The 139,470-nt window shown below is 49.1% G+C and overlaps 14 protein-coding genes across 16 annotated transcripts; 7 read left to right on the top strand and 7 right to left on the bottom strand.

The window, feature by feature from the left end:
- Positions 1–52,302: 52,302 nt before the first annotated feature.
- On the top strand, positions 52,303–54,784 carry LOC131269752 (exostosin-2). 2 transcript variants are annotated; one of them, XM_058272261.1, is made up of 4 exons: positions 52,303–52,681; positions 52,724–52,960; positions 53,033–53,360; positions 53,433–54,784. In XM_058272261.1, the coding sequence occupies exons 1-4, from the start codon at positions 52,407–52,409 to the stop codon at positions 54,702–54,704; spliced, it is 2,112 nt and encodes a 703-aa protein (XP_058128244.1). In that variant the 5' UTR covers positions 52,303–52,406; the 3' UTR covers positions 54,705–54,784. The 2 variants fall into 2 exon arrangements, with proteins under 2 accessions (XP_058128244.1, XP_058128243.1); XM_058272260.1 differs by having other exon boundaries at positions 52,303–52,960; positions 53,033–54,784.
- Positions 54,785–55,747: 963 nt separating this feature from the next.
- LOC131269755 (translation initiation factor eIF-2B subunit epsilon-like) lies at positions 55,748–57,951 on the bottom strand. The gene is made up of 2 exons (XM_058272263.1): positions 57,813–57,951; positions 55,748–57,744 (listed from the first exon to the last, which is right to left on the bottom strand). The coding sequence occupies exons 1-2, from the start codon at positions 57,909–57,911 to the stop codon at positions 55,855–55,857; spliced, it is 1,989 nt and encodes a 662-aa protein (XP_058128246.1). The 5' UTR covers positions 57,912–57,951; the 3' UTR covers positions 55,748–55,854.
- Positions 57,952–58,585: 634 nt separating this feature from the next.
- Positions 58,586–60,711, top strand: LOC131269769 (fez family zinc finger protein 2-like). The gene is made up of 6 exons (XM_058272282.1): positions 58,586–58,697; positions 58,793–59,062; positions 59,128–59,644; positions 59,972–60,097; positions 60,178–60,400; positions 60,471–60,711. The coding sequence occupies exons 2-6, from the start codon at positions 58,913–58,915 to the stop codon at positions 60,709–60,711; spliced, it is 1,257 nt and encodes a 418-aa protein (XP_058128265.1). The 5' UTR covers positions 58,586–58,697; positions 58,793–58,912.
- Positions 60,712–60,740: 29 nt separating this feature from the next.
- Positions 60,741–61,913, bottom strand: LOC131269776 (prostaglandin reductase 1-like). Its single transcript, XM_058272291.1, has 2 exons — positions 61,727–61,913; positions 60,741–61,644 (listed from the first exon to the last, which is right to left on the bottom strand). Exons 1-2 carry the CDS (start codon positions 61,830–61,832, stop codon positions 60,749–60,751), a joined length of 1,002 nt encoding a protein of 333 aa, XP_058128274.1. The 5' UTR covers positions 61,833–61,913; the 3' UTR covers positions 60,741–60,748.
- Positions 61,893–63,164, bottom strand: LOC131269774 (prostaglandin reductase 1-like). The gene is made up of 2 exons (XM_058272289.1): positions 63,097–63,164; positions 61,893–63,024 (listed from the first exon to the last, which is right to left on the bottom strand). Exons 1-2 carry the CDS (start codon positions 63,098–63,100, stop codon positions 61,994–61,996), a joined length of 1,035 nt encoding a protein of 344 aa, XP_058128272.1. The 5' UTR covers positions 63,101–63,164; the 3' UTR covers positions 61,893–61,993.
- A 147-nt stretch (positions 63,165–63,311) lies between these two features.
- Positions 63,312–64,604, bottom strand: LOC131269777 (prostaglandin reductase 1-like). The gene is made up of 2 exons (XM_058272292.1): positions 64,381–64,604; positions 63,312–64,317 (listed from the first exon to the last, which is right to left on the bottom strand). Exons 1-2 carry the CDS (start codon positions 64,484–64,486, stop codon positions 63,434–63,436), a joined length of 990 nt encoding a protein of 329 aa, XP_058128275.1. The 5' UTR covers positions 64,487–64,604; the 3' UTR covers positions 63,312–63,433.
- Positions 64,605–64,778: 174 nt separating this feature from the next.
- LOC131269758 (cytosolic endo-beta-N-acetylglucosaminidase) lies at positions 64,779–67,960 on the top strand. The gene is made up of 3 exons (XM_058272268.1): positions 64,779–64,911; positions 65,994–67,578; positions 67,644–67,960. The coding sequence occupies exons 1-3, from the start codon at positions 64,878–64,880 to the stop codon at positions 67,837–67,839; spliced, it is 1,815 nt and encodes a 604-aa protein (XP_058128251.1). The 5' UTR covers positions 64,779–64,877; the 3' UTR covers positions 67,840–67,960.
- A 13,506-nt stretch (positions 67,961–81,466) lies between these two features.
- LOC131269760 (uncharacterized) lies at positions 81,467–87,620 on the top strand. Its single transcript, XM_058272272.1, has 4 exons — positions 81,467–82,306; positions 82,775–82,884; positions 86,831–87,080; positions 87,174–87,620. Exons 1-4 carry the CDS (start codon positions 81,467–81,469, stop codon positions 87,606–87,608), a joined length of 1,635 nt encoding a protein of 544 aa, XP_058128255.1. The 3' UTR covers positions 87,609–87,620.
- LOC131269757 (protein phosphatase 1H) lies at positions 82,536–86,575 on the bottom strand. The gene is made up of 2 exons (XM_058272267.1): positions 86,113–86,575; positions 82,536–86,005 (listed from the first exon to the last, which is right to left on the bottom strand). Exon 2 carries the CDS (start codon positions 85,661–85,663, stop codon positions 83,789–83,791), a length of 1,875 nt encoding a protein of 624 aa, XP_058128250.1. The 5' UTR covers positions 85,664–86,005; positions 86,113–86,575; the 3' UTR covers positions 82,536–83,788.
- A 134-nt stretch (positions 87,621–87,754) lies between the features above and the next one.
- On the bottom strand, positions 87,755–89,395 carry LOC131269767 (clusterin-associated protein 1). Its single transcript, XM_058272280.1, has 3 exons — positions 89,221–89,395; positions 87,998–89,149; positions 87,755–87,922 (listed from the first exon to the last, which is right to left on the bottom strand). Exons 1-3 carry the CDS (start codon positions 89,240–89,242, stop codon positions 87,804–87,806), a joined length of 1,293 nt encoding a protein of 430 aa, XP_058128263.1. The 5' UTR covers positions 89,243–89,395; the 3' UTR covers positions 87,755–87,803.
- Positions 89,396–90,272: 877 nt separating this feature from the next.
- LOC131269746 (adenylate cyclase type 9) lies at positions 90,273–101,845 on the top strand. Its single transcript, XM_058272254.1, has 9 exons — positions 90,273–90,553; positions 92,671–93,048; positions 94,626–94,906; positions 95,586–96,045; positions 96,103–96,851; positions 96,932–97,032; positions 97,488–97,854; positions 97,897–97,978; positions 98,180–101,845. Exons 2-9 carry the CDS (start codon positions 93,040–93,042, stop codon positions 100,883–100,885), a joined length of 4,755 nt encoding a protein of 1,584 aa, XP_058128237.1. The 5' UTR covers positions 90,273–90,553; positions 92,671–93,039; the 3' UTR covers positions 100,886–101,845.
- A 7,355-nt stretch (positions 101,846–109,200) lies between these two features.
- LOC131269762 (serine protease 44-like) lies at positions 109,201–115,360 on the top strand. The gene is made up of 4 exons (XM_058272273.1): positions 109,201–109,645; positions 109,788–109,906; positions 113,883–114,512; positions 114,598–115,360. The coding sequence occupies exons 1-4, from the start codon at positions 109,454–109,456 to the stop codon at positions 115,187–115,189; spliced, it is 1,533 nt and encodes a 510-aa protein (XP_058128256.1). The 5' UTR covers positions 109,201–109,453; the 3' UTR covers positions 115,190–115,360.
- On the bottom strand, positions 111,242–113,593 carry LOC131269768 (mitochondrial import inner membrane translocase subunit TIM44-like). Its single transcript, XM_058272281.1, has 3 exons — positions 113,435–113,593; positions 113,207–113,284; positions 111,242–113,119 (listed from the first exon to the last, which is right to left on the bottom strand). Exons 1-3 carry the CDS (start codon positions 113,435–113,437, stop codon positions 111,911–111,913), a joined length of 1,290 nt encoding a protein of 429 aa, XP_058128264.1. The 5' UTR covers positions 113,438–113,593; the 3' UTR covers positions 111,242–111,910.
- Positions 115,361–116,793: 1,433 nt separating the features above from the next.
- Positions 116,794–119,779, top strand: LOC131269765 (protein maelstrom homolog). Of its 2 annotated transcripts, XM_058272278.1 has the most exons (4): positions 116,794–116,983; positions 117,093–117,294; positions 117,372–117,435; positions 119,570–119,779. In XM_058272278.1, the coding sequence occupies exons 1-4, from the start codon at positions 116,864–116,866 to the stop codon at positions 119,655–119,657; spliced, it is 474 nt and encodes a 157-aa protein (XP_058128261.1). In that variant the 5' UTR covers positions 116,794–116,863; the 3' UTR covers positions 119,658–119,779. The 2 variants fall into 2 exon arrangements, with proteins under 2 accessions (XP_058128261.1, XP_058128260.1); XM_058272277.1 differs by lacking the exon at positions 119,570–119,779 and having other exon boundaries at positions 117,372–119,364.
- The last annotated feature ends 19,691 nt before the right edge of the window (positions 119,780–139,470 follow it).

The following is a 139,470-nucleotide window of genomic DNA, read 5'->3' as shown; positions in this document are numbered from 1 at the left end:
GGGGGCACGGAAACGGAGAGCGACATTAGGTGGCTCTACGACCGGTTCGGCAGCAACAGCGAGGAAGCCAACGCAGCAAACGCCAGCAGCAGCAGCAGCAACAGCATCAACATCGTCCCAGGTGACACGCTGATCGCTTGGTTTCGATGCTGGGCAAAACGAAACGATCCCCAAAGGGAGCTGCAAGGGGCAACGCGGGAAGAGGAAGAGTTTGAAGCCGTGCAAAAACACTATCAACATTCAAACCCACCCTTCTTCCCCGGATACCCTATCCCTTTTTTGGGCACCGAAAAACCAAAAAAACAAAAAGGAAAGTCTCGAAAATGAGCGGAAACGCACAACATTTACATTCCACTTTCAGGGTGACCCTTCCCCTGGCCTTCCCCGTTGCTGCCATCGATCCTCCTAACCCTTCCCCGGGGGCCCGGGTTTGGCCAGTGCCAGCTCGATGGCGATCCTCCGCCGATGGGGCGCCCTTTTTGCGTAACGCGATATCCGCGCCGTGTGCCAAACATTCAAAAACTAAGACAAAATCGTTTTTTTACTTTTTTTTTTGCGCGTAAGGAAGAAAGGTAAGCCAACAAAAGCACACTAAGCTGACGCCGCAAACCTAGGACCCCTGGGGATAGGGATAGGGCTGGGGGGAGGGTGAAGGGGCACGACCACACGTCGCCGCTGGACCTTAAAACGAAAGCTTTCCAAAACCGAGTGTGTGCGCGCGCGCGACCGATCGAGAGCCCCCCCAAACAACACGGATGTGTGTAGCGAGTGAATGTTTGCAAAAAAAAAACCTGCACGGCCAACAACTACCAAGAGAGATGAAAACTAACAAGAACAATCAAACGGCGAGGGTTGATCGAAAAGTAGCATCCGATGAATCTTTTCGATTTACAAACTCGACGCCGGAAAAAATCGTTCGCAAATGAATAAATGATTTGCGATTTTTTGATGATTTCTGTTCGAAACTCTTTCGTGTGACGTTCCCAACGTCACCTGTCAATTAAAGGCTCAGAAAAGATAGCCCGATCGATAACGTCAAACGCCAACAAGGGGAACTTCAGTGATCAGCTGACTGGTTGCCCGGATCGAAGGATCGCTGACCTCTGAAATCTGCCATCGACACCGGCTCGAAGGTATAACTAGATCACGATCGGGCAAACCGGGCAGCTGCGATAAAAACGATAGTACAATAAAGATTCTCGTTCGCTTCAGCTAGCGTTACCAACGGTTAACTGTCGAGTACTTTTTCTGCGCGCTCGTTAGTACGAATCCAATTTTATTTACCAACAAAAAAGGGAAGATAAAACATCGAATCGAAGAGGTGTTTATCTCTTCTCGCTTCTTTTTCGTTTCATTACGTTTAATTTCTCCCCGAGTGTCGTAACCTTGAACTTCGTTACGAGCTGTTTCGCCTCCCTGTTCTTCCCTGCCAACGCAGAAACAACACTTTCAAGTTCACTCCTCATTCAATTTTTTCCACTCCAATGACAAATCGGTCCGAGTAACACCCATTGTTATCAACGTTCGATTTGCGGTAGGTAATGGTTTAGCACCGTTCGACTACCTGAGGGGCGCCAATTCTTTTTAGGCAAATTCTTCGTAAAAGGTGTTTCCCCGTTTTGCGCCAGACGAAGGGTCGGGACGGGTGGAAAACAGAATGCAATTCTCGGTAGACGGAGGTTCGCACGCGTGCCAGACTTAGTGCCGCCCGCAATCGTAACTAGAACAAAAGAACAAAGCCTTCAAGTGACGTACACACGGGCGTACACGGCGACAAAACACCTCGACGAAGGGGACACAAAGTGAAGTGAAATGAAAACAAAACAAGTGTAATTTTCAGAACTGGAGGTTCCCACGCAAGGCAGACTTAGCGGTAGGCACTAGCTGGAGGGATAAATACACCTCAAAGTTCTGAAGAATTTGGTTGTAGAAGCAAGGGAGTAAAGAAACTGTGAAGCACCCATTCTGGCTCCATTCGGGAGCTTTGCATCAATTGAAAGATCTATGCATCCATTTTATCAAAATTGTGTAGGGTCGTAGAAACCGTAGTACCGTACTCGACTTCTTACGCACGAAAATTACCAAACAGTTACTAATGTAAAACAATACAACTTATAAACAACAGACATAACAATACACGGATCGAAACCTGTCCGTAAACACAAGGTCCTAGCTGAATACGCTGTCAAATGCTTGTCAATTTGTACTTTAAAATAGTGGGTTCAATTTACCATACGTTTTACCTTCAATGTTTGTTTTTAATGTGCACTTTGTGCTTTGAAGCGATAAATATAATTGTAATGTGGAGAAATAAGTTGGCGAACGGTTGACAAACGGTAAAACGGGATGATGGACCGCGTCACTGTTGGGATGACCTACGGCGATTCTATCCTCGCCGTGTATACGCACGGGCCCCGCGTGCAGATGTGTGTGCAGCGTCACCATGGCAGTTGCGCGTCCGCTCTTTCTCGCATTTCCTAACACCTATCCACCGAAAAAAAAAACAAAAAACCTGGGAGCCCATATATCGCTTTGAAGCGATTTGAATTTTAAATTTTATCGTTCGGCCGATAGTTCGCATTCGTGCAACATCACCTCGCTGAATGTGTGTCCTTTGCGAAATTTCAAAGATTACCCTTTCGGTATTCCCTCCCTCGCACCCGGTGTTCCCCTTCCCTCGTCACACGCTCGATCCGTCTTCAAGGTTCGCGGGTGTCCTCCGACCTACCACCCGTTCTGCATTCCCTCCGTACTCGCCAAACTCGCGTGTGTGTGTGTGTGTGCTGGTTTTTTTTCGCATGGAGAAGGTGATACGCGATAATATTAATCTAATTCAACCTTTTCACCATTTGGCGAACGGTGCCTCTGGAGGTCAGTGGCAGGGGGAGAGGGGAAGACATTCGAGAGGACATACCGGGTTTCCGAGGTGCTCATGATGCAAGGTGCCCAAACCTGTTCGGGGCGCGCTGTAAATGGCACGCCATTTCGCCACCTGCCCCGCTTGCGGTCCCTTTCTTTAGCCCCGCACCCCCGGAGCCCCCCTCCCATCATCCGCGTCTACCGTCCCGGTTGGTCAAGGGAAAAATAAATTATTTAGCTAAATAAATAAACCTCCCAGCGGTCGAGAAGATGTTGGGTCGATTGGGATGGTCGAGCCTGCTTCCCAGCGTCCGCAATCGGCAGCCTCCGCTAGGGCCGCGTGTAGGAGGTCGACCCGACGCCACCGGCGCAGCTGGGAAAGAGCGCTGATGTCAAATGCCTTATGACGAATAACAGTGAAAGCTGGTTATTAGGTCCAGCTCGCTTTGCTAAGAATGAAGGAGCAAACAAAACCGCAGACCGCTCGGAAATGGGGTTTTCGTTTCGTTAGCACCTTACCTAAAGGTTTCCAAGCTTGGAATCTTTCTTAAGCGGAACTAGCGCTATCTTAGAGTCACAAAATGAAATGGCCGAATGAAGTCCGCTGTGCAGAGGCTCACCCCGACAGGTATTTGTGATCTCCGAAAGGCCGAAAAGTTTGCCGATAACCTTTTGCAAAACGAGGTGTTAACATTTTGTGGAAAAATTTAGGAATAAACTCGAAAGAAAGTTGTTTGACCGCTGCAAACGTCTTCTTTCTTTTTCAAGAGCGCTGATAACGGGCTTTTACAGGTGGATTATCAATTTTGCCGGTTGTGAATTTGTTTTCCGAATGTGTTCGATGGTGCTCCAATTTTACAACTTCATCCGCTTATCGTGTTTATCGATGTTGTTGTTTCAGAAATGCAAAACGGCTTACAAGAATGGAACCACACCGGCAAACGAAGCAGGTGCTTGTTTGTCCTGCTTGCGTTAAATCGGTGTACATTTTACAACGGTGAATCGGTTCGACGAATCGAACATGGCCGCACAGTGCAGGCACCTTTCCCGGAAGTTATCGAGTAATTATCAGTAGCTTCTGGACAACGCCCGGCTCGACGGCTTTGTATGAGCGTATCATCATGAGGAGGCTTCTTGTGTTGAAATTTGTTTGCACTCGCTGGGCACATTTGTACTTCTTGTTTGCACATGAATTTAACGCCGTTTTCGATCGTTTCGTTTGAAGGAAAAGAAAAAAACACTATCGTTTGACCGGTCGAAGTGGCTTCGGGAGCGCGTAGTGCGAAAGACAGCGGATTCTCATTTCGTTCCCAGCCATACACTACTAACACCACCCCCGGTCGGTCCTTCCCACCCAAAACCCTTTCTATCAGCATCAGCAACCGTCCATCTTTCTCCCCTCCCTCCCTGCATCCAGTCCCTTCGCAAATGAACGGAGCCAATTAACTGCAAATGATACCGGGTAAGCGGTCGAGTGGTCAACCCGAAAAAAACAAAAAATAAACGAAAAAGAAGAGAGTGATGATCAAAGAGCGAAAGGCTGGAGAAAGAGAGAGAGAGAGGGGTGAAACTGGTCCGAACCGTCACAACGGACCTCGCCGCGAAAACCCGCGGCCTGGGCGAAAATAATAAAACTCTCAAATTTACGTTTGTTGAACTTTGTCAAATTTGGCCGCAGCTCCCCCCCACCCCACCCCAAACCCCCTTACCACTTTGGTCAGTGGTTCGGCTTTATTGGCCGAGCGAGGGTGTGCGGTGATTGATGGGAGGGGAGGGGAAGGTGGAAGGAGAAGGTGCTTCACGTACACGTGTGCGCTGGCCCGTGCTCCAACAGTGTGTGCGCGCGGTTACACACAAAGCACAATGGCTACCACAAGTGGCCGTTTGAGGAAAAACTAGTTCCTAATTTCTGCAAAAGGTAACTTTTCGAATTGAACGATAATACTTGATCAAATGACAAACAATTACGTTGCTTACTCCTTTGAGGTGAACACACCGACGCAAAAGACCAACCTTGTGATGGGGGAAAAACAATGTGATTCCAAAAAGCAGGAAAATGCTTGCAAACATTTGTACATTGGAGTAGTATTTCTCAAGTTCTGGAATCTTGTTTACCTTTAAGGGGAAGGATGATCTCTTTTGACAAATGTTACAATGCCATTTATTTTCAACACCAGTTCGATCACCTCTTAGAGGAAGGATTGCTCTGTCGATCGAAAATCATCATTTCAGAGATGCTGTCATTTAGGGCGATGTCGCTCGACTTTGTGCCCATCCGTCCTACTGTGCGCCGGGGGGTTTGTGGCGCCAGTATGCGTGACGCGATCGGGAAGCGGGAATGTTTCGCCGTGCGTGGGACGACGGCAGATAACCGCACCGACGGCGGGGACGCACTAGATTTTTAATCCGCACCATGCACACACACACACACATCCACGGCCAAACGGTGCACTTGTAATAAAGCGCGAGCCCTTTCGGTGATAGGTATGGGGGAATGAATTATGTATGAGCGAAAGAAAAAAAAAAAGGCACCACGGCATGCGGGAATGACGGGGGAGGGGGGCTCGGGGGGCGCAGCATAAAATTCGCCAAACCGTCCAGAATTACACATGCGATTAGGGAAGCGGGACTGGGGAGACTCCGAAGTAAATCCGCGGTCCAATTCGATGACAGTGCGTCAACGTGCGACTGTCAGACGCGAGATATACGGCCCAACAACAGTGGTCGTGCGTGGTGTCGATTGCCGAAAACAAAACTAAAAAAGTACACCGAACTTATGACGAGCGCACTGTTCTAAATAACTCCAAACGCGGCACGGCGATAGGGGCGTGTGCGGGAGTGGACGTGCGCGCTTCTCCTCTCGTTGTCTAGTGTGTGTGTGTGTGCGTTTTTGGCTAAATCTGTTTGCCGATGCGGGCCCTATGGTGACACCATTTCGGTGCCCCGCGGAAGGTCGCAGTCAGTTTTCCTGTTTCTTCCTGTTCGCTGTTCTCTTGGTTTCGTTTTGATTTTTTTTTCTGTCGGTAGGAGCGCCGCGAATTTTGGTTTTGGAGCAGACCCACCGTGGGAGACTCGCCGGACAAACGGCATTGGCAGTAAAGGTCCGGAAAAGGGCGAAGTCGTGGGGGGGGGGAGACGCGAGAGATGACAATTGCAAACAGCCCCTCTCACTCACTCACGCACCCGTCTCGGCGACTCGATGAGACTCAAGGTTATCTAAATTACCGCGAGTTAGAAATACGGGACCTGTCAAACTCGCGCACCCAAACCTGGTTCAAAGAAAAGAAAAACGGAAAGAAACCCCGCGCTAGCCCCAGCAGACAAACCGCAAAACTCCTCGGGTGAAGGGAGAGGGAAAGCAGGTGTGCGTGTGCGTGTGTGGCTTACCAGCGTGGTGATCTCGTCCCTGGATTGGGGTTAATGCGACGTGTGGAGAATGAAACAAATCCACACTCTGTACCTCTCTGCCGTGCCAAAAAATCTTCATTCACTTCACCCTGGCGAAGGGACGACCTTTTTGGCAGACTTTAATTTAACGCGAGCGATTGGACAAACCGTCGTCCGCGGAGGAGGGCGAGAGTAGGGCAGCCGGGGCGAGGTTTGGAGAATGTGGAGTTTATCGAATGCGAGCGAGAGAGAGAGAGAGGGAGAGAGGGAGAGGTTGAGTTAGGCAGCAGATGTAATCAGTGGCGGTGGCGCTTCGCGAAACCACGATCGGGCACCTTGGAGCACTATGGGGAAACCGCAGTCCAGTCGGTTGGTATTGGTTTATCGCTGGCAAATCGCGGAGGGCTGGCCCATTTGGATGCCAACAACGGGGCCACGGAGTGTGTGTGTGTATGTATTTTTTTTCAATCCCCGCCACCCGCAGAAACATTCAAATGATTCGATTCATTCTCTTTTTAGGCGTTTTTTTTCTTTATCAACTCACTTCGCTGCCTTCTGGACGGTGTGTGTGTGTTTTTTTTTTTCGTGTGTGCGAAGGTGTACCACATCTGTAATCTGCCCGTTTTTCTCCCGTTTATCGATATGGCGGGTCGCGCGGTTTGATCCCCCCACGGCGCCGGGGCGGAGGGCGGGAGGCGGGGGAGGGTCAAACGCTTACGCACACTCAGCTGACGCACCACAGTGCGCTACACACCTCGCGGTCGCGATAGGTGAGATTTTGCACAAATTATAATGTGGCTGATTCACGCAGCAGAACAGCTGTTACAAGTGAGTGCCGAGGTCGGAGTACGCGTGGTATGCGTGCGAGCCAGCCCGCAGCATCGCAGTGGTCGTCGTATACCGTACGCAACGCGCGGCGGCGTGGTACCTCTGTCCGAAAAATCGGCGTACTCACTCACGTGGACCGCTAGGTGCGAGCCGTGGACAGGTCGCGTGTACGTACGTGTACATACATAGATGTTCGCCAGCGCAACAACAAAAAAAAAAAAAACAGGCAACGAAATAAATAAAGCAATAAAATATGCGCGTGTCCACATTGACCGCGGGCGTCCGCGAGCGGCGACTCTCATCGCTCGCGAGAGCAGCACCACTCAGCCGCCAAATGCTGCGACGGCGGTTGGTCCAGCCGGAACCAGAGTCAACCTGCGCCTCCCCGCCCCCCGGTTACGAAACTATGCTAAATGCCATGACCTTGGGTGCATTGTCGATGGGCTCGTCTCACAGGTCGGAGTGTGTTGCTGTGTGTGTGTGTGTGCTTTGCGACAGGATGCTATTCGCAGTTTGCATTCAGGATGCATACGCCATACGCCCACACAAGGCCATCAACGAGACGGTACCGGTCACGTACAGTGGTCCCCAACAGGGCCGGGAAAAATGTCAAAGGACATTTTGTAAAATCTACTTCAGTAAAAATGTTGTACCGAAATTTTTATTTTGTTTCATTCCAGTCACTTTTACATATTTACTTGCAAAACAACAACAACATTCAATTCGAAAGACATAATGATGTGTCATTTAAAATGGATGTCACGAAACTTGCAGGACAAAAATCCGGATGAAGAAGAGTTGCTTATGTCGGTGCTCATAGGGCGTGACGGACGAAAAGAAATTGAAGCTGAGTGTGGCTGGAAAATTGGAACTAATTAATCGGCACATGAGCTGCCATGGACGTTTGCATAATCTCCTCCGTCGCACGACCCACTGTGCAAGAACGTTTGATAAACGACCGCCGGAAGGCAAACCAATGTGCTGTGCGCGAAGGACTCGCCGCAGCAGTGTGCAGGGTCCACGCGCAAACACCCCCCCCCCCCCCCCCCCCCCCCTCGCACACGTCGCACGGCTATTACACACCTAATTAATTGGCGTTATCGAATGGCGAACGAAATGTATGTACATGGCAAGCCATGTATTAACCCACGGGCCGCCTTCGAATCGATAAAATTGTCCCGCATTCATTTTTGATTGCCCGCGCCGGGATGGCCAGCATTTGCCCGATGGGTGGCTGGGAAGGTGTTGGAAAATCGGTGCCACACACAAAACATCAACTATAATTATGTATTTGTTAGCCGGGGCTCAGTGAATCCAATCGCTTTTCCGAACCCACCGCCACCACCCACCCACTCGGTGACAGCATAAATGGGAACTTTTAAAACCCCTTCGAATTCCCATCGGCCCCCTCTCGACCCGTTACCCCTGCTCTAGCAGGCAAGAAAAGGTGAATCCATTTTCCAGTGACCGTGCGGAAAACCGTTTTTGAGTTATTTATACACGTACTTTTTTTTTTTACGGAAAACACACGGACGACTTGGCGTAAGTATCATCCAGGGAGAGGGAAGGGAGCACGGCGGTGTGCAAATTGTAAGTGAATGTCAAAATCAGTGACTGTTCGATTATCACCTTTTCAAACTAAATTCTCTCGGAACAGCCAGCGCCGAAAAGGCCCACGAAACACGGGGGGGGAAAGGGGTGAGGGTGGACTGAATCGCCCATTTCAATTCCCTGCCACACGCGCGCACACACACACACACACACACACACATCCACAAACACACCTGCTGTAAACACACGTGTGTGTACGTATCGTTTGCATACGCAATGGAAAACACCAGGAGAACCCTTTCACCCGAAAAAAAAAACAAGGATCCGGTGGCGGATTTTCCAACGCTTCCACACAACGTTCTACGAACCGCGACTACACCTTCCTTCTCCCCCCCACGAAAAAAGATGATGATGATGATGAGGTGCTGCACAGGATTTACTGATTGGACGCCACGCCAGAGCCTAGCTTCGTACCCGCACGGTGGTCTCCTGTGTGGGGGGGGAGGGGAGGGGTGCGGACAACAACGACCACACCTTCCGCCAGCGGAAACGGGAGTGGGGTGGGGGAGGCGGAAGGGCTGAATGTTTACGCCAGGAAAATTGATAGACAATAGAAATTAGGTATCGTCACGTGTTCATTTATTGCGAAGCAGCACTTCAAGCCCACACACCCAACCCCAATCGGTTGGCACGTGCATGTGTGTGTGTGTGTGTGTGTGTGTGTTTGTGTGTGGGCATTGCATTGGATTGTGATTTGATGTTGCAAGCGGCGGGCTTTGAAGCTTCAGCGCCCGACTGCATAATTTAGCGCGCTGGGCAAACTTTGCACATCCAAAAACAATCTTCCCTCGCCGCGCGTGGAAAACCCCTTCCCCCCCTCGGGTTGGGTGTCTATCAGATCGGAAGGAGTCAAAAAGGTGATAAAAATAGGCGCGCACAATATCACATCAAAATCAACCCCCCTCCCCTCCCGGCACGCGGAATGCAAGCAATCGCACTCGGGCGCGCGTTGGCGTTGATGTGTGGAAAGACGTAACATAATCATTACCGGTGCATGAAACTTTTCCGGGCGCGCGCGAGCGCGTGTGTGTGTGTGTTCGATTTGAAGAGGAATCATTTTTGTGCCCCCCGCCCGACGCTTTTCAACAACGTCGTCGCTTCGGAAGGAAGGAAGACACCTCCTTGCCATCGTCGCCAGTTTGGTGTTTTTCCAGGGGGGCGGAGGGAAAACACGGAAAAATGCAGCGTTCGCTTGCGGCGTGGGGGGAATGAAGCAATAAATGGTCTCCCTGCGGAGAAGAAGGAGAACCCCGTGGGGTTGTGTCTGCACTGTCTCCCAACCTTCACTGCGAAACGTCGCCGCGGATGGAAAATCAGCGGATTTTTGACAGCCAGTGCCACTTAAAAACGAACAACTACACACTATGGAAAGGAAAGCAAAGGATAACAAACACACACGCACCGGGGGGGAAGAGGGGGAGTGAAACCGAACCTGGGAGGAAACACAGAGATTGTAAACCGGCGACTTTTGATCGCCTGATGACAGACCCGGCCCGGTCTGGCACGAGTGTTTTGCCCAGGTCTATTACCGGTGTTGAATTATTTCTCGCTCACAATCTACGGACGAACGAAAGACAAAACAGGAGAGTGGAAAAAAAAACAACATACAAACGATGTGACAGGGAAATCAAACTATCAAACATGAAAAGGCCCTTTTGATAAAGGCAAAATAGGAAAGCAAGACCAAACCCATCACCTGGCGAAGTACTTGAAAATAAAAAAACAAAAAACAAAACGCGAGATTCTCCGCCGACCGAAGGGAAGCCGTCGACGGCACACTGGGCAAAGTGTCGGGCTTTTTTTGGATTATTTTTTTGTTTTTGTTTTTTACTTTGTCTTCGTTTTGGACGCCGTTGTTTAATCAATAGTTTCAATCAAATGAGTTTTGATTGAAAAATTACTTAAACCCTTCGGTGTTGTCTTCTTCGATTGTCTAATTTTCACCCCTACCCTGTCTCAGTTAGTCGATTTGGATCACTTTTTTTTTTTTGTTCCACCCAGCCCCTGGTGACCTTCGAGGAAGGCGCGGTATGACGACTTTCAATCACAAGTAGTCCTATTTCCTTCGCTTTTTACCCCCCGCATTTTCCCTTTCCAGTTGGTGTGTGTTTTTGGGTGTGTTGTTTTTGTTTCTCATTTGATTTCCAGGCAGAACGAAATTGATTCGGTGTGAAGAGGTTCAAGTGTCTTTGTTTATAAACGCCCGGGTTGAACGCGTTACAACCTTCCACTATTGTGGCGACGAAGGTTTGGTGGAAGTTCCAACGACAGAGGAAGCTATGCCTGAGAACGAACCATTTTCGAACAAGCTGTTAATGTTGCGGAGGGTAACAAAACGTTTGATTTTTCATTGTTCGTCAGGACGATCGGTTTCGTCCTCCACAGGTCTGACTCCAAACATGGGATGTAAATTATCAAGAGAACCTTTGGTTTCCCTTATCTACATATAGAAGTCTTGTCTACCTTCCGTATATTACCTAAAACTAAGATAAAATAGCCAAATAAAATCTCCAAAGAATTAGTATGCGATCAGAGACGGTCCAGACATTGGAAGGCTTACGTAGGAAATCAACGTTGTATGTTGATTTGTGGCTCTAAACGCGCTTGTCAATACTCTGTTTGTATAACTTGCTTTCAAGATATTGAATTCTTTGATTGATTCTAGATCTAATAAGGACCTGCACCATTTTGAAATCTCCCAAAATCAGAACATTTTATAGAGGAACTTCATACTTGTGTTAGCTAATGAGTAGAGATGCCTATTTTCGATGACTATCGGTTGGTATTCTTCTACCTCTCCTCCATAACCGACGCTGATGGCCATCTCGTGGTAGATTGTTAGTTTGCTAATGGATTGATTGGTACCTTCGACCCTTCGCCCCCTTTCTGAAGGCTGGTGGCGCAGCGGAACAAATCAAAGCGGAACCCGCGTAATAAGATTCCTCCGAAGGGATTGATGTCCGTTTTGCAATTACGAAGCTAATTGCGTATTGCTAAAGCGATCACTGGTAACCGTGTAATACTATTATGGGCATACGCAATACGCCCTCTCCTCGGGGCTGCATAGAACGCCCGGGAAGGAAATCCCGACATGGGGTGTGTATTCTGTTTTGCCAGACCGGCCAGCCCGAAGCCAATTGTTCCCCAGGAGTTCTGGTTGCTGTTTGGTAATTCTTGGGGCTATGGACAACAATCCCCGCGTGATGGATCAACTTTAAGCGAACGAAGAATCAACACTTTGGCGTTGCAATATCTGTAGGGTATTTCATCTGTCTAGTTCTGGTATCGGAATAGGTTGCACCCAAGCGCGTAACCCCTCTCCCCCCCAGACCCAAACAATCTGTCAGTGTGTCTAGAATATGTACAAAATATCCCGCAAAAGAATTTAGTTATGAGTTTTAGGAATGCTGAAGAGGAACTTACCACTCGCTTTGGAGTAGCGCCCGCCGGAATGCAATCGAGCCGGGGGGGACGGCGTGGGCCGGGTGGAAAGCGGGCGGCAAGAAAATGTGCAGGCTGGCTCGCCGCCATCTTCCGGCGACCACCACCGCGCTTCCCCTCCCCCCCTGCCGCCACAGGCCAGGGATATGGTTGATTGTGTGTTTGGCGAGTAAATATGGTTTGATTGAAGCTCTCTGTCCCACTCTCCGAGGACATTTGGATGGATTGTTCGATTCATTTTGGTTTTATTGTTACGGTCACAGTCACAACGAGGTTATCCGGAGATTCCGCGATGGGCATTTTCATACAGGCCAGGCGTTATACCTGCGGCCACCACAAGCACCATAGTGCACGCACCGAGCGGATCGCAGAGGATCAAAAGTATCCCGCGACCGATTCCTTTGGCGTTATTTATGTGCTCGTCCGCGTACGGCTTCTGCTCCTGACGTCGGTTCTCATTTCACTCCTCCCATGATATATATATTACGAGGTTCGAGGTATGCACGTTCCGCTCGACACAACAACGGTATACTAATGGTGATCGGAAAAGTCCGCTTCGCAAAAATAGTGTGGTCACATCCGTCAAGGAAGCTCGCGCGCCGGTGATATGGACAGGATTTTGAGTAGAAAAAACATACAAGCCCGGCGCGTAGCCGCCCATTTATAAAAAAAACCAAGCAAGTTCCGATTTGCTTAACTCTTCCTTTTAGTTAGTTATGTGTGTTTAAATGTTTGTTTAAGTTCAACTATTCTTTAAAGAGCAATCCCATCACGGCCCCTTCCGCCGATCGGCGGCTTCGGGGGACTCGGGTCCGGTTGGGTGTGCCTGATGCTTGATTCGATTGCTCCATCTAATTTAACTTTGTACTTTGAAACGCTACGAACCATTTACAATGATTGCGAGTTGCATCTTCAGCGCTCGTCAGGTTTGGAGATTAATTATGCACAGTTCTGTCGATGAGGGAAGCATGGCCCGAGGCGATCGGTGCCTGCCCGTAATGTACACAACTCGGTCGTTCTGGACTCACCTGCCACGCTCTACCGATAAAGCCGGAAGGACGCGGCCCGCTTATTGTACAACACGCTATGTATATGTATATAGTGGTATGTTCGTAAGTACATATGTACACGACTTGTATGCCGTAAAAGAACTAGCATCTAGTAGAAATAGGCAAGTCTCACTCGCTGCACTATTATTATCAGAGGTGGGTATACTTAGGATACTACTTTTCTCGGATATAGAGATGTCGGAGGTCGCCGAAAAGTTTGGCGCCATTATAAGTAGATATGGTATTGCTCGAATAGACTAGCTGCTCACAATAGTTGAACCGAACACTCGCGTTGCAGAGAGAGAGAGAGCGTTCATCTCGTAGCAGGTAAAATGACTTTAAGCACTATTATTACTTTGCACTAAACGTTGGACTATGGATAGTTTACCGATATAGTTTCCTTACGCGCCTAATATATGGAATAGGAAGTATACCACGGTTGATTGGATGTTTGGGTTGCTTCTGTTGCCCAAAGGGGAAGCACACTCACGCACTCTTCGGACCGGCAACGCTAGTGCCAACTTATAATCAGCAATGGTACTTGCTTCGTGGTTTGAGTCTCTTTCGGAATACTTTAGATTCTTGCTAACCCTTATCATGCGGACGCGATGGCATGGATGGAGTGTGTCACGTACCTGCGTAGGGATTCCACCTTGCGAAAGTCGAGCGGTGCGTCGACTTCCCCATTGATCTGTGGATATCCATTCGGAGTCGGATAGCGGCTCGCGTAGAGTGGTAGCGTTGGTGATGAAGACATGGCTCGAAGCAGAAATAATACCAATACTGTTGAGCTGCTCCAGCGGGGGGGTGGTGGGCACGAGTTGCGACGAGAAGAGTTAGATGAAGAAAGGATGAAGAAGAAAAGAAGAAAACAGTAAATCAGTAATCGTTATTATTGCACACTGCTCTTTTCGTCGGTGGAGTCGATAATGATGCCAATATGGGACATCCCGTGAGATAACGGCGTAATGAACAGGTTCTTGGTGGTCCTGTGTTATAGTTAGAGATTTATTCCACGCTCGCAAAGATTCGAATGACGTATAACACTGTTTAACCGAGACCATCCGCTGGTTGGAACGACTGGATTTTATCGTTTTACATGCCTTCTTGATGTTTGCCTAAGCCTTAGACGAACAGACAAGCGTCTGGATTTGCAAGGAGCTCTTATCTTTAGCGTATTTTGGCATATGTCGACTCGAGCTTTTCAGCCGAAATAAGCAACATCCACGTCGGATTAAGAAACAAACATCTGTGAAAGGCTCGATATAAGCTCTTGAACGGTGTAGCTTTGTACATATTTTGCACTGTTTGAAGCAGGTAAGATCCGACGTTCTACTCTTCTACACCTTGAGGTGGTTAAATCTGAACGAAAACGATTTTAACTGCAGCATTTTGCAGCTGTAGGGCCACGCTGGCGTTCCATCCACCCAACAGGTACTTACATATGATGCGTAGTGTTCAGCATGATTGCCGATATCTTATGGTTTAGTCTTGCAAACTGGTCGGCGACGCAAACGGTTGATAGTTGATGCTACTCAGAGACGAATGCACTTATAGCTATACTTGTGCATTAAATATTGTTTTTGGGTTTTTAAAGCTACCTATTACATATCGCATTGTCGCGGGTATATGTGAATGTAAGTCATGTATGTTAGTCGAATACTCCGAACGCTACTCGGTAAACACTACGTAAGTAAGGTAGGTAAATAGGCATTTAATGTTCGCGCACTACGGAATCGGATAACTGCGGATAAGCGAAGACGATATGAAGTGTTGAACCGTTATTGTAATTCTCTATCATTAGTTTACGTATTTGTAATGGGTAAATACTAATGTTGCACGTACAACGCGTTGTATAATGTGAAGGTATCTAACTCACTCTGAACGATGCTAAGCAGTCATATGTTTGAAAGAACGAGCGTTAAGTTTTGCTCTAAAAATGCGGTGTCTAGTTTGAGACCGAGCTCGGAGCTCGGAAAATGGGAAGCTTTACACTATCGCAACGAAAAGGGGAACCGGACGCTACAGTTCACTGTTTTCCGGACCCGGCTTACACGGCGGGGAGCTGAGGGGTTTACTTTTACGGTGTGTAACCCCCGGTGTGGGATGCAATCGAACACGCGGCAATATTTTCTGTCACAACGGACGCGGGATGTACGCGAGAGCACCGGAGAGCCTAGCCACAGTGTTCGCCACGGTCCACCACTTTGATGCGAACCTTCGTCAGCCACTTGGTGCGCGAGAAGGAAACGCCACTGGCTGGATGAGCGCACATCTCTGCGGACGGCGGCATGCCTGCAATTTTTATCATTGGGGAACCCGACTCGGGACGCATTTGGATGTGCGGCGAGTGTTTGCGCGGGAAGCTGGGCTTCGGAAGGCCCACGGTAATTTGATTGTGCGCTGTGTGGTTGATTGGAACGAGCGAGAAGAGTTTGATTGATTGCTGGTGTGCCTGGAAATATCAAACGTATGAGATATGCGGTAAAACTTGTCAGATGCTGCTAAATCAGAGGAGTCAGAATAAGGTATGTTAGTGCTAGAGTACGCTAGTACTCCATGAGGCTTCAGAGAGACCGTCGCTACCGTAAGAGCTTTCTGCCAGAACAGGCGTCCGCCTTAGTACCGATTTATTAGCAGAGTGTAGTATACTTTTAGGCGCAAAGACCACTATCACTATTCGAGTCGATATAGTAGGCCTTGAATGTTTCTTCCACTAGATCCTAACTTATTTGTTTCCCATAAATTTCTTCCTTACTATAACCTATTCTGGAAAGATTTTTATCAACCAAATCATTTCATTCAAGCGAATTTTGTATATTGCAGCTTATTGTGTAAACCTTCATGTAGACTCCTGCTCGCAGAGTTGTCCAACGGAAGGGGAACATGCTTTTACATACATTCCATCACCCGTTCGGACCTAAGTCTCACCCATCCCAGGCTTCGCAACTAGGTCGAGAGCAAAACAAAAACGGTCGGTTTCAATTTAACAAATCCTGCCGAGCATGCGAGCAATATGACTTCGTTCGTCGCGGTGTCCACTCGCCCGCACATATGCATACTTATGCATATGGGCTTAATTACGCTGCCCAAGAGCTATGTGAAAAACTCTGGACCTTTCACACCTCATCGCTGCAGAGCACGGGAAGCGACGGGACAGGGATGCATGCGCACATATATGCACTTTCGGATGCTGCTGTAAGATAAGCATACATCATTGGATAGTCAGCGCTCCGGGAAACCACAAAGCCCTAGGTATATATATGTGGATATCGTCTAGAACTCGACGTGCTACCGAATGATTACATATCTGCCATACAAAGGACCGGCAGGACAACGTTCTGTTTGTTTGTTTCGCAAGCTGAGCCAGAGATTTAGGTGACAAAACTGCGTCCCGCGTGTGTGTTGGCGGGTAAAGTCCGCTGAGCGCTGGGCTTATGTGCAAGTTCCCGTTGCGAGTGCAACATCCACATCCCAACAGTGGCATGGATTGAAATTCGGTTGACGCGCGCCCGGTTCCAGAGTCAAACGCTATATACCGATGCGAAGCGGGGACGTTTAATTCCCATCTACCATGTACGTCACGCTGCATATATGTATCTGGTCGGCGCAAAAGATCCTCAACGGATGATAAATACTGTCCGATCCAATCCGGAACAGCCGGACTCTGGCGGACGGTCCAGAATTTGCCCATTCCGCACGAAACATGTACCGGTGTACTTTTGCAAATAATATAAGTGAACATGGAACGTACTTCTGCAGCGCGAAACTATGATCTATGGCAGATGCAACGCACCCTACGGCAGGTTCATGGCAGTCGGGCACCACATCGTTCTGCGTTAAAAATAAACAAGGGCATGTAGTAGGTGCATCATACCGATACGTACTAGCCAAGTCATTTACAAGAACACGTCGGGTAGCAGCGTACATAATTAGTTTCACTGGTTGTAAAATATGTATGGAGAGAATGAATTGAGTAAACCCATTATTACATAAGCATGTATTTACGTGGGAGAATGCAGACTGTCCATCCAGTGTTGCGGATCAAAAAATACGACCGAATTATACATGCCGTAAGCTGGCGGGTTTTTATGTGCGCCTAAATGTATATAACCGTGCTGTGTGAACCCTGCTCGGGCTAAGTAGCTATGTACTAAGGTGGCCTCCTATGTGCCCACGTTGCCGGTCGAAAACAAGGTGACAATTTTGGCAAATCGAAAGCAAATATATACCGTCCCGATCAAATACCACTTTGGTCGTCCTATCCTATGAAGCGAAACAACTAGATGCGACCATCGTTGGAATCGACCAACGGCAGCAAGCTACATAAGGGAAACTTGCCTGTAGATACTAAGGCGCACATTATACATAAGCGCAGGTGAGCGGTACATAGATGTAGTTGATGCATTTTACATGCGAATCGCTGCACAAGGATGTTGCAACGGCGTTCCATACTCTATTTACGGCACGGACAAGGTCCTGCGGCCCTCGGGACTGATGACTTCAGGTACTACATCATTGGGTGGCGATGGTCACTCGTTCCAATCTATCTTCCGGGTATAACATCATTTTCATCTCCGGTATTAATATTATTACACCGGATGCGGGCAGCGATGGGGTGTGGGGGAGGAGGGCAATAGCATATTTAAAGCAAATCCGGAAGTCTGGCCTTCCAAGTCCACGCGGACCATGGTGCACCGCTCTTCGGTGACCGAAGAGTGCAAGCAAGGCCCGGCTGCGGGATTACATTACAGCACATCCCGGAAGGACCGGGCACGCGAGCACGTCCAACTTGGCGTCGGTCCTCCGCTCGGTCGGGAAGAAATGCAGCAATTTCGGCGTACGAACGGCGCCCGGCGATTTATCATCATTTCATGCCCCATCGGAGACACCGGGGTGAGAAAAAAGAAACGAGAGCATGCTGGAGAATAGCAATGCCAAAAGGGAAGAAATTAACTTCGTACCACGGCGAAGTACTCGCCTGCTGGAGTCGCCAAGTCGTGAGTCGCCGGGAATCACAAAAATCCATCGCGAGTGCCCCGGCACTGTATATACAATTCTGGCAAGTCCTTGCGCCGGATGTTACGATGGAGAGAGAGGGAGAGAGTGAACAAGTGCGAAAGAGTAGTAACGATAATGAGAGATGTGCCCTGGGTGTGTTTGGCAGCGTGTGGCGGTTACTTACATTGGCGGTGTTGGTAGCCGTATTGCCACAGCATCAACACCCGACGGCTACCGAGCGCTCCGGAGCGTTCGCTGGTAGTTGTAAACCAACAGTGTGTGGAGCCAAAACAACAAAACAAAACAAAAAATAACGCACACAGTAGGGAAAAGAAATCAGTACGCTTGCACACTCGTACGGTTACAAGGCTTGCACTTGCGAATCAACAGCGGAACAACTGTGAGGGGGACTCACCGTTGGAGCACGCTCGACAGAATGTCCTCGAGTGGATATAAAGGGGAAATATTGCATCCAACACTCCGGCATCCAGACGCTCTCTTGAGTATTGTCGTGGTCACCACCACCACCACCATCACCACTCCACACTCACCGCTCGAGGCCACCCTCCTGCCGACGATGTAGACGCCGCACGTCCTGTCCAGCCGGATATGCCTTCCCGTAGGCATTCCCACTTTTGAAATGTCAACTCTGGCCGGCAACTCTGGGTGGGGGAGGGGGATGTAAAAACCACACGTCGGGCCAGGATATGGTTCCACCAGCCTACCCACCCAACCCAACCCCACCACCAAGCGGGGGGGGGGGGGGGGGGGGGGGGGCCTGGTAGCAACGGAAGCGTTCGCATGCATGCTTTCCTTAATGCTTTAAAAATAGCTAGGCGCACGGTTCGCCGCCTCGACCCAATGAAGCGTGCAGCCCATTCTGTTCGGTCCAATAAGGCAAATGGAGCACTGGCACACATATCGGTACTGTGTGTATTGCCCTCCTCCTCCTCCTCATCCTTCTTCCCCCAACCCCGCTGCTGGGTGCTCCAATCCCCATCGATCTCTAGCGAATATGCAGGCGACAGCCTATATCACCATCTTGCCAAGACGCACCTAAATATAGCGTAACTTAAAACCTTCCCGACTAAATGAACCAACCACTCACACATACATAAAGTGATAATGTAAAGTAATCGGAGCAGCAACAGCAATGGCATCAAGAACCGAAAAATGAGGAAAAACTGCACAGCAACCAACCGTCGTTGGCGATGGCGGCGACGACGACGACGACGACGACGACGACGACAACGTCGACGATGGTGACGGCGACGGGGCCACCAAGTCGATGCACGTGCAAGCGCACGGCTCTTACTAACCTCTGGCGTGTTTCTTTTTCGTGCTCGAATTTCGACAGCCGCCTCGGCGTATGTACTGGATGATGGTGATGTCCTTGGTCCTGTTCCCTCTCGAACTGGTATGTGAACTGCTGGCGATGCTGGCGTATCACGATATACTTATATATCTATATAGTTATATTCACTACGCAACTTGTTTACTGTCGTGCTTCGGCCTGGTTTGTTTTGCACCTACTCGAACTGATATCTTTATCGCCGAACCGATCGTCTCCACATGTCGGTTGCCAAACTCTGTCGATGCTGTCGACACGGAACGAGCATTCGTCGGAACTGTCCGTTGTTGCGCGGGGGGAAGCTGTTTATCACCGCAATCGTTTGTTTGGATTTAAATTTTATCAGTTTGTTTTGCAATGTCTATGCGTTTGCAAATGTTTTTACTGTTTGTTGTTTTATGGGTATTACTGTTTTAAGGTTTTGTTTTTCATTTAATCAGCAACTGTTACATATTACCGAGGGGATGTTTTGTTTTTTTCTCTTCTTCTTTTTGCTATTGATTTCCACTGCTTGCACCACTGGAGAAAAAGGATTGTTTTTGCCGTTTTCGTTTGTCGCCAGGCTTAAAACCACTCCACTTTGCTGTAGTTCCTCCTTGGGATGTGTTTTTTTCCCTTTCCGGACACTGTTTTTACTTCATTTACAAATTCGATTCACTTTTGGCCACGGGACGGTGACGGGCAAAGACGGAAGTGTGGGGGAAGGGAATGGTGGGAGGTCGGGAGCGTAGGGTAAAGGAGCTGAAGGACGGGTAGAACGTTGGACCAGTTCCGGTTTTCCGTTCCGCGCCGCCTGCTTAGCAGCAACTTGCCGGAGCCGTTAGCACTGTTTGCGTTTTGGGTTTTTGTTTGTTTGTTTGTTTGCTTCTTTTATGTTTTTCTTCTAATATTTTTGTTTTCGATGCACTATTACAATAGTGTGTCCGTTTAATTGTTTGTTTAACTACTGCTCAGACGGGTTTTTTCTTTTAAATTATTGTTGTTGACGGGCTGCGTTTTGCTATTACCGTTGCTTGCTGAACGGAATGGAATTGTGGCGATGATGGGGTGATTATAATAAAACGGTTAGTAAAATTATGTAACGGATCGGGAGTTCGGATCGAAAGTAGGCACCGCACGCCGGCCAGCCAGGAGCAGGATACGCTCGTCCACTGTAGCTGCCAGTGCGCTCCTGCTGCCATGCGAGTCCGCTTGCCAGGCACCCGACCGAGACCGTTTCTATTCTTCCTTATTGTCTCCCTTTCTCTCCCTCTCTCTCTCTCTCTCTCTCTCTGGGTGTAGGTTTTTTTTGTTTTTAGTGTGTTTGTACTTCCACCACAACCGACCGACTGACTCGCAGGATAGGACTGGCTGGACTGAAACTCTGTCTGGCCAATAATGTGGTGTCAGTGCGGCTGCTACTACTGCTGCTGCTGCTGCTGCTGCTGTTGCTGCTGCCACTGCACTCGCCACAGACAGACGGAAGCGACCCGACGGTCGCCATGGGCTTGGGCCTTCGTAAGTGTTCCTGCACGCCACACTGTACGCGTCGTACGCCACAAACTGCACTTGCACCAGGAGAGAGCACGAACCGAGCACGAATGCCGGCGGGCCAGCCTGGTGCAGCCAGGCCGGAGATGCATTTTTGTTTACATCGTCCTACTAATGCGTCACTCACATGCGGTCCGAGTGCTCTCGGGTGTCCGTGTGTGTGTGTGTGTGTGTATGTGTGTACATGTGTTAGAGTGTGGATGTCCTTCCTAGCATGCTGGTAGCTCACCGAAAAGCTCGTCCCTGTGGCCTCGCCACAAATTCCATCTTCCAACAGAACATCTCATCCCTCCAGAAAAAGGGCGCTCTCTCATCCGTCCGGGCACCCTTTGTGCTTATTTATCTGGCTCCCCACTCACATACGCAACATTACATTGTCTGTGCGCATACAACGCTAGCAAACACTCACACATACACACGCACACACCGAAAATCGGTCATTTATCGCCCGAATAAAGGCTGATACATAGCGTCGGAGCCTCTGGTCGCTGGCGCACATACCAGCCAGAACGATGCTGCTAGGTGAAGTAACCGTGGAAAACGATGCACAATTCAGCGACTTCCATGTACACAGGCGCACACACACACACACACAGGCACACATGCACACGCAATTACATGGACATTCTTGCTCGCTAAGGGAAGTACACAAACGGGCCCGATTTCGGTTCACCGCTAGTTCCGCAAGCTCAACTTCGTGCGACTAGAGTTTCAACCTGCAGACTTGTAGGCACAAGATACCAGACAGACAGACAGACAGACAAACAATACCAAAAAGGAGCGTGCTGGGGGGTGGCTTAGGACTTGTTTGGGTATTGGTCGGAAATTCAGTTTTCTGTCCTATACGGGTGATGTAGTCTCCGGAGGTGTTTCTTGGGTATCGCTTCACTCAGTAGACCTAGGCCTAACATGATCGCGGAGAGCAAGAAGAACCTTTCAATGGAGCAACTGTACCTCACATAGTAGCTGAGGATCATGGAGTGGCTGAACTGTTTGTTGCGAGGATCTCTTTAGTTATGTTTGGAATCACGTGAAAGATTCCAGAACTTCGCGGACTAGATTGTCTATTAGGCTCTTGACAGCATTCTGGCACATCCTTACATCGTTACACTGGGTTAGCTTGATCTGAACTAGTAGTAGCGGTAGCAACAGCAGCAGCAGTAGTGGTAGCATACCCAATTGAAGATGCGAGCAAGCTTCACTGATCACTGATAGGATTAAGTAGAGCTGAAGGCGAACTATAGGACTGGTTGAGGGCGATCCCTGGCACGGAACTGGTAGGAGCACTGCACAAACTATGGAAACACTTGGGGAGTTGAGGAGTTGGGGCGGGCGGTGATTTCACCTGGCTCGAGGATAGAAGCTCGGTAGGTCGGTAGGTAGGCAGGTAGAGCGAAGCAGCTCCACGGGGGCACTGTGACAGAGGGTGGCAACAACAACCGTTGGTAACACAGATTTGCGACTTTACAGCTTGGGATCTCGCGATGTACTAAATAATGATGAATACGCAACATTACTTTAAATATACCGGAGCAGCACCGACAGGCTGTACACACACCGTTTACGACGGGTGCGGTTTCTGCGTTGGCGAGAGTACCTTCGCTTGCTTTGCCCTGTGCTTCCACGGCTTGCTGGTCGACAACTGCCTCGGCTGATGGCTGGCTTGTTACGACTCTGCCTGCGATGAACCTGCCAGCAGTCGCCTGGTATCCCGACGGCCATGCCCCTCGTCCCCGTGCGCCCGATAGGGACCCAAATCCCGGCCCCGGGATTGTCCTCGACAGTTAGTTATCCCTGCTCGCTACACACTGCGCTTTGCACGCCGCCTTCTCCGCTCGTGGACCGACCACCACGGGAGCCTCCCGGTCCTCCCTCCCTCCCGGTCCGGGATCGCTCTCTCTCTCGTCGGTTTGGCCGGTGCATTGCCCATACGCCTGCTATAGCCAGTATATCCTGGCCCCGTTGTGTACATTGTTGGCCTTGTGTGCAACCGCGCGGCTATGTGCTATTGCTCTCCGCTCCGCTCCGACGACTTCCTTCAGCACCTCGAACCCCATCCCTTTCGCCATCTCGCACGCCTCCCCCCCCCACACTCGGTCCTGCTATCGGCAGGTACCAGGACTACGTGGGCCATCCAATCACCGTTCCAGCCAACCAACGCTCGCAGCAAATCGGTGTTGCAGCCAACCAGTGAACCCACCAAGCCAACCAACGAGACCGACCATTTAACCAGCCAGCCAACCAACAACCAACCAGCAACCAATCAACCAGCCATAAGGCCACCTACTGCCTGCCTACCACCCACGGCTCTGCCTAACAGTCCCAGCTCCAGCAAAACCATGTAGCCGCGACCATCCGACGAACTCCCTTGCGCCGGCTGGAAAGTACCACCCCCCCGCGGAAGAGACCCCACGGCGGGTACCAAGTACATACCCGATGTTGGTAGTACAGGGTTTACTACGGCACGAGCTCGAGCGTCGTGGGAGGGTTTGCAAGGAAGACACACGACGAAGAGTCCCGCGCAAAGCCTGAGACTCTCCATGTACAGTACGCGATTTCTTATAGGGACGGCAACGGCTGGTAGGCAGGGGACGCATTTCCGTGTCGACATAAACGGCTGGCGGCCGCTCTGGTGCACTCAGGCGTTCTCTCACACCGACACAGCCATACGCAGCGCGATGCCCGACCGAAACGGAAGACCTTTCGACGTTCGCAACGCCGAAGCGACGAGCTCCAGCAGCTCGCCCGAACCAAAGGTGCAGCCATATAACGATGGTGCAGCGCGCAGTGCATTACATACGCTGAGTGACAAGTCGGCGTTCGGCTGCGCTGGCTGGCTGGCTGGCTCTCTTTCTGGCCCTGGTATACCGGTACACAGAGGCTCGGCCTCGCTATATAGCCCTTACCCAGTGCCTTGTCCTTGCCGGTGCCGGTTGCGGATGCGTTCCTGTACCTCGGCGGAGACTGCGGCGGAGGTCGACGAGAGTTACGCTGCAATGTACTTGCAGGTCTGTCGGTCGCTCGGTCGGACTGCAACACCAAAACAAAACCTACCGAACCGAATGGGCCTACTCCAGCGTACAGGACCTCACCACTCGTTGAGCGCCTGCCGTCCTTCGATTGCACGAGAATATGCATCGGACACACCGCCTGTCGCTTCCCCGCCGTTAGTAGCCCCCCGTATAGACATTCCCATCACATCCAGCTATCCTGTTTTTTCCTCAGCCTGAGGTTGTCGGCTGAGTTCACAGTAAGGCACAGGAGAGGCGAAGAAATATGGGCGATTCCACACCGCATTCCACGCTCCCCCCCGCTCCCGCCCTGGGTCTTCCTACGTCCTTCGGTTCGCGCAAGTTTTACAAGTATTTCAACAGCCTGACGCACACACGCCTGAAAACCCGTTTCCATCGTTCGTCCTTGCCGACTCGCGTCGATATTGCCCGTCTCGCTTGGCTCGCTGTGTGTTGCCAGAACCCCTTTTTCGCCCCCAGCAAGGTATGAGGTAACTCATCCAACCCACACACACACACACACACACACCAAAACCGATTGCGATGCATTTTCCCACGTCTGCACAATAATTTTCCGCTTCTTGCCCTCTCCATCCTTGTGTGTTTCCAGCCCATCGCTTCCTTCCGTTTCACTGGTGTGCGGGGGGGAAACTTATAAGTTGGGCACCCGACATGTGCTCCACACCAATACACGCGCACGAGCGCACGAACAGGGCACGAACGAGCGGCGCCTTTCCATTTCGGTCGTGCGGAACAAGCGGAAAAACAGTGACAAACACAAGCGCACACACACACACACAGAGCGGCCGAGTTCGCGCGCCGTTCGTACATCCGTGCATTCCGCTATTATGCATTTTCGTTTCTCTAACCCCCACCACCTACTTTTTCCTCGATCTTTCCCCTACAAGAAGCAAGCAACTCCTCGCGGGAGAATGAAGGAAAAAAAAAACGCACACACAAATCAGGCACACATACACCAAATGGAGGATGCACGGATCCGTGACCTCGCTTCCCGTGTCCTGTCCGATGGCCCCGAGGGGGGCGGGGTGTCCGTGTGTCTTGGTCTTCGCAAAAAGCAAAAAGGCAAAACCGTATGTGTTACTGGTGTCAGCTTATTTAACAGTGCCAAATGCAACGAAACAATGGGGGAAACCCCCATTTCAAAGCCCACCACAAAGCCCCAAATGGACGGGCAAACAAACAAACAAACAAACAAACAAACAAACAAACAAACAAACAAACCTACCGGATAACAACCAAACGGACGTGCGAGTAGAGATCAATCAGTTGGTCAGTTAAGTTTTCCGGCTAGCAAATTACAACTGCACACCAAAGATGATGCTTCGAGGGGGTGTGGGGGGGGGGGGGGGGGGGGGGGGATAAACTTTCTCGGAGTGGTTTTGCTAACCGTCGAACGTTTTCAAACAGCAACGGATGCGATAACTTTCGGTGCGGTGTTTGCAAAAGTCCCGTGTGTCACCCTGTATCGCAGCCGGAGTGCGCCTGCAGGTATGCAATGGTAATGGCACAGAGCGATAGGATATTGGACCTGCCGCCTGATCGCAGTGGGGTGGGGTATAGCTTTAGGCGGCGACACAATACGATTGCGGAATTTGCGGAAATGCAATCATCGGTCGCTTTCCAGCTGTAGGTGATTTTTAATTCACCTGTTCGTGCGTACCATCTCTCCAGTTAACTTGTGGAGAGAGGAAAAAAAACTGATCGCCCCCCCCCCCCCTCCCCTACCTCCCTTTCTGCACCTCTCCAAGCAATCCCCACATGGAGTACGGCTTGGCAAATTGCATAACATTATGTGTTAATACAACCACGAGAGCCCCGACTGAGGAGACTTAATTATCCCATACGTTCTGCTCGATTGAATAATGTCTACCCCGGAGCGGGTTTATGCCCACCGATTAGGACCGGGACTCCCAAACCTCCCAACTATTACTCACCCCCCCCCCCCCCCCCCCTCCTCTCGTGTCCAGAGAAAGCCAGTAATTGCAAACCAGACACGTGCGAAATGCCAGTGCTTCAAGTGCGAAACACGAGTGGCTTCAGTGAGAGCTCTCCTCCAAAGCAGCGTTCGGGGTGCTGCTACCTATTTATGCTACTAAGCGTCACTTCTTTTTGTTTTTAAATGCAACGTTAGCTGCCTTAGCCCACCGAGTGTGTGTCCTTTTTGGCGCGGTGCATATTCTAACTGCCTGTATCGGGACATTTCCATTTCAGGCTTGTTTTTTTTTTTATTATTGTCGTCTCCTCCATTAACTTTCCTCTCGATGGTTTCTCGTTTATATTCCGCTCTTCCTGTCTCTCACTATTTATCGCTCCTTCTTTCTCTTTCTCTATCATTTCCACATTTTCTCTCCCCCTCTCCCTCATGCTGTCACTCGTTTAAAAGTTTCTTTTTCAGTATAATCTTCCACCTTGTCTGGCTTCTCACTCTTCTTGGCACATGTCACCAAACTTCCTGCTCTACCATTTTCCTACCACCATGGAAGGGCAGATTGCAGGTGAGGAAGAGGAAAGGCGTTCTCTATGCAATCTTCCATTGCACTGGCATGTCCTTGCTTGTATTACCCCCGTTCCCCCCCCCCCCCCCCCCGTCCCAGTTCCATTTACTTGCGGCCGAAGGTAGAGCATTTCTTCGTAATTATCATCTCTCATTATTGCTCCCTTCCTGTTGGGAAGAAACACTGTGGACGGGACTGTGGGGGGGGGGGGGGGGGGGGGGGGAATAATGTCGTCGAGGTGCAGATTCAAATCCCATCAAACACACACGCACAAAAACACATAAGTCTACACTGGCACGAAACGGTTCATACAAATCACTGTATGCGTTACTGAATGCGCTCGAGAACGGATAAATAATTTTTGCGATAACCTTTCGAGCCCGGCGCTATATAGCACTGGCACCTACAGCTAGCGGATAGCACACTGTACATCTAGTTGTTTATTTATTTATTTGTTCGTTTATTTATTTATTTATTTATCTATTTAGCTCAACCAGACGCTATTGCATCAGACGGGTATGCACATTACGTCGCTGCTCGTACATTGATGCTGATGCTGCTGGTAGGAAATAGAGAGGTCACGCTTTACACACAGCCATGTACATGCACATGCGCCCATGTATATGCACTGAATTCCGGCACTGGCAAGCCGAGTGAGCTTGGAATTAATTTCGGAAAGCTTATTTCGTCTATTTAATAATTCGCTTCATCCTTCATGCCACGGGGTTGAAGGTTCCGCAACGTAGCCACGTTCTATGTATGGGGAACGTATTTAAGGGCTCCCTTTTCCGTGCACATAGCCGGGGTATGTATGTGCGCACACGCTGGCCAGCACACGAGCACGCCGAACGCCGTATACTCGTGCAGAACATAGAACACGGAACCTGCCAGCGTTACGCGTGACGCGCTGTCATGTACGGACGCATCTCGCATATAGCTTTTTCGGTGCAGCTCTGGTGCACGACGACGACCTAACCTTGCCAACATCCAGATCCAATGGAAGTATCTACATCGCCACAACCCGTTACATAAAGGACATCAGCACGAAAGCTTCGGTCTTTTTTAAAATGTTCCATAGTGTCCTTTCGTTTTTTTTAAATTGTCCTAACGTACTGCTGGCTTGGCTCAAGCGGAAGCTGAGATTTTACATCCCCACCACTGGAGCCACTTGCTCTCTTACAACCCCCTCCCCTCTCCCATTCCTCCCACACTCTCCTTGGCGTCTTGGCATCGGCCGATGTCAAGGGGTTTTTTTTTTTTTTGTAGGAAGCAGAAGCGGCCAAGACCCTCTTTCTCCTCAGAGCGATGCAACATCCATCCGTCCCCCATCCCCCTCCCTCCCACCCCCCCTATCGAAGTCCTTTTTGGCGGATTGCCTTCTCGGGCGGGTTAAATAACTGTCCGGAATGGTCCCCCCTCCCCCCACCACGGAAACGCGACGTTGGAAAAGGGTTTTACGCAATCGACATCCTTTTTCCGGACACTCTGCCCTCCTTGCCCTCCCCACGTGTGTGTGTGTGTGCATGGTTGGTTCAGTTTATTATTTTTAGTTTATTATTATATTTTATTGTTCCTGTTACACCCCCCCCCCCCCCCCCCCCCCCTCCGCCCCAGCTTTCCTACCCCTTTTCCTAACCACAACCTAACCACCGTGCCTCCGTCGTGTCACCGTGACACCGACTTCTTTCTACTTACCCGCTCGGTTTAGTGGCGTACTAAATCGCATGCTTCGTGACATGGATGTCCGGCGTCGGCATGGGTTTGTGCGAACGTCCCTCGGTGCTCCGCTCGCCGCACCATGATCCGGTGTCCCGGCAGGATTTCCTCCCCTTCCCTCGCTCTCTGTTTCGCCGTGTCGCAACTTTCGCACTTTATTAAACGCTCACGCACGCTCCGAAACCCCCGCGCCTGCTTGCCCCGGCTGGCTGTTTGTGGAGGAGGCGGTTTGTTGGATGAATTTTACAGCGAACGTGACGAACCGCTCGCCGCTCGAGCACTGCAGCCAGCGTTGCGGACGAGTGCCAGCAGCCGTCGGTGCGGCGAGCACATCGTCCTCGACGCCCGACGTCGTCGTCGTCGGCGTCGTCGGGACAGGCGCAGGCCGTTTCGCCTACCGTTGCATGGTCGTGCTCGTCGTCGTCGTCGTCGTCGTGGTCGTGGTCGTGCGGGGTTTTGCCTGCACGAGGCCGCCTATGCGTGTGCACATCGCTGTTGCTAGGAAGTAAAACCGTCTGACCCTGAAAATGCATTCCCCGCACGCTGCAAGCGCATCTCTCTCGCTCTCTCGCTCTCTCACTCTCTCTCTCTCTCTGTCATCCCCTACCGAACCACCACGTTCCGTGGAAACTCGTGGAAACTCCCCAATATAGGGGGTGTGTGATAGTGTATGTGGACGCCGTTTTCGCACCCCTTTTTCCACCCCGGGGTGGCACTTTCCTTTTGCTTACCAACCCCCCCCATCCCAAGGACTACCAAGCCAAAGGTAGGCCTCCCATCGCACAGTGAGCACATCATGTTAATTCTAATATTTTGAAGTTAAATGCGATTACTCTTTGACATATTCTGCGCTTTGTGGAAAAACGAACACCACAAATTCCTCCAGATCATTGGTTCTGATTTCGATCCACCCGGTATAAAGATCCACCGTCTGAAAGTATGCAACGAGCATGAAATTCGAGCTGTGAGAATTCGGTAAGCACGCTGTATAAAGCTAGTCAAGTGGCACACAAATTCGTGTACTAGGAAACCTCATGCAAGCTCGAAAAACCCCACGTTCAAGCCACACCGCGTGTTGAATAGTTTTAGGCACAAGCCGCTTTCAAACAGGGTGACCCCAAAAACCCGAAGAAATAGCTTAAAACAAACAAATAATCTGTAGCATAGCCTGTTGCATAATTTTAGGCGAAAAAACCAAAACTGTCGGTAGTAAAACGGAATGTGAGAAGCACCAATTCCCACTGTGCATTGCATCCAAGCGAGAACTGGGCTTCCAGGACACTCGGTGGACTCGCCGTGCATCACCACCATCATCGTCATCATCATCTCGTGCAGGCAGTGCACTTGAGCACGATGCAGTGCAGTGCAGCACCACTACTAGGGACCAACTGCTGGCTACTGGCATGCTTTTTACTGTATGTCACCTCCACACACCGCTCCACACACACACACACACACTCACCGACGCCAGCGGACAAAAACTGCAACTGCATCGGCTGAATTGGAGGGGGTAGGAGGGGGGAGAAGTGGGATGGGGGTGTCCCGACGATGCCTACCACGCCGGTGTAACGCGCGGTAGCTCAAGCGGATCCCGCCGGCCGACAGAGATAAGGCCGGAAGAGAGAAAGGGACGGCATATAAGAGACCCGACCAGACCCGCCATCCGGCTCGGGCTCGTGTCTGTATCGGTGGGGGAGGGATGGAGGTGGGTGGAAGGTTTACATCGGCCTTCCGAGCCGACGCTTCAAAAGGGTGAGTTACATGGTTTTACATAATCGGCACACACGGAGGGACATTCCACGCTCTAGCCGGAAATCGGCTTTTCCTCCCTCGAGGGTTGGGGAGATGGGGAGAAAGTAAGCGTGGTAGGCATATATCCGCGCGTCGAGACACACGCACACACACACACACACACTGCGGAGCGGTGGAAGCAAACTGCACACGACAGAATAGCAGGATGTCTGCCGTTTACAAGGACACACCGATGTAACCGATGCGTGCGCGTTGGTGGAAGGGCGGGGAAGGGAAGGCAAGGAAGAAGCAGGAAGCCATGTCCTGTCCCGAACAGTGTACAGTGGCCACCCACCTAACCCCACTCTGCCCACCCTCGCATTACAGTCACATCCTGTCGCTGGAGATTGGATGTTCCTTCCTCATAGTCGAAAGGAAGGGCGAAGCAAAAGTGTGGGGGTGTCTGCACTTCACCATGTCCTGGTCCATCGATACACACACGCACACATATATACACATATATATATATGTATTGCATAGGTCCTGCTCCGACGCCAGATTGACAGAGTACAGCAAAATCTAGTCTGCCCTAACCTAGAATAACAAAAAAGGAAGCGCCAGCCGTAACGACGACTGCACGCTGTCGCATCGACTCCAAACGGGTTGGGGGAGGGAGGGGAGGGGGGGGTTTCGAAACGCAATCCCCGCAACAGACTCCGGGACGCTCGCGGGTTGATGGAGATCGCCTGTCAAGTATCTCTACCGTTCTGGGAACGTAGGAAGGGAGGGGGGAAAGAACAGGTAGGGGGGGGGGGGGATGGCTATCAGTTTTCTTTTTCGGTCGATTACACTCGATCTGGAGCAGGCAGCCAGACGACGCCGCCATCACAGCCACCCACGAAAAAGCATCTCTCCCTTCCATGACCACCAACCCCGTCCCCCGTCCCCTGTCCCCCGGCCCTTCCGAAAACCTGGAGTAACTTGTTGTTGTACACGTCACGTCGGGACGTTGTTTTTTTTTTTCTTTTACTTTTTGCTGGCCAGGATTGCGGGGATTTATGCTTTGCTTTGCTTTCTACGACTTCCAACCTTCTTTTTGTTACAAGCGCGAGCGTCGAAGCTCTCACCCGATTCTATTACAGCACATCCTCCCTCCACTTACACACGCGCACACACACACACAACACCCACCATCCCGCTGAGTGTTTTCCGCTGCCAGATGTTTTTTTTTTCTTGTATGCATCCTGCATCCCCGAGTGCCCGAGTACTCTGTTTTCTACACGTCTTTCGTCTACACTGGGGCTTGTTTGTTTGCTTCCTCTCACACATACACAGTTAAGGGGAACAGTTAACTCAAGGCAGGAAAGGACGTTTCTGCACACACTTCCAGTGGACATGCACACACTTACTTGCGCTAGTGTTTTTTGGGGAAGGGAGGTTATCTCCTGTGTTTTTTGTTTTGTTTTAGCCTTGTTTCCCCCCCCGTTTGCCTGTTTCCTTCTTGTTCGAAAACTGTTGGCGTCAAAAAGGAACCTTCGTTGTGTGGTGCGGTGATCCGTTTCGTTTTTTTCTTTTTCTTTTTCCTTCCTTGCTTTTGTTTCGATGCTTTTCTAACCAAGGGTCGCTTTTGTTTTTACCTTTTTCCCCCCGCTAAAGAAGAAGTTTTGTATAGTTTTTTTTTCCCTGTATTGGTTGCCGTTTTTGCTTATTTGTTTCGCTTTTCAGTTGCCAGTGTCACGCCAGTCACTCACTGGCGCGTCCTCGCACGTCCGAGGATTGATTTGGGTGGGCTTTCCGAGGGGGGGGGGGGGGGGGGGAAAGGTTGGGAAGAGGGAGGTTTGTTTTGATTCCCTGCGTTCGCTCACGGGTTGGAACACGACACGAACTGCACGTTCGGGATATACATATATCCAACGGTGGATGATCGGCCCTCGAGCCCGCCGCCGTCGCTCATCATGCAGCACACACACACACACACACACACACGTACGCCACATGCACAGGCGGAAGCCGATGTCCGAGCCACCGACCTGTGGCTTCGTGGGGCCACACACTCGCGCGGGGTTAAATCCTGGCAAAATGGGTGGGTTGGGCACTCACCGGTGGGTGGGTTGGTGGGGGGGGGGATTTGCGCTACCACTGAATGCGAGCTCTCCAGCTGACAGACAGGTGGGCACAAGTGGACAGGATGTGAATTAAGAGGCCCTTCTGCTGGCGCAATGGGGCTACACACTCTCTAGGTGATACCGACACTCGAAAGTATCCCGTGACAGCACTTTCTCAATAGTTTTCCCGATCCCCACCCCCCCCCCCCCCCCCCCAGGGGGTGAGACATGCCACTCTGGATGGATGGATGGATGGGACAGGCTTTAAGTTTTGACCTGCACGTTCGAAAGGAAGTTCAGCAGCTTTTGAGAAGCCATGACAGATGATGATAAAAAACAAGTGTGGGAACGTACCCTAACGTCTAACGTCATCAAAGTCAGGACATCGGTCGGCTCAAGTTTCCGATAAACTCCATCGGGGCGATTTTTCAATAGCAAAACTTTTCGAAACCGCTTGTTTTAAATGATTTAATTGCATTGTGTTTGTGCCATTTTTACTAGTTTGTTAGATTAAAAAACTGGTTTTAAAAACCCACATAAACTATGGATTTAATTCGTAATACACTTTTGACCTAAACTAAAGCACTTTTGGCCTGAGACAAACGGCGTGGACTTAAACTTGGTTTATGGACTTTTGTTTAACACAGTCATGATTATCATTCTTTCGCATGATTGTCGTTCTAATCAGTTTTCAATCTTCAGCACCCACTTTAGCACATTCTTCATTTACATAATACTTAAGATGCATTCTCTTCATGATGTTTTTGGTCACTTCATGAGTTCACTTGCAGTCACCAAGTTATCAACTTTAATCGAGTATTCTCACTTGCAGTACTTCTACTTCCATGTGAATATTCGCCTAAACATATTGTAACTTTTGTTATTATTACTATGAAGCGATAGTTTCACTGTTATGATGACTTTTCTCCTCATTCTCTATTCCAATTCGAGATCGTTTTTCAATACATTTTGTAGCAACTTGCATTTCTTTAAAAGTGATAACCTACTCAAAAACGAGCTGTAAGTTTAACATTCATGGTTGAGTAACGTACAACAGTTCATACCAGGACATAAACTGATTTCTTCGTATACTGTTTCTATCCTCTTCGCTCGTTCTTGTTCTCAACACATCTTTATAAATTTTACGGACTGCATATACATTTATCTGCATTGAATAGTTTAACTCATGAATATAATAGACATGATAGACGTGAAAAAAATCTCGATCTAATCACTCAAAGTGATTTTTTAATGCTCAAATGTCGGTAACTGGAACAGATGTGTTTTTTTTTCTATTCTATGTTTATGATATAAAACATAGGACTGTTGTGGAACTAGAACGCAAGACTACGATAAACTTTTAATACGTTCAACTATATATGTATGTCCATTCAATATCGGCGTAAAAAAGTAGAGACGTTAGCGGGTTTCTTTTTTGGACAATCAATATTGGAGACCGATCAGCAGCAATGTTTAAATGTCCTCTCATAAAACCATGTTATGAGTTGGTTTTCTACACTTTTAAAACAGGCTTCTTAATCAAATAGAATTGTTGAGAAGGTTATGTGACGTAAAAGGAAATTAGATAAATCTTTAAAGAATCAAAGACATTAAACTCCTGTATGTTAGTTATACTTTGGGGAAGTAAACTTTTCGATATGAAGCTTTATCAGTCATTCTTCAGCTGATAAAAGTCCCGAATAAGCTAATATTAATGTTGAACGGGATGTGTGAGTTAATATAGCTCAAGAAAGAACTAGAACATCGCTAAAATTCGATATTTTGTGCCACAAATGGAGGCGCCTGGTGTTGATGGAGACGCCTGGTGGTGGTGATGGAGGCGCCTGGTGGTTGTGGAGGCGGCTAGTCTTGAGGAAACACCAGGTTTTCGAGGCCAGCCCGATCGTTTGGTGCACAACCCAACCGATCTTTGATGGTGTGTTTAACAAAGGGGAAAACGGCTGCATAAAACATTTTGGATAAAATAAAAAGCAGTTGAACGAAATAAAAACAAACAACAACTTCGACCGTGGTGGAACTTTCTCCAAAAAAAAACAACACATTTTCAAACATTGCACAAGTCGGTGGGAAGCTTTCCGAGTGGATTAGGAGAAAAATAATTCATCCCGGTGAGACGCACATGCATCGAAATACTGCTTCCGGAAGGGGGCATACAAAGAGGGATTTTCCGGGGTGGGGGAGGGGGGAATGCAGCGCTATCTACCCCTCCCTTTGGAAAACCAAACCCGGGGTTGCAACATAATCAAAAGTCAAACTATTTGCGGGCGGTTTTCGGTGTGTGATTTCGGTGCTTCCGGAATCGGTGATTGATCTTACAGCTCTTCGGACTTCGAGCGTGCGGGGAAGCAGGAAGCGAGAAGGCAGGCGGGACAGAAGGAATGCTGCCATCATCGGTCGCAGGAAGTGGACCACTTGTGTGCAGCTCGCCCGATGCTATGTGCCAGAGCCCGACACCCATATAAGACCTGCCTCCTTTACCTTATGTACGCCTCGTGCGAACATAAGCGAACGTGCACTCGAGCGAAGAGGCGCAGATGTAAGCTTGTACATAGCTCGAAACCTGGGCGGACCGGACGTATTTTCCACCGGTATCGCTATGTATAATGCACATAAGGTGAAATCAGGGAGGGAGCTGGTGGAGCTGGAAAACTGTACGTGTAAATAATGCAAATGTCAATAACGCCAATGGACGAGCGCTGGTTGACGAACCTGCCTGGCTACCCCTCCCCCCACGCGGGTTGCAAAGAGTGCAGAAGGCAGCCAAAGTTTCCTTGCCCCTCGCAACGCTCAAGTCCCTCGGCCCGACTGTTGGGAGGAAGGACACCCCCCTTTTCGGTGCATTTCGGTGGAACATAGCTTTTTAAACATGCAACACCAAAGCTATGTAAGGGCACATAGGCACCCGCAATGGAAAGCGGTGTTTTATATAGCAAAAACACACGCTACATGTATGTACCCAGTACCAGCCGGTTTTGGCGAAGCGGTTGGCTGGTAAAAGTCACCGCACTTTGCCCAAAACCCCCGAAAACTGGTCGAAAAGTGAACGAAAAGTCCTACACCGCCACGAAATTGGTCGCTGCACCTCGCACTCTCTCTCCCTCTCGCTATCTTTTCTCTCGCAAATGCACCGATTATCTTTAAAAGGACGATGAGATTTGGGCGCTGATGAGATGTGGAGTGAAAATGCGAAAACCAACCGCCCAAAGCTGAAACGAACCCCGAGAGGGGGGAGGGGGAGGTATGGCAATCCTTCGAAAAGCAGGCCACAACACGAAGAAGCTGCTTAAACTCGCCTTTCACAGCAAGCATAAAGAAAACCCCCCCGATTGTGACGCAGTGTGCTCGAAAAAACAAAACAACAAACCTGCAACAACCGAAGCGAAAACACACACAAAGTTTGAAACCCATCCCGGAAGGCATTTACTTTACCGTCGTACAACAAACGACGCATCGGCTATGTGGGTTGCAATTTATTTACCGAAAAATGCGATAAAAATCGGGATGCTGGCATGTAAACCAATCCGTGCCATCCGTGTGTTTTGGGACGATGGGGGTGTGCGGAAGGGCAGTGGTGAGGCGATGCGGTCGAGGCCCACTCAGTAAACCCCTTTTTTTTAACCCGCAACCCACCCATTCCCATCCGGGAAATATAGTATTTTCCCCGAATGTAAGAATATAAATACATCATTTCCGAGCAGGCGGTTTGGTGCTGTTCCCACTCCCCTCTTCCTTCTTTTCCGAGATCACCCCACCGGGGGAGGGCGGCTTCGTGAGGTTAGTTGAAATAAATTAGAGCCGAAGCAGATCGTCGCGCAGGAAACAAAAATGGAAAAAGAAAAGTCCGTTTTAAAATTTACCTCACGTTCTCACGATTTCGAAAAAAATAAAATAGTATTTCTGTAATTCGACGCTCGGGGATGGAAGTGTCGCGTACTGCTCAAATCTCGCAGCAGAATGAACAGCATATGAAGGTATGAAGCAGATCTACATGTATGAATGTGAAAACATAGCATGCTCCCTTCGACAGACAGATCACCGAACGAACGTAAACAATGTAGGACAATAAGTGACAGTGGAATGCCAAATGTCACGAACTTGAGTACTCATTTTCATTTTGTAGTAGGTTTCACAAACATTTAGGAGAATACAATTGGAGGAGGGTACATACGTTCTTGGAGAATAAATACTTCAACAAATCAACCACGTTCTGTCAGTACGATTAGTTTATAAGTCAACTCCATTCTTGTTATCTCTTGTCATTTAGGATTGTTTACATCAAACTTTTTTCCAGACCATCTGGAGTTGGGTATTTGGAGTTGAAGTATTTAGAACCAGAATACCATCGCAATGCATATAAGAATTGTGGAGTGGTTTGTTAGTTCTTCGTTGCTGGATGTAGTCATGCTGCTCCTTTCTCTGGTATCTAATTTGTTTGTTATCCAAAGCAACTATGAATCGATCCCGAAACCAATCCGTTGCCGTTGGTCACATCAGCTCTTTGAAGTTTGTGGTACGTGCGGGTATGGGATGCCTCTGTCATCTAGGTCGCCTATCGAAGCACACATCCTAGTTTCGGCATAACAAATCGATTTGGTTGGGGAAACAAAGCCGCTGGGCACTGCAAGACCATCCGCGTGACAGGTGACGGGAAGCGGGTGGAACCGAGCGCTGGAATCCAACCACCAACGCTGGAATAAAAGACAAACCCGCTCAGGACAGATCAGCTCGACGGTCGGGTGACAGTAGCCGTTCTGCTGCTGATGTCCAAACGAACACACACACACGCGCATACAGAGTTCCAATTGGAGCTACGTGGGCGACATCGGGTCAACCATGCGGTTATGACGCGCCTGGCAGCACGACGGATTCCGCTGGCAAACTCCTGGTCGAAGACATATGCCCAGCAGGTTCTTCCAGCTGGATTAGCAGACAAAGCGGTTGGTGGGGGGGGGCGAGTATAGTGATCGCTCGCCGGCTGCAGTCCCCCAGGGCCTGGCCAGGAAGTTCAAAGCGTTCGCCCGGCGTTCGACGCCTGACGGTGACAGGTCAATAATTAAATTACCATATGATGCAGCCTACTTGGCTGCGGGCGGCTGTAGAAGTCGCCGGCTCCCACACAGTTACACCACAGCAACCGGCCCGAGTCCCGCGGCGTCCCGGACTCCAGATGTCAAAGGGCTCGCTGTCCTGCCGAACCGTGGAAAGTACCCTTGGTAAAAAAGAAAAGATCTGGTGCATCGGGTGATGTCTGCCAAACGTGCGAGAAGTTTCAATTCCACTCCATAATCCTTCACCCTCGTTGTGCTAGCTAATGGAACCGGAGATGGCCTCCAACTTCTTCTTTCTTTTTCTTGGTCGGAGGGAGGCAACTCTCCAGTCGCTAATCGTAAAATCTCCGAAAGGTGATCTAAATTCGATTCGGTTTCGATTCGTCCCTTCCAGCAGCCTGGGAAATGGGGAAAAACGTATTATCGCGTGTTGGTTTTGCCGGGATGCAGGGAAACTTTAAATTGCTATTTGAATTTTATTTTCCTTATCCACCTCTCCGTGTCGGGGGGCACGGGCCAACTGGGAATTTACGGGGAGGGAAGGGGGAAAAACAACCGGGCCACAACCAGAAACGCCAGGTAGGCGATAGATAATTTTTTAACTAGATGATGGGGTGCATGGGGCGTTCGTTCTTTTTGCCAATTCCATTATACGGCAGGAAAGATGCGATTAACATAATTTATTACCATATTTTCCTCAGCTCGCTCGTTGTAGAGCTAATTTTTATTTTCCCACTTCCGCCTTAATTAGTGTCGAAGATCGAGAAGGTTCATTAAGTCCCATTTATATGAATGGTGTCATGCTTGAATGAATCTCTCGATGTTTCAATGTATATTCATCATATTCTATGGTTTTCTTTTTCAAAACATAGATTTTCTACTTGTTTTAGTTTTGTAAAGATTATCGATTATGTTTTTCTAGGTTCCGTTTACCGTGCGGATGAATTGTATTTGTACACTATTTTCTTAGTTCTTGTTTGTCCAAAGCTTTCTTTTACTCTCGGTTGCAAATGTGTACTTTTTTGTAACGTTCTCTTTTTTTTAATTCGTACTTAAAATGTTTTCCTAATGAGTGAGCTATTTATAGTAGCTACATTTCCCTATGTATTGAAATTAAATATTTTCTAAATCATACACCATACCATTAACGAAAGGCGTGAAATCTGAAACACCATTGAAATGATGTATGGTTCCAATTTTAATTTGATGCAACTATTTCCATCACCCAATCCCCCCCCCCCCCCCCCTCCTCCCCATATTCCGAGTGTTGCAAAAAAGTGCAGTTAAAATACATTGATCAACAAGAGCCGGGTACCCAAGCCCAACGCCACGCAAACGCCAAGCGCAACGGAGCCTTCAACGCCAACGCAGCAGTTGGCGAGCACGCACGCACCAAGGTTTAAAAGGATATCCTGTCGCTGGCCATGCAAAAGGAACGGGGGTGGGGGGGCCGACGGTGGGAAAATTGCTACCAATCAGTAGGGTGATCAATTTATCATTCGATCGATCGGGGCTTCGGATGGGTTTCGCTAGCCGAGCAGCCCCGGGTTTCGGGGGTTTTTGCAATCCGCCGGAATTAAGCACGAACATGCATTACAAACATTGATTGATTGATGGAGACGAAAACGGGACTGGTAGGAAAAGTAGCATAAACATAAACGGTAATGCACACAAACACGCATGCAGATAGATGGAAACCTGACGAAACGAAGGTACGGAAAACTAGAAACACGCTGTGAGGGAGAGAGTCGAACCTGTCCGGGAGGCAGGTGGTAATGTTAAAATAAATCGTGACGTTTGACGAATAGTTTTTCCGAGCCCGAACGAATACACCAGACGCATCCCCCCCTGGGGGGGAGAATACCGGTATTTGGAAATTATGATATGATAGAAGTGGTAGCTGTTTTTAATTTCAATTTAATTTATTTACATCCACGCGCCGGACGCAAGCTCGGCACTCCTAAAAGCACTCAAGCACCGGCCCGTTTTTAACTGTCAACTTTTTTCCGGAGAACCAACCACAGACTTATTCTTGGAAAAAAAGAATGTACGCTTATAACACGCTATCAGAAAATTAACAAAGCGGTGTAGGAGAGAAAATTTTAGGAAAAAATTCACCAGAATTTCGCAGATTTGGAAGGACACTCCAAGCTTGATGTCCTACGGTGTGGGTGGAGGTATAAAAGTTTCCGATAAAGAAGGCCCAAACCGGGACCAGCATTGGGGATGAGCGGGAAGAGACAGAGCGTCACAAGATGTGTCGTTTTGGGGGGCATGGGATTCGGCCCCACACACATCTCCGCGCGGGCTGAGCGCCACCTAAGCAAAAGGGCAAGCAGCAATAGGCAAAGGGCGGGCGGTAAATAATAGAAACATTGTAAATTATCATTCAATAAGAAGCGCCCCGGTGCCTGGGTGGGAACAAAGGATTTCAACGACGGCGTCGACGACAACGGTTGCGTCCGCCTATGGTACGAGAACTCCAGAGAGATCCTTTCTTTGCGTACATGTACATGCCGCTATATACTGCGGAAGGCGAGTGCGTGTCTGTGTTTTTTGGCGAAAGGATCGCTTTCGTGGTGTATATATATGTATATATAGGGAGTTAAAAACTAAATGCCAGTCACGTAAATGTAAGGTTCACAGCGATCCTTGTGGCACTCATGTATGCGAGAAGGTTTACATGTAACTAAGGGTTTCGCTATATGCCTCCGACTATTTACATGGTCATGGCGGCTATGTGGACCAACGCGTACCAACCGTCCTGGCACACACGAACGAACCGTATGTATGGACCGGCGACTCGTTTATTATTTAGATTAAATCATCTACTCGACGGTGCACCAACGCCTTAGTTGCATCAGGCCATCAGGGAAGTATTTACAGCGGTAGGTACATGTGCCCGGAGCTGAACGGCATTATCCAGCGGGAAGCTCGTTCATACATAGTATTATATCTCGCTTCCACTATGTATCCATTCGCCACTGGTCCTGAAGAGGGTATCTCCAGCGTAGTGGCATGTAATACCGGGAGATGGCGCCACCGTTGGCCGGAACTACTTCATGTACTGGCGCGTTCGTTAGCTATGTAACGACGTGCCTTCCTGCTTGTGTATACAGCCAGGAAGGTTGCCTCTTCGTGCGTAACGGAATGTCGTTCGGGTTTTGTGCTACATGGTTCTTACCTGCTAATGCTGTCAACTCCACCAGACAACCATTTCCCGAACCGGGGAGTTGCTCGATGGGAGTTACTCACCTGGACTCGCGGTCTTTTTCGCTCGCACACTGTTTGTCTTTATACTTGCGAATTCCATCCGCTTTGGCTATGTGGCACATAAGGTGTGTGTATAGCGCTGCCCGAGGTGACGGTAACTTGACACGCCAACTACCAGGAGTTGGCGTTCTGTCTCAGGCCGGACCATCTCCCAGGAAGATCTCCCAGGCACAGAGCAGTAAATAAAGAAGTACCGTACATGTACCTGCTGTTACATAGGATAAACCGAAGGCCATACCGTTGGTTGGATATGGAAGGATCAACAACGCTCTGCCAGAGCGCTACGTCCGAGAGAGCCCTATGTCCCGGCGCTATGTGCTGCAAGGGTTTAGGACGTTCGCAGTGTGTTCGCCACTCGGCGTGAGATCCATGTGCCATACAGACGTCGCTGCAGGCACATTATTTCCGAACCGTGTTTCGTGTGACGGCGCGCACACCGCCGAGCCGAGAGCTTTCACAGTACCTTCGCCGTTGGAGCGCTGTGCCAAGTTGTGTCCTTCGCGAAACAGCGAAAGCTCTTGCTTTGAACACTACCACCATTCGCTGAGTGGATGGACTTGGTGGTGGTTGAACGCAAAAGGACGAAGTCAGGCCACTCGCCCAATACATGGACGCGGTGTCGGTTCGTGTTCGGGCCTGGCTGGTTCGTGTTCGGTTTCGCGCTCACACATCCATAGGCGGGGAGCTTATAGGCGACATGCACACATACCAGCTGCCGACCGACTGACCGACCGACCGATGGAGCCCGGAGCTGGAGCAGGACCAACGCCTGGCGTCGCGCTTGTACACACTGTTGATGCATTGCGTCACTGCACCAGTCTCTGTGAGCGACCGAGTGCACGCTGGCTCGTGCTCGTGCTCGTCCTTTCCGTCGGGACGGCTGGCATTCCCACGGTGCTTAGCGCCCACCCACACAGACAGAGTGCGCCGCAGAAGCGGACGCGGTGCTCGGCGGGCCGACGACGCTGACGTGGGCGGATGGCACATGCCGAGGCGGCGTTGCTCTATTCGACAACTAGGTCAGACATGACCTTGACAATGGGTTTTGGCGTGTGGTTCGCTCCGGTTCGGTTCGGCTTGGCGTGTGCTGCATCTGTATGCTCCGTCGTCCGCCGATGTGCCGATATGCCGTCGAACGTGCCGTGGTGTGAGTCGCGCGCATTCCTCCCCTCCCCTTCCCTTTTCCCCCACCACCACCACACAGAGGCTACCGACACACGCACCGGAAACTGCCGCGTTGCCATTTTCGGGCGCATCGCCACGCTAGCGCTCATTGTTTTTCCCCGATCCGGGTGGGGTGATGGGGGGGGAATTGGAGGGGTGCCATCTAAAAACCTAAAGCTAAGCCGTGCACAGCATCGCGCCACGTGTCCGACAGCAGGGTGGTTTATCTACTGCACGCCCCAAACACTGGCGCACTTTATTACATGGTCGTGCGATGCTATTACTTCGCGCGCCGGGAGCGCCCTCTGTCCGCAAAAGGGACGCCAAATATCGCGCCGCTGCCAAATGGGCATAATTTATGGCTTTATTTATTCATACGTATTTGCTCAATCGTTTGTTTATTGCTGGAGCAACAAAAAAAAAGGCGATTTCGTTCGCAAACCGATACCAACGGAACGTGATTGCTCGGTTTGCGAATCAAAACAATGAAATACGCACGTGCAAATAACTAAAATGCTAAACTAACAACCATATTGTAGAACTACCCAAAAACCCCACACACAAGTATTTAACATATCCTAACAGTAGAATACAATAACTTAGAAAACCTGTTTGAGACAACCTTTAGCGTCATCTTGTTCTTTTACTATTGATTTTGAACATGGTAGCCAATTTTATGCGCCTTTATTTACTCTGCTACGATAGATAAGCATTTTTATATGATCTATGATCACGTTCATTTACATCTCCCAGAGTCTAATGTTTCGCTTCGTCAGAAATCATGCAAGAAGTCGCTTTCAAATGCAAGCGTAAGATGTAGATCAAAAGGAAAACCATCTGAAACAATTCTATATTCATTCTTCTTGAACTTCTGAAACATTTTTCCGTTTCATTTTGTCCTCTGCTGGTCTCCGCGATCCAAACACTTTAAATTGGAGCGTACCGCAGGGAAAGATCCTTGCAAACATCAATATGATATCAATCTGTCAATCGACAGCACGAAGTGTCAAACAAACCAACGAAATAAAACCAACAATGCCCTTCCGCTTCCGCTACTCCGAGGGTTTGTCACGGGCGGGAAAATCGCAAACCGTCGGGGGGAGGGTTCGTAAAAGTTTGTTTCCGCTATCGCGCTCTCTGCGTGCAAACAAACAAACAACCCATCAGCTTGGACATTTCGCTAACCAAACTTTACTTGTGTACCGAGCGAGTAGAACGTTTGATCTTATTACGCGGAAAACGTATTTTTCTTGCGAAACAGTTTTCCGTTTGGTGGATTTCCTTTAACTAAAGCTAAAATGGTTGTAACATCTACAAACAGAGACTCGAATTGAATATCTGGAAAAGAGTCGGTTGAAAGATAGAGAAAGTAAAGAAGAAGATTGACACGTTTATAATTGGATCGGGTGCGATTGCAATGCAATTAACAACATAAGCTTTGAAAAGCAAGCTCATTGTTTTTGTTTTTAAATCATCGTTAATTTAGTCTTAAGCTCACACTATTTTGCAAGATTTTCCATACATTTTGCAAGCTTCCAGATACGATCCAATCGGTGAATCGGCTCTGATCAATGTCTAATTATAAACTTCCGATGATCCGATCGACCAAAGTTCATACCTAAAAAGTTCTAGGCTAGAGCGGAGCAAATCTAATGATCATATAGAAGTTTTTTATGCATATGCTTTAAAAAAACATTGTGGCAAGAGTTGCAATGCAATCATTCTATACAATAATTTTCCTATGAATTGGTATTCAAGTTTCTTAGGTTAACGGTCAACGATTTTCGGTTAGAGAAACAGGTTTTGCGCTTATACTTGTATAGGATTATTTTGATCAAAGAACGCCTTCAAAGATACACCAATCACCTACATGTGGACCCAACTTTACTGAATGTGACTAATAAAACCAACACGAGGAGCTTGGCAAACGTGAAATCAATTTAAATCATTCACTTTTTTCATACATAAGTATTTTCATATTGCTTTTTACATCCACTTTGGGATAGGAAATTTAGAATATAACGTAGAGTCATCTAAAAGTGTTTCTACAGTTTTCAAAATAAGCTATCAACGAACATCAATCGTTTAGGAAGTATTCCGTAGTTGTACATGTGGTGGAGTTTTTGGGATTTATTTATTTCAAGTTTGGTTTTAGCTCTTCTGTTGTTGTTGTTGTTTTTGCGTTATACAAACACCTATCAGAAATCAAAAACCATAAACCAAACAAACACACTCATAAGTGAGAAACATATGTTCTTAAAATGTTAGAGACTTTTTTACTTTTACTTTTACTTTACTTTACTTTTACTTTTACAAAACAAGGATGGGTGGTCAAAGGGTTTCGAAAGATAAATGAGGTCAACGATTTATCTTCTCAAAGCTAACTAAAGCCAAATTACAAATGAGTTCAAATTAGACTTCAGTTTATATATATAGGACTGAATAATACTAAAACTAGACGGTCTGTTCATACTGTTGTAAACAAGTCCTATAAATAGGGGTAATATTTAAGGTAGAAAGAGGATTAATTAGCCTGCTTTCATGCACGAACATTGCTTTGATTAACGTCCAAAGAAGTCCCATTGTCCAAAGAAGTATGTCAATCATCAGCATCTGGTGATAGAGCATTTTTTTCATCCAACGAATGACAATTTAATCTCTTCATCAACTCGATCGGTTAGATAACCATCGCTACAGCAGCTCAGCTTTGGCCTTATAACATTCAGCGAGGCAAACCATTCCGGCGTATTTTGTAACGTAACTTTGTAAGGTTTGTTTGTTCAGGTGCACCTTCGCCAAACCTTCCGACCTTCGGCTTCAACTTACGTTTACTTAGGTGGGCTAGACTCTTGTAGTTTTTTAGGTCATTACCGCGTGCACAGAGAACTTTTCCAAATCCACTGCAAAACGCGTTCGCCCAAATCGCGATGCGGGGTGGTGGGAATTCTTTGTGGACTGGATTCCAATTAATTTCCAGGATACAGCCGGGTATCAACAGTCCCGGAGCGTCAGTGCTCATGCAATGGCGAGCGGGCAGGAAAGGCGGGCGCGGGCAAAAGGCTAGCGAACCAAATTGCGTACGACATTGTTCGAGACGAGCGTAATCTAGTTTGCTATTTTATAATTAAGCATATGTCGTGAGAGGTCGATGCCAGTGCCTCGTTGCCGTAATCGACGGCCATGGGCGCGTGATGATGTTGTGCAAACGGGTCACAGGACGTGTGTGTTCTGTACATGAGCGTATAGTATCTGGCCTGCGAGATAAGCTAGAAGAAAGCCTTATCTATACGCATCGCTGTACCATGGGTACAGCAAGAACTGGTTCCGGTGGTGCCAAGCGGGATCTACTCGAACATGGTTTTGTATTTCCATACATCTAAGGTTCATACCTGGATGGTTCAGTTGACCTGGTCGGTACGGGCTTAGAGTGTATACCGAATCAACTCAAGTCACCGGTCCTCCTGCAGGAATTTTGCATAGGATCCAAGTTGCACATGCTGGTTGTTACCGGAAACGGATCCCGCATCACGTTCCTTTTATACCCCTGTGTTTTCTGCACGGTACACGCTGCTCTATGTTTGATCCCAAATCAGCCCAACAATGGTTACCCAGAATTGGGGACACTACTGAGCCACCCTGGGCGGCCTGGTTTTTTGATGAGCGAACAATCGGGCAAATTTGTCCCCGGAAAGTCGAACGAAAACGGCCCGGCTCCTTACATGCCGTTTTCCGATTGCCATTCGGTGGCTGCAGCCGTAAAGTATAGTAATTGGAGTGCACTATGGAGCGAAAAGAGCAAATTGCCGGGATAAAATTCAGAATCAAATGTTTTGCAATTTTTTCATTGTAATATCGTGTAATACTATTATATTACACGAAATTATGATGTTTCGGGACAATCCCGCCAGGTGGCGCTGCAAAAACCTCATATTTTTGGAATTTTCTATGGGTGCATTATTTTTTAATTTTTTTTTTTATACTAACTTAAAGATTTTTTAAAGTTTGATATAAAACAAACTAAATTTACTACAAACTTCCATTCAAAATATTGTCATCTGGAATATAATTGATATTCAAAGCATCTAACGCGGACATAACGTCTCCTAACGAAGAGCTACTATCTGAATATTCTGAACTTGTACCATCATCTTCTTGGGTTTGAATTGGCAAGGGACTGTTACTATTTGAGGAGCTGTAATCTACGAAGAATGTTTTTACTGCGTCTGGGTATGGAATTTGTTTTTTATTTTTCAACGATTTAGCCAGAGATATTGTTGAAATGTATGGATCGGATGATTGTAATGCTCTCATAAAAATGTCTTTAATATTGAATTCTCGTGACATTTTACGGGCGTGTTCTCTTCTATCCCTTCTGTATATTTTATTTCTACCTTCTGCTGCTTCCTCTCCTAAGGATCCCAATGGAGCTGGGGCATTTACAATGATTTCACCTACATGCGCAAGAACTTTATGGACAGTGGAAGGCATTTTGTACCAATTGTAATGATGTATGTAAAACTTGTATGTATCTTTGCAATATAGACTAATAGTTTTTGGATTTAAAGGCTGTGAACAGTTGATGGCTATTAAAATATTTCGAAACCTTTCTATGAGTTCTGTTTCTATTTGCAAAATATCGCTCAATTTTTCTATGTTTGAAAAAGCCCGACGACAAACATTTCCCGTCGTACTATTTCCACCCATTTGCCTTGGTTCATCTACTTTTACACCAAATTCCTTGTACATCTTTTCCAATACAATTTTTTTTCGATCATTGTACATGCTTTTAAAATTTTTAGTAACCTTCCATTTTTTAAATTCAATTCTGTACGAAATGTGAAGCAAGCATTCGAAAAATCTGATCCAACAGTGCAGTGGAGATATTCCATAAGATAAATTCTCAGGAGTTGGAATAAATCCATTTTCTAAGTGCTCTACACTGTTCATTTCGGTTGGTTTTGCACCACATATACAACATGTTTGCATAGATAGAGTGTCGGTTAAATATGCCAAAATTTTTCCATCAATTAAACTCATGTAAAATGAATAGTTTACCGTCACATTACTTGTTTCATTTAGCTGAATTGTATAAGGAACTAACCTGGTTATTTGGCTTTTGATTTCGTCTACTGTTTGTAAAACTTTTTCTTTTGACTCTTTCGCAAACTCGATCACAATTGGCCTGCAAAACCTAACACTTTGAGGCATCAAGTTTATCCAGATGATATCTGAATCGTCACTGATGAACGAAAGACGGATAGGCGTTAATGCCGATACTAATAAATCACTGTCTGATGCAGTATTTTCTCCGGAACCATGAAGCGGTTGATTGTAAATGCTGTGTCCACTAGATCCGTCAATGCCCCACGAGCACAATAATACGACGCTTAGTGAATCACACAAAGAAGATGAAAGGTGTCGCAAGATTTCTGCCTTTTGTATTTCAATTATTCTACACGCAGTGTGATTAACCAACTCTTGTAGATTAACTTCAGCTTTTGTTTCACTAATAGAAATAAAATCTTCACTTGGTGCGCAGGTTTTTTTAAGTTTGTTGATTTGGTAATATGACGGAAAAACTTTTTTTGATACTTTATGCAAATCATTATACTGGGATTTTGAGAAACTATTGTCTATAAAACATGCCAACGCTTCTTCGGCAGATACTAAAACATCACTTTTGGTTGTCATTGGCATAACACTTGAAGGATTTTTCAAAAACATGTCTATCATACTCATCAGCCTTAACTGCTTTTCTTTAAAAGCTAACAACCTCACTGAGTATAATTCCTTTTCGAGATTGCCGTTGATATCTGTCTCTTTGGCCACACTTCGACGTTTATTCCTCACGCAGAGATCATTAAACTCTTTTTTTGGCCGTCCACGACTTTTGTTTTCCGTATAGGCACTAATGTCAAATGGTTTGTTCAACCAGATTTTCGAATCCTTTTGAAAATTCTTCGAGTTTCTAGCACATTTCTTCAATCTAGCCTTGAAACTTTTTTCCAGTATCATCAACTTATTAGTCACTTTCAATTTATCACACGGTTTGATGCTTACTTTACTTTCAATGAACTGTAAAGCATACCCAATGTTTTCCTTGCAAGAAGCATTGTTTTTCAAAACGTTTATGATATCATTGATTATAAAGGAACCCATCGTGAAATTATTAAATCAATCTCAGATAGATTATTTACTTGAAAACTAAAAAAACGTTGTTCGTTCTCCAAGGAGCTTTCTGACAATTGGTGTTTATGCTGTTCAAGGTAAAGCTTGAATGATGTTTTTATAAACGAACGTATGTTATATATGTATCTTTTCAAATGCATACCGCTATGGTATGCCGTTCGAAGGTCAAAATTTTAACATCTACCTTAGCTGTTACTGTATGGTTAGGGTATATTGTTTTCAAAAGCAAATATTATCAAATATTTGTGTTCACTTCTATGAGTTATCCACCCACAATTAGCGGCGTTTTACCATTAGGGTAGAAAAAGAGTGACAGGTATATCTACCCAAAATTCACGGCTTTTACAGGTAAGGGTACAAACAGAACAAAGTGTTAGTGTAGGGTACATTTATTATTATTTATTATTTTAGTGTAGGGTACATTATTCCGAGGAATTTTGGGTATAAAAAAATGGGTTTGTGAGCTGTAGAACAAGTAAAAGCGACCTGATACATTCAAAGCAAACCAAACCAAGTTTCATTCTTTGCCAGTGACTTGGCTTGTCTTTCCCCTTTTATGTGATGTTCAATCACTACCCTGCTTCACATTTTTCATTGAATGAGAATTTCAAATTTGAATGCATTGAATGAGAATTCATATTTCTTACCACACATGATGCTGCATATGGCATGATGGAGGCGCCTAGTAGCTGATAAACTATAAGCTTCACATCTAAAGTACAGAATAACGTAAAGATGCGCGCGTATGCGCAAAAAAAACTATCATTTATTGTTACAAAACATTCTAGGCTATAAGTGGGTATGCATCATATTACAATCTTTCGCAATCCTTAGCGATGGCATAAGGTTAAAAACAGAAAATTGAAAAATTTTCCGGGAGTTTTGCGAAACAATGCTTAATATTTTGTGACATTCAATTTCAATTAGCTTAAACTGTCAATAATTTTAAAGCATGATAATAAACCTTTCCAAAACTGTGCTTGGAATCCGATTCCGACCATTATTATAGGAGTTACAGACCTTCAAAGTTGATGGATTTTTTTCAATTTTTCACGCAATATTTTCACAAATCTTGACTTTGAGAGGCTGTTTCTCAGAACCTGGAAGAGCAGAGGCTCTAGTTTTTGGGTCATTTCTTAGTTTCATCTTGTAGTTTAAGAAAACATGTCTCTTTTTTCTGAAATCCAAAAATGAATTTTTGATTTTTATCCCGGCTTCGCTCCATCGTGGAGTGGTCGGTAAGCCATGCCAAGCTCGAAATATGTCAATACGCCAAAAAACATTCAATCATACACTTTTGGGACGCTTCTCAGTATGCGAAAAGCTGGCAAAACGGCGGAGGGCGAACGCTTGTGGGTAGTTGCGGCGCACTCTTCGGTACTACTCCAAGCATTCCAAGCACCAACTCCAACCGACCAGGACCTCAAGTACTAGGGCAACGCAAGAGTCAAAAGTACGAGAAGAAAAAGAGTGCTGTAGAAGAAGTAGTTCGAAAAAAATATAATAGACAGTATCCTCGAAACGGTGGCGTCCTTGCTTTGCTTACATACCAAGCCCGACTCTATGTTCAACGCTGTACAAGCTCCGCCTCATTTCGTTATCGTGTGGGACCACACCAAGTCGATATACACATAAACAAACACATACATTATCACAATCAGGAGGTAAGGCTATCCTTCGTACATACCGACTTCGGTTCCAGGAGTTCCGGCGTTGTCCTATGTCGATGAGTTTATTTACGACCTCTCTGTAACGACGGCACGCGATGGGCGGATGGACCGGTTGGCTCCCAATGGCCCTGTGACTCGAAGCGTGTGTGAGTGGGAGACTAGGCCAGCCCGGACGCCGATGGGTGGGGTCTACGTCCTGCGTGCCGAGTCAGCGAGTCGGACGATTTCCGGCGCTCTGATTCGCGGAAATGCGGCGCACGCGCACACAATTATGTGGAGTCCCGACGGCGAAACGGACGAATCAGCGTTATCCTTGCCGGCGACTGGTGGTCCGACGATCCTCGGTCGTAACCGGGCTCCGGAAATAGAACCGGGCGTTGCGAAGGCGGCACCGGCCCGGTTAAAATCGCCGGATCGCTGGCCTGGCCGTGATCGGGCAGTTCTCTCAGGGCGCGGTACATATGGCGTTGAGTACATAGCTCCTGGCCAGCTACAAGCTATAACGAGCTATGTTGTCGCCGAGGTGCTCGGCTAGATCGGCGTTTAATAAATCTGAAAAATGAACCTCTCCACCTCGGAAATGCACCGAACCCGGAGCCGGGGGGATGCGCGAGTAGGGTTCGCTGGCAAGCGGATCGTACGAATTTCTTTGTGCCCCAAAAGAATGCCTTTGTTGTTCCGGTTTTTTCCTCCGGCAGCGGCCTACGACAACGAAGGCGGAAAGGCGTAAACCGCCACCGTGCAACTACTACGACGTGCCCGAAATCTACTATTCACTTCCCTTACCCGGGGACGCGATATGACTATTTATGGCAACGGTGGCAAACGCTACAAACTTGCAATCACGACACGTCCTCGCAGCAAACATTCGACACTCCCGACTATAGTCCCACCGATAGTAAATGTTTAAGAAACGCATAGTTAAGGCCACTGTGAACACTTCGATGAGCTCGTAAAACACAAGAATTGTTGAAAACTTATTGAAACAACACGCGGTAGCAAAAATGGACGCTAATAGTAATGTTTACAAGCGCGCTTTTGTTGATGACGTTTGTGTCCGCTAGGACTCAAAGTTACTATATACTTATACGGGTTGCATCCTCATAGCATTTGTAGTATTTGTTGCCGTGGTTTGCATTGCAACCAGAATTAGTCGCATTTTTCAACCATGGTTCCCTTGTTCAGTTTGATAAATACAAAATTAGCTCCTACATTAGCTTATTATCTTGCACAACACAGCATTATTATCATAATGGGTTACTCAGTTGTTTACTCTGCAAATGAGGAAGGACTGATGTGAAAACAAGCCATGTTTCATTTCACATAGGCTATGTCAGAAATCTTCAGAAAATGTGAGTTTACTATGCAATTGATAGAATATAATCTAAACCCTCATGGAAAATCATACATGTGTTGCGAATCAGAAACAGGATAGTTGCTTTGCACAATATTGACAAACGATTGAAGGGAAAAAGCCATGTTTACAATTCAAGTTATAATTGGATGAAGACATGTTGATCAACGCAACATTGTCTTATGTGGGAAGCTAAAACTAAATGGCTAAGAAACTCGTCTTATTGCAATGGTAGCATCATTAAGGAGAGACCTTAAATCAGAATCCATCCCTAGTGTAGATTAGAGTGCATAATGTACTAACAAAGTTGCATCCTCTGTCGAAACAAGGTTGTGATGGTTGTGATGGGTGAGATGGTTGTGAAAGGATTCCGATCAGAAGATATGAAATTTATTTAATTTAATTTATTATTATTTTATTAATTTTCTATTCTACTTCGGAGTCTATATCAGCGTAAGAGTTTTTGTGCAGTATAAATATAAAAAAGGCACTTTAATTTGCCTTAAAGATTTTAGCAAGACTGGGGTAATAAATTAACAACAAAAACATCTCTATGTTAAACTGTATCTTTGCGGTAAATGACGAGAATGTAAAATTCATTTTCCTACACAGAAAAACAGCTCACATTAGATGCTTGGAAACTAATGATGATCTTGGGATCTGCAGTATTGGAATTTCGATGTATCTCATCGAGTAAGCCTAGGATGAGTTTATTGTAACAAGGTATGGTACTGAAGCACTGATGTTGAAATTCGTAACATGAAAAGAAATCTTCGTTTTCACTTGATGGCTGTCTAATTATTCAATTTGACACTGGTGAGGAAGGTTGTTTAGTTGTTGCAAGCAGCTATAACAATGAGATAATATTACCTCATTCTAATCAGGTCATTATGCAATAATTTTATCTTACGAACAGGGAGTTGAACATTTTGAATCGGAAAAAGAAAAACGTCTCCTTTCAATAATGATGTTAATTTAACGAGTCGTCGGCGACGCATCAAATTTATCTTAAGATTGTAAGCATTTGCCGTTTACGAAATGTGGAAAACGTAAAGAAAATGTCTCCGATTCGATAAGTATAACTTGGCATCCAGCGTGGTCGATTCGTTAGCTAAATAAGGCGATAATAAAACAAGCAAAGAATGTTGTAATGGAAACAAATAAATGTAAAAGAAAACGATAACATTTTCGTTCCGCTAGAACGAACGCAACGGTTGGTTCAAGTGCACGTGCGGACAGTTTGTTTGTTGTTGGACGTTTGTTTTCGTTTCCCAGCGCCAGACGGCGCCCACGTAGCACCCACTGACAGCTGCGATGATGCGCTCGTCGACGAACAGTGTGTGTTGTGACGTTCGTGCCCCCCTGTCCCTTCGGTGCAGTCGTCTCCCGTACCATTTCAGCATTGCGTTTCGTTTACCATTCTGCAGGCGTAGCGTAGCGAAAAACGGCGACCTGTTTCTCCGTTCGATCAAACCCGGCCGCGAATATGTAAGCCGAGTCACGAGTGGCGAACCACCAGTGGTGCATGGAACGCAGCAATCGGGCGCAATCATGACGCTCCCAGTGAAATACAGTGCCATAAAACCGCCGCCACCGTCGTCGATGAAGCTGCTGGACGTGAATCGGTATGTGATAGGGTTCGTGCTGGCGCTCTTGCTGCTGGCGCTCTGGTTCGGCGGCGGCACCGGCGGCGAGGCGGGCGGCGAACGGCTGTCGCTCGACCTGGCCGACATCCCGCAGGTGGTGCTCGACAAGGAGGCGGAGCTGGCGCGGGCGCGCAACCGGAACTGCTCGTACTGGGACTGCTTCAACGTGTACCGCTGTGGGCAGCGGTCGGTGGCCAGCGGGTTTGGCGGCGCGGACGGCAGCCAGGAGCGCATCTCGATCTACGTCTACCCGCTGAAGGAGTACGTGGACGCGGACAGCAAGCGGGCCGCGTTTCAGCTATCAAAAGAGTTTCACACGATCCTCAAAACCATCGTCAACAGTCCGTACTACACGTCCAATCCGAACGAGGCATGCCTTTTCATGCCGACGCTGGACACACTCAATCAAAACCGCATCGATACGACGCTGGTGGGCAAAGCCCTCGCATCGCTACCATAGTAAGTAACACACACTCCTTGGTTCATGCCGATGGTTAACGTCCTCTGTTTCACTCGCTGCTCCGTTTTCAGCTGGGAGAACGGGGAGAATCATCTCATCTTCAACTTCATCGCCGGCTCCAAGCCGGACTACAACACGGTGCTCGATGTGAACACGGACCGTGCCATAATCGTGGGGGCCGGCTTCGACAGCTGGACGTTTCGGTCGGACTTCGACCTTGCCATACCGATGTACAGCCCGGTGCAGGAGCAGAGCCGACCACGGAAGCCGCCGGAGCGCACCGTGCTGCTCGTGTCGGCACAGCTCAACATTTTCCCGCGCCAGTTTCGCATCCTGCAGGAGCTCACCTACGACTACCCGAACGATATACTGCTGCTGCAGCGCTGCCCGACGTCTACGGCAAAGTCGGCCGACGAAGCGTTCGACGGGCAGCGGCAGCCGTCGCTGGTCGCTGGCGAAACGCCCGAGCAGAAGGACATCCGGTGCAACTTCCCGCAGGGCAACGAGTACGAGTATCCGTCCGTGCTGGCGAGCGGGACCTTCTGCTTGATAGCGCGAGGCGTCCGACTCGCCCAGCCCACGCTGCTGGAAGCGATGGCGGCTGGCTGCATTCCGGTCATCATGGCGGACAATCTGATATTGCCGTTCAGCGACGTGCTCGACTGGGAGCTGCTTTCGCTGCGCATCTACGAGAGCGCCCTGCACACGGTCGTGCCGGTGCTGCGCTCCGTGTCGGCGCAGCGGGTGCACGAGATGCAGGCGCAGGTGCGGCTCGTCTACGAGCGATACTTTTCGTCGCTCGAGCGCATCGTGCTAACCGCGCTCGATCAGCTGAACGATCGCATCTTTCCCCACCGGAGCCGGACGTACCTGCACTGGAACGTGGCGCCGGAGCGGCAGGCGACGCACAACCCGCTCTTCCTGCCGCTTATCGCGCCGAAGGCGCACGGTTTCACCGCCGTCATCCTCACGTACGATCGCATCGAGAGCCTGTACATACTCATCCAGAAGCTGGCGACCGTGCCGTCGCTGCAGAAGATACTGGTCGTGTGGAACAACCAGCGGAAGGCGCCACCGCACCCGTCGCTCTTTCCCAAGGTGGGCAAGCCGCTCAAAATCATCCAGACGTCGGCGAACCGGCTGTCGAACCGGTTCTACCCGTACGAGGAGATCGAAACCGAGGCCATCCTCACGATCGACGACGACATCGTGATGCTGACCGCCGACGAGCTCGACTTCGGCTACGAGGTGTGGCGCGAGTTCCCGGACCGGATCGTCGGCTTCCCGAGCCGGACGCACGTCTGGGACAACGCGACCGGCCGGTGGCGGTACGAGTCCGAGTGGACCAACCAGATCTCGATGGTGCTGACCGGGGCCGCCTTCCACCACAAGTACTGGAGCTACCTGTACACGAACGCGATGCCGGGCAACATCAAGGAGTGGGTGGACGAGCACATGAACTGCGAGGACATCGCGATGAACTTTCTCGTCAGCAACGTCACGAAGAAGCCGCCGATCAAGGTGGCGCCGCGCAAGAAGTTCAAGTGCCCCGAGTGCACCAACAACGAGATGCTGTCGGCCGACCTCAACCACATGACCGAGCGGTCCGCCTGCATCAACCGGTTCGCCGAGATCTACGGCACGATGCCGCTCCGCACGGTCGAGTTCCGCGCCGATCCGGTGCTCTTCAAGGACAACTTCCCGGAGAAACTGAAGCGCTTCAACGACATCGGCAGCCTGTAACGGATGCTCCAGACCAATCACATGTGCGCGAGGACACAACAGTCATTTACATTCATACACACACCGACACACACACACGTACACTTAGGTGCAATATTAAGAAGAAATTTTTACGAGCGAATGACGCGAGCGGACGGCGAACGTACTGTATAATTCTAGGTTACGGTTGGATTCTAGGTTTAGGTGTGCGAGATTAATGCGTAATGCGAGATTAATGCACCACCCAGTGGCCCCTCGATCGTACGTCCTTCGATACACTCTGGTTTGGTTGTTTTGTTTTCTTCCGTCCTCGTAGGGTTAGCAGAGAGAAAAAAAAACCGCGCGGCCACAAACCGTCCTTCAACCGACGACACTGCTTTTGACCCACCATCAGCTGCATTTGAACGATACCGCTAAGTTCTACCAAACCGCAAAGGGGTGGCCATGTGATGTTAAGTTCTTTTGCTTAGTTTGTGCGCGCCCACAATTGGATTGCGCGTGAAAAATACTCGCCATCATCAGACATCCGCATCCGCAAATTGTTGTAAGGAGAAGAACGTTTGCAAACCACGTTTGAGGAGGCTTGCGGGAGACCGTTTTCTACAACGAACTGTTGTTTTTTTTTTTTATAAAAGCTTCGTTCACGCCAAAGTGCAACGCACAGTGAATGCCATCAGTTTCATACTCCGTCTAATAGCTTAAAGAGGGCGACCGAAGGACGCCGTACATCAACACGCTTAGCTCGTTTGAGATGGAGGATGGGGAAATAGAGAGACATTTTATATAACGCTTATTCGTCAACGAATTCCAGAGTCGATACCATACAACCGCACTCCAACACAACCACCACACCATAAGTCAGTAGTTTAAGTTCAAGATAGAGAGATAGTATAACGTTTAGTAGGCAGCTGGAACGGAAACAGACAGCGCTCGACACGTCCAAGCGGGAACGGGTTCCGATTCCGGGCTGGACTTATTCCATTTTTTCGGTACGTACATCGAGGGGGTGCCACTGTATAAATAGAGTATAAATAAAGAATAATAAAAAAAAACGTAAGTCGATAGACCCATCAGCGAATTTTGGGCGGGAAAACAGTACACGGAGGTGGATGAATTTATTTGTACCGAAAGCTAGATCCTTCAGCGGAAGGTGTGCGGACGCGTAATCTTCCTAATCCTCGTCGTCGCTTTCGTCATCGCTGGACTCGTTGAGCCATTGCACAAACTTAGCGAGCGTGCTCTTGAGCGTCTCGTCCTCGACGCCATCGTACCAGCGGATGATGACCTCCTCGCTCACCAGATCGCCCTCGTAGAGGAAATGGAGCAGCTGTACGATTTTCGCGCGTATGATTTCGTTCGACTGGCACATCTCTTCGAACGCCTTCAGGCAGTCGAGCATGGCGTCCTTGTCGCGGATGTAGTTGTGGAACACGATGCCAAAGTACGCCAGCAGCTTGCGCAGCGTGCCGACCGCGTTCGTCGCCACACCCTCCTGCACGACCAGGATCTGCAGGATCGCTTTCACCATGTAGAAGTTCACCTCGCCGAGCGACATGTTGTACGCGTAGCGGGACGAGTTGATCTCCAGTATCAGGTACTCGGCGTTGGTCTGCTCGGCCAGGCCGCGCTTGAGCGATTCGACCACCTCCGAGAGAAAGATGCTGGAGTCCTCCTGCACCGGGCTCGGTGCCCCGCTCGGCCCTTCATCATCCGACAGCTGGTAGATGGACGGGGAGTACACCGAGCGCAGCGGAGCGATCGGAAGTGGTTGATTGAACATTTCGCGCACCTCGACGTCTTCGTCCTCGTCCTCGTCCTCGTCTGGCTGCTCTTCCGGTACCGTGTACGCCCGCTCTGCCAGCTTCTGCGACGCACCTCCCCACTCGTCGTCTGGTTTGTCCGCCTGGATCAGAACCTTTGCCACGGTCATGCCGCCCGGTAGCTCCACTCGCTCGCCTAGCACCGCGCCATCACTGATGTGACAGCCGGCGCCCACCGAAGCGCCGCTGGCGATGACGCAATGATCGAGCACGCAGTTATCACCGACAGTGGCACCGTCGAAGAGGAAGCTGTTCCTGATGCGACACTTACGCCCAATCTTACAGCCACGACCGACGACCGACTGGCGAATAGAAGTGTCCTCCTCGATCGTACTGTTCTCGGCCACCACCAGATCGCCGTCCAGCTCGCAGGACCGGCTCAGCCCGACGTTGCGATGGCGATAGATGTTGTTGCGATAGTACTTATAGTACGGACACACCTGACTGATGGCCATGTCCGGCACTAGCGGGTACACCCAGCGGTTCATCACGTCCAGCGAAACCATGTGGTACGTCTGCCAGTTGCTTACCCGCATCGCGTACTCCTCCCGGCCCAGCTTGGCCACGTAGATGCGGCTGTTGAGAATCTCCTCGTTAATAAGCACTCCGTTCACGAAGTCGTCGCGCGAAAGAAAATCGAAGTTGTCCGCGAACAAAGGCAACGCGGCGTGGCTACAGATGGCGATCTGCGGATCGAGCAATCCATGGCTCACGGTCACGTTTCGGTTTGCAACGAACAGCTCCAGCGGTAGCTCGAAGTTGCGCTCCCTCTGCTGCTGCTGCTGCGTTAACCGCTGGTGGTAGAGCAACCGGCGAGTCGAGCTGTCCGTCACGATCATTACCTCGTTGCCGGTGCGCAGCCCCTGCACGGTGTCCTTGTACACCACCGTCATCGCCGCACCGCGATCGAGCTTCAACAGGCGCTTGTGCTCCTCGAGCAGCGACGTCAGGTTCGCGTTGGTGACGCTGTCCACGCCCAGCAGGATCACATTGCCCCGAATGATGTGGCGCGCCTCCAGATCGCGGAGCGCCTCGCCCAAACACCGGCACGACTCCGAGCTGATGGTCGTGATGATCATGTTCATCGACCAGGTGCACTTTTCCGCCTGCCGTTGATGGATGAATCGTTTGACTTCGTTGCTCTGGTTGCTGCAAAACACGATCACTTCCTCCACGCCATGCCGATTCAGCACCTCGAGCGTGTACTCGATCAGCGGCACATTGACCAGCGGCAGCAGCGCCTACCGAAGAACCCAGGAAAACCCACACAACAGTCGCAAACAGTGGAAAATCCGCATCGCAAACTTACCAACGGGCACGCGCTCGTAAATGGAAGAAAGTTGTCATTGTAAGAATCGGCTATTAGAATAGCCTGCACGATTTCCTCGTTCTCGATCGATTTACTCATGTTTCCCGTGTGATGGAACGTTCACAACAACGTTGCAGGCTTCGAAGCAGCTGATCCAGGTTTGTTTTGCAAACCTGCGCAGTGAGTGGTGGAAGAAACAACTCGGATTCGGAATTGGGAGGGTACCGGAACAACCCCACTTGTTTGTTTACGAAACATGAAACCAATCGTACTTCTGTTCCGTAAAAATCGATGCACTTTCGAACCGGCTTCTTTTGTTTGATGCAATAACATTTTGTAGCTCACTTTTCTCGAATATCTAATTTATTTTATCTTTTATTACGACTGACCATGGTAATGAATGTCATGACAGTTCGACATCGACATCTGTTTGACAGTACGGTATAGAAGGCGATTTGACAGTTCGATGATATTTCGTAGTTCACAATAAACTGCCATTTCAACAGTACCGCTTGCTCATATAAGCTATATAAAAATACAAAATATTCCGCTGAAATCCACCAGTACTTATTCATCAAATAGTGAAGGCTTTCGATTGTAAAAGGTTCGATTTGAAGAGATTACTATAGTCACCTTGATTCAAGTTCACGCGAGTGAACCCCGTTCGACATCGAAAGCTGTTTGACAGTTCGATGATGTTTAGTAGCATCGTTCGCAATGTACAACATGGTACACGGAACCGCTAGCCCATATACCTGGCTATAAAAGAAACAAAATATTCCGTTGAATTCCTCCAGTGCCTCTTCTTTTAACAGTACCGGCTTTTCTCAAGTGTAAATAAGCTCGAATTCACTCAGAACGAAGTAGAAACGGCGTGAAAGCATTGTAAGTATGGAAGCAGATTGACTGCCTCCGCCTGCGGTCCAAACAACAATGTATCTACAGTTCATATTGTTGTTTCAACATTTCTTTTGGCACAGGATCATGCGCAATCACGGAAGGAAGTTTTTCGTGCAAAACACGAAACCCCCGCTGGAAATGATACTGTATCCAGGCATCCTTGAAACCTAACCTTATTTCGTGCATGCATCTCGCGGAAAATGGAATTCCCGAACTGCAGGAACGCGATCAACGATCCCAACCAGTGCCGCTTGTGTATGCGAGTGTGCGAGGACAATTTCCTGGAATGCATATTCTCCGACAAGGAGTACAGCATTGCCCATCAGATATTCGAATGCACATCGATACGTGTAAGTATCGCCTTGCGAGTTTACGTTAGCCGCTAAACCTAATCGGTGTTCGCCGGTTGTTGTAGGTCACCAAGCAGGACAACCTTACCAAAATTTGCAAAAATTGCGCCTCGCTGCTCTTCATGACGACGGAGTTTCGCAATGCCTGCTTCAAAACAAACCGCCTGCTAATGGAAGATTTCGTCATCCTGGAGCTGGGCGACTGGGCGACAAATGCCAATCAGCTGATGCTGAAGGAGTGCGAAAATTTCATCGTTCGGCACAAGCAGCAAGTGGACTACTTGTACTCCAGCATCGTAACAGACAGCGAGCAGTGTCTGGAAGGATCATTGGAGATCGGTACGGAGCTGTTTCGCAGCGAAAGTCAGCAGGCTGCCGACCAGCAAGCGGTCGAACCTACCGGCCGGCACCAGGTGGTTGCAACGCGGGAACGGATCGTGCCGGAAGAGCCGGATCCGGAAATTCTGATGGAAATAACCAAATTCCTCGAAGAGCAAACACCCACCGCCCATGAAAACCAGCTGGGGCGGGTACAACATGACCAGCAGGTGGCTTCCATCAATAATGCAAAGGCGAATCATTGTAGCTTATGTTACATCGAGTGTAACTCGCTGCTGCAACGAACGCACAGACAAGATGAGTTTCTACGGGCACTTAAAGTGATCGACACGAATTCTGGCGCGGGATTTATCTGTGAATGCTGCTCGCTAATTTTAGATGTGATTGATTATTTTCAAAAGATGCTGTTTCTAGCGCATCAATTGTCGAAAAGCGAGCACAAGGACACCCAATGGGTCACGGCAGATAGCATAACAGAAGATGTACGTTCTTTACTGAACAAAATGAAACTGCAAGTAGAATCCTACAATCAAACGGTATGTGAAGAAACTGTTCCGGTACCAGTTAAAGCGCCTTCGCCGGACAACGCCATCGGAAGGGATAAAAAAAGCTATAAGCGCTACAAGATCACGTGCCACATTTGTGGCAAGCAGTACGATAACTGGAAACTTCAAACGCATCTCAACGAGCATGGCAGTAAGATCGATTTGCTTCAAGCATAGTTATGTTTGCTCAGTCGCACCATTTTCCAACAGTTTCCCTCTTTCGCCATTTAGATATTCGTCCTTATGCCTGTGATCATGAAGGGTGCAGCAGCTCGTTTACGGGCCTCGTGCTGCTTAATCGACACAAGAAACTTTGGCACACGGACTACTATTACGCAGCGTGCAGTGTGTGCGGTAAGAAGTGCAAAACGCAGGGAATTTATCAAACGCACATATCCTACCACGAGGAGCCTAAACTACCCTGTACGGTTTGCGGCAAACTGATGCGAAATAAGTAAGTGCCTTGCTTTGCTTTTTGGTTTGATTGACCAAACTTTTAAACGTAATTTTTCCTTCACCTATAGACGAGCAATTTGGAAACACATGAAAACGCACAGCAACGATCGGAAACACGTGTGCAGCATATGCAACAAAAAATTCACCATCGCCTACACGCTACGGGTGCACATGCGAATCCACACCAACGACAAGCCCTATCCGTGCGGCAAGTGTGAGAAACGGTTTCAGTACAAGTGTCTGCTGAAAAGTCACTATCAGAAGAATCATGGCGAAGAGTTAAGCTCAAATAAGACTGATCCAAAGTAGAAGCCCCAGATCAGATATTGCATGGCGCCTTTTCTTTTTATTGTACTTTGATCACAGCCTTACCGACATTGTCGCCCTTTAGCATACTGATGAACGACTTAGGTGCCGTGTCAAACCCTTCGTAGACGGTTTCGCGTGCCACGAGCTTACCTTGCTTGATCCACTCCGCCATCTGCGTGATGCCCTCCATCCAGCGGTTCAGCCAGCGGAATACAACGAAACCCTCCTGACGCAGCTGCTTCGACACGAAGTCGCGCTGTGGGTCGCTTATCAGGCTCGGCTGCTCGCGATTGTAGCTTGATACCGTGCCGCACACGGAAATGCGCCCGAACAGATTCATGCGTTCCCGAACCATCTCGGTCAGCTCGCCGCCCACGTTATCAAAGTAGCAGTCGATACCGCGCGGCGTCGCCGCCGCCAGCTGCTCACGCACCGACGCATCTCTGTAGTTGATTGCCGCGTCGAAGCCGATCTCCTTCAGCCAACGCACCTTTTCTTCCGTTCCCGCGAGTCCCACCACATGGCAACCCTTAATCTTCGCAATCTGCCCCACCAGGCTGCCCACGGCACCGGCGGCTCCACTCACGACCACCGTTTCCCCCTCCCGAGGTTTGCAAATCTCCAGGAACCCGAAGTACGCCGTATTACCCGAAAGGCCCAGCGCGCCGAGGCCAAGCGCTCGCGAATGTCCCTCCAGACTGGGCACGAGGTAGGGCCGGTTGTCCTTTTGCTTGTCGGGGTTAAGTATGGCATGCGTGCACCAACCGATGCGGGCACACACGTACACACCCGCCGGGAACTCGGCCCGGTTCGACTGGAGCACTTTCGCAACCGCCGTTCCAATGATGGGGCTACCGACCGGCAGAATGCCGAGTTGCATGTACCCTCGCAGGCCCGCATCGAGGCTGAAGTATTCGGTTTCGACCAAGAAATCTGCAAGATAGTGCCGCGAGGAACTGTTTGTATGCAAAGCAACAGCAAAACCAACATACAAAGCAAAACAAACTCCGTTTACCTCCGTCCTGCAGTGCCGGCAACTCTTCGGTTACGGTTTGGAAATTGGTCTCCTGAATTTCTCCTTCCGCTCGCTTCGCATAGATCCATTTGCGGGCGGAAACCATGATGTGTGAAACTGAGGGAATGCGGTACGCACTAGAAAACAACCAACTAGCAACTGATGGTGGCGAGCAACTTCGCTTTATTTACACATCGTCGAGAGAGAGATTAACCATTTTGGCGTTTATGCTTCATCACTACCACACGCGCATTCGTTCGCTATCTTTTACACCTTCACGACCGCTTTGCCCGTGTTGCCTCCGCGCAGCATATCGATGAACGCATCGGGCATCTTATCGAATCCCTCGGTGATCGTTTCCTCGTACCGTAGCTTACCCTCCCGTATCAGCCGCAGGTTGGCCTCGATGCCCTCCATCCAACGGTCATTCCAGCGCCACACGAGAAACCCTTCCATGCGCAGCTGCTTGAACACGAACTGCCGCTGCGGATCGGTCACCTTCGCCACCGACGTGTTGTAGTTCGAGATGGCCCCGCACACCGCAATCCGGCCGGCTACGTTCATCTGCTTGATGACGGCCTCGCTGATTTCCCCGCCCACGTTGTCGAAGTAGCAATCGATGCCACCGGGGGCCGCCTTCTTCAGGTCCGCGTACACGTTGTTGTGCTTGTAGTTGATGGCACTGTCGAATCCTAGCTTCAGCAGCCATTCGCACTTTGCATCGGACCCGGCCACCCCGACCGCGCGGCAACCCGTGATTTTGGCAAGCTGGCCCACGGCACTGCCGACGGCTCCGGCCGCCCCACTCACCACAACCGTTTCGCCCGGCTTGGGCTGACACAGCTCCCGCAGCCCGAAGTAAGCCGTATTGCCCGGCATCCCCAGCAGCCCGAGCCCTAGGCTGGTCGGGAGAGTGCCAAAGTCGGGCAGCACGTACGGCTTGTCCTTCTCCACCTGGTCCGGATTGCACACCGTGTGCGTACGCCACCCGAACTGGCCGAAAATGGTCGCCCCGATCGGAAAGCGCGGGTGCGAACTTGCGATCACCCGTGCCACCTGGCCACCGATCATCAGCGAACCCTCCGGATAGGCGAGCATGTACGGTCGCATGTACGGGTCGACCGAGAGGTACTCGGCCTCGGCCAGAAACTCGCCCTCCCGTAGCGCTGGAATGGGTTCCGTTTCCAGTCGAAAGTTGGCGTGCGTCGGCTCACCCCGGAATGTTTTGGCATAGATCCATTTTCTGGCTACCTCCTGGCTGCTGTAGAAGCGTCTTGTCAGAATGGTTAGCGATGCTTCTAAAACGGAAATCAAAACGAAACAGAACAGTTCAATTGCCGGTAGGGCCACAGAAGGGTTCAAAAGCGTACTCATCGTGTGCGATTGAAGAGCTCGAGCGATACTGTTGGTAAACAAACTCAGCTGTGTGCCGGTCGATCGTTTCGAATGTTACGAATGCGAACTGAATCGTTGAACCGCCACGTTGGGAGACTAGTGCACTCGAGAGCTGATAAAGTAAGATGAGTTGAATTTTATTTGAATAATGGTACCCCCATTATCAGCCTTATCGTAGCGATAATGACTTATCTTCCGGCTGTCTGTTCCCGCCTGTCCACAATCGAGCATTGGTAGGCTTTCCGAGATTTTTCGGATGGAAAAAAAATGCGAAATGGAACGATGGTTATTCAAACACCGCTTGTATATAGTTCAAACTTTAACAACCGCTTTCCCAATGTTGCCCCCCTTAAGCATATCGATAAAGGCGGCGGGCATGTTCTCGAATCCGTCGGTGACCGTTTCACGGTACTGCATTTTGCCGTCCAGAATCCACTGCAGGTTCTGCGTCACCCCCTCGAACCAGCGATCTGTCCACCGGTGCACACTGAACCCCTCCTGCATCAACTGCTTCCAGACAAAGTCCAGCTGCGGATCGACCACCTTCGCCGGCTCGCTGTTGTACATCGAAATGGTGCCGCACACCGAAATGCGGCCGAACTTCTTCATCTGCCCCTTCACGATGGCGGACGTCTGGCCGCCCACGTTGTCGAAGTAGCAATCGACGCCGTCCGGGGCCGCACGCGCCAGCGCCTCCTTTATATCGTCCGTCCGGTAGTTGATGGTTGCGTCGAACCCGATCTCCCGCAGCCACCGGCATTTGTCGTCCGATCCGGCGATGCCGACCACCCGGCACCCTTTGATCTTGGCGATCTGGCCCACCATACTGCCGACCGCTCCGGCCGCACCGCTCACGACCACCGTTTCGCCCGGCTGGGGATTGCAGATTTCCAGCAGCCCAAAGTACGCCGTATTGCCGACGGTTCCGAGTGCGCCGGCCCCAAGCGACAGGGGCAGGCCGTGCAGGTCGGGCAGCACGTACGGTTTGCGCGTTTCAAACTTGGCCGGATCGCATACGGAGATCGTGCTCCAGCCAACTTGCGCGAAGGCGTACGAGCCGACCGGGAACGCGCTGTTCTTGCTCGCAATCACCTGGCCAACCTGGCCCCCGATCATGGTGCTCCCGACCGGGACGGACAGCATATAGATACGCTGGTACGGATCGACGCTCAGGTACATGGCACGAATCATAAACTCTAAAAGAAGTGACAGACATTAATGCACACTCGCTGGCCACCTTGTTTTGCGGTCCTTTTTACCTCCATCGGCTAGCTCCGGTACGGCTTCTTCCACTAGCTGGAAATTGTCCAACGTTGGCTCGTTAACGAACGGTTTCGCGTAGATCCATTTCTTCGTCGTGTACATGATTGCGGCCGGTTCCTTGTACTGCTACCAACGCTCTAATATAATGTCAAGAGAGGAAACCATTGGAATCAGCGTTGATAATGGGATCGGCAAGCATCTACCCTGCACGAAAAACCTGTTCCTACACACACGGTATTGTGCTCGGCCCAGACATACCGTCTGGGACCCAAAACCCAGCAGTATAAACACCCCTCGCCGTCAAACCGTCAAAACAAAACCCACTATCAACAAACGGCACCAAACAGCTGTGGGACGAGTTTGGTTAAAGAACTTATCCAGATCCGCCGCGAGGAGCTGAGAAAGTTATACACGGTGTTATCAGTAAAAGGCAGACTCGGTCGGTATCTGCCGCATTGCTGTGCTGTGATCGTGCCCCAAAAACCAGTGAACCATGGAACCCAGCAGTAGCGATTGCGATGGAAACTGTAAGTGCTAGCGCGTGTGGAAGAGTAGTTTTTAAAACGGTCATATATGCTTTAAATCAAATTCACTGAATTCATACGCCGATTGGTTCGAATTGAAGGAATTAGCCAGCGTGTTGAAAGTCAGTCGCATGTGTCGTTCCCTTATCGTACCTGGGGGTGAGTGTTCCGTTGGCAACGTCTACAACGTCAACGTTCTGTTTCCACAAACCTTTCGTTGGTGGGGTTTAAAATATTTTTAAAAAAGCAGTTGTTTGAGCGTTACAAAAAGAAATTGAGTGTTCTACTCCATTGAGCACATACATTTGTGAAAGATGACGAAATCGTTTTTGTTGAAAAGAAGTGTGATTATTGTAACGCAGAATGTGAATTTTTAATGCAGTCACATTAGGAACGTAATTTGTTCAGCGAAAGGTTGTGCCCCTTTGTTGGTTGGAGGTTGTTTCGAGCGGATTCTTTCCAACGATAGCGATTCGCTGGACCCGCGCGGGAACAGCGGGACTGGGTATGCAGTGGGCATATCCAGAAGACAGAACTGGTTGCGGTTTGCGGTTGGACGCACATTGCACCGATTAACGCTGTAGTCATCGGCCACGTGACCGCTGCAAGGGGTTTTATTTTTCTTCAAATTCAAATCGGTCGTTCAGCCTTCCCGCGACATAAAGCGAAGAGCACTCGCACAGCATCGTGAGAAAGCGTCTCGCCAACTTCCTGCACCGTCGGATGCTTGATAACAAGAATTGCACACAGTGCAATCATTTCCTCATGCGGGGTGGGTGGGCGGGAGTTGTGCAGAAAATCGGTATCGGTTAGCCGATGCAAGGCCATCCAAGCAACGCATCCAAGCGAGCGAGCTTGGAGCGTGAGGGAGGAAAGTGAAAGGAAACAGCTGTGTGCTGCGATAGTAGCTGACACCAAATGCAGAGTTCGATAGCCACAAACAGGGCCGGGGAAAATGAATGAAAAAAACAAGCTTCATGTAGGTCATATCGGCGTTATCGTCCGAGCGCTTGGGACGAGGGTGTGTATCCACTCGTCAGGCAGCATCCGTCCATTAGTCTCGTTCACCATGTCTCTCCGTGCAGATTTGCAAATGTGCCAACCGATGCTGACGGTGCAGGCGCTGCTGGACTTTGGCAAGACGTCCCACCCGTGGAAGAATCTGGTCGAGCCGATGGCGCCCCGGTCACGGTCGCGCCACCTAGGCGAACGCTACCAGGTGCTGGAGTACGAGGATGGGCCGGTCGAGTACGTGGACAACGAGTCGCGGCCGCAGGTGCTGCTGTGCCACGACTTCAAGGGGAACTATCTGAACGACAAGTTCATCAACGGCGTGCAGGGCAAGGATCAGTGGGTGGACTACCGGTTCTACAACTGGGCGGCGATCGACATCTTCTGCTACTTCAGCCACAACTTCGTCACGATCCCGACGCTGCAGTGGTTGAACTGTGCGCACAAGAACGGCGTCAAGGTGATCGGCACGGTCATCGTGGAGCAGGCGAACGTGCAGCTGCTGCGCGACATCCTGCAGTCGGAGGAGTTCATGGTGCGCGTGGTGGAGGCGCTGGTGCGCGTCGCCAAGCTGTGCAAGTTCGAAGGCTGGCTGCTGAACATCGAGTGCGGGCTGGAGTCGGCCAAGCTCGGTCTGCTCGAGGAGTTTGTGCGCCTGCTGACCGAACGCTGCCACCAGGAGATCCCGGGCAGTCTGGTCATCTGGTACGACGCCATCACCAAGCACGGCCGGCTGACGTGGCAGAACGAGCTGAACTCGGCGAACGACTCGTTCTTTCTGGCGTGCGATGGCATCTTCCTCAACTACGCCTGGACCCGGCAGCATCTCGAGCGTACCGAGAGCTACATCCGCACCCACTGCAGCGAGCGCCGGCTGAATGTGTTCGTCGGGATTGACGTGTTCGGGCGGAGCCAGAAGGCGCAGATGAACACCGACATTCCGCTCGAGCGGGTCGTCGAGTTTCAGTTCTCGGTGGCGCTGTTCGCGCCCGGCTGGACGTACGAGTCGCTCGAGTCGGCGCCCCAGCAGGAGCAGCTCCAGCCGGACGACCGGAACGTGCAGTTCCTGCAGACGAACGACCGCTTCTGGAACCTGCTGTGGCGCCATCTGCACGTGCGCGGCCCCAACCAGCTCCCATTCCACACCGCGTTCTGTCTCGGCTCGGGCAAGTTCAGCAACCGGCTCGGCCGGATGCAGTCCGACCAGTGCTGGTTCAATCTGGCGCTCCAGAACTTCCAGCCGACCATTCCGTACGCACCGCCGCTCGAGTACGAGCGCCGCAACGATCCGCTCTCGCACTGGACGCACCACTTCGACGACGCGCTCGACGGCGGCTCGTGTCTGAAGCTGCGCAACGCCGACCACGACAAGCGGCTGTTCGCGTGCGACTTCCCGTGCGCCGGCGATCTGATCGTGTGCTACGCCTTCCGGCGCAGCAACCCCACCGCCAGTGACTTCTCGCTCATCCTCAAGGCGCACTGCCCGCGGCGCCAGGAGTGTCTGCGCGTGGTGTGCGCCGGCCCGGACTGTCACGTCGGCCAGCGGTGGAACGAGATGCGTGCCGTACCCCTCAGCACCGAGCAGTCGCTCCAGCTGCTCAAACTCGGTGCCGACCCGGAGCTTCCATTCGCTGACTCTGTCAATGGATGGAACATCAGGTGAGACTGTCACGACGGCGTCCTTCTGGCGTGCTAACATTTCTACTCCCTCCACCCTCCGGCAGATACTACTACCTCTCAGCCGAGCGCATCCCGGCCGGCACGCGCATCGTCGACATCGGCATCAAGCTGCACAAAGCACCGGAGGCCAGCGACGACGACTACGCGCTGCTCGGTGCCATCCAGCTGCAGGTCGGCTTTCCGGCCCATCGCCACCTGCTCGAGCAGCGCACCGTGCTCAGCCTAGAGCGCCCTCAGTAGGCACAGCATCATCCCCAACAGCTCGGTTCCGAGGTCAGCAACTCTGTTTCTCATCCCCATCTCCATCGCAACAACGAAGGCAATAAACATACAATCGATCGTTCCCAACCAACCGACCCAACCAACCCAACCAACCAACCCAGCCGGCCACCGTCCACCGTCCACGATCAAACGTGACATTTGCCCTCCCAGCAACTCGACCTTCGGCGCACCGACCTGTGCCTGCGGGCGCCCGATCCCGTGTGCCTTCGCGCTTTCGTTTGCGAATAAAACTACCCTGCCTTCTGCCATTCGCATTCCTTCGTGCGTTCCTCCGTCAGCAAACCAAAGTCTTTCTGGCAAGCTGGTAGGGCCATTTCAGCGACACATATATATATATATACTTGCTGCAACCTCCATCTCCCGACGGTCGTGGTTCGAAGGGTAACAAGCAACGGTGCCGCGACCGAACAATTCACGTTGTACGGTTGTCGAAGCTACACAGGTGCAGTAACATTGACAGGCACGACGAACCGCGTTAAAACCCCGTGCTTTTTTTTAATGAATCACACAGCTTACTTATCCAGTTATTAGTGTTATTATTGTATATTTCCTTCCTTTAAAGTAGCGATGTGTCATTCGACGATTATAATATATTGCAATGCGCACTTACCTATATGTTCTTCTCCTTCTGTTCTGTTTCCTTTCTCGGTGTGGAGTTTCTTTTTTCTATTTATTTTTAAAAGCTTTTCCCCTTTCCCCTATTTTAAGACTAACGACAACTATGCTCCCTTTCGGTTTTTGTTTGCAATCATGATCGATGTGACATAAGCGACAAATTTATACTCAATTAACTCAGTCCTTTTAAAACATTTAAGCCGTAAAGAGATAAAGCCAGCAGGTTTGGGTGAAGGTATATTTTCCTCCCGATTTAAAAAAAAAAGGCTGTTAAATGAGTCACCATGTTATCAGCGCCACGGTTTCGATCAGTTGAACAAGTGTTATCTCGGCAAAGGATCTATAAAATTAAGAGAGCGAGGAAGACAGTCCGATGCCTTCGTTCAAGACACGTTTTCCACATTGGCGTTGTTGGTTTCGGATCCGAAACCCTCCGGCGTTATATCATCCCGACTGGTTCCGGGTTGGCGGATGCATATAAAATCAGCATTAAAATGTGCGTGTGTGGAAAAAAAAGAAAAACAACCAAAACAAAAAGCCCAAAATGCCGACGGCCAACAGGCGGGCGACAAACGCGAAGAATTCAAAGGTGGAGCGAAACATCAACACCCTTCGGTTCGCACGAAAACATAGTTTTTTTTTTAACATTCGCCGAGGTTCACTCGATGATGAGAAGAGTGAGAGGGAGAGGAGTAAATGGGACGCGAAGCGAGAAGCGTGATGGCGACGGAGCAGAATGACGACATTGATGTGGAATGCGCATCACTTCTTCGCGGTAGAAGCGCTACGATGTAATACAAGCCACCTGAATGGCCAAGTGGTCGGTTGACCATGGAATTCTCGATGGACGCAAACGAGAAGAAGCCTGCCAGCGCGGTGTTCACATACGCTGGGCCAGCATCAGCCGGCTAGGTTTCGTACACACACACACTCTGGACTTGGAGCCCTGGAGGTTTGGGGTTGGTGTTACTTTCACTTTCCACAGTTGCGAAGCCAGTTTCCCGACGCGCTGGTGCTCCTTTAAGGGACGCTGCAACGGTGCGAATACCACACTGTCACAGATATTTCGAACCCGCCGTCACTTGGTCTAATGGCGAGGATGAGATTTACCCAAGTATGTACCGAGTTCTATGCCTCAAGTTATCTACACAATATGGCTGACGTTGGGACGAATAACTAAGAACTTCGAAGGTACCATCAGATCGTAAGAGATGCAGCAGGAGTCTTAAACGTGGGAATACATTGTAGGATAATTTTAGGAAGTGGTCCTGTGTATTTTGGAAGATACAAAAGTTCTTAATACAGAGGTATAGAATAGAATCAAGATATTGCGTAGTCCCAGAAGATCTCATGCTCAGTACTAAAGGATAAGATTCGAACGAACATGAGGTTCTGGAAGATTTTAATATCAGTACTAAATGATTAGAGTCATCCAGGTATATCCACTCTCAACATCTTGTTAGCTGTTGGATTTCAGATGTACACTTTTGAACTAATTCGCCTACATAGTAGGTAAGTTTAGTATTTCTTTCAGCTACTACTCCAAGAAATCCCTGGTCTTTAGTTCGAGTCTCTTCCGAGTCTTGAGTCGATGTTAGGCCCAAGTTTATGGAATGGAATTCATATTTATAACTTTATATAGACTGCACTTGGTGTAGGCCTCGTTAATCGATTGCTTTTCAATCTTTCCCCCCTCCCCCAGCACGCCGCTCACTCATCATCACTCATAAAAGCGACTTCACGTAATCTCGTCAAGTTTTTCGCCGCGCTATCACATCGCGGTCGGTAACATCTGCGCATCTCGTCCGGCAAGCGATTACAGCATTATGTGGATCCTTCTTTATCCGCCCCGCGCGTCTCGGTCGAAGTTCGGTCCGACAGCCACATAACAGTAACACCGCTCATCCACCGTTTCGCCCCCCCCCCCCCCCCCCCCCCTCCCTTTCCTTCAAGTGAATGGCTGCGCAGATTGGTTGGTCGAACAGGTTCGGGGGTACGTATCTTTGGCCGTAAGATACTGCCAACTTTCCAAATCCCCCTTCCTTCCGAGCGCGTCTCTGAGGGTCTGTTCCGGCTTTCCGCTTTTCTCCTGCACACCACTCTTACCCTTGGAAGCCGTCGCCGATTGGGCCGACGTAGTGATCATCTTCTCCGTGGGTCTTTTTTCTTCCCTTCCCAGCGTCCAGCAACATTGACTCCGAGCTGAAACTCACACACGTTTCTCAGGGGAAGGGAACCACAAGCTCCATATTGAAAACACATAGTTGCTTGATGGAAAACCACTTGAGTTTAGCGATAGATCGGGTTCCCGAGTAATGTGACTTGTTCATAAATTGCAATCAAATCAACAAGCCATTTCCATAACATACTTTGTTTTCCTTCCGAATGAACCCGGGGTTTGGCGTACCCTGCAATGGCCTTTGGGAACGCTTTCGGGATGGCCCGGTCGAACAGCTGGCCTCGTGCCGTTTCGGACGCCAGCAAATCTCGGTGTGCGGCCCCAAAAGCGCGAAAAAGGAAACCCGAAACCGGCCGCGCTGGCCGGGGACTCCAGGGGTTCCAGGGTTTTTTGGCGCGCGCGCAATCGATGACCAAAGATGGCCACCGAGCTGCCCACGAGCCAACCGGACCCTCGGTCCAGAGCCGGTCACTTTCTCTTTCGCTTTCCACAGGAAAGAGTGTTTCATTTGGTTGTTCGCCTTTTTCGCTTCCCATTTCGTTTTGATTTGTTGTGTTTTTGTTTTGGGAGCGAAGGTATTCTTCTTCGTTATCGCATACCGATAAAAAAAAAACACAAACTTTGTGCCATTTCCATCGCTTTCGCCCGTCCGGAGCTTCTGCCGGGGTTTTCCGTCTTTCTTCTTTTCCTTCGAAGGAAAGGTTGCATTATTGCAGCTTCCGAAAGGTACTTGAAGACCTGTGGATGAAACTTCCACACTTCGAGCCTGTCAAGACCGAATTCATCCTGTGCTTGACCTTTCCCAACCAGAACCCTTTGTTTGCGAGTGGGTGATGGTGAGGGGGAGGAAAGGAAAAAAAGATCTAAGATATTACACAACCATGTTGTTTTTAAAAACAAATAGAACATTCCACCAAACGCTCCGGAACGGATGCTGGGGGTTACAACCCATTTTCTATATCCCCCACACAACCCCCTCCCCCCTCTCCCTCCCCGTCTCTCATTGGTGGATCACGTGCGCACGTCTTGCCAAAGGGTTCATTATCATCGGGCCGACTTGGGATTGTCTTGCTTGCCCGATCGGATAACACGTTCTCGCTAATGATCGCGCTCTAATTACGGGGCCACCCGCCAATCTCAACACCCCTCCTCCCCTTCCCTCCCCCTCCGTTCACCCAACTTGGATGGCAGTGTCGTGACGAAACGCAGAAGATGAACGCAGCAGATGAACTGATTCTGTCACTTGTGCTGCCTTCGACTTTTCTACGCTCGGTTGCGCTCGTCAGCACGCCGTATGCAACCTTTTGCTTTGGGACTCTTTACCTTACTACTTCACACACCAAACACCCGCCCCGGGGCTCCCTCTTTCCCGTTCCCGTTCCCGGCCCAAGACCCAAGAGGCCCCGAAAAGGGAACTGACTCTCACTGAAACCCGGCGTCGACAGCTTTCTGTGCCATTTTTTTTTTAAATGTGAGCACTTCCCAAAACCGCGCATCGCAGCACGCACGTCGACACAGATCTCCCCCTTCTTTCTTTACCCCCTCCCCCGCTCCGAGGGTGGTTTAGGAGGATGTATTTTCTCTTCCTGCCCGTCTTGGGGTTTGTAGATTCTTGCCGGCACACGTACGTACATGGACCTGTGTACGTGCTTTGTGTTGCGGGGCCACCAAAGTGCGCCAAACCGTGCCACAAACCGTGATTTGTCAGCCCCCCTCCCCTCCCCTCCCCCCGTGCCGCATGCGAAGATCCCATTCTCACAAGTGCGCGCGACAAAAACCGGGCGACGCGAGCGCGGGGTTCGTCGCTGTCACCGATCCGTTCGAGTCTATGCGAGCGTTGAAGTCTTTCGTTTGTCTTGTGCGGGAAGCTTGCAGGCTTGCGTGTACCGTTTGTGGCGCGGTGTACGATTGCAATCTCTCTATTTCTCTGTACGTCTCCATCCAGGGTGCTTGTGGCACAATTTTCCTCACACATGTGGAAACGCACACACACACACACACACACTTTTAAGATATGTGTGCGTAGTCCTCGCACTTCCCAGAAGCAACAAACGCACAAATAGTAATCTCGCATACCGTTTGCCTACCTTCTTCCTACCCTGTCCAAATCCTCACCTTCCCCCTTCAGCAACACTTTCCCTTCGCCTCATGCTCCCCAACGGGACACAAATGGGTGTGACATGCAGCGAAACGGTACTCCGTTTTTGGTCAGTTTTCTTTCCCAAAGCATACGTAATGAATACCCACTATTTTCTTTTCCCGAAACGTGTCCAATAATTAATATGCTAGAACAAATGAGTGCGTCGTGCGACGTGGTTTGATTGAGCACGTGCGAGCGGTAAGTGGAGCCCATCGAAAGCTCCTATTCCTGAGCTGAAATGACTTCATATTCCCCTCCTCCTCACCCCCATTGTGATGGAGCAATTAGTAAAGGGGTGTATCTCACGCCGCACCTCATGGGAATCTGTGGTACGCACAAGAATTCGCCTCGTGTCGTAGGCACTATGGAACGATCAATTCACTCAGAATCACTCCAGAAGATGGGAAATGTACCGCATTTTCGCGTGTAATAGCTCCATCTTTTTCATCGATGAGCAACTAAACTCGTTTGAGATATTAAATTAAGAACTTTTCCCTACCTTACTTATTGCAATCATTTTTAACTACTTCTGGATTAGTGGGCCTTCAAATAGAAAACGTTTTTTACCCTTTCTAAAGGCGACTTAAAATGTCTGAAAACTTAGTATAACTATGAGAAAGCTTCAAAAAAGAAAAATTTTACTGTGAGACATCTATCCGTGGGGTTACAAAAAACAAAGCAAACTTGTAGTACTAAAAGAAATTAAAGTAATACAGGATACCGAGTAAGATTTATTTATTGAAACGGCAAACAATGAGCCGCACAGCTTGAACAACTTACAACTTAAAGACTTTGGTTTGAAAAGATGTTTTTCTGTTTAGTCAAACACTTAAACAATAGTATAGCAGTCCATACTAATAGTATAAAAATTTCAAAGTACGTTCTTGACTGTATTTTGTGCTGAATTTTAGTGGTGTTGTAGAAATTAAGGGACTCCAAAATTAACGCAAAACCAAAGATCCAATTAACGAATTTGTAGTTTGCTGACCGCAAAAGGGTGGCTTCTTGCAGCGACTGGACGCCCGAGTGGATGTGGAAATGATGTGAACGAAACCAATAAGCCGCCCGAACACGCGGAGTCAATATAGAGAGACATGGTTTGGATGAAGCAATTGAAGGGTAAGGGAGAGTAAGGGCGCGCGCGCGAAATACCTGCCGAAAGCCCGCGTGCCCGCAGCCTTCATCGCGCGCGTGTGTGTGTGTGTGTGCGTTTAAGTGTGCGCCCCTCATCCCCCCCCCCCCCCACCCGGGTGCGATGGGAGGGGAGTGAAACGCGAGGTTTATTTTCTCTATCTCCGCCACAGATCGCGAACCGAAGCCGCTTGCACCAGGGCAGGCCGCGAAGCTGGGAGTGCGCGCCAGTTAGTATTCAGTAGACCGCACTACGAAGTGGTCGTCGTCGAGTTCGTCACCCCGGAGAGCGTTTGTCGATTTGTTTGTTCCTTTAGCTCGAAAACCGTGAAGAAACCGTGCCCAAGCACGCACGTGCCACGTTTGGCGACGCAAGCAGCGCAAACCGTCGTCTTAAGGTGTGTGTGTGTATAAGTGTTTAGTTTTTTTTTTCTTATCTCCCGGGTTGCAATATTCGGTGCAGGGAACGGGGAGGTGTGTACGTACCGCACCGGTAAAAAAGCATCAATTGCAACTCAGGTTTTTCTCGGGGGCAGGTTTTTATTTCGGCGTCACGTTAAAACCACCTGAGCAAACAGAAATAAAAATACAAACAAACAGCAAACAGCCTCCGCCACGGTTGATGCAAAAAAAAAAAAGAAAGGAACGAAAAGGAAAACTGGAAAACGCGGGAAAAGAAGAAACCATCGGTGATCTACTAGCAAGCAAGCAAGCAAACAAACAAACAAACAAACAAACAAAAACCCGGGAGAAGGAAAGTACAGAAGTGGACAAAGTGGACTCGCCTCGCCGATTGGTGCTGAAGCTAAAACCGGCCAACATCGTTGGGATCGCACCCCGGATCCAGAGGGAAAACTCACGCGGGGTGGGTTGGGAGGGAAGTAAAAGCCACCCCCTCCCCCCAACCCCACTGGAAAGCGTTCGCGGAAGCTCGCAATTTCGCGGGACCGGCTTGCGTTTTCCCAGCCGGGAGTTTTCTGATTGCGAACGGTGGAGGAAATCTCCGAATCATCATCATCATCACCATCTTTGGGTGGTGCGTGCGTGTGAAAGCGAAAGGGGTCGCCGATGCGGTTTCCGTGTTTTCTGTCTTGTCTGCTCGTGGTGAAAAACGGAACGAAGAGTGACGTGAATGTGCGCGTGTACACGAGTGTTGCAGAGTTCCAAATAATATTCACTACTTCTTCCTTTATCTCTTTTACCTTTTTCGCGAATAAGTTGTGCGAAGTAATCTTCTAGATCTAAGAAAAAAAAACAAAACAAAACAAAACTGCACAAGAGAACAACTGAGCACCATCCGCTGCATGACACGATTAAACATTCGAACAAGCATTTCTGAGCGCGAGAGTGAAAGAAGACGAGTGTGTTGTTTTCCCGCTTGGTGCACGAGCACCGCTTCCGCTTCCGGGTCGAGCAAGGCCGATCGTCGGAAAATTGGTGGCTCGAAGACAGAAAACCACCAGCAACGGATGCTGCGCCCTCGATCTCTCTCTCTTTCTCTCTTCCTCGCCCCTTCCCCTTCGTCGACGATCTTCCAAAATCCATTGTTTTCGAAGGTGGTTTCCACCAAAAAGAGTGCCAAACTCCAATTGCGAACGTGCGCGCGTTTCTCTTTCCCCTTACCTTACGCTCGGCGAAGGTTTTCCACCCGGACCTTCCAGGGTTGTTCCGGGGGGCCATCGTTAGTTTTCTTACTTTCGCTTCTTTCGCACCGCACTTTAGAAGTTTAAGTAGTTCTTGGCCTTAGTCGTCCGGTTGTGAATGTGTGAATTGAGCAAACTGTTACCGTCAAGGCGACCGACCACCGTCCATCAACCATTTTTCCCCCCGACCGACCGATCAAACACACACTCAACCGGCCTTTCCCCCACGCCCCCCTCAGAAAGCGAGAACCCAACTGAAAATGGCCGTGATTGACTAACATGAAATACGTATCTCATTCCGTTTGTTTTTTTTGTTTACTTTCGTTCGTTCGTGTGCCAACACAGTGCCGAAGAAAAACCCACCTTCAATCAAGCAAACGAGCGAGCGGGGTAGCAAGCGGCGAGGGTAAGCAAATCTAAGACCAAATTGTGGTGCTGGAATGTGGGATTTAATGTAGGTACAATATGTATATTTTAAGTGAGATCAAGTTTAAAACGATTTTGTTTTTGAGGATCTATACTTCCAATTAATTTTCCCCAACACAACAAACAAACATTTGATTACTAAGAATGTTTCACACATAAAATAAAAAACAAACGACTGCTAGGTAATTTACGAATGGTGGAGGTCCATAATGCACACCCTTCAATTGAATGATGAGTTTTTTTTTAACTCAAGTGATTAACCTATATTGACAAGTGGATCTTTTAGGTATTGACGTATTAGATTTAATACATTCCTGTCCAGAGAAGTCCCTGCTAAAGTGTTTAACATTTGTCTATTTACTTTCTATGCAGAGCTGCAGAATAGACTTCTCTTGTAATGCAATTGTTGTATCTTGAATTCTCGACTCAAGAATGCTTTCCAAACGGAACTGGAAGTGTTTTTTCCGAGCGCAACTGAAAGCAATGGTGTGCTTCGGGTCACTTTTGGTTTCTCTACGTTTCGCTTGCATTGCGATCGAGTTGCATTGATCAATTCAGTGTTGTGCCAGCTTCGCACAGTGGGCAAACGCGGGGCGGCCGCTTGGCGATCGATTGATTTTCGCTTTCGTTTCGATTACTGGACTTCAAGGCAAGAAGGAGCAGAAAGGCGAAAAGGAAAAACGGAACCAGAAGAAAGGTGGAATGGATGAGATAAAAAAAAATACTAATAATAATAATAATAATAATGCGGCAATCCGAGCGACCGAGAAAAAGAAATGGAAACAAACACCGGGGACGCAGACCGCAAAAAATGAAAAAAAAAAAAAAATACAACTTTCCCCACTTGCCACTCTATTCATCTGTGTCTCATGGACTTCCTCATCGCGCCGCTTCCGTCCCTTTTCGCGCTCTCCCCCAACGGCGTCCATCCATCCGTCCGATCGAAGCGAAAGCGCGCGCCGAAGAAAGTTGCCACTGACCGAACCCCGAACTCGTAAAACTTCTCGAACGGCAACACCAACAAACACCATGCCACCCACCCTTCCCTGGCGGAATGGACTCATCTCCGAGCGTCGCTTCCCCCGGGGAACGGAGAAACGGGTTTGGGATTTTCGTTCCGTTCGTTCGCTTCCGAACTTTAAGAAGAAGATAGCCTGAAAAGCTCCCTATCGTTTGGGGGAAATCATAAACCACACACACACACAAACACACCAGAGAACCAAGGAACAGGACGCGAAGTAAGGAGTCGAGGAAAGTGGATGATTTAATACTGCCAGTGGTCACCGTTTTCGGTTTTTGTCTCAATGTTTTGGGGGAAGGCAAAGACTGAAGTCCCAAAGCATAAAACCATGACGTTTTAGGAGGGGGGGGTGGGGTAGTTTCGTAACCCACCCCTTTTCGTGGTCGTCGGGTCGTCCGCCTTCTCGTGCCACTCCCGCTCGCCCGAAAGCGAAAGTAAACTTTGTTATTATATATTGCCCTCCGTTACAGAAATATATATATATAACTATTTTGGTGGCTGTTTGGGGTTGGGGCTCGGTGTTTTTTTTTTTTTTTGCAACCTCGGTGCCCTCGCCCGGTTCATCACCGCCGGACAGGTGTGCGACGTTGTATGAAAAAAACACCCAAAGACCCAACATAAAAATAAACACAAACAAATGCAAACGCACCGCACCGTAAACCGGTTATCGTAATCCGTTCAGTGACTGGCCGGTGGTTTGCATTTTACGTAAACATCGGTTTGCAACGCGAAAGGAACCCCGGCCCTGCCCCCTCAAATTGGCTCTTTGGCGATTAGAAACCCTGGCTGGCTGGCTGGCTTTTGGGGGGCATTCCGGAGGGCGGCTTTGCGACACACGACTTTCGACTAGCCGACTTGCCCAAACGATAGAACAACACCCGGACCCGTGTCGAATGGTAAACAGATGCAGGTTGGCCAAGTGGAATTGGTAGCCACCTGCCACGCCAACTACGCCCAGTACGCCAACACCAGAAAAGAGAAGCTACCAAGGACACCACGGTTCCGTTCTGAACACATTCCACCTCCTCCGTAAGCTCCGGGGGGCGGAGAAAACGAGGGGTTGGAACGAGAGAGAGAGGGAGAGCGGTGCGTGTAGGTGACGGTCTCGGGCTCGGTTGCATCATGGCGAACGCCTGTACGCACGCACCGTTGCACCGAGAGTTTGATTTCCCTGGCAAAGATTGGCCGTTTCCCAATCCCCCCCTCCCCCGCAACCTGCAACCCTCAACCCGCTCGAAACGCCGAAAACAGTTGCGACACGCGAGTTCGGTTCGCCTCGAAGATCGTGGATAAATCGGCGTGGAATTAATTTCGATCGAAAAAAAGCGAGCGCCAGAGATTAAGGCCTAGCATGTCCCGGCGGGGGGTTAAGGTGATAAAATTATGGCAGCCGGTAGGGGAGGAAACGAGGGAAGGAGATCGAGATCGAGAGTGGGCCGACAAAAAAACCGATTGAGATATGTTTAAGTGGTATGTAGGCGATATATGAAAGCCGCAACCGCAAGCTGCCAGAGACCTCCTGAGGGCTAAACCGGTGAACCTGGTGGTCTTTCCTAAGAACCTGGGTCAAACACCCAGTGCATTAGCAAGCTGTGGAATGCAGGCTTGCATTCCTCCGTCCAGGTCTCGGACTGGCAACAAGAATCATTGATAGCTCTTTGGAGCCAGCCGTCAGTGTGCACAAAACCTATCATTACCTTCCGATAGACTGTTGATACTGAGGCAATGTTGGCCCCCAACCAAATGCACGACAAGATCCTTCTGGAAAGGAAGTCTCTGTAAGACTCTCGTATTTACATTTTGCATAGAAATTTGACAGATCGTATAGACAACTTCTATCGACCAAGAAGACTAACCTCAAATCTGACTAAATAGAATCGCAAAAATGAACTTTTTCCTCGTGACGTGAACTAATATATACGTGCGTGTGCGTGTGTGTATGTTTATGGTAAAACACTTTGTCGCAGTTGGCTTAGGCCAGGCCTAGGCGTAGGGCTTTCGCCAATGCCAACGGGGGAGCCGGCGCAGCACGAGCCGTAATTAATTGATTCGGGGTTTTCGTAAAGTGCTTGTTGCTGCGCCTGATTAGCTCCGCCAGTTTGGCGAAGTTTTCCCCCCTTTTTTTTGCTTTCCCGCCGCCTCCGCCGCCACAAGTCAGTTTCTCTTTTTGCGCCATATTTCGGCGCCGCCAAAGTTTCGTGATTACGCCGCCACCTGCCGCTGTACAGGGTCCCTGGGTTGGTGCGCTGTTAGGTTCCCATTCTACTGCCGCTTGTTGAAAAGTAAAACCTAAACACCGCTCTGTCTTTCTTGTGGCACTTGGCATACCTTTTTTATGAGAATTGCGCCAATGGAGCCGGTTGCGACCCGATTGAGTGTTGACTTTCGCGCGATGGAGTGGAGGAAAGCGACAATCGACGCACGGTAAATATCAATCAGGCGTTCGATTGGCCCGACCACTTTCCCACCCGAAGTCCAGACGGGCGACCTCTTAGCCCGAATAGGAGCGGTACTGTTTTCGCCATTATTTTGCGACCGAACTGCGGGTTTGGGGGAAACGGAAACGTGTGCACTTGTCACCGCACAAGAGACACTCGTGCGTGCGTGCGTGCGTGCGTGCGTGCGTGCGTGCGTGCGTCAATTTCCGGCCTTTGACGAAAGCGAACACCTGGAGTCTTGTGGGTGAGCTTTTTAGGGAAAATGCATCGCCCTACACGGACCCGGGAATGAGTTGGTATTCGTCTTTTCACTCTTCACTTTTGTTTGACAAAGCTCTCCCCCCCCCCCCCGCCCCTACCTTCCAAAACCCACAGCTCCACCGTTTCGGAAACCACCGAAACCACACAGTATATGGCACGCGCTTTCCAACTTTCCTTCCAGCAACGTTTGGCTCGTTATTCCATCCCCATTGTTTCCAATGCTTTCGCCCGACCATGGGGTGCCTAAACGAAACCCGCAAGAGTCCGCCCTGCTGGAAGCTGCTTCCCAGCCCAGGGGTTTTGGAGGGGGGGGGGTCAAGAAAGAGGCGACTCAAACTCATCAATTCGACTTTGGAAAATCGATTGCCGAGGAGGAGGGATGTAAGGGAAATACGAAAATACGGCAACGGAAATCGAACTGATAAAAGAGGAACCATTACGCAATCGCAGTCGTTGGGGCGAGAGTTGATTGCTATAGTTATGGCGAGGAAAACTACATATATTGTTGGCGTGTTACGTCTTCTGAGGTAGCGCCGCTAATACCGGAGGTGTCTGTTTAGGGTTTTAATTTGACACCCTTATATACGGATATATCGGGTGGTATTTGCTACTCTAGATATCAAATTCTTGATCGGGAGGATCAGGAACATCAAACGGTGTGCTTTCTGCTGCTTCTTCTCAATCAGAATCATATGAGACAACCCTTCAGATGCCTTAGCTATCCGGAGCTGGAGTTCTGGAATCGTTCAAACAAGTTCTGGAATGTCTGGAAATCGGGAGACCATCACATCATTGAAACCTTCCAAAGTCCCACTGGAAGATATCGTAACGATGCAGAAGAAGTACTGGGAGGTCAGTCGGCTTTATATCGCTATCAAATATGGTGTTGTTCACCTTTTTTCGCAGTTGTTATGAATTTTAAACCATATTACTACGTGGTTTCGTAACCCAAGATAGCCGTCAGGAATCGTTGGAGTTCCCATGTTGAATCTAGCCGAACCGAATCAAGCAAATCGATCGAATAAGCATTCGAATCAAAGTTTCGATACTCGGAGTCTCGTGGGGGGGAAGGCGGAAGAAATAGCCCGTTACGTTTTAGGCAAAACGAATTTTGAGCGGATAAATGGAAGATTCCTCCTGTGATATTGGGTTTTGGACGAACTCTCCTAATAGGTTTTCATTTGTTCGTTTGATGAGGGCTTTTCGGAAACGAATCAAAGTTATCGGGGGAAAAACGGAGAAACTAAAAGAAAAGAAGATGCAAAACCCGAAACCCGGAAGCCGGAGAAAGGAGCCGACGTAAACGTATCGATTTCCCAAACCAATATCCACCGAGAGTTGCACCTTGCCTCAATCACCCTTCAATTCACCAAAAAACTGCGAGATCGCGGTAATTGAGGCAGAGAAAAGTAGATTCGTTTTTCCCGCGTTAACCACCGGACGAATTTCCTCGTTAGAGAAAATTTCGATTTCCCCCGCTTTCGAGCGTGCAATAGAAATGTTCCTCTTTGGTATGGTTTTCATCAACGTTTTGTAATTTTCCTTCTCTCTCTCTCTCTCTCTCTCTTCCTCCACCTCCATCTTGCAGCGGTGTGTTTGATTAGCTTTTCTTCTGGTTTTCCCTGGGTGTGTGTGGGAAATTGTGATGCCCTTCGGACGCCGGCAGTGAGTGTCGATCGCACCGAAATCATCATCGCCGGAGGAAGGGAAGCGGCGAGCGGCCGGAGCAGCATGGAGCAGCTGGAGCGAGAGATCCGGAAGGAGATCGACGAGATGAACACGAGCGTCTCGCTGGTGGACCGGCTCGAGGCGAGCGACACGATGGACGAGGAGCGGCGCGACGAGCTGCTGTCCTCGACGCGCGCCGTCTTCGAGAGCGTCAATCCGAACAACGTCAAGAACAGCCTGACCGATTCGCAGATTTCCATCATCTCCAAGCACGACGGCTACCCGGACTCGTCCGGACACTTCTACAGCATGCCGACCGGGAAGGAGGATGGTGCGGGTGGTGGTGGGGGTGGTGGCCATCTGGACCACGGTGGTACCGGACGGCCGTCCGGTCCGGATGCACCGGCCACCGGGCCGACCAGCAAGGAGCGAAAGCAGACGAAATCCAAAGCAAAACACCAAAAGGTCGTCGGAGGAGGAGGCGAGAAGGAACAGCCGGCTGCGCCAGCCCCTGGACCGGAGGCGATGGGCAAGGGTCAGCCGCTGGGCAGTGCCTCGTTGGCCAACCTACTGTTCGCACCCGGTGCCGGCCCCGGCTGCACCAAGCGTAAGAAGCTCCCATCGACGGTGGTGCTCGGGCTGATCCAGCTGCTGCTGAGCGTAACGCTGGCCGCCCTCGGCGGACTGGTCATCGCGAGGAACGCTTCGCTGGCCATGGCCGGCACCGGGCTGTGGTGCGGCGCCATCGCCGGGATCGCCGGTTCGCTCGGACTGATGAACGTCAAGATGGCCAAGACCGGCTTCCTGGCGGTCAACCTGATCTGCGTCGCCTCTAGCACGCTCGGGCTAGCGTTGACCGGCATCGGTGCCGTCCGCGACGCGAACTTGGCCCAGCAAGACGAGGTAAGCCTTGAGTAACCGAAGCATTCCACCACGCAAACGTCGATAAAAGATGAAAAATCACACTCTTGAGTTTCTGAGATGACAGACAGCCATCAACGTTGAATGGCTTTAAATAACTTTCTCTATGACAAACCTACCTACACTTATTATCATCAATAGAGTTGCCGTACTGAGCTTGTTCAGGTTCGAAAGGTTAAAAAACAAAAACAAACAAACCCAAGTATTTCACGAGGGAAAAGTACGTTGAAATATGATATTTTTGAGTTCTCTATATTTCATCACGCGCCACAAATTTCAGCCGATCCGTCCTAAACACGATTCATCCTCACATCGCCAACATGCCTACTACACCTCACCTACTCATGCCCCCATTCTCTATCTTCTTTTTCTTTCTTTTCAACGGAATGCTTGTGCTTCCTATATTAAAAAAAATAATAAAAAAATAAACAAACCAACAAAAATCCACAGTTAATCTGGGGTGCCGTCACTGCCGGCACTGGACTGCTGGTCGCGCTGGCCGTACACTTCCTCATCAGCGTCTTCTCCGTCTACTACTCGGCCCTCAAACTATGTTCCAGGTGAGTGTGACCCCTTTGCAAGCCGCAGAGTTGACCGATTGCATCGCTTCCTGTTTCCCGTTTGGTTTTCTTCGCTCTCTTCCCTTCCCTTTTCGTTTTGTTTCGTTGCTGGAAGCTGGCACGTCCAGCATCCCTTCCCTAACGCCGTGCGTGCATCTTACATCCTACTGGTACTGATATCATCTCGAGACGGCAAAGAACTATCTTAAGCAAAGGCGTCCTCTTTCGCCGGGTGAAGGATCATACTAAAACCTAAAACCCGCTCCTTCCGCTCGCTACTCAACGCCCTTCTTTGGGTGTTTTTTTTTCTTGCGCTTTGTTCTATAAATTACCATCTTGCTCGTCGATGCCGTCCCCATCGAGGGGTTATGACGGCAGGCTAGAACCTAATTACTTTACGCTCGTCCTACCTCTAAAGCCTACCGAAAACACTGGATGCAAGCGCTGGCTACATGGTGTGGCTACATCCTTGAGCGGAAAGAGCGAACGAACAGACGACGTCGTGGTGTCGCGGCATAAATACTTTAACGTTTCCGTTAGCCTTTTTTGTTTTTCTTCCTACGTATAAGTTACCGAATTTGTTTGCTTACGAGTATATAGTATTGTTTATAGTCGGCGTCGATAGAGATTGAAATTGGAAAGGAAAGTCACTTGATTTACAATAACAGCCGCGCTGGAGTGGAGTGCACCACTCGGAGAGTCTACGTAGGAGGAGTTCTACAAACGAGTAGGAGTGTTCGACTACAAACCGGTAGTTAAATAGGTGGCAAAATATGATTTGTCCTCCCAAGGGTAGAGGGTAGAGAAGAGACCTCTAGCATAATCGTCACCATCGAAGCCCTGCGTTTTGTAATCTATTGGAACTTATGATTGAAATCACTTGTCTGCCTGTGTCAGCGTTGCTCTAGCGCGGCAGGGCGTCGGCTAAACCCAGCGGCTGCGCTGTCGTCGTTAGCTTAGCCACCGGCGGCGGAATATTCATTGCGTTGAGATTGTTTTCGGCCTCCTGGGCCTCTTCCGGCGGTTCCGACTCGGACGAGGAGCTGAAATCATTGCCTGATGCCACCGTGCCGGTCGTCTCCTTGGCCAGCCCCGCCTCGGGCACCAGCGGGACGGGAGCGGCAACTGTGGTGGCGGTCGCAGTCGCCTTGCGGACCTGGTTGCGGGCCGCCACCGTTTTGGTCCACTCGAGATACTCCAGGTAGTATTGGTGCACCGGGATGACGATGACGGAGATGTCGTCGACGGTGGCAGCGGCCCGCGAATCCGACAGCCGCCAGTGGCCGGACTCGTTGGCGCGACCGCGCGATCTCGCCACCAGCTCCTGGGCCGCCATCGTGTACCGGTGGCGCTCGGTGGGGAACTTCCGGAGCGTGCCGAACACGGTCGCGGCCACCTGGGCCGACTCGCTCACGTCCCACAAGCCGTCGGTGGCCATCACCAGTATGCCGTAGTCGCCGTCGCAGTTCGGTCCGGTCGGGTCGCCCTCGACCTGGCACAGGTCGAAGCACCGCACGTCCGGGTGGGCGCTGAGGAATGGCTTGATCGGCAGGTTACTCCCGAGCGCCTTTAGATCGTGGTCGCCGAAGCCGCGCGTTACACCGATCGTGCCGAGCAGTCGGCTGCGCTTGCCGGACCCGGTCACCAGCGGGATCTTCAGATCATTCACCGTGAGCGTCTTGTAGGTCCAGCCGCGCATCGCGCCCTGTCGGTAGAGGATGCGCGTGCCGAGATCCTTCGAGGTCGGCTTCTTGGCGTACTCCATGGCGATGTACTCACCGCCGAGCAGGGCCGGATTATGCTTGCCGACTGTCAGCAACCGGGGCCGCTCCGTGTCGGGTGTATGGTCGAACGAGCACGGTTCGGCCACTACCTCAAAGTCGTCCGGGGCTAGCTCACCATTTTCCGCCGGCTCCCGTTCGCCGTTCATTTGGTTGTCGTGAGACGGCTGCACCTTTCTACGCCGCACCCGCTTGCACAGCACGCCCCGCGAGTCGCCGGCGTTTGCCACGAACAGTTTGCCCAGGATGAACAGCGCCACCAGTGCGGTGCAGCCGCCCGCATTGCGATAGTTATCACGGTCCTCGGCCAGCACTGCGTCCATGTCGGCAAAGGCGGACTCGAGCGCTCCGACGATCAGCTCATCCTTCGACACCTGCTTGTGGAACAAGCTCGGATGGGGCAACAGTGGTGGCGCGTGCAGAGGCAGCCCACCGCCCTCGCTTTCGACGCGCGGCATCAGCAGGTCGATCACGTCCACCAGTTTCTCGTGCAGGATGTAGTGGAACTGATTTGCAGCCGCCAGGGCCGCCCCGTACCCGGCGTGCCCATCGTAGATGCCAAAGTAGGTGTACGGCAGGTCGTGGTACTGCTTGGACGGGTGCGACAGGACCTGGCGATGGAAGGCGGCCTGGTCCTCGTTCCACTTCGACTTGCCCGAGTTGACGCACTCGGCGTACCCGGTGTTCCACGGTAGCAGTGAAATGTCGCGCGGCACTATGATCGGCCGCACGTTGTGATCCGCACTCGCCTTCAGCTCGTCGTACGTGAGCAGCTGCAGGAACGGTGGCCGCGCGTACTGGAACTTTTCGGGCAAATTTTTGCCACCTCCACCGCCCCCGCCTCCACTGACAGAGTCATAGTCTTTGCCGGAGTGACTGCTGCTCGTTCGACCACCACCACCACCGCCGTACGCTTGATGCCCGCCATGGCCAGCAGGCAGCGCTGGTGGATCCGGTGCCACCGCGGTGAGCACACGGATCCGGATACGGTTGAACATCTCCAGTGTGAAGCCGGTTCAGCGCGAGCTTCACCGAGCTGGCGGTGAAGCTGTTTCGTCGAGCTGCGGTGCAAATTGCAGGAAAAATGGGCTGACGCCAATGATGCGCGGCTGCACTGCAGTAGTCACGCACTACTCGCTGCTTCTTCCCTTCGTCCACCGGCCGTCACCGGTCGCTTCTTCTCACCGTGTGTTGCTCACTGCCGTGTGTTTGCCACCTACCGCTCCAACGCTTAGTAGCTTGGTTGTGGTATTCTTGTGAAGATGTTTTATAATTCACTTAGTACCTCCTTCGTGTCGGATGGTAAAACGGTGCGGCAACATTCCGTACCCCTCGCAAACCTTTGGTGAACGAACGAGACAGGGAGAGAGGAAAACCCAGCAATAATAAAATAGTACAACTGGCATCGGATGTCACTCGTCTGCCCTATCGCGCCGCTTCTACGTACCAAGTTTGGCGTGATTGTGTGACGGGGAAACACTGACCTCTTATCAGGCCCGTCGGAGGCAGATCCGTCACTTCCTTCCAGCTTTCTGCTCCCGAAAGCCCCACTCGTACGGGGTTTGCAAAACCCGATCAGCAGCCAACACCGCTCGCAACAAACTGCACAGAACTTCCTTTACATATGGACAGGCTGTTCCAAAACCACTGCTGCTGGTGCCATCCGACGACAACGCTCGGCAGACATGCGATTCGGGGACGGATTTCTTGCTGGGTTCGGGCTTACGTTGGTCGCAAATGGAACAAATTAGTTCATCATATGCTCATCGCCCATCGGCCACTATTGCTAACTTGTGCCTGCTCTGTTGTCAATCCGGTACTAATAGTATTGCTCACGAAAACGAAATCTGGTAGCGCGGTGTCGGATGTGTACTGTCCGAGTATATTCAATTTTTTTACGCCCCTTGCTGCTGACACTTTGGAAACAAACATTCAAAGAGAAAACACGGTATTCCTAAGAAAATCACGACATCTCACAGCCGCTTCTCATCTCACTGCTCGCGTCAGAATGACTCGCACTCAGCACATGCCTCACGCGGTGAATGTCACTCACCCCTAGCGCCATCTGTAGTCAATTTCACTTCGTGAGCCGCACAAACTTGAATTGTCCGTTATTTTGCGATATTACCTATTCCGTTTTATTGATTTTCCTTTCCAATTTTCAGACCATCACAAAAGCTACAAATGATTGACAATGTGATGCACACAAACTCGCAAGCGTTCATGACCCAGCAGAAGGTGGAAGATTATATAAACTCGCTGCACGTCGAGCCGGGCGTTAAGGATATGATGTATCAGACAATGCTGAAACGAAGCTTCGGTTCTATGTACGGTGAAAAACATCGAGTTGGCGATAACTATAGCACGGGGACGTCCCAACGGGTCATGTTGGTGCCGGCAGGTGCCGGAAACGGGGTATGTAACACTGCATCATGCGGAACAGCTCCCAAATCGGTTGTATTAATCTTCTTTTTTTCCTTTCATTCTCTGTACACAATTCATTAAAAGCTCCCTCCAATGATGCCGATGTATCCACCGGTTCAATCTTCGCCACCCGGCAATTCGTCTATGATCTATCCACCGAACCTGATGCCACCGGGCGTGCCGCAGTACCAACCGTACCCGGAGAGCGCCCTGATGGAGGCACAAATCTCGCGTACGAATCGCAAACGGTCGACGATGCGCATGAACAACGAACGAAACGGTGCCGACATCGAGCGGCCCAGGCGGAAATCGGATTCCGATCTGGAGAAAACGTTTACCTACACTGGCCTAGATCGAGACATTGCCGACAGCTATCTGGCGAAGGAGGAGGAGAAATTGTCGAGCAGCATCGTTAGCAACAGTGGGCATCATCCATCGCTTCCGCACACGTACCATCATGATTTGATGCTGATTGATCATCGTACAAATTTCGAACGTTACAATGATATTCATATGTAAGCTTGCGCGGGACCAATTTCATTTCTACCAGTACTCTGCTCAAGATTTTAGTTGCTAGAATTGTTATGCATTGTAAATGTGTTTGTAAAGTAGTGTATAAACGATTGTACTTTTTACTGTTTTCATTATGATAGTTTCGCATGAGGTATTATAAAATGCAAATGCGTATAGTAATAAACCGATCACAAATGATGTTTAAAAGTCTTCATCGCTAAGGTCGGGTTTCGGGCCTCTGGTAAGCGTTGAGCTCTCTCTAGGCATTTTGGCAAGGCTCTCATCTTCATCGTCGTCCGTGCGCAGGCTACCATCGATTACTGGAAAGAAATAGAACAAACGAATCCGATTACCTAAACCGGCCCACAGCGAGAACGTGAACGGCAACTGCGTACATCCGTTTCCTCCCATTTCTATGTCACTTTCCGACTCGCCCGAGCTCATCGAACTATCCAGCGGACCCAGCTCGTCCTCGATATTGCCGATAATTTTACCGCGATCCTTGCCACCAGGTGATCCACCATCGGTTCGAGTCCGAAATCTAGTAGAGCCACGGTCACGATTCAGCAGCTCACTTCGCAGGACGCGACGATCCGTTTTCAGCTTCACATCGTCACGCTCATCGAAATCGTCATCTTCCTCGTTCTCATCGTCCGATTCCATCAGCCCTTCCGGGAGGATCGTCATGCTACTATCCGTGATGCGCGCCACAGGCGAGGTAGGGGTTGGAGTTCGATTTTTACTTATAAGCTGCGCTCGTAACGAGTCGACGCACCGTATGCGAACTATGTACTGGTCGTAGAGGCCTTTTAATTCCAGTTCAAGCTTTTCGAACTCCTCCAGGTAAGCTGGTCTTACTTTCTGCAGCGCCTGAAGACGCTGCTTGGATCGTTCCAGCTCGGAAGATTTTCGAGAAATCTTCGAGACGATGTTGCTGTTTTCTGCCTTCAGATTTTCCAGTACGGCTTTGGAGCTAGTATGTTTCGATTGCAGCGAGGATATGGCATTTCTGATTACTTTCTCCGTCGCCACGAGCTCCAACGATCTAGTCGACTGTACGTTACGTATCTCACGGTTTACTAGCTCCTTCTTCAACAAATCATACAGTACCGCACCTCGATTGGTGAGCTCGGATGATAGTCCACGGACCGTTTTGAGATCATCGATTTTATCGGACAAATCAATTTCCACGTGCGACTTGATTGATTCCTCCTCGTGTCCGGTCACCTTTGGTGATGAAATAAGCAACGTCGTCACTTTGAGCAGCTCCTTCGCGGCTGCCACCGAGCTGGCGTATAATTTTCGCGGATTTACTTTGATGTTCGATTTGGTAACCAGAAACTCCGTAGCGGATCGGACGAACAGAATGCGCTCGTGCTCCGACCGTGTGCCGCCAGCGAGCACCAGATTCGGCTCCAATCGATTGATCAGCCATTGAAGAATGTCCGAGTACGCTTTGAAACTTTCCGGCCCACCGTACGGTGTGTTCAGCACGGATATGGGAATGTTACTCGGGTAGCCTAGCAACTTCAGCTGTTCGGCCAAATCTGGAGTAGAAAATTTTGGGCTTAGCTAGTTTTTTTAAACTGAAATTTGATGATAATTTCTCTCGCCGTACCTCGAACATCCTTGAACGCCATTGTTGCCACTGTGTCGTGTGAAAATCCCACCTAACCAATTGTTTGCAGTCCGCGGTTGCCATGGCAAGAAGTAGCAACGTATTCCATCACATGTTGGTGGTTTTGCCATTTTTTTGTCCTGATCCATTGTGTCAAACTTCAGGAAGGGTTTCGTACGCAGGGAAATAGCTGGTTGCTATTAATTTTTACATGTTTCGAAACAACAACAACAATCATTTATTTGTGTACAAAATATGTGTGCACAACAACGGAAAATGTAAACATAATGCCCAGAATTGTCATTCGATTCTGACGTCCCACTTGAAGCTTATGAGAAGAATTGACCTAGGCATTGTAAACCGGTGGAATGTTTTGCTTTTGCATTTCTACCTTCTCATTCGCAAACGAACGGTCTGGTCTCACCGTGCAAGGTGCTTCGTTCGTAACAAAACCCTTCAACCAGTTTGCAGCTTATCTTGTCTGCCCTTCGTTTTTAACTCCTTAAGTCCGTGCAAGAAAAATTATTATTATCCAAAGGGCATTCAACAGACGTGTGTGTGCCCGCGCGACTGGTCTGCGCGCGCGCGCCTACGAGTATGTGTATACGAGAGTGCAGCGTACAGGCAAGCATTCTGTCATACTCGCCTTGAATCCAAAGCAAAGGCTACAGGTAGACTGGCCGATTACCTGACCCGTGCTAGGCGTGCTGGTGGAAAAACAAAGTGTTGTCTAAACGGCGAAAGGACGTTCAACAACAGGAAAAGCGAAAAACAACAGGTATTTCGATGAACGAACAGTGCACGGTGTGACTTTGTGTGGCTACTAGCGGACTGTGTAGCGTGAAGATGTGAACAGTGGCCAGGCGAGAGGGACGAGCCCTAGCAACGAAAAGCGAATAGAGTGTCCCAAGGTAATCATTTGTTGCTTCTACTACCAACCGACCAACCAACCCTGCAACCACCGTCACCTCGACCGTCGTCATCATTCGGCCAGCCAACATCATCACAATCATCATCGTCATCGACAGCGACATCCAGCGAGAGCAACGGTGGGACTATCCCGTACCGCCGAGGTCGATTACGGCCTACTTCAATCGAGGCGAATCCCGTTAAAGTGCTCCGATGAAGAGCGAAACGTTGGCCCTGCATCGCCGTCATTACCGCTACCACGGCCACCGTCTCCATCACCATCACCACCAGCCAGTGCAACCCCGGGCGGTTGAGCGCCGTCCCGCCGTCGTCGTCGTCGTCGACAGTCTACCGGATCCCAGACCGCGGTGCTCGGTTTGGCGCACGGACGCCAGCCCACGAAACCTTCGCATGTTGATTGAAGGTAATAGATGTGTCCTATCTCACTTTCCTTGCACCCCGCTCGGTATCTCTACTTATCCATCTCTTTGTCTCTTCATCTCCTGCCACACCCACACCAAAAGTTGTGGTGACCTTCCCGCTATCTTATGCTTCAAAACCAAGAAAAGAATCGGATAGAAAAAAAAATCAAGTGGTTTGAACTACACCATTTCCCAGCCGTTCCCATTATCCCTGCGGTACCGACTGTCAGGCATGAACAATTGCTACGATTACTATAACTACTACTATTGCTACTACTATTTACTACGCTAGTACTCTATTGCTACTAGCCCCAATACCACCGTACTACGTCCAACGATTGTTATGCTTGTGTTTGCGCAGTGTCTGCGCGGCCGCAAAACGATATACCTTCCCCGTTTCTATTGCCTACCTCGTTACCCTCTCTATCCATCCCTTGATTGCAACAATCTATACACAACAAAATAAATAAACCATCGAGACAGGATTCCATCGGTAATTCGTCGCCAGCATCCAGCCCACCTCACCCTCCCTATCCAAATCATTCGCTAGGTCGGATTAGTCTCTGTTCTAATCGCTACCTTCCGGTACGCCATGCTCCAGGCTATTGTGCATCGTAGTTGGGAGATGTGCGGCGAGAGTGGACGGTGCACACAGGTGGTTGCAAGCCATTATTCGATCTCCATACTATTTGTTTGCATTCTGCCAGCGGAACGTGCTGTAATGTGCACAACACACGTCGAAGGCAGGAACCAACCGCCATCGGAATCGCATGCTCTGACTCAGGATTGTTTGGCGAAACCGGTGGCCAAACACTCCACGGACCACTTAGCGACGTTGCTGAACGGCCTCGTAGCTTGACGTTTGCTAGTTGTTATAACAACAGGTTACAATTCAGCTGCAGGCCGACACGGTTTTGATGCGGTACACCTGTGACTAATCGCAGCAAAGGCACCACTCTCGTTCGGATGATGACGGAGGAAGCGGACTGCGACAGCATGAAACGCCTCCCATGATTGACGAGTTTGTTTGGTTTTCCTTTAGACCAGCAGACATATTTTTAAAGTCCAAAAATATTCACCCCAATTGCCTCACTTACAACAAAGTCTCGGCTAGAAATGCAGTACAACTTCGTCAATTCAAGTCTGATGTACTATGTGGTCCTGAAATGATAATTGGTCTGAACGTGGTACGTCTTTTTCTTTACTGCAATCGTATACCCTTTTTTAAAGTTTGTATATTTTTGTGAAAGTATAAACATTCACACTTTAATTTTCTTATGTACTGTAACACTATTTAACAAATGATTCTTACAACGCAAGCAATGAAAACTTTCATTCGATTGCACGAACGAACCCGGCTGAATAAATTCGGTTGTACTGTAGCGCATTTCTATATGCATGCCTGCCGCAAACCGTTGCCTTTTGAAAAGCAAAATTGAATCAACAATGTTTCCGCAAAATATACCAGCCTACACGGGCCGGAAATCGGACGTCACGATGCGGCAAAGCAAACAGAAGCCACCAGCAACAGATTGCCTAACCGTTGTGGGCCTGTTGGCGCCTTCGCCACCATCGTACCGCGTCGCCGTTCGCTGGCGTTATCTTTTCCGGTCTGGCCCTCCCTCAACCCTCCTGCCCCATCTATTCCTCTTTTCCTTTACGGTGGAGAGTCTTGGAAAGGCGTCTTAATCTAATTCTATGCGCTGGGAAAACAAAACCAACCAAATAAACATAATAACAGCCATCGGTCGCGCTCACGGTTCGGGTGTCTCGTTTCGGCATCCGCGCGTTGCTGGGCCAGCGAAGCAGCTTTTTCAGCCATGTGATGCTTTTCCAAATTCCCTCGTAGGCGGTACGAGTGTTCGGGTTGGGGTGTGTAACTTCTTTTCTTTATTTTGCGGTCCGCGGCTCTCCTAATTTAATTTTCGATACCTATGTGTGATAAATCCACCAATCTTCGTTCTTGCAGTCTTGGTTCGGTGTGGGTTCGGCGGGTTTATTATTATTATTATTATTATTATTATTTGTCGCTATTCGTCACAGGAATTGTAACGCCAGGTTGCCCCCAAAAAGCCAATAGATTTGACTTGTTGTTTAATTTTGTCTTTGTCACTTTCAGGCCTCCGAAACATTACATCACCATGTCAGAATCGTGGCATCTATGCTGGACGAAGAATCTGAAGCAGCAGCAGGAGCAACACCATCATCACCACCACTACCACCGCCATCATCATCATCATCATCATCAACAACATCACGAGAGAGAAACGTTTTTGCTAGTGGTTTTCTAAACAATACACTGCATTCCGATACTGGATTGGGTTTGGCGAAGGAACGGGAGCGAAAATCAAATTCGTAATCACCAACATCGGTGTGTTGTGTACTCGATCCAGTACCGTCCAAGTCGCGCAGAGGCCGGAAGGGACGCCCGTAGTCCCATTCGATTCTTGCCGAAGAACTCCACATCAAGCATCAAATTGCCATCACAATGTCGGATGTAAGTAGCGCACCCGTTCAGCGAACGTTATGTGTATAAATAATTGCGACCACGGATCGTGATAAACGGATCAATTTCACCGGCACCGGGTTACCACTGGCCTGTACGATCGCGCATTGCTAGTCATCGTCGTCATCATCTGCACGCCGCTGTCGTCAACGTCACCGTCTGGTGCCATTCTTCGGGCCGGTGGTGCTAATCATCTGCCAATAATCACTGGTAGCGCACGCAGCCTGATCTGGTCGTCCTGAGCGTGGTTTCCTTTCCTGCCCCCCCGTTTGTATGCTTTCTTCAAACCGAAATTGCCCTATCGGTTCCGCATGACATCCGCGACAAACTGGAAGACAAACAATCCAATTGGTTGGTGCCGATTTTTCGTTGCCGATGCGCCCGACACAGTTCGAATCGTCGGCAGATCGATGGGAGTATGGCAGAGGAGACGCGCTTGCAAAAACTAACCAAATCGACAAAGATAATGCACTGGTGGTGTATCTTTTAGAGTCAATCACGGTGCGCGTGCTGATGGTTTTAGCGTCTATTAATGGCAACGAGACAGGCCGGGAGAGTGTGGGCCGTAAGGTGGCATTGAAGACATTGCAGATACCGTACCTCCCTTCGCGTAACGGGAGGTTGTCCGCTCCAGATCTTGGCATCGAAAAATTCTAGGGTTCATTTTTTTATTCGCCTTGTGCGTATGTGTGCTCCATGTTGGAAACTATGCGATAACCATCACCATCATTGAGGGGCGCAGCTTGGAGGGGGGGTCGTTCAAGTGCATCCGATCCGAGGGACCGGGCCTATCATCTCGCACGGCACAGCAGTTCCTAATCGTCGACGGTGACAGACGGTAGCTGCAGACGAAGCGGGAACCCGGCACTCAGCGCGACTTCCCGGCCGGTGACGTTGGCAGTGTAAGTGCGAGGCCTTAGTTCTCTCTGCCCCCTCCCCCATCCCCTGCCACCCCTTGAGGAGCTAGAAGAGACGAAAGTAAAATTGCACCTTATCTTGATGACACAACCGAAACCCCGTGCGCTCTTGCGACCGTCACCACTTACTGGCTGCGCGCATTTGCCAAGCTTGGTGTAATCAATTTCATGGCGGGGTGGAGAGTGTGCGTGTGTGTGTGTATAGCTGTTGTGGGAGAGGGGAAGATAAAATTAACTGAAGCCGCGAAAAGATATCGTCCACTAGCGGCATCGTTCTGCGGCATCATCTCTGGACGATCTGATACGTGATGCGGCGCGTTGGGTTGCTTGTGTGTTCGAGTTCGAGTTCTCCTAGCGTGCGTTACATTGTTGGAAATTGTTTTGCTGGATTGCCAAGAGGTGTTGCAGGGATGGTACTCTGAAGGGACGGTTCACGCCGGAAACCGCTGTTTCCATTTTTTTTTCGTTTTATATGCAAAAGGGACGTGCTAGCTCTTTTTCCTCTTCAGACAGAGTACTGTCTTCATTTTTTGTGTCGAGCTGATAATGAATTGATTGGAATTGCATATCTTGCCTAGTGCTTATTACTGAAGCTAGGTTTTTATTTTTCTAATTTCTACTTTCTTTATTTCGTTCTATATTACCAAGCAGGCGGGATCCAACTATCGCACGTCGACCTCGTTTACCACTATGCCCCCGGTGCTGACCGAAAGCCAAAAAGGTTCGGTCGAGGACATCCAGATCTCACTAGCACCATACATACAGTCGTATCTGAGCCAAACCGGGCGGCGCCATTCGTGCTGCAGCGTGATGCTGCCGGTTGCGTTCGAGCGGGCTGCGCCACGTTCCTGGTTCGATCCGCGCTTCGACTCGCCCGTCCTAGAGGGCCAGTACCAGGCCAGCGTGTTTCCGCAGCTACGGTTGAAATTTCGGTAAGCTAAAGCTTGATGCCATCCAGCGATGACTGGCACTAGTGAGTGCGACTGCCAGGAAAAGGCTACATCTGTTCCCACCCAACGAGCTGACCTTTTACAAACGACATCCTCTGGCCTCTCCCGGCTGTATTCAATTGGCAGGTTTCAGCGAAGACTTTTATGTTGTCCTAGAGAATGAAGAAATATCAAAAGATGATGTGTACTTCTGCTTTTGTTTTCGTATTTGAAGCCGTTAAAGGCCTTTCAATTTCCAAGCCGATCATCCAGCATTATCCTAGACCGTTTTCCCTATCGCATTCGTATCTTCATACACATCACCACACCGTTTAACACCACCGACTCAGAAGCTGCGAGTAACTGAACAAAATACTCTTGCAGAAGCAACAGTTGACTTCGCTGCCTTAGTACGTACAAGTATACGAAATAATCAAGTGTTTAATTGTAAGCAAGTTTACCTCCTTGGGTGATTGAATGTCATCGAACACGTTCGTTTACAGCTCGTTGGGATCTTAAGGATGATAAATGGAGGGCCGATGGTTTGCACTCGCAGTAGTACTCTACGTAGTGAAACGTTTTTTTTTTCGATCCTTATCGAGGCACACGAAGATAATATAATAACATCATAGTGAGCTCTTCGCATGTCGTTGCTTGATGCATGTCGTTCTGCTTCTTCCAGCTTCGCACTGTTCTACATCCTGCTCTGCTCGCTCGTGTGGCTGCTGTACTTCCTGCTTGACGGTGGCCCGACCAGCTTCACGCTGCTGACGGTCGCGATCGGCGTGATTTTCCTGTTCGCGCTCGCCGGCCTCTGGCTGACCGGCACCGACCTCTACCGGGCGCACACCAACCTGATCTCCTCCTTTTGCGCCGTTCTGCTGTGCATGTTCTCACTCTTTCTGCTGCTGCTGACGCGCGAAGCGCTCAGCCCGCTCGGCCACTTTTCCATCTGCATCGAGATCGTCATGCTCATCTACACCATCATACCGCTGCCGCTGTGGCTCTGCTGCACGATCACGATGACCTACTCCGTTTGCTTCGAGGTGCTCTCGTTTCTCCACCAGACGCACTACGACTACAACTCGCGCCCGAACGGGTCGCCACTGCTGGGCTCGGCTGCACAAACCGCCGCACGGCTAGTGGAGGAATCGGAGGTCGCGCTCGGAACTGGCGCGACGCTGGGCGAGCACGGTCAGACCACGGACACGTTCGTTTACAAGATCATGCTCATACGGGTGCTGATACAGCTGTGCGTACACCTGATCGGCATCCAGATACTGATCATGACGGTCGTGCGGATGCGCGGCACGTTCATGAAGGTTGGCCAGAATCTGCTGGTGCGCCGTCAGCTCGAGATGGAGAAGCAGCTGAAGGAGAAGATGATCCACTCGATGATGCCGCCGAAGGTGGCCGACCTGCTGCTGAAGGAGAGTGGCAGCGTTCCGAAGGGGGGCGGCACCAGCTTCGATCAGCCGTACTCGGCGGCGGCCGCGGCCGCCCGGCGCACCACACCCTCCGATCTGAAGTCGCTGTTCCGGCCGTTCCACATGAACCGGATGGAGAACGTGAGCATACTGTTCGCGGATATCGTCGGCTTTACGCGCATGTCCTCGACGAAGACGGCCGAGCAACTGGTGGAAATTCTAAACGACCTGTTCGAGCGGTTCGACGACCTGTGCCTGATGAATGGCTGCGAAAAGATTTCCACCCTCGGCGATTGCTACTACTGCGTGTCCGGGTGTCCCGAGCCGCGGCCGGACCACGCGATCTGCTGCGTGGAGATGGGCCTCGGCATGATCGAGTCGATCCGTGTGTTTGACGCGCAGCGTCATGAGGGCATCAAGATGCGCGTCGGCGTCCACACCGGGACGGTGCTGTGCGGTATCGTTGGCACCAAGCGGGTCAAGTTCGACGTGTGGAGCAACGATGTAACGCTCGCAAATCGGTAAGCGATCGAAGGTTACCCTTGCAGAGCGCAGATCGACGAGTTGTAATACCTTTCTTTTCTCACACACTCTTTTCCAGCATGGAATCTAGCGGGAAGCCCGACCAGGTGCATGTGTCAGAAGAAACGTGCGGTTTTCTCGGTGATTCGTACTTTATTGAGGAAGGGGAAGAAGTGGACGGTATGTATAAACCAATGTGTGCAACTAATTTCTCATAACGGTGGTAGGATTATAACTTCCACCTTTATATAACGAATTTTGATCCTCAGTCCTTTCTTTCTGTATTCTTTTACTGACAGTTTTTGATTTTACATTAGCATACAACTCATCTTGTGCTTCCTTAACAAAAACAATTTGAGTTGTTTCTAATAATGTTTACTCGAAAATTGATGAGTAACACTCCCTGAAAAAAACAATTAGTTTTTCTAAAGTGGTATACATATAAAGAGGTAACATTTTCCAGCGTATGTAAAACCTACCATGAATTTCACATTTGAAGCTCGCAAATATTGCAAAATGGAAGGAAACAGACCATTCAACTACATTTAATTTGGTTCAACATGTTTTATTCTTCTTCTATTTTTGGGCAACAGTTGAAAATGAACTAAAAACCTGCGATCTATTGTTCTCCGCAGGTCATAGAACGTACTTTGTGCTCGGCAAGAAGGCCGACCTGATCGGGTCGGTCACGGAGGGACTGTCGAGCATTGGTCTGCCGACCGATATGAACCTGCTGGCTGCGTCACCCATCGATGAGCCGCCGTACCCGAGTAGCGAGGAGCACCAGGACAGCTCCTGCCTTTCGCGCAGCGCCACCAACCTGTCCGCCATCCAGCCCGCCGTGCCACCGGCGTCTCCTGCCGGGCCAATCTTTTTCTCCTCCCTGCATGCCTCGCCTGTTTCGACGCCGCGGCCCCGCATCGCGTCGTTGAGCAAGATGACGAAATTTATCAAGTCGGCCGTCAAGGGCGACGGTACGCGCCTGTTGAACCATGCACGAGGGTCCGGTGGTGGTGGTGGAGGAGCGGTGGATATTGCCGGAAGCAGTGGTGGTGCGGTGGAGAAACCAAAAATCATCATCAGTGCCAAATCGATCTCGAATGGTTTTGATTCCGACGACGAAATGGTGGATCCGGGCGATTCGGCCACCCAACGCCTGCAGGCCGGAGCGCCGGCCCGGGCGCAGCTCAGCCCGAGACGATCGGTGGCATCGGTAGATGGTGGCGTTTGCGTCTGCCATCAACATCAGCATCATCCCCATCTGCATCCAGTGGCTCCTCCATCGACCACTACTCTGACGTTGCTGAGCGAGCGTGGTCGCGGGAAGGGGGAAAATGGTCCGGTATCGTCGGCGGCAACATCCGCGACCGACCGGTTCCACCAGTGGCGGGTCGGGCGACTACTGAAGCGCTCGGAACCAGCGGTAGCGCCGAACGGTAGCACGCCGGAGACGGCGGAGGGTGGCAGAATCTGTGATAGTACTAGTAAGAGCTGTGACGAGGGTGGCGGTGTGCCATGCGGTGGCGAGCAGTGCTATCAACACGTGCCGATCGTGATCGTTACGCCTCGACCCAGCTGCTACACGTTGGACGTATCGAATGGCAGCGCGTCGGCCACGACTGGTGCGACCTGCTCCAGTGGAAGCATCAGCCGTGGCGGTGGGGGCGCAAAGGCCGCATGCCAAGGCCAGGATCTGACGCACGCTAGTCAGAGCTCGATGTTCGACGAGATTATCGATGTGCGCTCGTACATTTCGCAATCGCGCAGCGACATTTCCCCGTTCGCTCGTACCGGAAGCTACCGCTCGCAGCAGGCCGATCGCTCGTCGATCATCCACGAGCTGGCGGCGGGCAGCGCCGGGGGCACCCTAGGGCGACCACGCAGCTCCACCATCACCAACGCACCGCATACGTACGCCGCATGCAACGCCGACCACCAGCAGCAGCACGTGCGGCACGGCTCGGTCGTCGTTTGTCCGAGCGCACGGCTGCTTGGTGCGGACGGAGCTAGCCTATCCCCATCAGCCACCTCCCGAAAGGACTCCGGTATCCGCTCGAACAGTCGGCGCTCGAGCATCCAGCATCAGCTGATGCTGATGAGCCAAACGGTGGGGCTGTCGGTGCACCGTGTGTCTGGTTACTTTACCAGCTCGCAGTCCAGTCTCTCGGCGGGACCGATGGCGTCGGCGGCCGAGTGCCCAGGTGCCGCGGGGACTGCCACCAGCACGCTCAAGCCGAACGGCAACCTGCAGTTCGGTGACAAGCAGCAGTGTGGACCGCATCCGGATCCGCTCGCCGCCTGCCTGCAGCAGCTGCGCAAGCAGTCCGACCTGCAGCTGATCCGGTGCGTGCGGGACAATGCGCGCTCGCAGCGCAGCTACCTGGTAAAGCCGCCGCTCTTGCCACTCTCGCTGCGCTTCAAGTCGCGCCCAATGGAGAAGGAGTTCCGCTCGAAGGCGCACCGCTTCGCAGGCGACACGGCGTCCGAGCTCGAGGATGGCGGGCCGCCGACGCTCGCCACGCCCAAGTACAACACCTACATCGACCTGCTTGTCTCGTTTGTCGTCTACCTGGCCACCTCGACCTCGCTCTTTCTCCTCTCGCCCTCGGTGTATCTCGAATCGTACAAGGTTTGGGTGTGCATCTTCGTGTTCTTCAGCACGGTGCAGCTGTTCGCGCTGTTCATCTGCACCAAGCAGGTGTGCCGGAGGGCACAGCGCAGCGCCAAGCCGTCGGTGCGTCGGGCGCGCCCGCTCGCAACCCGCAGCTGCTACGACTGCCTGCTGCAGCTCGCGTCCGCCTGGTACCCGTGGCACCTATGTGGCGGCATCCTGATGTCCCTGCCCGTCGTCTCGATCCTCTCCAACTTTGCCATGATGGACGTGACCAAGTTTCGCGTGTTCGAGTTTCACTACGGCTTCCTGATGTACATTTGTATCGTGCACTTTTGCAACTTCACGCAGCTCAACTGGTGGATGCGCAACTGCATGGCGCTCATCACGTCGGCCGCGTTCGTCGGTATCGCGGTCGGGCATATGGTGGAGCTGCAGGCGCTCGAGGTGGCGACGGCCGCACTCGAGGTCGCCGCCAATGCGAGTGCCGCCGCTGGCACGCCGCTTCTTCTGGGCGACGCCGTATTACTACCGCAAGGCAGCAAAATGCTCCACCGCGCCCAGTTCGATTGGTTCAACAACTACCGGATCGAGATCTACGTCGATCTGTTTCTGCTGCTCGTGCTGGTGTGGTTTTTGAACCGCGAGTTCGAGATCGGCTACCGGCTGAGCTTCCATGGTAGCGCGGTCGCCAACCAGGACAAGATCCGGGTGCAGAACATGAAAAACCAGGCGGACATGCTGCTGCACAACATCATCCCAAAGCACGTGGCGGAGCAGCTGAAGAACACGGCCAAGTACTCGGAGAACCACCACAACATCGGCATCATCTTCGCCAGCATCGTCAACTTTAACGAGATGTACGACGAGTCGTACCTCGGTGGCAAGGAGTATCTGCGCGTGCTGAACGAGCTGATCGGCGACTTCGACGAGCTGCTGGCGCGGCCCGAGTTTCGTTGCGTCGAGAAGATCAAGACGATCGGCAGCACGTTCATGGCCGCGTCCGGGCTCGATCCGAGCAGCCGGGGTGAAAACTACGAGCACCTGTACACGCTGCTTGACTTTGCGCTCGCCATGCAGCAGGTGGTGGAGTCGTTCAACCGCGACCTGCTCGAGTTCAATCTGATCATGCGCGTCGGCTACAACTTTGGCGACGTGACGGCCGGCGTGATCGGCACGAGCAAGCTGTACTACGACATCTGGGGCGACGCGGTGAACGTCGCCAGCCGCATGGACTCGACCGGCGTCGCTGGTCGCATTCAGGTCGGTAGCGATTGCATACCGGTGCTCGGCGAACGCTACGATTTTGAGCCGCGCGGCAGCGTGTACGTCAAGGGCAAGGACCACATGGAAGTGTACCTGCTGGTTAGCAAAAAACCTGACTTACTGGGACCACCCGAGCTAGATATAGATCCCGTTTAAAGGTAGAGGAGGGGCGGCGAATCGGCAAACTGTGCCTGCCTCTCACGGCGGTTCTTTGGGTTCGATCTTGCTTATTCTAGTTTGTACCAACACGCATCACGTTTTCTATTTTTCAAGGGGTGCACAACAAATCTAGAATACCGTACCATAGGCACACAGTAGCACATTGAAACACATCAGAACGAAGCGTTCGAAAAGATGTTCGTAAGCACCCGCGAAACGACGGTGCGTGATTTTATCAACTGTCAGCTCTCACAAGTGCATGCCACGAAAGTAAAGGCGAGGGCAAAACATTCAACTATATATACATATATGTATAACAACTATATACAAAACAGAGAAACAAATCTTGCCCAAACGAACCAAACGAACAAGGAGGAATATGTGCAAAAATAGAATAACTACGAAATGGTTTCGCCTATACACAAGCCTGGCAGAAGGAGCCAAGCGCTAGCGGAGTGAACTAATCTCGCACGATAGATGCAGAACGTCCGTTCGGTTTCGCATTGCCTTGCCATCTTGTTCCCCGGGGCATCCCTGGCCTTTTTGATGCGTCCTAGCGCGAGTATGAGAACAGATGGAGCTGACCCGGACTTCACCGTATTATGTTTTACCGTGCTAGTACTATTTTATAATTAACGATTGTTGCTTCGTTTTAGATACCGATGGTGCGGATAAGTTATCACACGAAAAGAAGATGAATTAGATCAGCGCCAACAAGGCTGGAGGGATCTATGGCAAGAGTATAAAAGGTCGATGATATCGAAACACTCCTCGGATAATAGCTAGTCTGTAAAGAAACCAATGTTTCGGCATCTACTCGTATCAACCAATTCTTGCCAATGGTTCCAAATGTACCACGCATTTTTTAAACATGCAGGTGTGTTGTTTTATCTCTTAAGCGGAGTTAGTTTTTATTTTAGATCATCAGATTGTAATTGACCCTCTCACCTGATCCTGGTGAGTGGTGCAGTGCCAGTGCGAACGAGCAAAGAAGTCGCCACCAACAAAAAATAAACCCTAAAACAAGGAAAAGATTGGAACCCGCGCGATAGCACTAGGACTGTTCTGTTATTTCGTTATGCGTAGCTGAAAACTTTCAATCAAAACGCTAGTAGCGACCAACCAACCGTACTGGAATACACAAGAAACGCGCACCCAAGATACTACGTACGTGCCTTCTCTTTGGACTATTTATCTTTTTTCGATCCTCTTCTGGAAGTAGTATAAACCACCTTGCGGGGATGGTGATAGTAAACGGCTGGTAAAGGAATGGAATATTAACGAGCTGTTATCTTAGTTGGAATTCTAAAAGGAATCTACAGGTTAAGTCTAACTTATCAGTTTAGCTGCGTCGAATGGAATAGACAAAAACCAGAAATTGCCGAGCCGAACTAGAACGCGTAATAGTCTGTTGGTTTCGTCTCAACAACACGGTACTATATCATTCGCAATGACCAGGAAGCGGAAGTGAGACAATGTTCTCCGCGTTTTGTCATTGCGTCCAACCCGCGTTGCTCTTATTTCGCGAAAGGATAAACTAGACAAGACAACATGAGCATCAATCATCTCCAACACGCAACAATCCATCCTGATGCTCACGGAGCAGGGGAAAGCAGATCACAACTTTGTGGACTACGTGCCAACTGTAAATAGATGTTGTTTTGTTAATCATTCAGTAATAATTTATACAAGTTTATTACCCTGCTGCAAGCACGGTTTACTTTAGAAAAAAGCAAATAGGAAAACGAAAGGAGAAGAGGATGCGTACCATATGAAGGTGCGCCAAATCACACACGCTTCAAAACGGCAGCAGCAGCGGACACGTGTCACACGAAAGAGAGATTTCAATCTATATCTATTCTTGCCAAAACAATGATTTGTTAACCGATAAGCTTCTACACCGAAATGCCATCACTGTTACGCATATATTATACACCCAAGTATATTAATTAATATATATATATATCTATATATACATACATACATGCAAAGCTCGTAATTGAAGAAACACATATTTATCTTTTAAAAACGAAAGTCACGACGGTAGCTGTGATCGATATTCAAAACTGTTTTTGCGTTAAGCACGGAAACGATACGTTACAACGTTGCACGCTATTTACCATTCCCATAAGACGTATAGGTATAACATGTGTCATGTATTGCAGTTCAGTTAACGGACTAACTTACACATAACATCACGCAACATCACAAGAGAGATAGAGATCAAAGGAAAAGAAGGAAAAGCATATCAAAAACGGTTCGATAATTGGATGTGTTTACCGGTTGGGTTACTTTCTTGTTGGTTTTGGCATCGCCTTCAACCACAGCAAGTTCCGCTTTTACTATCGTTGTTTGTTTTTTGATCTGTGAGGTAAAGTCGGTTTGTCTGTCGTGCGAGACATTTTACGCCAGCCCATCGTGTAACAAGCATCAACGAAGTATGGGAGTACATCGGAAAGCAGTACTTTCGCAAACTAGTGAATTAATATGGGTAGAATCGAACGAAGCATTACACTGTAGCAAGCGGCGTACATTTCTATCGTCGGCGTGAAGCAGTTTCTTGCGGCAGCCATGTATGTTTTGTTGGTGAGCCGATTGGCGAGAAAAATAAGATGTTTCCTAAGGAAGTAGTACAAACAAAAGGCTGAGAAGGAAGGGTTGAAATGATTTGTGTACCGATTAGATGGCGTACTATCTCCGGAAGCTGAGTAAACACCATACATGTAGCTAAACAAGAAAATAAGAAAAAGAAAACTGTGTAGAACACTGTATGTTAGAAAGCAATAATTTGAGGGTATCCTTTCCGTCGTTATTGGGCAGCCAAGGCCCCACGGAAGCGGAAAGCGAGACCAGGTATAGATGTAACATAAAGGGAGAATCAGTTGTAATACTCAATCCAAAATATTTAACGAAATGATAGCACCATATGATCGAAAATAAAATATACGTTTAGCAAATCGAAAGTAAACGGTAGTGGGATGTAACGAAGATACCGAAACCAAATGGAAATAAAACAAGTGAAGAAATTATTTAACAGCAAACAGGAAACTATGGAATTGAGCGGGAGGACTAATTTAACACTTAAAACGAAACAAAAGGGAAACTAAAGCGGCTCAACTCAACCGTTTTTGAACACGAATGGACCATTGAACCTCGGAAGCTTCACGAAGCAGTTTTAACCCGATGGTACGCACAGTACGCGATTACGAACGATCAAGGGTGTACGAGCACCTGTCGTTTTGTTTTTTGAGTAGAGAACAAGAACGGATCAAATTTTACAACATAAAAGCAAATTTGAAAAGGAAAACAAACTGCGAGAGGTAATACTGGAATGAAAGCCTCTGATGCGCCTCGACAGGTATTTTATTCGCCTAATTATAATATATAAAATGCAATGTCTATGATGAAATGTGTGTACAAACAAGGAAAAAAACTATAAATATATCCTAGAAGAAGCTGAATACTTTTTCAAAGCATCAAACGTGAAACAACATAAAAACGGCATGTTGCAAAAGATGGACCCAAGCAAAATAGCAAATCACTAGATTGGAAGTAGGTGGACCAGGCAAATAAACATTGAAGTACCAAGTGTTACGTGTTGCGAAATATATCGTTGGTGCAGATTATATCACGATTTTAATCTAATGATGAGTTATTTACAGAATTTTCCCAATATTGGTTGAAAAGTCATTTTTAAATCATTGCAACAATAACACTTCTACCTACCATGATTGCACAGTATCGTTGTGAATGATAACATCATTGTAAAATAACTGTTTTAACGTATGGAGGATGTGTAACTTTATTTTACGTAGAAGCTTTGAAGTACATGTTCGAACATTTCATACAAAGCCACAAAGTGTGATGTCGACTACAACTGTAGGTAACGGTTTTTTCCATTTTCAAATTCAAACTGTCCGTTATACCGCGATGCCCATGAAGGAAAGTATGCTTCGTAGATGAACAGAACTGTGCAGAAAGTAATACGCTGATGGCACAGATTCTTACTTCTTCAACGGAAAGATGCGAGCCGCGCGCATTTCTAGAAAGTCGGCAAAGATTTCTATTGTCTGCCATTCGTTCTCGCGTTCAAATCCGTCTGGTACGGCGAATGTTTTGACCTGTCGACAGCCGCTCATCTAATAATCGCGGATTGTACACCTTTCACTGGGCCAGCAGACCGTTCGTCTTGCAGCTGCCAGAGAATTATCCGTCGATAAACGAACGACACCAACTTTCATGGCACCGCTTACGAGGGCTGTATTTTTACGATTTAGTTTTGCATGAGTATTGCACGTAGCTGTAGTCGAAGCTCGTTCCCGATCACCAGTTGCACGCCGGCGATTGATTGGTGCGAACGTCCAGGGCACGTGCCATCCCTTTCGGATCGTTTCGAAAATCGACAAACAGCAACGTTTGAGGTAAATTTGTGATTTTTTACCAGTTGGAAGAGCTGCATTTTTGCTCTCAATAATCGCATCTAGTGCTCGTTTTCCTGTGCACGCGAGCAAACCGGCAGGATCGTGGTCCCCATCGTCCTCCCCCCCCCTCCATCGGCTTGAATAGGCAGGCAGGCAGCTGTAACCTTTCCCATTGGCTTTTGTGACGAGTTTCGGGTAAAGCTTGCTCATTCGGAACTTAGCGAAAACATTGTTATATGCAGTTTTTTTTCGGCGGCGGCAAAATGCAGCGTGCACCATCAAATCGGGAACACACGGTTGGCCTAGGTGGAGATGTAATCAGATGTTCGTTTGGCATTGAAAATAGCACCGTTTATGATACATGTGACCCACAGGTGAGATATTTATTGCTTGTTTTTATCATTTATTTTCTTTTCTGGCTGTGTTTCTAAACAGTGAGCACCTCGAGAAGTAGTTGACTGCTCCAACAACGTCCAACACCAACGTAGTGTGTACCTAACGGAAAAGAGCACAAAAATTATAAGTACCCTCCCTCGGTAAGTAGTGTTTGTGTATTTTATCCGATCTTTTCGCCCGTAGTTAAGCTATGTTTGCTTGATTTGTTTTTTGTTTCTAATTTTAGCCAATTAAAAGCTACAAAATGGGCACGTTATGTGTCGTAATTGATATACCAACCAAGCAGGCTGAGCTGGAGCTGAGGCGCCAGTTCGAGCAGTTGGTGCCCTGCCGGATGGAACAGGAATCGAAGCGCCATCTCGACATCGTAAATTCGGAGCTCCAGCGTTCGATGATCGACGGCGCGATCGGGAAGAGTAACGATACGGCACCCGTCGTTATTGATATACCAATCGAGCCAGCTGAGCTGGAGAAAATGCGACATTTCGACCGGACGGTATGCTTCCGGATGGATCAGGAAAAGAAGGGCAAACACGCGATCGCAAGCTCGGCGTACAGTGCGTTTTGCTCTGAGCTTCAGGGTACGGCGACCGATGCCTCGATCGGAAAGGATAACGAACTTGCAGCTGTACCGTCCGGTAGCTCCAAAGGAAGCGTCGTTATTGATATGCCATTCGAGCCAACTGAGCTGGAAAAAAGACGCCATTTCGAGCGGACGGTGTGCTTCCGGGTGGAGCATGAAAAGAAGCCCAGATTTGTGCTCCAGGGCTCAACGAACGCCGGTCCAATCGATTATATTGCAACCGAGCCGTCCGATCGGTCAAAGGAGCTGGGCCTACCGGCCAGCGCGACCATGGAGGAAATAGTGCTTGCCATCATTGAGCAGAAACGTCTGTGCAACGTCGTGTGGACTGATTCGAAACATGACGCTAACGTTTCAGGTGAAGCTGGACTTTCTTTCCACAAGGTAATGTTCCCGATGAAGTTGGACTACCTTTTCGACGAGGTGATGAACATGCTTAGTGCATGGGGCATTGGACAGCGCTTCATGTCACAGGTGTCCGTTATCCCGAGCAGCGATTACGGCCCGCCACCAGCAACAGTGGACGAATCGGCGGCACCGTCTGACAAACCAAGTGAATGCTTTCCGTAGATTCCAAAAACAACCTATTTTGCATCAAGCCTATCAATCCTATCAAGCAATGCGTTTCAGAATGGGTCAGCCTGGACCTTTTTTTATTTATTTTTTCCTATTTTATTATCACAACCTCAATGTCCGGCTTTAGAAGCCTTGACAGCATAGATTTAAGCTATATATAACTTGCGCACCGGTGCGAGTAAGCACGTTTCGCACGTTGCAAACACACGATGCTAAAGTCACACAATGCAATCACACTCGATCTATTCATTGCAACGTTGTTCCGGCCTCCCAAAAAAAGTAATTACCAACAGTATTATGCATCGAAGAAAGAGTGCCGAATGTCACACATTCCCAGTTTAGAAACTAGACACGCAAAACAGAGGCGCATCTTGCCATACGACAAGATTCGAGATCGATCAGTTATAGGATGGATCCAAAACATCCACGAAAACCGGTTTGCAGCGGAGCGAATGTGTTCAAGTTGTGTAGGTCAGAAATGGTGCAGATCAGTCACGGATTAGTAAGTCGAGATTGAAGCGAACGAATGGCTGCATGGCTACCGTTAGATGTATTATCCTCTTGTGAGTAGGAGAGATTGCGACTTTTACTTCACCACATGAAGCTCTCCAAAAAACATGACTGCAAACTTCACCGTAAGTGTTACTACACTCTGTCCAGTTGGTCGGTCGTCTACCTTGACTTTCGTGAGTTTCAATGACTACATGGGAAGATAAGCTCGCTTTCATAAATTTAGTGGATGGTGGAAAAGTACAGAGTTCTGGTAATTGTAGTTGGCACGGGAAAGGATTTCGCCTTTAGCATTACTTTAAATTTGCAAATTTTTAACAATCTTTACTAATTAAGTTCACTGAATGTATCCTGCACTAAATGTTGATAACGTAACATAAAACTGTATAATTAATAATACAATCTTTTATAACAGTAATAAGTTGTTTCTATCAGTGTGTATGTCTTAGTATTTTAAATAGTTTTTAAACCCATTGTTAGAACAGGCTACTGGCCTTAAATCATTGCGTACCTTAAAAGAACTGGTTAAAGTGAACGTGACATGCTTAAGTTGCGGAAAAATCCAACACCATGGTCATGGGCACGATTGATCCGTATCCGTTTGTTGGTTGCTAGTTTCGCTGGGGAAAACCCCAAGACCCTTAGAAAATTCTGTACGCACGCATGCACGTGTTTCATTCTCGACCGTGTCGAAGACATTCCAATGACGCATGATCCATGCCTGCTTGTGCAGATGATGTAGATCGTCCATTGGAGGTGTGGCCTTGGAGCGCGCTGTGGCTAGTCTGCGGCCTGGACGGAAATGCAGCATCCGGTCGCCGATGGCTCGGGGTCGTCGAACTCGTTTCGCCGCGTCACAACGGCGGCGCAGCATACCGTAAATGTGTCGCGCAGGTGACGTAAGCAACCTCTCTTTCGGGTCTGTCGGCCACCATTTTGCATCCCAAGGACGAACGAATCACGGTGCGCTCGGACGACGTTCGATGATCGAATCGACGATGCACAGTGACCTTGAACTTTCGTTCGCGTTTGATTATGCCACCACACAGATTCGCACACGCGCGTGTGGGTTAAAGAGGAAAGCAAACAAATTGGAACCGTAAAAAACGAAAAAGTGAACCACGCCGAGCTGAGCAATTGCGAACTCTGTGCACCTATTGCTAAACAACAGTAAATAGCACACACGCGCATTCATGAGTAAAACTGGAGCACCCGACAAACAACATGTCCAGCATACAGTTTGCTTGGTGCCTTAGTACATTATCAAGAACCAATTTAATTGTTTTTCCCAGGAAATATAGCTCCAATCAAAGGTCCTTTTTAAAAAAAGAAGATTTCATTCAACATCTGACTTGTCGTAACAAGGATTTCCTGGCGTTTCAAGTGAAATGTAGATAAAAACAAATGAACAGATAAAAACGTTCTTCGCCGATATTGACCGTTAAAAAGTGACAAACCGGAACCACTATTGCGGTGCCTTACTCACCCACGATTTGGAGCGGCAATGGGTCAACCACAACCTTCGGACGTAATCATCGCCCGAAACCGTCTTTCCCTCCTCTCCCACCTATCCGGCCTGCTAGTGACGTTGGTTTGGGGCTTTCTGTTCCAAACCGAAAGGCTGAAAATTCCGCATCCGTCGATGTAAAAAACCACAAGCCTAACCACCACGCCGCATCTCGTATCAATAAGTCAAGAAAACGGACGGACACCACCATGCTTCTGTTCTGCTTGTACTCACTTCGATGTACAGCTCCCTCTCTCTTGTTGATTCGTTGGTGCGTCCTCCCACTTGCCCGATCCAGTTCCGTGCGCTGCGTCTATGGACACCGTTTTTCGCTACAAAATCGATTGCATCGGCCAGCTTATGGCGCATTCGTCGATCGCCGTGCAGTTGCGCAAGTACGGTGTGTGAACCTAGCTTAGACAAAGATTGAATTGTTTTTTTTTCGTTCGTAATCTGGTTCAAAACGTAAACAGACGGTTACCGAGGATTAGTGTGTGCCCTGGTGTTTCGAACTGTGTTGTAGTGAATGTATAGCGAGGTGTAGGGATTCCCTTTCAAACAACCGAATAGTAATGAGAAAATCCGTGAGCAAGTGTCCTGCCGGCGTAGGGAGGCTGCTGGCGTTGTCAGTGTTGGTTTGTTGGAGTTTCCGGCCCGTCGCTGGACAGCTCGACGGGAGCTTCTGGTGGATGAACAGCAATTTGCTGAAGCAGGCCGAGGCGTTACGTGAATCGAAGGATGTCAAAGCGATTGTCATAACGAAAGTAAGCAAAACGCACCGGCGTCCTTCACCTTTGACCTACGTGCGTGCACTTGAGTTTAAGCTCAGCCAATGCAGCTGTGAACGATGAAGGCGATCTACGATCAACCCATTCTAAGCCGTTCTTATCCCGTTTGTGTTTCCAGGACTCGGAGCTGGACGAGGTGCGTGTCGGGGGGAACTCGCTTGTGGACAGCGATTCGCCGGATTGTATCTGCGTGCCGTTGGGCCGGTGTGCCGGAAGCGGCACCAAGCCTACAGGCAGGTAAGTGAACCGCCCACCCCTTCGTGTGATGAAGGACACGCATTCCGTGTCCTCCAAGAAACCATGCAACGTTTACCAGCAGCGGGGATCACAAACCCCGAAAACCCAACCCACACGTCAGAGATAAAAAGGGGGGAAGGTTTGTGATCGGGAAAATATCGCAATATCGCACCACTGTCGTTCACTGGCTGGAAGTAAAACAACCTACAACGCACCGCTAGGTGTTCGCACTAAAACCGGGCTGACCGTGAATAGTTGTGAGCGTGATCAATGTCGTTTGGTAATGAAAACGAGGGTTCGGCAATGACCATCCAATCGATAGCGTGGACGTTTCACGTCGCAGGCAAACGAACAGTGTCACCTTTAATTAAAATTCATTAAGGACCACGACACTTCGACGGCATTTGCATTACCGAAGCGCTTGCATTCCATCATGTTAGCAAATCGACAACCACATACAATTCTGCCTAACGTGAATTCTTTTATGCGAAAACATAGTTTAAAATTTCCATAACAAACAATTAACAGTTACAAAATTTACCAGTCAGGGTAAGCGGCAATTTTTAAAATTTAGACCCTTGTAAGATGTTTTGAATACCTCAATGAACAGGATTGTTAGACTTTCTATTGTTTCAACAAGCATCCATCAACATAATGGATTTTATTGTGATCCATGGAGAATGGACATTTTTCTAGAATTTCTTCTTAAGATCATGTGGAATTAGATAATCGAGCATAAATTAGGGTGTCGAATTTATGCTTTTGGTTTGCTTCGTTACTTGACTTTGGATTCGCTTATGTAGTCCCTGGACCCTGGAGACACGGAAATAAGCGCCATCTTTTGTAGCTTTTCACCAGTGGTCTTCATCGGGAATTCCCGGCTCTTCCAGCATTGCATTAAAGCATTGTAAAACAATATTGTAAACCCTGAAATGATTCCATCGCTGCCGCGTTGCACCTACTTTGATCTGAGGCCTCTGTTGCAATGGAGAGGAAGGTTGCTTGTTACACTTTTGCTTCGTGGAGCAACATGTTTTGACGTCAACCAATAACCTCGCTGTGTTATCAATTTCTGTACCATGAAATTCAGCTGGCATAAAATGTTAACGGTGATAAGCTTACGATGTTAAAACATCGTCTAAAATTGAATTACGTTTAACTCTTTGAAAATACCCGTGTGTAGCAATGGTCGGTGTAAGAGACATTAACTAAAGCACATTCGATTGCTCGCGAACCTCTTCGGTTCGGTGTTTAAAAAGGGGTGTAAAACATGCTTACGAAAATGATGCCGTGCCAACAAGAAACCCCCGACCAAAGTGAATCGAAAGATTTAGAAGAACGGTTCGTTTGACGCATCGTCAGTCAGCGAACTATTTATTTTTTAATAATCCATCTTAAACTTACTTTTTCTATGCTGACGAATCAAATTACCTTCGCATACACTTTTGCTATGCAACTTGCATACTTACATTTCTAATCAAATCCTCATCCTGGGTTTTCTGGCAAATGGCAGGTCTCGTTTTCTATCTGTCGTGCGATCTTCCGGTGGCAATGCGAACGAAAAGCTATCGCAATCATGCTGAAGTGTTGATCGACGACTGATGCAGATGGTTTTTGATTGTTGCCAAGCCCAGTCGATGTGAGGGTTTGACCAAAAATCACGTCGGGTATGCCTATTTGCGTTGTTCCACCCCTGGTTTCCATAAACTGTTTAAGCTTAAACCAAATAAAACTATTCTGTACACAAACGTGATGGATCGCTGTGGAAAGCCGTACGCAGACCCAACAGCTAAAAACCTTACATTTGCACGATGCACGATCTCGCAGTCATCACTAGCAGTTTGAACACGCGCACTTCGGACACGGGACACGATATGCGATCACAGTTGAGAGTTGAGACATCCGCCGCTAATAACGTGAACCATTTTTTTCGGGACTTGCGTTTTCGTTGAAATCGTTGCCTGGTGCAGGAAGGTGGACTGGACCTGCAGTTGGGAAGTTGGCTTACACAAACTGTTCCGTACTGTTGGCTGACATTTCCATAAGGCGCCAGGCGGCTTTCGGGTCCAGTTCGTTCGGGTCGCGGCATAGTACCCACACGTGATGGCAGCGCATCACCTTCTCTGGATCACCCTCGATGACGGCGCCTTTACCATCCCGCACGCACATGATCTGTTGCGTCTGGAAGGTGACGATCAGCACCGGACCCTGCTCCATCACCTTGCCCATCGCCAGGTCGACGTTCTCGATGTCGAGGATTTTCGAGTCGAGCCGGTAGCCGGCCTTTTGCGCCTGCGAGATCGGCGTGGCGATTATGTTGTACGTGCTCTCGAAGCACCAGTCGCGCAGCACCTCTAGCTCGCCCCGTACGATTGACTCCAGCACGTTCGGAATGATGTCGTTCTCGCAATCGCGCAGGAACTGCTTTTGGTCGAAGCTCGGATCTATCTTGCACAGCTCTGTCAGCGTCTCTGAGAGTTCCGTTTTCGAGAACAGGTTGCCCATGATATCGCTTACCTTGTCCGTCAGCAGCCGAGACGCTCGGATCATCGGGTTCTCGGACTCGTCGTACTGCATCTTCCACGTGAGCACCTTGTTCACGTACTGGTTGTTGTTTTTGAAGTCCTCCCACGACTGGTACAGCTTGCTGTCTTTATGAAGTTCCATCCCGGTCGCGTCCGCGTTCGGCTCTACGACACGGGACGACGCTTCGGAAGCCATCGACACCTCGACGCGCTTCCGAAGCTTCAGCGGACTGCGGTAAACACGTGCCTCGATACCCTGCGCGTCCATTTCCTGGCGCACAACCTTCGCCGTTTCGCTAATGCCGCGAAAAGCACCCGACTGGCCCAGCACCTGGCCCTTTTCGGCGAGCGTTTCGCCTACGCCGCGCGCCGTTTTGCCCAGCTCTTCGCCAAGCTGGCCCGCCTTACGGGCCAGGTCGGTCTTGGCCGCCTCGTCCAGAGCGTCCGACACGCGCCCTCGTATCTTGCCCAGATTTTCTCGCAACGCTTCGCTGCCCTTGTTCGCCTCCGACTCGACCGTGTTGAACTTTTGTCGTGCCGCCTTCAACGCATCGGACTGCTCCAGCCGCTCCGCTTCCTCACGGAACTTTTTTAGGTTCTCTTTCATCTCTTTGTTCTTCTCCATCTCCTGCTTGATGTTGTCTATCACTTGTGCGAAGAAACCCGGTCTTCGGGTAGAGTAAGTGCGCTACAGAGCGATAGGAAAATAGAGGAATCGATAACAGAAAAAAACAACTTCATAACTTTATGCAACCATACCGCGACAACCACTTACCACTGAACAAGGTACATTCCGCAGTGCTCCGGAAAGGAGTAAACCCGGTAGTATTCGGCCCGTTACGTTTAATCGATGCTAGACAAAAGAGTAAGAGTTCACAGTTTTAACATTTTCGTTATTTAATAAACATGCTACATGCTTTGCTCGGCCAAGGACTTGTCCCACATTAGGCTTTTGCCGATCAGCGAACAAAAATCACAACACCGGACCGGAGGGTTCTCTTACCATTTTCTTCGCTGCACACTGCTTTGGTCTGTTGGAAAAATATGTGAACGCGCTTAGGTCGCCCTGAAGGAGTCACAAAGGAAGTACTCGCAGCGATTTTCAGACAATTTGCATTGTTTAGCGCGAAAGACCGACCGGGGCCCTTTTTGTTGGAAATGATGAGCCAATACGAGCTAGTAAGTGCACATGACGTAAGTCTCCATGTGAACGAAGTGACAGCAACCGTCAAACTTCTGACATTCCGAGCAGGCGATGAAACCACGATCCTGGGGATGCTGTGTCAAATTTAAACAAACTGTTTGAAATTGAAATGAATTATGTATACAACCGTGTTGAAGTATATTTAGTTAAAGTATTAAAATAAGCAATATACAACTCTAATGGCTCCATGAGTGAAACGAATTCTGGCAGCTATGCAACTAAAGTTTATGTTTTTTCTTATCCACAGAGATGGTTTATGCGGAACAGAAAGTGTTTGCTGTCGCAGAAATCAAATTGTCACTATCGATGCGACAACCACGACTCCAACAACGACGACATCTGCTACCATCGGATCAACCGTTTCTACAACAAAACTAAAGCCAGTGGACAGTTTGATTTTTGATTCTGATGGGCCATCGTTAAGTTTACCAGAAACCGTATCCTATAAGCCTATCCCGCCTAACGAGAGTGCGCATGATCCGGCTCTGTTGCTCGAGTTATCTAATCTCCTTTTGAGTCATAGTATAGCGGACACATTCGATGCGTCTAACAATAATGCACTAGAAATAGAGCCAGCATCTACAAGCGGGTCCAACAAAGAGGGCAATTCCGAGACGACCACTATTAAGCCAGCAGAGATAATTGATGTCCACAGCCAATGCGGCATTAAGCGTAATCATGTTACAAGCCGCATTTACTTCCAGGATGAAGACGATGATGTACCAAAAGAGCCGGTGTTTGGTATGACAGAATATGCAGAGTTCCCCTGGACAGTTGCCATTTATCAACTAATACGCAATGGTACATTTGTATACCACTGTGGAGGAGCTCTTCTTAATAGAAAAGTGGTTGTAACGGCTGCCCATTGCGTATCCAAGTAAGTTTAAGCTTGGCCAACAAATAAGTATCGAGTTAAATTGAAGCTAAACCTTAAAAATCTATTTTACTTCTTCCTTTCACAGTAATCGACTCCATCCTAGCCGATACGTTGTGCATGCCGGGGATTGGGATCGAAGACATAAACAGGAAAGACTTCCTCACCAGGAAAGGACCGTTTCCCGGATAGTAGTGCACCCAAACTATTACTCCGGAGCGCTATTTAATGATGTGGCGCTACTGTTTTTCGACGAACCATTCAACGACATGACGGCTAATGTTGGCCCTATTTGTCTCCCGAGCGCAGCAAACATGTCCAGCTACAGTAACTGTGTGGTTACCGGATGGGGCGGATCACCAAAACAAAATAGAGCGCAAAGTGTACAGCAGTTTTCCAAGCTAGCACTGCTTGATCAAGCCCATTGTGAGGCAAAACTACGAGATCAGCCATCGTTAGGTAGAAAATTTAAGCTACACGAAAGCTTCGTGTGCGCCGATGTTGATGTAACCGTTGATTTATGTCAAGGTTCTGGCGGAAGTCCACTAGTATGCGAGAAAAACGGACATTATCATCTCATAGGTTTGGTGTCGTGGGGAATCGGCTGTGGGGACGGCATACCGTCCGTTTTAAGTAATGTTTCTGCCTTGAGCGAATGGATAATAGCCAATGTTTCCTGATGCATTCAACATAAGTATTTTAAACAATATATTGCAAACACCAAATGTATCCATCTAAGATGCTCTAATAGGAATACTCAATTTAATTACATTTATCTTTAATTGATTAATATTAGACATTTAGATGCAAAATGGATTATTACTGAAGTCATCAAAATTGTGTAGTTTGAACTTCACATGATTTTTTATAATTTTTTATTTTAATGCTTCAGCTTCTGAATTCATTCGTCGTAGAATTGATGATATCGGTAACTTATTTTATTTTACAAAAATATAAGAAAGAAAGTATGAGTAAGAAAAATAATTACATTAATTGAGATGGTCCCATTATGACATCGTAAAATACTGCCGAACTTTCTTTTCAGCAGCGCTTTCGGTTCCTGGATTTTGGACATGTTAGTTGATACTTGTTAGGACATGATAGTTGCCGATGTCGATACAAGATTCCCTGCGAGCTAAACTCTGCGTTGCAAGTTTTGCAACTAACAGGATTTTCGCGGTAATGTTGGAGCATATGAGAAAAAAACATATGTTGCATGATCTGTGCGCCGCAAATACTGCACTTTTTTTGTTCGGTATTGTGGATAAGCCGGGGACTTTTTTGCCTAGTTTTTTGCTGCTGTTGTGTGCTGCCTGGATGAACTTTTTGGTGGTGTGCTTTTAGAGATTGTTTGTGAGAAAAATGTCTTAAGCAGATTTCACAAGTGTACGGTTGTCTGCAGTCGTATAATGCCTGGTGCCGACGGAAGCTGTGTTTTTTTATGTATTCTTTGCAGCAGTTGTTGCAGCGGAACTTTGGCCGCGTAGAGTGATCGATCGTTGTCTGATTGGCCTCGGAGTCCGTATTTTCCTCTGTAGGCAGCATGTCCAATGTTGGCGATACCGAGGAGCCAGCATTGACAGTTCGGGAGCCGGAAGACTTGTCGGTAGAAGACATATCTGCGCTATCCAGGGGCGCAAGAATCAGGTTCCTTAAGGGTACCTCGTCGAAGCAATCTGGGGTGAATTTAACCTCTTCGGAAATCGTCATTTCCTCGTACTCGGAGTCCGAGGGCAGTTGCTTCGCATTGACTTCTGGCTCTTCCTGAAGCCTTTCCTGTTTAATCATGGAGAGATGTTCATCGGTGCAATTGCAACTGATTCTAAAGTTGTAAGCTATAATCATTTTGTTTACGCAATTTTTGCATAGCTTGTCCGGCAGACCATCTGAAGGAGAAACCTAAACGGTCCGATAGAGGTAAGACATGTTAAAATTGTATTATTTCACCATACCATTTCATATCGCAGATAAATTACCTTTATTCCGGTACATATCTCATATGCGCTTCCGTATGTTGCTATTGGTGAGTTCGCTCCATTACCACCGCATCCACGACACACTTCACCTTTTAACTTCAATTTGTTGGCCATTTCTCCCATTTTTAGCTCCAAATTGTTATATAGTTCAGTGTCAGTTATGTTTTAACAGACAACACTAAATCATCCAAATACAAAGTTCTATGGGAAAGAAAGGTCTGTACATAGCAATGGCGAGACATCACAATTTGACAGTTGCTGAACCATTCATTGCTGAGCCAGCCTGTTTTCAGCCTTGGCTTTTGGCGTTGTTGTTCATTTGTTGTCGATTGTTTGTGTTGTGTTTGAGTGTTCGGCAATAAACAATTCGCCTGCAAAATGCCGAAGAAAAATGCTTTCTTTTATTTTATCATCGATTACAAACACCGTGAGGAGTCGAAAGGGCGCAGATTCCGTGGCCTGCAAGACGTGTCGCGAATCGCAGGACCGATTTGGAAGGTAATTTGCTTTAACATTGGCCTTTTTACTCGATTTTGACGATGCATGGTAGCCTTGAACATGATCGTATGGTAAAATCGAGAGTCATAAATATACTTGTTGTTTTTAGGACATGGACGAACAGCAACGTGCGCCGTACGTAGCAAAAGCAAAGCAAGGTAATGAACAGGACAGGAAAAACCACGAAAGATTAAGCTGTCATGGGGTACCATTATCAACGCTAGTGGCTGAAGAGCGTGCTGTGAAGTCGAAAACCGCACTCATCCGGAGCCGCGTAGAAAAGATGATAAGAAACGCAGCTGAAAACAATAGTAAGTTTAATCGATGTTGGTGGAATACCCTTGGTTTACCGATGTCCGATGGTAAACGAACTTCTTTTTTATTACAGAATTGGAGCATCTCGAATTCTACTTCGTTTCATGTGGCTATTTCTGCCCCCTATCCGACGGCAGGTACGTGCCTGCAGAAATTGGCGCTATCCGTTACAGCCTAGAGGGTGGCGTAATGGCAAAGTTTCACACCCTCATTAATCCCGGCCCGCTCCCACTGGGAAAATCGTTAGAAGCGAAGGAGCACTCGAATAACTTCCATCAGCTTCCAATACCACCCGATGCGCTGGGTGAAACCAACTTTGAGCATATAGCAAACAAACTGCTTACTTTTCTCCAGCATTCCGAAAAGAAGATGCCTTTGCTGTTCACAGACCGAAATGGCATTCCGCATGTGGAGAGCATCTTAACGGATATTTTAAATGCAAAGACGACCGGTTTGGAGATTGTTGTATGTCCACTAGCTGAGATGTTTTTCGTACTGAAAAAGACCGTTTTGCACTACAGTCTCAGTCTTCCGGAAGGCTTCCCGTCGGAGAGCGTTCCTCAGATGTTGATCGATAGGGATTTGTATGCCTACACCGAGAATATCAGCTGTGCATTTCACGAAGAGAAAGGAAACGGAGTAGACTGTGCCCAGTCGCGCTGCGTCCGCTGGGCATACGCTATTTCGGACAGCTGCTGCCTTGATATGCACATTGATATGCTGCCAGGAGTGCACATGCCGTTGAACGGCGCCACTCTGGGTGAGATTGCCTCACGCTCACATGGTTTGGACTCGTCTTCGGCATCCAGCAAACAAAACTCTAGCGAGAAGAGACTAACTGGAACCAACCCAGGAAATAATGCGGTTTTCATCTCCGGCAGCGATATGTCTTATGGCTGTGATCGTGGAACGTATTCAAATCAGGATTCTTCGGATAGCGTCGGAGAAGAAAGGTTTGAGTTTGATAACAACAGTGCGGCCGGACTCAGCTCTATCCTCCCATCAGGGTTGGTACCTCAAGTGCGGGGAATTGGCCGTGGTCGTAGGATCCAGTTTGACAACACTCCTCCACTGCCTTGGAATCATCAACCACGTAAATAACTGCTATTACGACATGGCTCTCTCTTTCTTTTCGATTGTTTTTTTATACACCACATAAGTCTCACTACACAGCAGGCCAAACCAGGATGTCTCATTTGGAGCCTTTTGCATAGTGAGGTGATGGTTCTTCCAGTGATTAAGAGGATTTGAATGCCAGGCCCAAAATAATTGCCAGAACTGTGAGAATTCTGAGAATTTCTCTGAGCCTAAACTAGTCAGCCGATATTACGAACGGCTGACCACCGATGTATAATATACCGTCTTTCGGTCACAGTAACTCTCTTCGGAGAGGCCTTGTCCCACTTTGGGATGTTGTGCCACATAAGAAGAAAATAGTATAGTTATCCCGAATGTGGATCATTATGTAGACAACAGTACAAAGGACAATTTCTCAGTTTTGCAATTGCAAAATAATTGTTCCTCACAAAGTAAATGGCATTTTTTGCTGGTTTGCCTACTGTGTAATGACTATAATGGTATCCTCCGTAAATGGTATAAATTCTCCATGTGACAATGGTGCCATGAATTGTTTGTTTGACAATGTTACCCTGAAACTGTCCAACGATATATTTTACAACTTGAAACTCGTTTAACCCCTTCACAGTTTTGTCCGGCTTGGGTAGTTTTTGTTGCCTGTTTTTTTTTCGTTGTGCGACGTTGTTTCTAAGTGCACCTGCTTCAAAAACACGTCATTACTTGTTTGTACATTTCCAAAAATTGAAACAAAATTTCAAAATTTCAAACAAAGAAATTGAACAAAATTTAACCAGTATTGATCCAAATCACAAAAAATCCTAAAAAACTCAGCGGCTGTGAAGGGGTTAAAATAAAACTTAATTTAACGTAAACGCGATAGTCCGTAGACGATATGTTTATTGAAAGAAATAACAAAAAAATAAATAAATAGTACACACCACAACAACCTTTGTACCTCACCTAGGTGCATGCAATAAACGTCTCGTTAGAGCCATTCGAAAGATTTGTAACACTTTAAAGTAACATGATGTCAGCTAGAACAGTAAGAGTAAGAGTAAGAACAATTCACTTTGACTAATTATGTTGGGTTTTTTTTTTGTATTGGAATTCATTTACAGAACTCACAATTTCAAATTACTACAATTACGAGAGGGAAATAATTTTTCGGAATTTTACTTTTATGTTCCTCCGTAGATCAACAATCCATCCAGTTTCTGCCAATTGGACCGTTCTCCCTCGCCGCGCGGAAAGAAAGAATGAGAAAATGTTTGTACCGCGGTAAAAACATGGCAACAGCATCGAACATGGAAAGTCCAGCTCTACCGCACACAAGGCCAGGCACGCTTGCACGCGAGAACCGTGTGCTTGCCGGCTAAATCGAGTGGTTCTGGTTTTTGGCGAAACTTATCCCTCCGAAACCGGTCTGCATTAATTATAAAATTGATTAAAAGTTTAGTTGTTACTGTGCACGAACAGCACTACCCGCACTACGACCCGCCTGGAATCGTTTTAGCAAACCGTTGCGTCCCCTCCTCCTCCGAGCCGTTCGCTCGAATGTACGTGTCCGGTTCGCAGCTCGGGGATCGCACGAAAAACCGCACGGTGTTAGTTTTTTGGCAAATGTGTTCACCCAGCTACTCCGGTTGTTTCGATTCTGGTTCTTTTTAACCTACCGAAAGCTGCACCGGGGGAAACATGATCGCAGCTAGGGGCGGCGAGCACTGGGAAAAAGTTCGCCGTTGTGTGTACCTTCGGTTTCGAAACGGCGACGTCGAGTGTTTTACAACGCTTGGCACCTAATAGCAAGACGGACCCCGCCCGTACCTGTGCACTTTGCCTAAACTATTTCCCTGGGCAACAAACCGCTGTTCCGTTCGCAATTGTGGCGTGCGATGTCCGAAGTGAACTTTATCGGCTGTTTTGAAGATTCATTATTATGAAGCATGTATTTGTTTTGTTAACTTCTTTGTTAGCACGCGTCTGCCATTGTTGGCTTAACATGTCCGAGTTTAGAATAGAAACAATCAGTCAGTTTAGAGTATTGAAACCGCGTACATGTAGTCGGTATTGAATAGTCTAAACATTCGTACGTGCGTGTTCGTGGGTTTAACTAACTGAACCGGATGCTGTTTATAGTCCAGTCATAAAACGTAGTTGCTATATCGTGAAAGAAGTTGTGTTCTTGGATAAACGTGCTCTCGTGATGAAGACTGTCTGCATTTGTTTGTGTGTTATGCCAGCTGTATATTGACCTGCGGCTTTCTAAATCGAGCCGTCGGCCTTGGTATCGGTTGGCATTCGATAATTACATAATTAGGTCGGCTCTTCGATTGCCGTTTCCCGGCACCGGCGCTGTGTTCACGATGCGGGTGCGTATTTGATGGAAATAAATTGAACGTGTGGACCTGCCCGCCGGTCGAGTGAAACCGCCGACGCAGCTGCAGTAGATTACATTGGAAGTCCTCGCCCGGTGTTTGCCGGCAGTGGGATAAATTCAATTAGCTGAGGTGTTGGTGCCTGAGAGTTTCCTGCCGTCTATGCGTCGAATTGCAAACAACCAAGCAAACCGAAGCAGCATCCGCCGGGCATCGGTATCTGTTCATACTTGCTTGCTGCAAGCTGAGAAATCCGACGAGGCATCGGCGACGCCATCGATGCGCTTCGGATTCTACGCAGCGAGGAGCTCGTAGGCGGTATGTATCTGGCTCGGTGAATTATTGGTACGTAGTTATCCCTTTTTATCCGTGCGATGTCGCAGCTGCGAACCGGGTCCGTTCTCGGTATGCCTATGGGGGCCCGTGCCATTAGTTTACCTACATGTACGTAGTGCCCTTGGTGTCACGGGTGCCTCGACGAGTTTGTCTTACTTTCTGACCAAAGAAAACAGTTCCACAACAGGATGGAACGCAACGATTAATCACACTAATGACTGGCGCCCGGATGCTGCGAGCCACCGGCAATGCGGGTGGCACCGCGATTGTTTGATTAATAAGCATCCCAAAGATTGATCGGACGTCTTTTCTTCCGATGGAGTTAGTTCGACTGTTTTCTTGCTGGCTTGCTACTGAACCACCATTAGACACTTGCTCCCACGAACCATACATGTTTCCCGGGTGATGGGCAGCTCATTTCAGAGGGCTTTCAGTACCGTTACCGTTAGCTCAAGAAACCTCGTTGCCAAATGATGCGCACGAGGATAAACACGTTTTAAATTAAAATATGTGAAATGGCACCACCATTTAAACTATTTATTGATTACGGAATGCGCACAAGAAAAAGGTCCGATTCAGCATTAAGTGAAAATAAGCTTAAAAGTTTGCATCAATTAGTTAAAGTCAATTGCTAAAGATGTACTTTATCGCATGTCATTGTATGTTGAGTTACAACTATTTCAGCATCATGAAAATTTAAAGAGAGTCGCTACACTCAACGTTTGACACAGCTAGGATATAACGGATTAAATTGCAGCGTAAGTTCGACCTACTTCACGTTTGCTCGGCCAACAGGTACGAAGAAAGACGGTGTTCCAGCTGCAAAGCAAAAGCTACATTTCAATCATAATTTCGTTTCATAGCGTTTTCCATAACAAGTTGCTTGCGCCCGGTCGGCTTTTCCACCTTGCGGCTCGCGGTTTTCGGTGTAATTAAAGAGGTACTTTTCAGTACACTTAGCCTCGCCGGGATCGCTTGCACAAATACACGCTGATTAATCACTATTTAGCCTGGGGGTTGGCCGCGAGTGTTTGTATTGCACGCAGCCCATCCCCCCCTCTCTTCGGCTCATCCCTCCGACCGACGCCATTTGCCGAGGTTGGTTGTAATTAATTTTAATAGAAACGTTGAGGAAAAAAATCCTCCGAAAGCAGAAGTGTTTGATTCTAGTTCGGTCGAGTCTTACTTTCGCTCTCTTCCCCCCCCCCCCCCCCCTCTCTCTCTCGTACATATTTCTCCCCCATCGCCGTCCGTTTGTTCTAGCAAAACTCCGCCGCAAACCATCTCCCACGCAGCAACCCCACGAAGCGGGAAAGCCGTTCTACCGCGAGCGGGTTGGAAAACTCGTCGCCAAGCAAAGGCGGGCGCAGGGCAACCACTTGCGCGTTTTCTTAGATGAATTTAGCATACTTTTGAAAAGGACTCCGGAAGCTGAAGCAGACCCCCCAGCCCAACCCTTCAGCCCAACCCTCAACCCCGGTGTTCGGGGCGGGGCGGAGCGAAAACGGATGAAATTAAAACTTGATAATTGTTTCCCTTTTCGGAGCCGGGGAGGAAAAGCTTATGCTAATGTAGACGCGATTGGTGGGGCGCCCAGCGCCTTGAGGTGTGCGAATACCGCTGACGCGTGCACGATGGGGGAGGAAGGAGGGGAGAGGGAGGGTATTGTAGGGGGAGAATGCAGTGTGCTTGGAAAAGCTTAAAGAAAACTCAATCTTTCCCCCAAATAGATTGCAGCTTGCTTTCAACCTGCCACCTCCTACCCGGTCGTCGTTCGCTCACTAGACCAGAATAATGTTTCCTTCGGGGTAATGTCTGTATTACGTCCTCCTCCACCCCTCGTCCAGTGTTCGCACCTTTCACGGCGGCTCCAACCCATTCAACTGTGTTCCCATTGGTTTTCCCGAGTGTGCCCGCTTATACGATGCGAATTTTCCCACCGTTGACACTCACATGCCTCCCTCCCTTTCCCCCCTCCTAGCCGAAAGCTTAATTGTTTCAAGTGCGGTCGATTTAGAGAGGAGCACACTTGATGGCAACCGGCTTACGGCGGCTTGCGAGGTGACGAGCGAGAGAACACCGTTCTTGGTGGTTTTGTGGGCCCAGGCAAAAATATATAACGACACGGTGTTTCGCAGTGGCTGCTTAACTGTACCACCTCTCCACCATTCCCCGCTCGGCCCATAGCACCTAGTCTAAGAATTTCCATTGGCGCTCCAAAGCGTGTGGAGTTTGCCCCGACGCAGAGCCACTTTCCCAATCCAAGGCAATACGGCCCCGGGGACAACTTGCCAGTATCTTACTTTAATTCGCCACGATCTCCCGCCACGACCCTCCCACCCCACTGCGCAACGGAAAATGGAGGATCGGTGGCGATGAGTGCCTTTTGAATGGCAATTTCCTTTTGATTCGCGCTTTTCCCCGTGCGACCCGAACCACGTCGTTTTTCGAGAGCCGAACGGCGTGTGCGGGGGACAGGCGCGGAAGTATAGATAGTTGATGAAATTTAATTAGAATACCCCGCGCCCGTTCCTCCCCCCTTCTCCCTTCCGCCAGCGGAATCAAATCTGTTCCGATCGCTTCCGTTCGTCGTCGGAGGAAGGCAAGGCAGGAAGTGGAGTCGAGTTTGTCTTTTCTCGTCGTCTCCACCGTGTGTGCGTGTGTGTGTTGATGGTGGTGGAAAATTAAAAATGGGAAAACGAGTTCTTACAGGTGTGTGTGTGTGTGTGTGTGTGTGTTTTTGCTTCAGCACGGACGGGCGCATTATTTTCGCGCTTCGCTTTCGTAGTTGTTTGTTGAGCCAATCAGGTTTCCCGCATCCAGCATCCCACCGGTTGTTTCCCAACAGCCTCTCACACCCCTCCCCCCTCCACCCGCGCCGCCCGGAATCACTCAACACCGGTGAAAATTTCGATTGAACCCTGGTTCGTCCTTTGGTCCTTTGAGTAATGAAAGAGAACAGAACTGCTTTCGTCTGAAGGGATTTGTTTTCCTCCCCACCACGCGGAATGCGGTGCGTTTTTCCTTTTATCGAAATTGTAACCTAATCGTTGCCGGAGCAACGGAATCCACGTACGGGCAAGCCCAGCTTCTGTCGCAGCTTTTCATCGATTCGTCACCATCAGCATGCGATCAAATCGCTTTAATACCCCGTGTCGCTAACCTCCGGAGTCGGCAGGAATTTTCCAATCCCGGCACCGTTTCCCCCCGGATCCTGCCTGCATGGTTCGGTTTGATTTCCGCCAAAAAAACCGAAGCGGGATCATAAGAGGACCCTTCGGAGGAATCCTTTGCAAGTATCATTCTGGCTGGCCGTGGGGAGAATTGTTTGGCGGTTGCCATCGCACACACGTGCACCCCTCCCGCTCTCCCCTGCTGCCTTTTCCTCAGGTGCCGCCGAGGATACAAAACAAATTCTTTCGGCTGCGGAGAGAGGCTTCTTCATCGCGCCATACGATTCGGAAGGGAAAATCCAGGAATTATACCGACAAAATATATACGCCGGCTATCGGTGAATGTGGTGTACCTCTCTCTCTCTCTCTCTCTCTCACACACACACACACACATTCTTTCTCTGTGTGTTCTTTTTCTTCCCCGCTATTTCCAACCTCTAGTTTTCCCTCTGGTGGGTGCATTGTGCCAAAATAGCAAGAGAATGTCCCGCTTTTCGAGGGAATCGCAAAACAAAAGGCTGGCTGGCTGGTACCGAGAAAACTGGGAAGCTTTCCATTTGTTCTCCCCACCCCCTGCGGTTGATATGAAAACCCGCTGGTGGAAAACCGGCCTTTACAACTGCGACGACAGCATAACAGAGGTTCTGGGGGAAAAGGGAAGCACCAAATATTGAATCCGATTGCAGGTGTACAGACACCGTCGCCTCTCATCGATGTAGGTTTCCGCGAAAGCGCTACAAAAAAGTTTCTAATATTTTTAATATCTTTTGTATTGCGTTTCGAGATGGATTTATATTTGAAATTGACGAATGATCTGAGTCGTCCCACTGATCTATAAAGTTTTAAACCAATTGATTATTCATTTTCCGGGCACTAGTTACCCAACACACTTCAAATCAAACACGCCCGCACAAATTCTGCTAATAAAAACCGAGAAAGCCCGGGATAAGGCTCAATCGCAGGGAGGAAATGCCCTGAGAACCAAAATGACAGTTAGTGTGTTGACTCTAACATTACGTTATGGTACGTAATAGCATAATAAATAGATTAATAATCAGTAATATCCTTCAACGATTTCCCTAATTTGTATTCTAACCTTTTTTGGAGATTTTACAGCTACAGAAACCTTCTTTTTCGCAAAGAAGACCATCCAAAAGTCGGGAGCATTGTAAACGATGTGCTTTAAGATGTTTCTTTCTGACTCTTTGGCCCAATTAATCTGTTTATCTAATTTCCTACCTAGCTTCCCGGTAGCTGCCAATCTGTTTGTCAAGTTGGTGCTTATCTTCCTCGTACTATTGATTGTTTGGTTTTGTGCTTCAATTTCGTCCAAAACCGAAAGTTTAACCGCTTCTTCCGTCGGTCAGAAGCGGTCATGAATCATTCATAATGATTTCTAATTCACTTAGCCGATTTCTCAATTATTTCCCTCATACTTTAAATACTTAACCACCATACGAACATTCGGAAGCCGGACGATCCGGAAACAGGGAGCTGGTAGTGTTTTGAACTGTCATTCCGGAGGGGGGGGGAGGGGGGGGGGAGGGAAAAAAGTCGGGCATGTGGTGCGGGGAGGCAACACTGGAACAGGGGGTAGCGGGCGGGCGTGGGTGGTCACTTGGACAAATACAAGAACACGGCACTCGATTTCACCGGCATAAATTATTCATCGGCAATGTTTGGGGATGCATCCGGAGTTTGGGCCGGTTTTGCTGCGGTTTGGTGGGCGGACCCTCTCTTTCCGTACCCCGGGTGGTGGTCCGGCGAGGTGGAGGGAGGTGGCATGGTGCAGCACTTAACACTTGTAGCAAGATGTTGCTGACCATTCGCGGCGCAGAAGACACCGAAGAGCCTTTCCGGCAGGGCGTGCGGGTGATAAATGAGACGGTGTTGGAGGTCGTGGTGGAGGAAGCGCGGTGGAGTTGGCGGCATATGGCTGAAGAAAGGCGGATGACGCACTGGCTTCAGGCGGGCCTAGGCTTTCCGCTCCGAAAGGGAACGCCCGACGGTGGCGAGTGGCGAGGAAGTCCTAAATTATACATGAACAAGAAAACACATTATCGTTTGTTCCTTCGCTCTCCAGGTGGGTTGCGTCCGCCAACGTCGTCTCCACGGACAAAGTTTCGTGAGCCTACTGCCCCGCCCCCCCCCCTCCGCCTTCTCCTACCCATCCCTTCTTTCCGCTCCCAGGGTGGGGATCTCTTCTTGAGACGCCGATCCGAGTTCAGTTGGGCCGCTTGTTGAATGCTTGTTGAAGTTCTCGGACACGGTTCGATCCCGACATGGGCGTTCAGATTTCCAGGCTGAGAGCATCTTTTAGCACTCTCACAAGCTTGTGGCAAAGGGAGGGGGCGAACTATCCTTTGGACGAATAATTTAATTTATTCCTTTGTAGGTCAAGTCAGTGTGTTCGGGATTTACTTTTTTTTTCTTCTACTGAAACGAATGGACAAAGTTCGCCGGACATCGGCCGGACAAAGTTCACCGTCATCTACTCTGTTCCGCCTCGTATGCGCCTGCATCGGAAAGTAGGCCGTGTTTCTCACCGGTGTTATCATGGTTTGCCACCGCAAAATCCAATTGAATTTAGCAAACAGCTCCCGCGAAGGAACGACCTGCTTCTAGGGTTTGCTAACCCTATCGGTAATAGATTCAAAATGGTGCCGTGCGTTATCCGGTGTAAGAGCAGAAAGGATAAGCCCCAGTTTCCATCGCTAGGCATGCATCCTGTACTAACTTTCCACAAAATCCTGTGCAGCCTTCCTTTTCGGCGCTGCTCAGCCCATTGTAGACGGAAAGGAAAATCTTGCGAATCGTTACGAAAGCGTTACGCGTCCTTCCTCCAAAGGGATTGTTTAAGGGTTGGGCAAATTGCATCGGGTGCAGCAAAATGTCGGCTGCCCAGGGGTGGGATCGTAACGAAAAGGCAAAAACAAATCGCTTCCAGCAGATAGAAAGTGTGTGCTCTTCGGTCCACAAATGCGTGAAGAAGCTGGAGCTGGAAATGTAAAAGAAGTTCTATACAAATGCTAAAGAAAAACTTGGAAAACACAAAAAAAAACACACACACATCCGATGTGGCTGAGAGAGCGGAACGGAGCACATGTAAACTAAATTCCGAATGTCGAAAAACGAGGCAAACTGCATCGAAGAGCAAATGTTCAAACGATAGTGGGAAATGTGAAAAGGATTGATGGCGTTGAATAAGATGAAAAGGATGAAACGGAAAGTGGCAAGATGAAAGGATACGGTTAAAGGTATGTGCTGTTGTTGTTGGTAGAGGAGTGAAAGGGTTGTTTGGTGCGGAAGAAAAGCACCACGTTTAAGTTTTTCTAGTTCGACACAAAAAAAAGGAAGACTACGAAGGAAACCTTTCGAAAAAACCGAGAAAAAAGAACAACCATCCCTTTTTTTCCCGTACCGTACCGCCAAACAAATGGATGAGCGAATGAAGAGATGGTACATGAAATGGGTACGGTTGTTTCGTATTGAATTAGCCTCGGATGGCGCGGGCGCGAGGTAAAAGATAACGCGGGGGGACGAAACGTCGTCGTTTTTTTTGTTTCTCCCCTAAACGTTTAAGAACGCGCTCGGTGCATCCTTAATTAAACAGTAATTCCGGTAATATTTATGATGATCCGCAGGCACGTACCGAAGCACGTGCCTCCTCTCCTAAAGGCGCCCACGCCTCGTTTCGATAAGAGGCGAGTTGAAAAATTATCCACCCCTCGCTACCCCGAACCAACCCGAACCGCCGGGTGGAGCCGAAATGTTTGGCAACGGTTTTTCCTCACGTTCCGGTTTACATAACTTCTCCCCGCCGCGGTGTGTGACCGGAGGGGTGTGCGGGTTTGGGGCGGGGTTTTTTCCGGGGAAGCGGTAACAGTTTCCTCACGTCTGACTGGTAGCCAGAAGTTCAGGGAGTTGGAAGTTTTAAAAAAGAGCTTAAGCTCAACATCAAAACTCTGCGAACGAAACAGGAGCAGCAAAAGAAGCACACACACACACACACACACACACACACACACATTGTCCAACATGCAAACACGTAGTTATCCGTTGGATGTATGAGGCTCGGCTTAATGATAAAGCAGTGACCAGCGGAAAACGTGCTTGCACGGTGAATGCATTTATTCAATTCCACTTTCCCGTGTGAGAACGCTTACGAGTTGCAGTTGCGTTACAAATTGACTAAACATATTTTGGAAACGAATGTTCTATGGGAGCAGTGCGGTTAAAATGTTTAACGTCAATGTCCAAGCGAGTTTGCAAGGTTCATTGTTAATTATACTACTTGGTTTTTGATTGGCCGTCAGTTTAAAAGCGGCTTAACCCGGGCTTCCCAACTTTACGCGACTCTGGTAGTATAAGCTCTAAATACAATGAGCTTCTTCTTTTCCTTTAGTGCAATGACTGCTGCCTCCCGTTTTGTCTAACTTTTGAGAGGGCTCACAAGGCTTGTTTCGACTACTTGTTTCTTTGTTCATATCGTTTCTTAGATTTTTCGTCTCAAACTCCACGCGTTACAGCTGATAAGTAGATTTACTCAAGTGAACTATGATTTCATATTTCAGTTAAATTGATCCCTGAGTTGTACGAACGTTCAAATGAGTTTCGATTCTAAATGTTGTTGGGTTTGCAATTAGAAGTTTGATCTCGGTTGTGCCTGGAGATGGAAATTATTCTTATTTCTAATCGTAAAGTTGCGGTAACGTATCATTTGATGACTTTCAATTTGAAATCAGCCGCCTCTAAAACAATCTAAACCCAACGATAAGGTTACGCTGTATGGTTTGCTTTGCTCATTTTTCACTCATTTCACTGTTTGCGCTCCCCTTGTCATGTCAACTAGCGTTTGACCGATGGGTTTTTACCAACTTTGGGTCTTTTTTGACACTCCCCCTCCCCCACCCCCGCTCACTCTGGTTCCCCTTGGCGGTTTTGGGGGAGAGTTTCATGGTTGATTTTGTGGTTGAAATATGCGCTCACTAGAATGTGAAGTAGGCCGTGTGTGAGTTGTTGGCAGCTAACCCTGAGGGGACTCTAAACCGGTCCTACTTTTGTTTCAAATACTCGCCCAGCCGGCTTTTGTTGGTACCTGTGTGTGTGTGTGTGTGTGTGTGTGCGTGTTGCTGATTGAATAATTTTCCATTCCATCGCCCTTTGCTTTAGGGCTTTCTCGACTCCGGGAACTTTCACACACACACACACACACATGCATGTATAAAAATGAAATGGAAAGGATCACCAGTGGGAATAAAAACGACGTCAGCGAACGGAAACAAAACGGTGTTATGCAAAATGTTCGGCGCGGAGGGTGGATAGAGCGGGGGGTTTTTTTTTTGGGCGAGGTGGGCTTTCCCGGCGCAGCGGCATCATATACACCAGACCCCGAACGGTGGAAATGTCGGATGAAAAGGATTCTCACATACGTGGCTCGGCAAATTCTACCGATTCCCTCGGAAACACGCACCGGGGAGTTGTTCCGACGCTCTCGGCAAACAAACGATGCTACGCGGAGCGTTCCATTATTTGGAGCGCGCTGGTAAGCCCTCGAAACTGAAATACCTTGGCAACCTGGAAAATCACGAGCTTTTCACGCACTGCACGCTTTTGGGGTTATCATTGGGCCGCGCTCAGAAATCATCCCAATGTATTTTCTTAGTTCGAATTTTCGTTGAGAGTATGCAGCTTGTTCCGCTGTCAGTACTTAGTGACCAGAGTTCGAAGAAGAACTCTGGAAACTACTCGGTCAACATGATAAACTATAAACCCTGTGGCATCTAGTCACGGCTTAAAACTTGTCTTGATGTCCATCAAACGTCAAGATCAAGCTTGGGTTTACGATCTTTGTGGATTTGTCCCTACGTGCTGATCCCTTGAGTTTTTGACATCTATAACCCTTTGATAAACAAACCTCGACGGAATGCTGGGGAGTTCAGTACGTTAAATCCTGTTAGAAAATCGTCCCATGGGTGCTGTAGCATGGATTCCAACCTCAAATGGGAATGAAACCTCTCCTGTACAGGCTGCATTTGGAAATTCCTACCTTGTTTTAAAGATTTCTTTCTAACGAAGTTATTACTCAACAGTATTGCTTGGCTCTATTAGGTTCTTGAAGTTGTTAGTTAAAAAAAATGTGTTTTACAGTGTACTACTAATGCTATGTTATAATCTACTATCTATTCTATATTTCTTCCCTTCCAAATAACACTACGCTGTTGTGAAACCTTTCACTTTTCCGTAGACCTTATGGGATTGACCAGCAGCAGCTCGAATGAGAGCTTGTTGTCCCCGGTTCTGGGACTCCTGGTCGAAAGCATGTCGCACTGTCATGCCTTACACGAGTGTGGATGTGTATCCTGCCTCACTCCAAGCTATTCTACGTTCCCTGCTCGCTTTCCGTTGACTTCACCCATGTGTTCGGAAGGACAAAGAGTTCGGAAACCAGAAGGAGCGTGTTTGGTTAATACTTAAAAAAACTCCTTCCTCTTCTAGGTACCTCACACACGGGCAAGGGTTGCGAGTGCCCTATACCTCTCTGCTGCCTCCGTTACACTTTGTTGAAATATGCAAAATTGAGCCAACAATCTCGTCACATTATTTCGTTAGCATAAGAAACTCCAATTCACCGCGCACTTGGTGTGGGACTAAAGTTGAGTGCGTACGTGCATATGGATGTGTGTGTGTCTGGCAGCCAGTAGGTAAAACTCCCCGGCAAGTAGTACTTCCGTACACCAGCGACAAATGTCGACCGTATAGTTTTGCAAGGCAGGGAAGGGGGGGGGGGGGGAAGGGGGGGGTGGGGAGGGGGGCAGGGTGCCTCTGGTATGAAATTTCTCGAATTGCTTCCGCACAAACCAACAGCGAAGAACCCTTCCCCCCCCCCCCCCCCCCCCCCCCACCCCCCCCCCCCCTAGGGGGAAGCCAGTCCCTTTGGCTGTTGATTCTTCACTTTACATATCTTATGGTAAATTTTGCTTTTTCAACTTCCGGACTCGTTGGATTTCTTGACGACTTAGTTGCTCCTGCACACGGGCGATGTGGATGAGGTTACACTTTCGTCAAAGATAGCTTGCGCTCGTCCGTGGGGAAGTAATTGGGGTAGGGTTATGGTTAAAAAAGTTATGGTGCAAAAATGTCTAGTAACGCCTTCGCAATTGTTCGAGCTGTGAAAGTGATCCCGTAAGCGTTAGAGAACGGAGATCATATGGGCACACCGGCGTTTCTGGAAAATTGGCACATTATTACCTTGAGAAAACGATCGTTAAGGGAGTGCCAAAGTTTGTTAAGTCTGTGCCAAGTTCCAGCTCGGGATTAAATCCATTAGTGTAGGTTTAAATTCTACGCCGGACCACAATTCGCAACCAGACCTTACCTGCTTTACTTTCTCCCGGTACTACTATCGTGGTCAGATTCATGCACTGGAGATGCTACCGCTTAATGCCTACGCCCTTGCGACGTCTTTGTCTTAAAGTTCCTACGCTGTACTTACTCTACGATTTCCGGTATTGTTTTAATTGGAATATCGAAGATTGTAGCCTACTTTCCTCAGCATCTGTTATGCCATCAAACAACAATTCTATTCCGGTACTTCTCCCTGATGATGCCAAGCATTGTGCGGAAGAGTATAACAGTGGTCTTCAGTCGGTCGCTGAGGAAATGTTTGCTCGTGCTGTGTGCGATGGTTTTTACACAATTGGGGATAGTTAGCGTTGCTACGTGTATACGGCAGGAAAATCCTCTTCCCATCGAGTCCAGGGGCAACACATCAAGAAGCTCAAATCATCTCGCCGCGTTCGTAGCGATGCATCGCTCCTTGGTTGGTTCGTGGGCGGTGGCCTACCTTGCACGGTGCAGATTCCGATGAATCGGTTCTGGCAGCTCGTTACAGCGTCACTGCAGAACCGAACCATTCTCCTTGCCCCCCCCTCCTTTCATCGAGTGCAAACTGATCTTCCGATTCCGATACACGGCTGCAGAATCCCTTGCAAGTTGGCAATCGAAGGGAGGAGGAGGAGGAGGAGGAGGGGTAGTGGGCGGTGTATCAGTTTCATGCCGAGCTTTCCCTTGAATCCCTGGCGGACATATTATTGTTGTTCTTTCGCTCGCTCCGTTGCACACTTTGATTGAATGTTGACGATGTGTTTTATAGCTGTATGCCGCCGGCTTCCTACTGGTTACACTTACGTGCCGGGGGTGTAAGTATGTGAAGCTCAGGGTAGACGGGGGTTAGGAAGGGGGTATAAATTCCCTAATCAAGTGTACCGCCGCAAACCCAACATAAATAGCACGAGCAGCACTTGTTGGCAAAAATACCCGGTAAACTTCTTCGTCGAGCGACAACATCCTTGGAAACGCTTCTTCAAAAGCTTCCCTCTCTCTCTCTCTAACACACTCACTTTCTTCACCTTTTCCCTTTCCCTTTTTTCCCCCCTCCTCCTTATTCCATCAGGTCCATTCGGAATTGAATCGGAGCACCAATCCCCAAGGGAAGCTGTTTGTGCAGCGACGTCAATTTGCAGCGACTCAGCTCACCATTTCCCGGAAATATGTTTTCCCCCCACCCCGATGGAAATGCTTTGGCAGCGCGCCCAGAGCGTGGCCGCATCCCGTGGTGCATCCTGATGAAAAGGGCGAAGGTCAGCCGCCATCAAACCTCCTGCGTTCTCTCTCCCTACGCTGTGTGTGTGTGTGTTTGTGTGTGACCTTCGCCAAAAGGCGTTGAAAGGAAAATGTTTCGTTTCATTGCATGCCAAGCTGGCCCATTTTTCCACCCATCCGCTACCGGCTGCGGGCTTCAGATGAAAGCAGCAACCGGAGCGTTGCATTAAAAAATAACCGGGGCGAAAGGCCACCTGGCTGGGTGTCTCTATTCATACCTTTGGCTCACACAAAACCGAACCTCACCTTGACCAACCGAAGCTGGGGACCACCAGCTGGAGGAGGACCGACGCCCTGTGCAAGATGTGCAGCTCCGGTTATTCAAAATAGAAAACCAGTTTCCTTGCCCTGGGATGAGTAGACAAAAAAAAAAAAAACTCATGTAAAGCAGAAGCTTATATGAATAAGTAACACTTAAACAACCGAGTAGGCCCGGGAATAGGAGCAAGCTGCGGCAAGGAAAAGCCCTGAAGAACACAACATGTTCATCGGTCGGCAGACTGGACAATGTTATGATGTAAACACACCAAGCATGAAGCCTTTACGCACTTTATTTTCACTTCAAAATATTAACGTTTATCGAAGACTTATTTTCTCGTTAATAAGAATTGGTTTGAGGTATGTAGGGAATGTTTTTATTCCGAATTTAACATTCCAAGGAGTTGAAATGCTTGATGGAATTGAACAAGTGCTTTAAATTCTAAACTAAACAGCACTAATGCACTAGATAAAAGCCAGGATTAATGCAGTAAAGTAAAGACATTTATTTCTTTCTGTGTTTCGTATTGCTGGAATTTGTGAGACTTAAATTGTCACTTTGAAGGTATTGCATTCCCGGCGGAAGTCAATGTTTATATTTTTTTTGTCTTTCCGCAAGGTCCAGGCAAGGTGTCGCATTAATATTAATCGATGTGAAATTTGTTGGTACGAAGTATCGAATTAGTCGTGGTCGGATCGAAGGATCGAATACATCTTATGCTCCATGCTTTCGGTGTCCGACGATTGCTCACCGTCACCTAGCATAGGCACCCCCCTCCTCCCCCCCCCCCCCCCCCCACGTCTGAGAGTGAACTCTATGCGATTTATTTTCTCGAACTCGGCTGGACGGCGAGCTCGTACAGCGCTACGTGCCCTCTCACCTCCCCCCGCGGGGGGGTTGCAGCAGAAGAAATGAATAAATTAGGAGAAAGTTAAACAAATATTATCGAAGCAACAAATCTAATTCAATTCCAATCGCCCAGGCTCTTTCGTTCGAGCTTGCTTCCTCCGTCCTTCGCGTCCGGTTTTTGCAAAAACCCAAACACCAGCGTTACCAGCGGGGAGAGGGTGGGGGATTGCGCGGTGGGGTCGGGGTGGTGTGTTTGGTTGAGGTGAAACGGTTCAAGATTATTTATCTTGCCCGAAAGTTATGAATACCTTCTGGCAATGATTAAGGAGCTCGCCGGACTCGCTCCCAGAACACCGCCCCACGCCGGGCGTCCCGTGGGTTGTGGGTGATTGGGATCAAAGTGGCAGGCAAAAACACACACACACTAACAGAGAGTGCCAGCAAGTGAATTTAAATCGGACGATGGTGGGCCGAGGCACGTAGATCGTGAGCAGAAAATAGAATAGCAAACCGAGACTAGCTGGCGTGAGGAACTTAAATGGTCACTAGCGATATCCGAAATTGATCACACTCGACTCGGTGCGCCAAAAGGTGGCCAAAGGCGTGGGTGATAAGGGTTGGAGGAAAGGAGGAAGGAAAGGGAGGGAAGGGAGTTGGAGGGATCTTTCTGTCGCCGGCACTTTCTCGAGATTTGTTTGCGACTTACCGAGCGCACTCTCTCGCTTTCTCCCTCTCTCCCTCTCTCTCTCTCTCTCTCGCTCCTTTTCACTCGAGGGTGAAAAGTTTAACCCTTTTTCCCGTTTAGGTTTTTCCCGACTGCCGAGTCGAGTCTCCTTGCTGCGTCGCTTTCGGAAGCATTTGCTTTCCACCAGGGAGCAGCGTTCCGGCAAGTAGTATTTGTGCAGTGGGCTGGGGTGTGTACGTGCACACCGGCACGGGCAAGGCGATTGGTTGGGGGAAGGAACGGCGGGCAGGATATCCAATCCATCTCCATCACGTGCTGATGCCTTTCACCGTGCGAGCTCGGGTCGACTCGAGCCATTGATACGAGGCACGAAGGAAAACTCATCTTCCATTTGGGCTTAAAAGTGAGGCACCCGGAGCGAGCGTTGGGAGCGTTCGATTGGATTGTGGTTGCACTTCGGTATCCTCAACCTGCACCTACGGGTGCCGTCGTTACTTATTCATGTGACGTAGAAGCAATTAATGTTTCCGCCCTGATTGCACTTCGCTCCGCAAAACTAACGTTAACCCTTACGGTGCGGAACCACCGCTGCCATTCCCACTCACGCTAGGGCTTACCAAGCTGCCATTCGCCATTACAGACCGGAGCGACTCTACTCGGGATAATTTTGAAGATTCCTACACGTCACATCTTGTTTTTCGTATAACTTATCAATATTAACTCACCGGCTACGGACTCCGGAGCAAAAGACTCAGCATCGAGATCCTTTAAACGCTAATGGTGATGGGTGCTCCGGAGCGAATCTACAACTCCGGAACCGGGTCCATTTTAGCGTACCTTGCAATGTCAAAGTTGCTGTGTATGAATGGTCTATGTCCTACGACAATCCTTCCGGTTGTTTTAATTATATTCACTTAGAGCAAACGATTCTGTTGTGATGCAAACACTACACAGGTTGTCGCATCGAAGCACTTTGATTTTTCAACACGTTCGCTCTTTTCGCGACCTCTAATGGTACTCTGATATTCCTTGCTGCGCTGCTTCTGTGAAACAGCTACATGCCTCTGACTGTTCAAAGCCGACTCTGGAGCCATTTCCGGAGTAGATCGAATCCGGATCAAGCTGGAGCCGTTTTTTCCCATCTCTCGTTACTAATTGCCACAGTATTGTAAATTCGAAACCAGGATTCTAATCGACATCACAGTTGGGATGCTAATACCTGTGGTCACCAGTGGCTCTTTTACTTACTCATCCACATTTTAGGGGTTCCGAATCTCTTTTTAGAGTTTAACTCATGCTCTTAACTGGCAGAAAACGGCTTGTGGCTGTTTGAATCTATCAATTCATTAGTGCAATTCTACTCAATCACTCACCAACACCCTCACTCAGTAACAACTCACCAGGAGGAATCGCTCCGGTAGATTCCAGGTGGTAGGAATCTGCACAGCAAATTACTTACTTTGAGACAAAATTTAGGTTGGCTTTTCTGAGGAGGTGGTTTCACTATGCTGATTAACTGTTTAGTGCATGGTAAATCATTTGGCAACGAGCTGTCATCCTCCACCGGATGACGTGAATTTTTCCTACGAATCAACCGAATGACAGATCGGAAGGAACGGAGCTCACGAATGGGTGAGGTGGTTGGGGTCAACTAATTAATCACTTCATCCTGCCATCTGACCGGACGGAACGAAACAACCGCCCGTGCCGCACCCTTATCAAACCCCGACCTCCCATCAAATGGGGCGTCATTACGATGGCGCTCTCGACGTGAGCTCAAGGTTTCCACTGCGCTTCGGGGGTTTTATTGCCAAGACCTAGGCTTTAATAGGTCGGCCCCGGCCGTCCGCTCGTCGTCTTCGGTCGGTCGGTCGGGTCCTGGTACGATTTAATCTTGATTTATGCTTGATGGTTCGCTCACTGACTCGCCTAATGGTTAATGAGTAGCTGGTGAAAGCTTATTAAAAAGGGTTTTAAACCTACCGCCCGCAACCAGCCGGTGGGTTTTGGGAAGGTTCCACAGAGGGCGTCGCTTGCTGCCGATGCGGACGAATGATACGAGAAACCGACCGATTTCCGACTCCGCCAGCCCCGCCCCCAACCTCCCCCAAAGCCCGTCCGAAAATCACGTCCTTTCCTGGCCAGCACGGACGCCCGAAAATCAGCAGGCCATAAAACGTAGGCGACCACGTTCTCTGACAGCTTGCCCAGCTCGGTGGAGTAGTAGCTACTCGGAGCCGGGAACCTAAGCCGGGGTGCGACTTGTGTTCCTTTCTGTAAGCCTCTTCGGTGTGTGTGTGTGTGTATGTGTGTGATGGGGGTATGGAGAAGTGGGCGGGGAAGGCTGTCCAGCCAGCAAGGTCAGTCAAAGGTTAGAACCACCTAATGGCAGGCCGCGGCAGGCGATGATGATGTCCCTTTTCTCCGAGTCCCTCCCTCTGTCTCTCTCTCTCTTCGCATTAATGACCGCAAATTAACGTACTAATTTTTGGTCGACAGCGAACCCCCCTGGGTTTGATGAAAGTATCAGTAAGTAGGGAGATTTGGGGGGAGGGGGGAGGGGGATGCTGGATGCGGGCAGGTATGGCTTTTTGCCACAGAAAGGCTAGTAAGTCGAACGTTTCTTTTTCTTTTCTGCCGAGGTAATGCAGCATAAACGTGTCCAAGGTCTCCCATCCACCCCTCGGATGGAGCATCCTTAGCAAACATCCATTTCTAAACGCAGTGTGTGTGGTAGTGCATCGACAGCTTGAAGCTAATCACCGCCAGTTCCCGGCAAAACATCCACGGTTAAAACGCGAAGGCGTGATCGAATATGAAAAGCAAACAAGCAAACAAACGAATAAACATAAAACGGAAAGCCGCGTTAGCGAAACGGTTTGAAGGTTTGCAGAGAGTTTGCAACTCTCCACCGTCAAATGTTTAGCCGTGGGAGGCTAAACAATGTTGACTTTTGCCCGGTCAATATATGCTTAAGATATCCGCCGCCGATCCGATAAACGACCGAACGGTTCCGTGATGAGCGATTGTAAACAATTAAACAGCAGTGAAAAACATTCCGAGAAAATCTGAATGAACGACAGCTACGGTGGTTTGGCTGTTGAGGTAAAGGTTTGGCTTCGATTTCCAGGTAATCATTAATCCAATGGACAGCTTATGCGACGTTCAGCGTCCATTTGTAAATAAAACGCGCCAGAGAACATTGAATGTGAAGGATAAAAGTGCCATAAAAAAAAGCTTCCAATTGCATTCGGGGCTCGGGGTTGGGAGGGTGGCCAAACAAGGGAGATTAAATAAACAGCCGTAATTTTCCACCCCGGATGGTTCGGGTAATTTAAACCCAATCAACATCGATCCGCTTTTGGAGTGGATCGAGCCTGACTGCCATGCCGTGTTTATGCGTTGCGCTCGTGAAATGTCGCTGCCGAATGCAACACGCTGAAAGCGGACATTTTCCGGGCGGAAGGCGGAAAAGCGTACTTTGGAAAATGCGAAACAGAAAGTTCAAGGTACGCCAAGGCGCCGGTGGGGAGACGAAGAAACATTAGACGGAGCAGCCAAACATAGCTGAACCGATAAATCCTGTGCACGGAAAAAAGGGGTACCAACGCAAGGATATGCACACAAAAGTCGAGTACAACTCGTTGGAGGAGGAGGAGGAGGAGGAGGAGGAGGAGGGGGGGGGGGAAGGAAAGTGGGAAATGGAAAGCACCACTGTTTGGCAGTGAAACGGAACCGAACGAAAACAATGACCGGAAACTGTCAATCGGCAGGGAAATGAAAAGCACGCCGAGAAGGTGTTGGTGTGCGCACCACGGAACCCCCCCCCCCTCCTCCCCCCTCCTCCCTCCTCCGCCCGGTAGCCGTGCCCGTTTGTTCTCCGGAGCAGTTTGGCTTTGTGTCCTGTGTGTGGAACGCGGAAAACTGAATTAAACAGTTTGGAAAAGCTAATTTTAGAATATAAATTGGATTTTGTCCGCGCACTCCAATTGTTCTTCCCGACGTTAGGAGCTCCCCGACACTTTTCTCCGGGTTTTCCGGGGGGAGGGGGGGGGTCGTAGTGCCGATGGGTTGGCAAAGCTGCGTTCCCTCCTTGTGTGGAATCGAGAGTGTGTGTGTGTGTGTGTGTACAGAAGAGGGGTAGAAAAAACGCGCAAGAAAAGCCCGTCCAAAGTCACCACGTCCTTTATGTTTGATTTAGGTTTTCCGATTGTTTTGTCTTTTGTGCTTTCCTTTCTTCGTCACCTCTTGCTTGCTGTTTTCTTCTGCAGCCACTTGTTTTTTTTTTCTTTCTTGTCCGACTGGCCAATGTAATACCACATCTGAAACGAAACTTCTCGCGACTTCTGACTTGAAAGGAAATGGAAAACCGCGAAGCTCCGGGCTGGCGGCCCGGAATGGACAAAAAAAACGAAATAAATCCAGTGAGATCGGGAGGGATCGTTAAATGGGTTTGCTAAGGTGCATCTCAATGGCCTTCCAGATAGAAACAAGGGAGAGAAAGAGACTAGGGAAAGGATGGCAGTCGATTTACAAAAAAAAGTCAACCTATTCAAAACGAGAACGAACGATGTAACAATGGCGATCCGAGTCACCGGTTTTTTTTCGACCTGTCCGTCGGATCGCTTTTCCGGGGAAAGCCAGTAGTGGAGGCATGGGTTGAAAGCGCGTTGGTTTAACAACCCAACAATTCTACCGAAACCGATGAGGTATATACGCAAACAACAAGGGAACAAAAAGACAGGGAACCAAGA

The sequence above is a fragment of the Anopheles coustani genome, chromosome X (genome assembly GCF_943734705.1).
Source record: "Anopheles coustani chromosome X, idAnoCousDA_361_x.2, whole genome shotgun sequence".
In the NCBI taxonomy this organism is placed as follows: Eukaryota; Metazoa; Arthropoda; class Insecta; order Diptera; family Culicidae; genus Anopheles; species Anopheles coustani.
This window is presented reverse-complemented; position numbering and strand designations above follow the sequence as displayed.

Coding starts and splice junctions, on each gene's coding strand:
- LOC131269758 (XM_058272268.1), top strand. CDS start 64,878: ATGGAACCCAGCAGTAGCGATTGCGATGGAAACT. Junction 64,912..65,993: donor TAGCGATTGCGATGGAAACT/GTAAGTGCTAGC, acceptor CTCTCCGTGCAG/ATTTGCAAATGTGCCAACCG. Junction 67,579..67,643: donor GTCAATGGATGGAACATCAG/GTGAGACTGTCA, acceptor ACCCTCCGGCAG/ATACTACTACCTCTCAGCCG.
- LOC131269767 (XM_058272280.1), bottom strand. CDS start 89,242: ATGGCGTTCAAGGATGTTCGAG. Junction 89,150..89,220: donor GGCGTTCAAGGATGTTCGAG/GTACGGCGAGAG, acceptor TTTCTACTCCAG/ATTTGGCCGAACAGCTGAAG. Junction 87,923..87,997: donor AGAAATGGGAGGAAACGGAT/GTACGCAGTTGC, acceptor ATTTCTTTCCAG/TAATCGATGGTAGCCTGCGC.
- LOC131269760 (XM_058272272.1), top strand. CDS start 81,467: ATGGAGCAGCTGGAGCGAGAGATCCGGAAGGAGATCGACGAGATGAAC. Junction 82,885..86,830: donor GCCCTCAAACTATGTTCCAG/GTGAGTGTGACC, acceptor TCCAATTTTCAG/ACCATCACAAAAGCTACAAA. Junction 87,081..87,173: donor CGGCAGGTGCCGGAAACGGG/GTATGTAACACT, acceptor ATTCATTAAAAG/CTCCCTCCAATGATGCCGAT.
- LOC131269755 (XM_058272263.1), bottom strand. CDS start 57,911: ATGAGTAAATCGATCGAGAACGAGGAAATCGTGCAGGCTATTCTAATA. Junction 57,745..57,812: donor TTACGAGCGCGTGCCCGTTG/GTAAGTTTGCGA, acceptor GTTCTTCGGTAG/GCGCTGCTGCCGCTGGTCAA.
- LOC131269752 (XM_058272260.1), top strand. CDS start 52,407: ATGACGCTCCCAGTGAAATACAGTGCCATAAAACCGCCGCCACCGTCG. Junction 52,961..53,032: donor GCCCTCGCATCGCTACCATA/GTAAGTAACACA, acceptor CTCCGTTTTCAG/CTGGGAGAACGGGGAGAATC.
- LOC131269746 (XM_058272254.1), top strand. Junction 97,855..97,896: donor CTGTTGAACCATGCACGAGG/GTCCGGTGGTGG, acceptor TATTGCCGGAAG/CAGTGGTGGTGCGGTGGAGA. Junction 97,979..98,179: donor TTGATTCCGACGACGAAATG/GTGGATCCGGGC, acceptor GGTCGCGGGAAG/GGGGAAAATGGTCCGGTATC.
- LOC131269777 (XM_058272292.1), bottom strand. CDS start 64,486: ATGTACACGACGAAGAAATGGATCTACGCGAAACCGTTCGTTAACGAG. Junction 64,318..64,380: donor ACCGGAGCTAGCCGATGGAG/GTAAAAAGGACC, acceptor CACTTCTTTTAG/AGTTTATGATTCGTGCCATG.
- LOC131269765 (XM_058272277.1), top strand. CDS start 116,864: ATGCCGAAGAAAAATGCTTTCTTTTATTTTATCATCGATTACAAACAC. Junction 116,984..117,092: donor TCGCAGGACCGATTTGGAAG/GTAATTTGCTTT, acceptor TGTTGTTTTTAG/GACATGGACGAACAGCAACG. Junction 117,295..117,371: donor AAACGCAGCTGAAAACAATA/GTAAGTTTAATC, acceptor TTTTTATTACAG/AATTGGAGCATCTCGAATTC.
- LOC131269768 (XM_058272281.1), bottom strand. Junction 113,120..113,206: donor GGAATGTACCTTGTTCAGTG/GTAAGTGGTTGT, acceptor ATCGCTCTGTAG/CGCACTTACTCTACCCGAAG.
- LOC131269769 (XM_058272282.1), top strand. CDS start 58,913: ATGGAATTCCCGAACTGCAGGAACGCGATCAACGATCCCAACCAGTGC. Junction 59,063..59,127: donor TCGAATGCACATCGATACGT/GTAAGTATCGCC, acceptor CGGTTGTTGTAG/GTCACCAAGCAGGACAACCT. Junction 60,401..60,470: donor GGCAAACTGATGCGAAATAA/GTAAGTGCCTTG, acceptor CTTCACCTATAG/ACGAGCAATTTGGAAACACA.
- LOC131269762 (XM_058272273.1), top strand. CDS start 109,454: ATGAGAAAATCCGTGAGCAAGTGTCCTGCCGGCGTAGGGAGGCTGCTG. Junction 109,646..109,787: donor AAGCGATTGTCATAACGAAA/GTAAGCAAAACG, acceptor TTGTGTTTCCAG/GACTCGGAGCTGGACGAGGT. Junction 109,907..113,882: donor GGCACCAAGCCTACAGGCAG/GTAAGTGAACCG, acceptor TCTTATCCACAG/AGATGGTTTATGCGGAACAG.
- LOC131269776 (XM_058272291.1), bottom strand. CDS start 61,832: ATGGTTTCCGCCCGCAAATGGATCTATGCGAAGCGAGCGGAAGGAGAA. Junction 61,645..61,726: donor GCCGGCACTGCAGGACGGAG/GTAAACGGAGTT, acceptor ACTATCTTGCAG/ATTTCTTGGTCGAAACCGAA.
- LOC131269757 (XM_058272267.1), bottom strand. CDS start 85,663: ATGTTCAACCGTATCCGGATCCGTGTGCTCACCGCGGTGGCACCGGAT.